Below are 139,765 nucleotides of genomic sequence, written 5' to 3' on the forward strand. Positions count from 1 at the left end.
CTACCACAGAACCCCCAGAAATGCCTCCCAGGTTTGTCGGGTCTCTTCCTTGTGGCTTCTTGCATTCCCCCCCAGATGGATGTGTGTTTACATCCAGGGAAGCATGTGTGGGTGTAAACCTACAGACCACGAGTGCAGGTCCCCATGCCAACTCTCACAGCCCGACCCTTGAACCCTGCTGGGCCTGCCCAGGGTTCACAGGTAGCCCTGTTCCACAGGGAGAGACACGCAGTGATGTACACACTCAGAGATGGGCACACAGATGGGCTTGCCACGCTGCCATGACACGTTTCCAAAGAGACGCTCGGATTCCGAGGCTGCCCAGGCATTGAGAAGCAGCCGTAGTGCACTGGTTTTCTGTGTGACTTTGGGGGCAGAGCACTGGGATTCAAATCCCAGCTCTGCTCCCCTCTCTATGCAACCTTGGAGGGGTTACTTATATTCTCCATGCCTCAGTTTCCCTCTCTGTAAGTGCAGATAATAATACTTTAAAAAATCATACTCTGGCTGGGTGCAGTGGCTCATGCCTGTAATCCCAGCACTTTGGGAGGCCGAGGCTGGCAGATCACCTGAGGTCGGGAGTTTGAGACCAGCCTGACCAACATGGAGAAACCCCGTCTCTACTAAAAATACAAAAATTAGCCAGGCGTGGTGGCACATGCCTGTAATCTCAGCTACTTGGGAGGCTGAAGCAGGAGAATCACTTGAACCCAGGAGGCAGAGGCTGCAGTGAGCCAAGATCATGCCATTGCACTCCAGCCTGGGCAACAAGAGTGAAACTCTGTCTCAAAAAAAAGAAAGAAAGAAAAAATCATATTGTATCTCATTGGGTTATTTTGAGGGTTAAATTAAATTCATGGAAGGTGCTTAGAAAAAATGGCTAGTGTTTAGTGTTGTCATAAATAAAAATTAAATGCATTTGCTCATTTAAACTTTAGCTGGACTTGACAAGTGAGGAAATGGAGGCTCAGCAAGGGAAGTTCTCTGCCCAAGATCACACATCTGGAAAGTGTGAGTGGAGATTAAAACATGTATAGGTCTGGACCAGGTGCAGTGGCTCACGCCTGTAATCCCAGCACTTTGGGAGGCCAAAGGCGAGAGGATCCTTTGAGCTCAGGAGCTGAGACTTGCCTGGACAACATAGTGAGACCTCATCTCTACAAAAAGTACAAAATTTAGCCGGGCATGGTGGCACACACCTGTAGTCCCACCTGCTTGGGGGGAGGCTGAGGTGGGAGGATTGCTTGAGCCCCAGAAGTCGAGGCTGTGGGGAAATGGAGGCTGCCCAGAGTCCCGTCGTTGTGCCTTCTTGCATCCCCCCAGATGGATGTGCGTTTACATCCAGGCTGGAGTGCAGTGAGCCATGATCGTGCCACTGCACTCCAGCCTGGATGTCAGAGTGAGACCTTGTCTCAAAACACAAAAAGAAAAAACAAAAAACGGAGTGGATCTGAATCCAGAGCCCTTGCCTTTAGCCACCATGCTGTTTGCATCTAGGACCCATTTGAGGACTTGCATGCTACTGCTGCTAGGAGTATAGAACAATATAAAGAACACCGGACAGGGAGCCAGGAGACAGAGATAGAATCTTCCATATTCATTCAACTCGATTCATGCAGTCGTTTGAGAAATACTTTCTGAGCACCTAATGTGTGCCAGGCATTTTTTTTTAGACGGCAGGGATTCATCTGGGAACAAAATAGACTAAAATTCCAGGGTCGGAAGAGCTCATGGTCCAGTGGAAGAGACAGAAAATAATCAAATAACTACACATACTAGGATCCTCATACTAGGATCAATGCTAGGAAGGAACATCCATTGTGCTGTGTGTTTGAGAGAGGTCAGGGAAGTTCCTGAGCAAGTGACTTTTCAGCTGAGCTCAGAAGGATGAGTAGGCATAAGCCAGGTGGTGAAGATGAGGGAGGGGAGGGGAAATGCTCCAGGGAGAAGGAACAGCTCATGTAAGACCTGGGGGCAGGAGGGAGTTTGGCACCTTGAGGGCTGTCAAGCACACAAGCTCCGTAGGAGTAGCACTTTGTTTTGTTCGTAGCTGTGTCCCAGCTGCCTGGCACAGTACCTGGCGCATGGTGGGCACTCAATACTTATTGGTTGGTTGAATGAATGAATGAACATGTGAATGGATAAGTGGAGGAATGTATGAATCTATGATGTATCGATGGATGGGTGCATGACTGGATAGATGCTGGAAGGATAGATGAAGGGATGGATGGATAGGTGGATGAGTGAATGGCTGGATGGATAAGATGGATGTTGGAGGAATAGACGAAGGAATGGATAGATGAAAGAGTGGATGGTTGGGTGCATACATGGATGATTGGAGGGATATATGAAGAGTTAGAGTGGGGATGGATAGATGGATACTGCAGAAATAGATGAAGGGATGGATGAGTGAATGGCTGGATGGATAGAGGATAGATTGGTGGATAGATGGATGGATGTTGGAGGAATAGATGAAGGGATGGATGAGTGGATGAGTGGATGAGTGGATAGTTGGATGGGATGGATGGAAGCTGCAGAAATAGATGAAGGGATGAATGAGTAAGTGGTTGAATGGATAGAAGGTGGATGGATTTGTGGATGGATGGATGGATGTTGGAGAAATAGATGAAGGAATGGATGGATGAGTGGATGATAGGATGGATGGATGGATGCTGCAGAAATAAATAAAGGGATGGAGGAGTGGAGGGTTGGGTGGATGGATGGATGATTGGATGGGTAGATGGAGAATTAGATAAAGGACGGATGGATTTTGGAGAAATAGATGAAGGCAGGGATAAGTGGATGGCTAGGTGCAGGGATGGACGATTGGATGATTGGATAGATAGATGAAGAGTTAGATAGAGGATGGATGGGTGGATGTTGGAGAAATAGATGAAGGGATGGATGGATGGGTGACTGATTGAATGAGTTTTCACAAATACCTACAGATTCACACACAAATGTGCCTGGAGGTAGATGCAGATACACTCAGAGGCATGCACACATGTGTGTAAACACAGATTCACTTGTTCTCCTGGTGCTCCTCCTGGAGAGAGCAAACACTGAGAATGGGGAGGTGGGGAGACACACCCTTTGGCCAGGGCTATGGCCATCCCTGCCACCACTGCGGCGCTGACAGTATTTCTGGAATTGGAGGAAAACGCTGATTCAGGGATGTGTGTTTTAGACTGGGCACCAGGCCAGGAAGTGGGACAGGGATGGCCCAGAGAGATGGATTGAGTGGCAGAGGGAAGTCGGTCGGAGTAAGCAGAGAGACAGGCAAGGCGATAGAGAGGTGGAGACACAGAGAAGCAGAGAGATGGGGAAATAGGCAAAGTCATGGAGGCAGAGACAGAGACATAGAGAGAAAGGGAAAGAAAGAGAGATGGAGACACAGGAACAGAGATGGGGAAATAGAGCGATGGAGACAGAGACAGATGTACAGAGAGAAAGACAGGGAGAGAAAGATGGAGATACAGAGACATACAGAAATCTACAGAGACGCAGACAGTGAGAGACAGAGATACAGGAATACAGAAACCTGTGATACAGGAATTCAAATTCAGACACACACTGTAGTCCCAGCACTTTGGGAGGCTGAGGCAGGCAGATAGCTTGAGCTCAAGAGTTCAGGACCAACCTGGACAACATGGTGAAATTTCAGCTTTACCAAAAAAATACAAAAATTAGCCAGGCGTGGTGTGTGCGCCTGTAGTCCCGCCTACTTGGAAGGCTGAGGCAGGAAGATCGCTTGAGCCTAGAAGGTTGACGCTGCAGTGAGCTATGATTGTACCGCTGCATTCCAGCCTGGGCCCTTGTCTCAAAGAAACCCCCCCCACGAAACCCAAACCCCCACAAAAATCAAATGCAGACACACAGAGAGAGATGAGGTAGGGTTCCAGAGACAGGTAGAGAGAAGGGAAGAAAGATAAAGACACAGAGAGCAATGGAGGCACAGACAGATGGAGACATAGAGTCCCAAATCCCAGAGGGAAGAAGAGAGACACAGAGGAGCAGAGAGAGATGCAGAGGAGGAGAGACAATGACATCCAGCCAAAGCTAGATGCAGAGTCAGAGGACTGGAAAGGAAATTACCTCTTTTTGGGTGCCTCCTTGGTGCCTGGCTCCGATTTGGGGGTGCTGCTGTACCTTGCTTCATTTAAGCACCAACAGCCCTTGAAGGTAGCATTGAGGAAGGCAAGAGATAAGGAAGACGAGGCTCAGAGAGGGGAAGACATTTGCCTGACATTGCACAGCCTGGGAGCAGCATTTGACGCTGGTCTGTTTGATGCCAGAGCCCATGTTCTCTTCTTCAACTTATGTTGGCTCGTGAAGACCAGGAGGGACAGGGCAGATGGGGTTAGGGGGCTACTGAGTGTGGGTCACAGAAATAGAGGGAAATAATCATGTATTCATTCAACTCATGTGTCCTGAACTTCCCAGAAGCCTGGCCCTTGTGGCGTGATGCCGGAGAGCCAGAGATGAGTCAGGAAACAAATTTCTGAGCAAGACAGATGGGGCGGGGGGCAGTGTTCAGAGGTCTGGAGAAGGAGCAGATAAAAAAACAGGCGGAGGGAGGAGACAGAAAACACAACTGGTAGGAGGATGAGTCAGAGAGGGCTTCCTGGAGGAGAGGGCACTTGAGCTTCTTATTAAAAGATGAGGGCATTTGGGGACATGGGGAAAGGTTGGAAGAGCATTCCAGGCAGAAGACACAGCGTATGGAAAGAGTGGAGACAGAAATAAGGTGGGATGTGTGGGAGGGATTATTTATTTATTTATTTATTTATTATTTTGTTTGAGACAGAGTCTTGCTCTGTCGCCCAGGCTGGAGTGCAGTGGTGCGATCTCGGCTCACTGCAAGCTCCGCCTCCCAGGTTCACGCCATTCTCCTGCCTCAGCCTCCCAAGTAGCTGGGACTACAGGCGCCTGCCACCACACCCGGCTAATTTTTTGTATTTTCAGTAGAGACGGGGTTTCACCGTGTTAGCCAGGATGGTCTCGATCTCCTGACCTCGTGATCCGCCCGTCTCGGCCTCCCAAACTGCTGGGATTACAGGTGTGAGCCACTGCGCCTGGCTGCGGGAGGGATTATTTATATAAAATAATTAATAAGGGGTAGGTGGAGAATGTTTGGAGGGGTGAAGTTGGGAGAGGGAGGTGAGGTTAGATCATGCAGCTCTTTCAGTCCAGGTGAGGGGCTGAAAGTTTGTCTAAGGCACTGGGGAGCCCTGGGAGGGCCGTGAGCAGGGCGGGGGCAGGTCAGTTCCGGGCACAGAAAGACCCTTCTGGAGCCTCACTTGTGGGGAGAGGAATGAGGGCTAGAGAATGGAGGATGGGGCGGCCAGGAGGCTGGGCCAGGTGTGGTGGCTCACACCTGTAATCCCAGCACTTTGGGAGGCTGAGGTGGGAGGATTGCTTGAGCCCCAGAGTTTGAGACCAGCTTGGGCAACACGGTGAGACTTCATCTTAAAAAAAAGAAATAGCTAGGCATAGTGGTGTGGGCCTGTGGTCCCCATTACTCGGGAGACTGAGGTGGGAGGATTGCTTGAGCCTGGGAGGTCAAGGCTGTTATCATACCGCTGCACTCCAGCCTGGGGGACACAGTGAGACCCTGTCTCAAAAACAAACAAACAAAAAAGGAGGCTGGGGCAAGGGTCCCAGCAGGAGAGGACGAGGTCTGAGTGGCTGCTAGAGCTATGGGAGTAGAGAAGAGAGGAAGGAGCAGAGAGAGGTGAGAGGCAAAAGGAATAGAACTTGGAGACAGATAGGCTGTGAGGGTCAGGTGTGCCTGTGGTCAAGGCAATCAAAAATGTCCTCCATCCCGCTGAGATAAAATTGCCAGCTGGAAATGGAAGACAGCTTGATGGGAGAGAAACAGATGTGAAGATGCCAGGAGGGGGTCAGGGCCCCCAGAACTGAGTAAGGCTATTTCGATCTGGACTGTTTTAATTGCTAATAACGGAAACGCAAATCAAATTGACCTAAGCATAAAAGGAACTTTATTGGGTGGATGAGGGCTTCAGGCATTGCTGGATCCAGGTGTTCCAATCATCTCCAGGAATCCAACTGTCTGTATCTTTGGGCTATGCTTCCCTTGTGTTGTCTTTGCTCTCAGGCAAGTTATCTCCCTGCATGGTGATGTGGTAGCCCCAAGAGCTCCAACCCTGGCTCTGACCAGCCCCAAAACCACAGGGGAAAAACCCTGTTTTCTAACAGGTCCAGCAAAAGTCCAAAGGTTGACTTTGTAGCCTAGATTGATTCTTAAGCTCGCCACTGAACAAATCACTGAGGAAATCAAGGTGCCACCACCTAGAACGAATACTTAGTAAGCAGGAACAACAGACAGTCCAGAGACCATCTGGATGTGGAGAGAGAGGAAGAGAAAGAGATACAAGTAACAGAGACAAAGACTGCAAGGACAGACAAAACAAATAAGCGAAGGTCCAGCTTCCTCTCCCACAATTCCTGCAGAGAGCTCTGCAGACCCAGAGAAAGGGATGCTGAACAGGCACCTACACGGCTAGACCCCTTCTCTCTAGCATGAGAGGCCCCATGAGACCCCAGACCCAGAAGTCCAGGCCCCCATCCTCTCCTCCCTCAGACCCAGAAGTCCAGACCCCAGGCCCTCCTCCATCAGACCCAGGAGTCCAGACCCCAGGCACTCCTCCCTCAGACCCAGGAATCCAGGCCCCCGCCCCTCCCCCTCCCTCTGGAGGCACCATGGCAACCAGGCCACCTGCCCACCATCCCCTCCCCACTAGAGAACCCAGTTTCGTTGGAATCTCGCCTGTTTCTAACCAGTTCCTGGCTGGGGCAGGGATGAGCAGAGGGCAAGTGGGAACAGAAAGGGGATGACAGAGGGGAGGGGGCCTCAAGGGGGCAGTGGAGGCAGCTAGGAGAGGGTAGAGATGGGGCAAGGAGACTGGTGAGAGGTGGGAAGACAGAGAGAGGGTGACGGGGTTAGGGAGAGGCAGAAAACGATGAAGACAAGGAGGGACGGGGGCCTGGGGAGATGCCGGGGAAACTGATGGAGACTGAAGAGATGGAGCCCAGGAGAGAAGGAGGGAGGAGGAGGGCAGAGAAATCAAGCAAAAGAGTGGTGGAGACGTGGGGACAGAGGGGAGGAGGCAGGGGGGCAGAGAGATGGGGAGAGAATGAGGAAGGGAGGTGGAGAGAGAGGGGTGGGGAAAGGGACTCTAGGAGACAGAGAGAGATAGGACGGAAAACAGGGAAATGGGAAAGAAGGGATTGGGGCACACAGGGAGTCCCTGAGGTCAGGGGAACCCAGATCTCCACATGGTCTCAGCCTTCCAGTTCCTCTGTAATTCTACCCCGGGGCTTCAAAGAGGAGGTAGAGGAGGCAGCGGTGGGGAGAAGGAGCTGGGGTAGGTGGTCCAGTCAGAGCCTCTCTTGCCACCTTCCTGAGACATCCCTCACCCACCTTCCCAGGATGCAGCCAGAGGTGGAGCCCGTGTGCTCCCCTGCCATGGGCAGCCCCACCATGCACAGGAAGGCAGGTACTGAGCTGTGTCTTTGGGGAAGGGGTGGACTTCCTTCATCCAGGCAGTGCGTAGTAGCCCGGGCTCACAGTGTGGCCTTAAGCGAGTCACTGGCACTCCAAAGTGAAAGCCATCCCTAACATTCCTGGATTCACCAGATTCCTGGAGAGCGGCCCCCTTGGACCTCAAACTACATTTCCCATGAGCCTCTGCAGTTCCTTGGCCAATGTCCTGGACTCAGAACTACATTTCCCATGAGCCTCTGGGGCCTAAGCAACACCTCTGAGGCCATTCTTCTCCTAGGTAACCTCACTGTCTTGTCTCCCACCCTGAGCTCAGCATCTTCCCCCAAAGCTGCTCTCCTCCTTCCTGGTTTCCATTTTCAAATGGCCCCACCGCCAACCCAGTCACTGGTGCCACCCTTCCACCTCCCACAATTCCCTCCCACAGCCCATCAGGCCCCATCTTCCTGCCCTCTGACTCTCCCTTCCCCATTCCTTCCTCTCTGTCCCCGCAGCCCTGTCCCAGGTCTCATCCTCTTCCATGTGGACCCTCTCCTCACCTCCTCCCTGGTCCCCAGTTTCTCTCCTCCTACCTATCCCTCCATGGCTCCAGAGAGGTCTCTCTGACTTCCCGCAGTGACCCTGGCTGTCCCTTGCTCATAACACTTCATAGCTTCCCGTCACCTCTAGGACAGAGACCCAAAGCTCCAGCCTGGCTTTTGAGGCCCTGTGTGGTCTGACCCCTGCTGACAACTTCAGGCTCCTAGCCCAGCACTTCCTGCTAGCACTCTGTGCTGTAGCACAGCTCATGCAGATACACTCATTCAACATTTATGGAGTAGTATCTCAGTGAGGATGCATGTAACTGCAGGTAATAGAAAACCAAACTCAGCACTGGGTGTGGTGGCTCACGCCTATAATCCCAGCACTTTGGAGGCCGAGGTGAGTGGATCACCTGAGGTCAGGAGTTCGAGGCCAGCCTGGCCAACATGGTGAAACCCCATCTCTAAAAATACAAAAATTAGCCAGGTGTGGTGCCGGGTGCCTGAAATCCCAGCTACTAGGGAGGCTGAGGCAGGAGAATCGCTTGAACCCAGGAGGCAGAGGCTGCAGCGAGCCAAGATTGTGCCACTGCACTCCAGCCTGGGTGATGGAGGGAGACTCTGTCTCAAAAAACAAAACAAACAAACAAACAAAAACACCCAAAAACAAAACTCACTGCAGCCTTGAGCTCCTGGCTCAAGTGATCCTCCCACCTCAGCCTTCGAGGCCGAACAAACGCCCTGATGGCAAAACAGACGTTGTTTCTCTGCCTTTAGGTCTCTTTTAGTGCTTTTGAAGGCATCTTTCTTTTGGAGACCCCACGATGCACCATCTCTAGCCTAGACTGAGGCACCCACGTGACATGTAATTTATATGTAGCTCCAGAAAAGTCAAGTGGAGTTGAGTCGACCAGTTGGCTAGTTTTGTTGATCAACATTTGTTCATTTCGATTTTGCTGTTTTCTTTGCAGCGTTGTGGAACCAATCACATTTTTTAGTTGATCAGGTTGCAAACTTCAGCATAGGCCATTAGAAAGCCCCTGGGTCCCAAACATTTTACCTGTAGTGCCTAATGGATGAAACGGCCTGGCTTGTTCTCATGCTGGGAGAGGAGACGTGAAACATGCCATCTCATAGATCATTCATAGCCTCCAATGGCAATAAGCGCTCTTTAGTCTTGGGGCTCAAGGGAATTCTGGGAAGTTCTTGCAGGTGACTCTCTTCTCTTTTGCTCAAAAACCTTGGCCCATGCTAGGCCCTTCATGTGAAACATCCTTCTCTCTGTCACCTCTTTATTTGGTAAATACCTTCTTATTCTTTAGGTCTCACTGTGGACAACACCTCCTCTAGAGAGCCTTCCCTGATTGCCCCTAGACTGGGAGACTGGGCTTTCCCTCCACCTTGTAACACTTTCATTGAAACACACATTGCCCTTTATCTGAGAGTTCTGAAAGGGCAGAGGTGTGTATCATTCATCTCTTGGTCCCCAGCATCCTCCAAGGCACACAGGGGCCCTCTGAGATGCCTGTTAAAAAAATTTAACCAGCTACTTGGGAGGCTGAGACAGGAAGATCCCTTAAGCCCAGGAGTTCCTGGCTGCAGTGAGCTATGATTGCACCATGACCCTCCAGCCTGGGCAACACAGTGAGACTCTGTCACCAAAGGAAAAAAAAAAAAAAAAAAGCTTGAAATGGTTGCATTTCCTCAATTTTTCAATAAGTACTTATTTTTAAGTTTATGCTTATGTTAATTTAATTACACATATACATTTAAATGTATTAAATACATTTACATATATTAAAATCACTGTTGTAACTAGAAATAGTTCTTATTTCTAATGTCATATTTCATGAGCAACTATTGTATTCACATTTTTTCACATGCATCTTTGATACTGCTAGAGTTACTTTTTGATTCATTTAACGCTTTTACAAGGCTATTTTTTAAAATTAATTTATTGTGTTGAGACAGGGACTCACTTTGTAACCTACGCTGGCGTGAATTGACACCATTGTAGCTCACTGCAGCCTCGAAATCCTGGGCTCAAGCGATCCTCCTGCCTCAGCCTCCCAAAGTGCCGGGATGATAGGTGTGAACCACCATGCCCGGCCTATAATTATTTTTGAATATCATCTCATACCTAGTACATATTTAAATTTCCCTAATTATCTCAAAATTGTATTTTTTTATAGTTGGCTTGTTTAAATTAGGGCCCAAACAAAGTGCACACATTTCAGGCTTTATTCAATAAATACTAAGGACAACTATAAGCCTGGCACTTTGCTAGATGCTGGGGACGAAAACACAAGTCCCTGCCCTTACGTTGCTCAGAAGACGTAGGGAAGACAGAGTGTAATTAGGGAATCATAGAAATAAAGGTAAAATTGCAATACTATGAGTACAAACATACTGTGCTGTGAGGAATGGCATCAGTGGACCCTCAGGGAGACTTGATTAGTCAAATGAGGGGGAAGAGAGATCCACGCAGAGTTACAGCATTGGCCAAGATCCTGCAGCAGGAGGGGTCAGAGAGAGTCCAAGTCGCAGAAAAACAGCGTTTTTGGACTGCAGCAGGTGAAAAGGATGATTGTGCTTGATCAGGTTTGACACTAGCACGGTCTGATCACGTGTGGTCTTATGGTCACTGGAAGGACTTTGGACTTTATTCATCGCACAGACAATGAAAAGTCCTGGGAGGGTTTTGAGGAAGGGGCCATAGGGTCAGGTCTACATGTCAAAATCCTGCCTTGCTGGGGTAACTGGAGAGCGAGAGGAGTTAGGAGACCAGGTGAGAGTGAGGTGAGAGGAAGGCACCTGGGGAGATTGAGGCACACTGGATCCAGATGCTTACATTTTTATCCTTATTCTATCATTTTGTGCTGTGTGACTTTGGGCAAGTCACTTAACCTCTCTGTGCTTCTGTTTCATCATGTGTTAAACAACACTACCTCAGAAGGTTGTTGTGAGGATGCAATGGAAAGTATTTTATTCTATTCTATTCTATTTTATTTTGGCACTAGAGTCTTGCTTTGTCGCCCAGGATGCAGTGCAGTGGCATGATCCCGGCTCACTGCAATCTCTGCCTCCAGGGTTCAAGCAATTCTCCTGCCTCAGCCTCCGGAGTAGCTGAGACTACAGGTGCGCGCTACCATGCCCGCCTAATTTTTTGTATTTTTAGTAGACGGGAATCTCACCATTTTGGCCAGGCTGGTCTCGAACTCCTGAGCTCAGTCAATCTGCCCACTTTGGCATCCCAAAGTGCTGGGATTACAGGTGTGAGCTACTGTGCCCGGCCACAGTGGAAAGTATTTTTTAAAGTGTTTGGCATATAAAAGGGACAGTAAGCACATAGTTATATTGTTAAGTGGACAGACTTGAGGGGATGGCTGTATTTGAGGGATGGAGGGAGGCCGGTATGACTGGAAGAAAATAATGAGGGTAGGTATTTCTGGAAGGGGATCCCGTGAAAATGTAGATTTGAATCCAGTAGGTCTGGGGGTGGGCCCTGGAGTAAGTGTGTACCGCACGTGTGTGTGTGAGAGTGTGCAGGAGAGCCCGTTGTGAAACATATACCAGCACACCACTGACTATAGTTAAACCAAGTTGAATGTGTTGACTTATTGTAATGAGAGACAGCACACACACACACACACACACACACACACACACACACACACACACACACACACACGTTGTCTCAGTAGAAGGGTGTTAGCAAGGACTTATTGTTAGAGCCGGGCTGTGTCAGGTGACTTTGGGGAGGGTTCACGGGGGTGGGGCTTTGCTCTGGATGGGAGACTGATGGAAAGCACAGGCAAGCCGGTGACTGGGAATCTTCATCTCACTGGGAACCAGGAGGGGTAGATGGAGCTAATGCTGGGGTTAATGAAAAAGCAGCCGTCAGCTCTGAGCTGGGAGGGGGGGATTTTGGTCATTTTTGTGGTTTGGACAATGTTCATGTTTGTTGTGTTGAGACATGATTCAGGGGTGGTCTTGTTTTTGTCTCAGTCCATCACGGTCACAGTGTCCTTGCTTGATGTTGGTGTTACGGGAAATGTTTTATGTTCGGCAGGAGAGCACCAGGGCCTGGCTGTCAGGGTCTGCTTCCCTCCCTTTCAGCAGCTATAACAAAGACACCCCAAAACACAACATCATAAAGAAGACAGAAGTGTATTTCTTTTCTTTTCTCCCTTGCTCCTTTCCTCTCTTTCTCCTTCTTCCCTCCCTCCATCTCTCTCTTTTCTTTCTCTCCCTCTCTTCTTGTTTTTGAGATGGAGTCTCACTCTGTCGCCCAGGCTGGAGTGCAGTGGCGCAATCTTGGCTCACTGCAACCTCCGCCTCCTGGGTTCAAGTGATTCTTCTGCCTCAGCCTCCCGAGTAGCTGGGACTACAGGCACACACCAACACACCCGGCTTTTTTGTATTTTTAGTAGAGATGGGATTTCACCATATTGGCCAGGTTGGTCTTGAACTCCTGACCTCATGATCTGCCCGCTTCAGCCTCCCAAAGTGCTGGGATTACAGGAGTGAGCTACTGCACCAGGCTCCGTCCCTCCCTCCCTCCCTCCCTTCCTTCCTTCCTTCCTTCTCTCTTTCTGTCTCTCTTTCTCCCTTTCTCTGTCACCCAGGCTGAAGTGCATTGGTACAATTGTGGCTCACTGCAACCTCTAACTCCTGGCCTCAAGCAATCCTCCCACCCTAGCCTCCTCAGTAGCTGGGACTACAGGCACACAACATCATGCCCAGATAATTAAAAATTTTTTTTTGTAGAGATAGGGTGTTGCTATGTTACCTGCCTCAGCTGGTCGAGAACCAGAATTGTATTTCTCTCTTGTGTAATGAAAGGCAGGGTTGGTGGGACATCTTGGCTTGGTGAGAAGATTTAGAGATAAGAGTTCCTCCCATATTGTTGCTTGCCATATCTGAACATGGTGGAAGCTGGGTTATTGCTAATCCACATTCCAGTCCAAGAGAAAGGGCAGAGTCCAAGAAAAGCGGTCATCTTTTAAGCAAATGACTCCAAAGTTACACCTCTCACTCCAGCTAACACTTCATTGGTGAGAGCATGGTCACATGGCCACACTTAGCTGCAAGGGAGTCTGGGAACTGTTGTCTCTAGCTGGGAAGCCATGTGCTGGGTAAAACTCTAGGATTGTAGGGGAAGGGGAAAATGGAGTGCATGGAACAACTAGCACTTGGCCATAAGAGAGAGACCAGTTAGCTGATGGTGGGGTGGTCAAAAAGGGTCCATATCTGAGAACTGTTATCTGTGAAGTTCCAATCAGGAGACTGATTCTGAGAGTGTTGGAAAAACTGAAAACTGGGCTGGGCACAGTGGCTTATGCCTGTAATCCCAGCATTTTGGGAGGACGAGGCAGGAGGATCACAAGGTCATGAGATTGAGATCATCCTGGCTAACACAGTGAGACCCCGTCTGTACTAAAAATACAAAAATTAGCTGGGCGTGGTGGCGGGTGCCTGTAGTCCCAGCTACTCGGGAGGCTGAGGCAGGAGAATGGCGTGAACCCGGGAGGCAGAGCTTGCAGTGAGCCAAGATTGCGCCACTGTACTCCAACCTGGGCTACAGAACAAGACTCTGTCTCAAAAAAAAAAAAAAAAAAAAACCTGAAAACTGGATTCAAGTGTTGTTACTGAAGTGATGCTGCCACAGTGAAGAAGTAAGCCTGGGGTGACTAGAAGAGGAAGCAAAAAGGAGCAAGTTCCTCCTGCTTCCTCCTGCCTTGCAGGCTCCCACTGGCGCCCCTGTTAGGCAGAGCCTAATAGGAACCCAGCTGTTGAAGGAGAAATGTGGTTAGTAGAGTCTCAACCCAGGCATCACAGAGCCGGTGTCGTGGGGTGGAGTTTGGAGCTAAGAGACAGTAACTCAATATCTGGCATAGAAGCTATTCTGGGTGTGGCATGGGCAAGCAATTGGTGATGGCCATTTAAGCAGAATCATGGCTGAGGAGGGCTCAGGGCAGCTGACACTGGGTTCTCTGTCCTCAGGAGCCCTCCTTATGGACCTGGAGACCCCAGAGGAGATGCAGGCTCGGAGCCTGGGCAGGCCCATCAAATCCTCGTGAGTTGTCCCTGGCCCCCATGACCTCTATCTTCCACCTCCCCAAATGTGATGGCAGCGAACCCTGACCTCAGAGGTCCCTGCCTGTTCGCTCTCTCCCTAGAAAGCAGTACCTGCAGCAGGTCATTGCAGAGTACGAGGCACTGGACCGAGAACTCCCGTGCATCCGGAAGTTCCCCACACCACCAGCTGCCCAGCCCCTCTGCCTCTGCATGGAGACCTTGGTGAGTGGACCTGTGCCCTTATTTTCTGCACAGTTTTGGTGGGGTGATGGGAAGGGCACAGGCTGAGAAGCAGTGTGGCCAGAGTTTAAATTCAGGCTTTTGGCTTATAAGCTGTGGGCTTGCCACCAGGACAGTTTGCTGAAAACTGATTGTGAATTTGTCAAAGGGTCAGTCATGAAATCTACTGCCCGTGTCAGAGGGGAGACCAACGGGCAAAGAAAGGGGAGGCTGAGGGGGGCAGGGAGGGAGGACAAAAGGAGTCCTACTAATCCACTTCCGTAAAGTTTACAAATATAACAAAAAATCAAGAAAAAGCCCATGTGTGTCGGGTGCGGTGGCTCACGCCTGTAATCCCAGCACTTTGGGAGGCCGAGGTGGGTGGATCACTTGAGGTCAGGAGTTTGAGACTAGCCTGGCTAACATGGTGAAACCCCGTCTCTATTAAAAATACAAACATTAGGCAGGCGTGGTGGCAGGTGGCTGGAATCCCAGCTACTGGGGAGGCTGAGGCAGGAGAATCGCTTGAACCTGGGAGGTGGAGGTTGCAGTGAGCTGAGATCGTGCCACTGCACTCCAGCCTGGGTGACAGAGTGAGACTCTGTCAACAAAAAAGGAAGGAAGGAAGAAAGAAAGAAAGAAGGAAGGAAGGAAGGAAGGAAGGAAGGAAGGAAGGGAGGGAGGGAAAGAAAGAGGTCATGTTTTTGACAGATTCAGTAAACTGGTCCTCCCTGCCTTCAATCAGAAGAGGTATATATCAGAGTCCCAGGCACTCAATAATTGACTGAGAAGAGCTGATGTCAATAGGTGCTTACTGTTGTGCCAGGCACAGGCCTCCAAGGTACCCTCTCAGCTAATCCGTGTAACTCTCCACCCTGCATACAGGGATTGCTGTCCTCGTTTTAGGGATCAGTCTCCACCCCATCACTCCACTTCTTTGTGGCTTTGAGCAAGGGACTCTCCAGCCTCCCCTCTCACCCCAGTCAAGGAATGACTTTCTGGAAGTGACATCATTTTTCAGTGAAATCGTGAAAATTTTCATTTCATTTTAGTTCCTCAGCAATTTTATGTGCTATGACAACTGTTATCACCCTTGACATGCTAATCACGTGATGCAAATGTGTTTAGTGATCAGTCCATGTTTCTGAATGTTAAATAGATTGACAAGACATCAAAACCCCTATGACCCTTATCTTTTGACTACTGAACATTCTTAAAATGCTAATACGAATATAAAAGGAAAGGTGTGTAACTTAAATCCTGGCAGAAATTTTCAAGAACTTTCAGTCGCATCCACTGCAAATTGCTGGGAAAGTTTTTGGTAGATTCGTAAAGTTGGCTAAGTTGGTGAATCATTCAGCCAACTGTTCATTGACTTTGGGGCAAATTGGCTTGGTGAGAATTGATTTTTTTGGAGAATGACCTAGAGTGATAGTAGATGCTTTCCCATCTGAGAGATAATCTGTCGTCTCCTTTGACAATAGCGACAGTACCCTGGGATTAAGAGCGATCCTTGCCCCTCAAATGCCACCTGGAACTCTGTGGCAGGTTCTGCAGGTGGGGTCTAGGGTGGTGACTTCTGAACCCAAAATGAACCAGGAGGTCACGGGCTGAGGTTCTCTCTCCGACACCCGCAGCCCGAGGAGGATTTTACCCACCTGGAGGTGCTGCAAGCCCTGGAGGCCCAGTTACCGGGGGCCATGGAGAGCGGGCGCGTGAGCAGCATCCGCTTTGAGAACATGAACGTCATCTGTGGGACTGCTGGCCGCCGGAACCGGTGAGTAAGCGGCGGGGGCGGGGCCTGGAGCGAGCGGGAGGGGCGGGGCCCGGGGCGACCGGGTAAGAGCGTGGTTGGTTTTAGAGCGCTGAGGGACGTAGCCAAGAGTGAAAGCATGAATGGGCGGGGCCCGGAGCGACTAGATAAGAGCGTGGTTGGTGTAAGGGTGCTGAGGGGCGGGCCCCGGAGCCACCAGATAAGAGCGTGGTTGGTGTAAGGGCGTTGTGAGGCGGGGCGACAGTGGAGTGACAGCGTGGGGGGGCGGGGCCAGGAGGGACTAGATAAGAGCGAGATTGGTGCAGAGCCACTGAGGGGCGGGGCCAAGAGTGAGCGCGGTTGGAGGTAAGGTCCGGTGAGATCAGAGAGAAGGAGGGATCTCGAGTGAGTAGGGGCCCGAGTTTGAGTGACCCAGTAGTGACCGGGATAGGGGTCTGAGCCTGGAAAGGCAGCTGTGAGGGGGTGGAAGAGACTGAGCACATAGTAGGTGTGGGGCCAGGGGTGATAGGGTGGGGACAGGCCTGGAGTGCCTAGGGTAGGGCGGAGCCTGCAGTCGCCAGTGGAGGGTCGGGCCTTTGGGCGGTTTGAGATGGAGCCTCGACAGACAGTGGTTAGGACGCAGAACCAGGCTAAAGAGCCTAGAGCGACCCAGGCGAGAGGGCAGGGCTGGAGGGGAGTTTAGGGACGGAGCGACGGTCCGCTGGACCAGGGCCTGTAAATGACTCCTGGGACCAGGCAGGGACTCTTCGACGATCAAAGCCAGGGCTGAAACGACCTGCGAGTTCCTTTTCCGTCCCCACCCCCCCTTACAGGTGGCTCATCGCGGTCGCGGACTTCCAGACGCGCTCGCGCTTGCTGCGCTCCGGGCTCAGTCCCCGCGGGCTTGCGCACCAGATCGTGCGCCACGACGACTTCCTGCTGGGCGACTACCGCCTGCACCTGCGCCGCTCCCTGGTCCGGCGGCGCATGCTCGAGGCCCTGGGGGCGGAGCCGAACGAGGAGGCCTGACGCCCGGGCCGGCCCCGGCAGCGCTTGCGCACCGCCCCGCGGGCAGGGGCCACCCACCCGGAGCCCCGGAGGACAGGGGGCGTTGCCTTCCCAGGAAGGAGGCGGGGCCGGCTCGAGGGGGTGGATACTGTGAGTTTAATTATAAAGAATGACCTGGTACAAAAGCCATTTCTCTCTGCAAAATCTTGGTGGGGAGTCAGGGGAAGGGAGGTGATGGGGGGTAGGAATGAACCCCCATGTTATAATCCCGCGTCCCTAATCTTCCTCCAGTCCCTGTACGTGGACGCCTGGGTCCCAATCCCTTGAGGGATGAACTGAGGCCCGCGAAAGGGAAGACCTGGGCACCGGGGCTTTCAACGCGTGCCGAGCCCTGTCTCAGCGAGAATCAGACGTCCTCATCCGCCCCCCTCCTCTTCCCCTCCCACCCCCCTTGGAAGACAATTCTCGGGCTTTTATTTCAGATTTTTTTTCTGGATTTTTTTGTGTGTTCTAGGGGTTTTGTGTTTTTTTTTTTCTGTTTTTTATATTTTCTTCTTTTGTTATTGTTCCTCTTTTTGCTTTTTCTCTCCTCTCCACCCCGCGCTGTCCCAGCATTCGGTCCCTCCCCACTCCCCACCCCGACCTCTCCTCCTCCCCCCACCCCCTACACCCTCCCCAACCCCGCGGCACCCATCCAGAATGAACAAGCCCTTGATAGACGGGTGCCGCGCAGGCCCCCTGCGGACTGGGGGCATCCGACAAGGGGGAGGGGGCGGGTAGGGGTCCAGCGCGGCCTCTGCCCCTCTCCTCACCACCCCTCCCCCCTCCCACGACCCTCCCACGAGGTTCCCCGCAGATCCCTGACATGGTGAGGGGAGGGGGCTTGCAGCCCCCTCCCCTCATGGACGGAGCGCCCCCCCGTCTCGGGGGTAGGGGGCAGCAGAGGGGAAATGGGCTTGGGGAAGGAGGGGGAGCTCCCTTCTTTGGCAGCTGAACATGGGGGGGGAACTGAGGGCAACGCCCTCCCCCCTTTACCCACAGCAGGAGAGGGGGCTTTCCAGGGGAAGGGGTGGCTTAACATTCCCAAGCCCCGGGAATAAGCGGAGAGAGGAAGCGTGCGGGAAGGAACAGCCATGCTGGAGGGAGAGGGAGCTTCTTGGAGTGGACAGGTTAGGAGAGGGCAATCTTCGTGCAAAAGGGATGGACAGATGGCCCAGGAAAGACAGAAGAGGGAGGATGTGAGGAAGGGTGAGGGCTGGAGGCAGGGAGAGGCTCGAGTGTGGAAGCATGGTGAGCAGGAAGCCAGTGTGCATAGGGTCTTCTCTCACCAGGAAGAGAAAGAGCTTAAGGAGGTAAGAGAATCCGAATGAGAATGGCCGCAAGAGCTGCTTGTCAACAGGAATAAAAAATAAGCGTGTCAGGAAAAGAAATGACAGTTACAGCCCAAGAGTGCATGGAATGAGATGAGTGTGCAAAAGGAAAGAAGTGGTAGAGCTCTCATCCAGGTAGAAAAGACAAGATGCGGTGTGCAGCCATGTCATGGTGTGCAAGAACATTATTAAAGGGGAGAAACAAGGCTTCCGGAGAGCACTGAAAATGCTGGGGGGGTGGCGCGTGTGCAAAAGCAAGTGTGCAAGAGGGTTCACAAAAGAATCAAAAATGCAGAAGGGCAAAGATTTCAAACAGAAAGGGGCAAGGGAGTGGGAGCCTGGCAAAGAAGAAGAGAATGAGCATTTGTGAGAGAAACAGTTTCTGGGAGGCAAGTGTGCAAAAGGTGTGACCAAAAGTGACGGTGCAAAAGGGGCAAGAGGGAAGGTGGGGGGGGGGCTAGGAGTGTCATGGTGAGAGAGGAGAGTTGGGGAGTGGAAGAATCTGGGGTTTTTAAGAATAAGAAGGGAAAGTGCTTCAACGTAAGAAAATGGAGGTAAGAGTGTGTCAGGAGGGGTGCATAAGATAGCAAGTGTGCAAGGGCTGAGCAAAGAGCAGGGCACTCCAGAGAATGAATGATGTGCATGGAGTCTGTGAGGGGGAGGGAAAATGTGTCCCAAGTGTGTCTGCAACAAGGGTCCAGAGCGAGCGGGGAGGAGGAGATGTGAAATGGAGTGTGTAAAGGAGGGCCCTGGTAGGGGAAAAGTGTGTAAGCAGCAAGAAGCAGAGAAGGAGGCATGGAGCGTGAGAAAGGAAATGCAGCGTGTGCGAGGAGAGCAGAGTGTATTTGAGCAGGCCTCGCCAGCCAGAAGCAAAGGCAGAATGTGCAAGACAGCGAGAGGGCAAATTTGTGCAAAATTGCAGCCCGGGGACGGGAGGGGAGAGAGGTGAGCAGGCGTGCAACGGAGCGTGCAAGAGGCTGAGGGGGGCAGCTGTGTGTGCTGGGGAGAGGGGAAGGGGGAAGAGCTGAGGGGCCTGGAGAGAGTGGGAAGGGTTGTTAGAGGGGTGGCAGGTGGTGGAATCCGAGGGCACCCCCTTCCCCTGCGGCCTGGGGGACAGTCCCCATCCAATCGGGCTCAGGGCTGACCCTCTATGGCTCTGTCTATCCCCTCCCCCCAGAATAGGCCCTTCCCTCCTTCTCAATTCCCCTCTGTAATTTCTCCTATGCCCCCTCCGCTCCCCACTTCACACACACACACTCTTGTGTCAGCTGCCCCCCTTCAGTGAGGTGCAAATGTCCGGCCTGGATTGGGCCACCTGGTGACCTCTGGCCTTGGGAGACGAGGGCAGGGCGCAGTTTGAACAGAGTCCCTGGCCCGGGGAGAGAATGACAGTCAGGGGTCAGAGGTCAAGAGGCCAGCAGGCTCAAGAGTTCTGTGGACGGGGCTGGTCCGTCCAGGCCAGCCATCACCTCTCCAGGAAGAATTTGAGAGCCCGGTCGATGTTCATGCGGTGGCCCACCCTGGTCACACCTAGATCGACGTAGTCCTCCTTGGTCAAGGCGGGCAGGTGGGAGCCATCGATCTCGTGGTCCAGGAACTGGGCTCGGTGCTCCGCCAAACCCAGCCACTCCAGCCAATCAGCCACGTCGAACTTGGTCCAGAACCCCAGAGGTTTAGCGCCAAACGGCTTGTCCGGGGGCAGCGAGAGCAGGCGGGTCGGTGAGAGGGAGCGTGAGGCCCCTGACAAGGCTCCCCCGAGCCCCCCGGATATCCCCGGGTGTGGCGGCACAAAGACTGGGGCGAAGGGGTCAGCCGAGCCTCCTGCCCCTCCAGTTGGGGAGCCACGGATGTCAAAGAGGCCTGGATAGAGGGGTCCGGAAGGCAGGATGGGCAGGGACGAGGGCCTGGGCGCAGGGCTGACCTTGTGCTCCGAGGCAGGCAGCAGCGAGGGGCTGGGGGCCCGGCGGAGCAGAGGGGGCCGCATCTCGAACTCCACACCCTGGAGGTGGCGGGTGGACGTGGAGGAGGAGGAGGCTGAGGGTGAGGTGGCCCCTGGGGCCACAGCGGCTGTAGGGGAGACCCCTGTTCCAGTGGGGAGCGGTGGCAGAGGTGGTTTGGGCCAGTTCTGAAACAGGCTGCTGACAGGCTTGGAGAGGAGTGAGGACTGGGAGTCGTCAGAGAGTCTGGAATGTGACAAGGGGGCAGTGGGGGAGGACAGGGATTTAGGGGGCAAGGGCAGGGGTGAGAAGGAGGCAGAGGTCAAGATATAGGGAGAGAGGAGGAGAGACATAAGGGTAGGAGGAGAGACGGAGGAGAGAGACGGGAAGAAATGGAGGGAGCAAGGGGTAAGACGGCCGGCCGTCGAGGAAAGAAATGAAGGGAGAGAAAGATGAGAGGACAGGGAGAGGGCGACAGTTAAGAGAGATGAAAGAAAAAGAGACATTAAGTGATAATAATAATCATCGTCACCGCTTACTGATGCTCACGTGTGCCAGGCATTGTTCTAAGTGCTTTACATGATTGCATCTCAGTTTAATCCCCACGACAGCCCTGATGCAGGTTACTATTATTATCAGCACAGAGAGGTTAAATAACTTGCCTAAGGACACACAGGAAGTGGCAGAGCCCGGTTATATGGCACCAAAGTCTGAGCTCTTCACCACTATTCTATACTGCCTTTCAGGTTATGGCCAGTCATAGCAGAGTGAAAGATGGGGAGACAGTGAGAGAGAGACAAAAAGAGGGTGAGCATCCAGGGGAGAGAGATGGAAGGGACAGGGGACACAGAGAGAGAGAGATGAAGAGAGGGAGATGAAAGAGAGAAGAAACAAGGGGAGAAAAAGGTTCCCCTCATCCCTTTCGTTCCCTCCCCTCCAGCACTGTCCCACCTCAGGGCCTTTGAACTGGCTGCTCCCCCTGCCTGGCTCACTCTTGCCCTGGGCAGCTGCTCCCTCTCCACTTTCATTACTCTGCCCATCTTGCCTGTTACGTGAGAGACCTTCTCCACCCATCCCATCGTGGTAGCTTTTTTTGTAGGATGGTTGCAATTATTTTGTTTACTGCACCACCCCCACTCCTATGTCCCTAGACTATGAGCTCTATGGCGTTGCAGTCTTTGCCTGTCCTGTCCAGCAGGGGATCCCATCACCCAGAAGGGCACTCTGCACACATAGGTCATGAATCAATAATTAATGCAATTGTTGACTGAATTAAGCATCCTTCCTGTCGCTGCTACAAGCAGTGGAAAAAAAAAAAAAAAGAAAAGAAAAAAAATCCTCTTCTCTAACCAGAATACTTAAGAATAGTCAAGGAATTGCATTTAGTTCTTAAAGGCCTAGTAAACCCACATTTGTGTGTTTGTTTGTTTGTTTGTTTTTACAGCCTAGGAGCATTGATTCAAGTTGCTCTAATAATATACACTTCCTTTTTCTTTTCTTTTCTTTCTCTCTCTCTCTCTTTTTTTTTTTTTTTTTTAAGACAGGGTCTCACTTTGTTCCCCAGGCTGCAGTGCCTTGGTGTCATATCAGCTCACTGCAGCCTTAACCTTCCAGGCTCAAGTGATCCACCCACCTCAGCCTCCTGAGTAGCTGGGACTACAGATGCAGGCCACTGTGCCCAGCCTCCTTTTTCTTTTCTTTCTTTCTTTCTTTTTTTTCAACCTGGGAGCATAGATTTAAGTTGCCCCAAATATACACTCCCTGAACCCACATTTGAAGGTCAGACACATTTGAATAGCAGACCTTCAAACATAATTCAAGTGAACTCTGTAGATGGACAAGGATATTTTAAAACCTGCTCCCAACCCTCTGTGTATCTGAAGCAGAAATGTAACTCTACTTTCTCTAGGACTAGAAGGTCTTGAATGGGCTCGAATTCTGCGGCGATGCAGCTGACTGGCTGCTCTGGGAAGCATCTGCATCATCCCGTATTTCCCCATGTAGAAGTTGCTGGGCTCTTGTTCGAGGCCCCCTCTTCCCCCATCCCATGTTACAACAACGGCACACATTAAATCCTCTCAAAAACTCTTTGGGCTGGCACTAGGCCATTCCCTTTCTACAGGGAGGTGGATTCATTTGCCTAAGATCACCCAGGTAGAAAGTGCAGGGTTGGGACTGGAAGCCGAGAAGGTGGGCTCTAGAACCACACGTATAACTGCATCCTGTCTTGAACCACACTGGCTTCAAGGGACTCACAGATTTCAGGGACTGTCAGAAAGAAGTGGCAGCTCACCAAGGAAACAAACATAAGCAGGTCTCACTCCAGTCTCCTTTGTTAATAACTTTTTTTTTTTTGAGACGGAGTCTCACTCTGTCACCCAGGCTGGAACACAGTGGTGCAATCTTGGCTCACTGCAACCTCTGCCTCCCAGGTTCAAATTATTCTCCTGCCTCAGCCTACCGAGGAGCTAGGACTACAGGTGCCCATCACCATGACCGGCTAATTTTTTGTATTTTTTTTAGTAGAGATGGGGTTTCACCGTGTTAGCCAGGATGGTCTCGATCTTCTGACCTCATGATCCACCTGCCTCAGCCTCCCAAAGTGCTGGGATTACAGGCGTGAGCCACCACGCCCGGCCTGTTAATAACTTTTTGTTCATCATGGGATGTAGGTTGTGATGGTGATGGGCAGAGACAACAGAAGCTACTGAAATAAATGGAAATTTAAAGGCTGGACTCAGTGGCTTACACCTGTAATCACACTTTGGGAGGTCAAGGCAGGAGGATCACTTAAGCCCAGGAGTTTGAAACTAGCCTGGTCAACGTAGCTTGTCTCTACAAAAAGTTAAAGAAAAAATGGCCAGGGCCAGGCATGCTGGCTCATGCGTGGAATCTCAGCACTTTGGGAGACCGAGGTGGGATGAATCACCTTAGGTCAGGAGTTCAAGACCAGCCTGGCCCACGTGGCAAAACCCCTCATCTCTACTAAAAATACAAAAATTTGCCGGGCATGGTGGCGGGCACCTGTAATCCCAGCTACTCAGGAGGCTGAGGCTGGAGAATCGTTTGAACCTGGGAGGTGGAAGTTGCAGTGAGCTGAGATTGCACCACTGCACTCCAGCCTGGGCAATAGAGTGAGACTCTGTCTCAAAAAAAAAAAAAAAAAGAAGAAGAAAAGAAAAATTGGCCAGGCATAGTGGCGTGCACCTATAGTCCCAGATGATTGCTTGAGCCCAGGAGTTTGAGGCTGCAAGTGAGCTATGATTACACCACTGCACTCTAGCCGGGTGACAGAGTGAGACCCTGTTTCTAAAAAAAAAAAAAAAAAAAAAAAGCCAGGCATGTTGGCTCATGCCTGTAATCCCAGCACTTTGGGAGGCCAAGGCGGATGGATCACCTGAGGTTGGGAGTTCGAGACCAGCCTGACCAACATGGAGAAACCCCGTCTCTACTAAAAATACAAAATTAGCTGGGTGTGGTGGCATGGGAGGCTGAGGCAGGAGAATTGCTTGAACCCGGGAGGCAGAGGTTGTGGTGAGCCGAGATCACGCCATTGCACTCCAGCCTGGGCAACAAGAGTGAAACTCCCTCTCAAGAAAAGAAAAAAAAGAAAAAGAAAAAGAAAATATCTGTGAAAGCATGCTTCTGTGAGAGCAAACTCCTGCCAACCTGGTTTCTGTTTCCTTTCTGCCACCCTGAGACCCTAAAGGGACACAGCCATGCCATCAACACCTCTGGCCTCCCTTGTTGGCCACCAGCCCCCGCTTACCTCTGCCGCTGCAGGGAGGAGGTCCTCTCGGGGACATAGCTGGCTCCCCCGTGGTGGCTGTCTCCGCTTCCCCCACTGCCTCCTCGGGCCCAAGGCAGAGCGCCGCCAGCTGCCGAGGAGCCCCCAAACTGCTGAAGCTTGGAGCTGAGTTCACTGATGATGCTGGCTTTTACTGTGGCCAAGGCTGAGGCCTGAGGCTGGGCCAAGGGCCCGGGCAGAGGTGGTGGCGGTGGGCCCGGGCCCTCCTCCCAGGGCAGCAGCTTCCGAGGCAGAGAGGAGGCCGTCGGCAAGGGCACCGGTGGGACTTCTGGCTCTACAGCCACCGGACCCCCAGCCACGCCTGCCGTGGGGGGTCCTGAACAAGCACGCAGGGCCAGCAGCCCATCGGTTCCAGCCCCTGTCACCGAGACGGTGGGGCTGGTGGGGGTAACAGGGTCTCGGAGTCCCCCGCTGGGGCCAGGCCGCAGGCCTCCGCTGGCTCCTAGCGCCCGGCCCCGGAGCTTAGAGGGAGTCATGAGCTGAGGAGGGTATGGCGGGCCGGGAGTACCGCTGCCCCCAAAGGCCTGGCCGTCCAGGTAGGCCACATAGGTGTCCAGAAGCTCCGGCCCACTGGCCACACCGGCCCCAGCCCCGCCCCCACCCCCTGCGCTGCCACCACCTTCGGCAGATAGGCTGCTCAGCGTGGAGGCGCTGCTGATGGTCTCCAGTGGGTGGTCACTGCTGCTCCGACTGTCCACCTCCTCGATGCCAGAATCCGTGCCAGGCGGAGGGTCCGGGCCAGGCTGTGGGGCAGCGGGAGCCGGTGCTGCTGGGGCAGGCGGGCCTGGTGGAGGGGGGTCCCCAGGAGCGGCGGAGGCCCCCTGGGTCAGGGTGGCCACCTCGCTGTCATAGGATGTCAGGCTGGATGCGGTGGAGTCCAGGGTGGGAGGGGCTGCGGCCACAGCCGGGGGTGGCACAGGGGGTAACGGGGTGGCCGGGGCAGGTGTGTCGGGCAGCGGGTGGGGAGGCCCAGGCGTCAGGGGCGACTCTGGCTTTTCGAAGCTGTTGGAGAATTCCAGAGGCGGAGGCAGCGGTTCCACGAAAAGGAATTCGCCATCTTCCACATCCACCGAGGGGGCGGGAGGCGGCAGGACCAGCAGGGGCAGCCCGTTCTCTTCGCTGGCCCTCGGGGAGGTCGGGGAGGGGGGCACGGACCGGCGTGGGCTGGGCGGCGGGACCCCCGGCCCGTCCTCCGAGGGGGGACCCCTTCCGCTCGTCGCAGGGGCCCGGGGCTGGCAGTTTTCAAGGAACCGCACGTGCAGCGGCAGCCGCTCGGGTTCTTCGGGGGCTGCGGACCTCCAGGGCTTGCTCACTCCGGGGTGCGGGGCCGGGGGCTCCGTCCCCAGCTGCAGCAGGAGGGGCCCCACCCCGGGAGCGGTGGGCGGCAGGCGGTGTAGCAGGGAACGCCGGGCGGCGGGCGGGCTGGCGGGAAGGGACTTCTCCTGGCTGCCCAGCCCGGCCCTGTACCCCAGCTCCCGGCGCGTAGGGTCCGGCGGGGAGGCCCCCCAGAGACGCAGCACTGGCTCGTGGTGGGCGTGGGGCGAGTGGTGGTGCGGGGTGGGCGGCGGGGCCTCGTAGCGGGGCGATGGGGGCCTGGGAGGGGGCTGGGGGGCCCCGCCGCCCTCCGAGGACTCCTTCAGCGCTCGCTCGCGGGCGGCCAGGGCCAGCCCCAGCGGGGAGGCGGGATCCAGGGCCTTGCCGGTCAGCGGGTGCACCAGGGGTCGCGGGGGCAGGAAGCTGGTGAAGGCGCTGCTGCCCCCGCCACCCCCGTAGGCTCGGCTACCGGCCCCGTAGCCGCCGTAGCCCGCGCCGCTGCCCCCAGACTCCAGTCGGAGGTAGGGCTCGGCGGAGAACATGCCCTCGTCGATGGATTTGGAGTGGCGCAGCCGCGGGCCCGGGGCCGCCCCTGTGCCCAGCCCGCCGTCCCCGCCGTCCTCGTCCCCCGCGTCGGTGGACAGGAACAGCGTGGAGCGCCGGCGCGCCTCATTCTGCCAGCCCCCCTCCCTCCGGGCCGCCCCCACCAGGGCGGCCCCGAACTGGCTCGTGAAGTCCAGCGTGGCCGGGCCGCTGGGCGAGGCGGGGGTGGGCACGGGCGAGGGGGACGGGGGCACGGGTGACATGGCCGGGGCAGGGCTGGGCGAGGAGCCGCCGCCGCTGCCGCCTCCCGCGGGCTCGGGCTGGGTGGGGGGCTCCGCCTCGGTGCTGCTGCCCTGGCTGCTGCGGCCGCTGCTACTGGTGGACGGGGCCTTGATGATGATGGTGGGGATGGGGATGGAGTTCTTCTCCGAGGGCGCGGCCACGGCGGGCGGCGGCTGCGGGGAGGCCGGGGACGTGGGCGACGGCGCGGGCGGGAGGCCGCCGCCCTTCTGGGGCTCGCCTTCCACCTTGGTCTGCTTGACCAGCGGGCCCTTGCGGCCGCGGCCCGAGCGGGCGGGCACGTACATGGCTGCGCTGGCCGCCCGCGGGGGCAGCTGGAAATAGCGTAGAGCCGGGCCCTGGGAGGAGCCGCCGCCCCCGCCCGCGCTGCCGTGGTGCGATGGGGACGGGGCCCCCGGGGTCGGGCTGGGCCCGCCGCCCCTCCAGCCTCGCAGGCTGGGCTGGGGCCCCAGAGCCAGGCGGGGTGGAGGGTCGTCGGGAGAGCCGCCTGTCTCCATCTCAGGAGGATGAGGGGGGTGGGCGTGGTGGTGGTGGGGCTGAGGGGGCGGGGCGTGGTGGTGGTGGTGGTGGGGCGGGTGGTGGTGGGCCGGGGGCAGGGGCCCACTGTGGTACAGGCTCTTCTCGCGGCTCCCCACGCGAGTGTCGGGAGGGGAGGGCCCGTCAAAGGATGCAGGGGAGGAGGCGGGGAGGGGGCCACCAGAGCCAGGGTTGAAGGGCCCTCCCCGAGGGGAGGGGGTGAGGCGCCCTGAGGAGGAGGGGACTGGAGGTGTGCTGTAGGGAGGCTCCGGTGGGGACGTGGTGGGTGGCGGGGGAATGTCCTCCGAACCAGGCACAGACAGGCTGCGGCTGAATTTCATGGCTGGGGGTGCTAGGTAAGGTCTGTCATCTTCTGCCGCACCTGGGGAGATACAGAGGATCAAGGAGGGGGACCCTGGCGGGGAGGGTCTCCCTGCTCCACTATCCCATAGGACCGCAACAATACTAATAACAAGAATGGCACCCCGTATATGCCAGGAACTTCACGTGGTCTCGCCCAGCTCTTCCCTGTTTGAGGTAAACCCAAATCTGCTTCATACAGAGGTACAGGTTGTGCACTGCACAACTGCAAACCGCAAGGTGAGGAAACTGAAATTCAGCGGAACTTCCTCCCCACGCCAGGAGAGGGCGCCATTTTCTAATTCCGTTCAAAGGCTCAGTGAACGGTTTGGGGCCAGCAAAAGTGGCTGGAGCTGGGAAGGGATAGTCCCTCGTGTTTATGCATAGATGCGTGTTTCTTTTCACGTATATGCAGGAAAGAAATGCAACCAGCACATCAAAGCTGTGATTCTACAGAGAAAACCACTTATGATGAGGCTAAAGTTTAAAAGGGATTGGATCTATAAAAAAAAAAAAAATCAGGTAAACGATGAGAGCCAGGTGGACCCCACACTCAGTGGGAGTGTAAGACTCACACTGGTGGACTTTGAACGCCAGGAGATGGGGAAAGCTGAATCCAATCAGGGAAAAACAACTCCAGGAGGCGTGCAGGAGTTAAGTCTTTGCTTACTTCACTGCCAAGGCTTGGTCTTTGACCCTCTTCTCACCTCTGACTACTCCCTCTCAACTAGTGACCAGCTTCATTCACTGCCTTTCTGCTGTCGATGCCCACGTTTATGCCTGGGGCCCCATCCTCTGCCCTGAGCTCTGGGCTCCTATATTCAAATACCCACACCCAGCTGGCTGTCTCACGGGCATCTCACACTCCAAACGCTCCAACCCAAGCTCCTGATCTCCTCACCAACAGACTCCTCCCAGCCCACGGTCCCTCCCCACCACCGAAGCAAACAGCAGCTCTGTCCTTTCAGGTGCTAAGACTGAAAACCTTGCAGCCACCCTTAGCTTTCTTCCTCACATCACCCACATCCAATCCACCAGCAAATCCTGTTGTTTCAAAACATATCCGGAATCCAATCCCTTCTCACCCCTCCAGAGTCAACACCCTGGGCCAGCCACTATCATTTCCTATCTGGATAGCAATAGCTGTCACCTCCTCTTTGGTCCCCCGGCTTCCCAGCTCATCCCCTTCAATCTAGTCCCTTCACAGCAGCCAGAGGGTTTCTGTTAAAACCGAAGTCAGCTCATGTCCTTCCTCTGCTTAGAGCCCTGCCATGCACTCACCTCACTCAGGGCAAAGGTTCAAGTCCTCACCATGACTCCCCAGACCCTGCAGGATCGGGACCCTGTCCCCCCACTGCCCTCATGTCCAGTGCTCACTTGGCCCCTGCTACACGGGCCTCCTCCCTGTTCTGTAAACGCACCAGACTCAGCCCGACCTCAGGACCTTTGCAAAGGTAGTTCGCTCTGCCTGGAATGCCTCAACCCCAGGGAGCCTCACGATTCCCCACTTCATCTCTAGGTGTTTTTTTTTTTTTCCTTTTTTTTTGAGACAGAGTCTCGCTCTGTCACCCAGGCTGGAGTGCAATGGTGCGATCTTTGCTCACTGCAACCTCTGCCTTTCGGGTTCAAGCTGTTCTCCTGCCTCAGCCTCCTGAGTAGCTGGGATTACAGGCACATGCCACCACGCTTGGCTAATTTTTGTATTTTTAGTACAAATGGGGTTTCATCATGTTGGTCAGGCTGGTCTTGAACTCCTGACCTTGTGATCCGCCTGCCTCGGCCTCCCAAAGTGCTGGGATTACACGTGTGAGCCACTGTGCCTGGCCCATCTACAGGTTTTAGCTCAAACCTGTGCCCTGCCCCCTACCCAGCACTCCCTATCTCTCTTACCTTACTCCACTATTTTTTTTCACTCTTTTTTTTTTTTTTTTTGAGACAGAGGGTTGCTCTGTCGCCCAGGCTGGAGTGCGGTGGCACGATCTCGGCTCACTGCAAGCTCCGCCTTCCGGGTTCACACCATTCTCCTGCCTCAGCCTCATGAGTAGCTGGGACTACAGGTGCCCGCCACCACACCCGGCTAATTTTTTGTATTTTTAGTAGAGATGGGATTTTACCATGTTAACCAGGATGGTCTCAATCTCCTGACCTTGTGATCTGCCTGCCTCGGCCTCCCAAAGTGTTGGGATTACAGGCGTGAGCCACCGCGCCCGGCCCACTCTTTTTTTTTGTTTTCCATAGCACGTACAACTGCTAACATACTAGATAATTTTCTTGCTTATCTTCCTTATAATCCATTATCTGTCTTCCCCTGCTATAAGGCAAGCCCATGAGGGCAGGAACCTTTAGTCTGTTTTATTCGCTGACGTATCCCCATCCTAGAACAATTCCTGGCATGTGGGGAGCGCTTGGTAAACACTTGTAAAATGAATGAATGGATGGAATCGGGTATAAGAGAAACAACCAGAAAGCTGTAGCGGGGGCTTTAGCTCACTGCATCCCCATTCTCCGGATGTAGAGCCAGAGGCCCAGAGAAGTCAAGCCACCTGCCCCAGTTCACACAGCTGGGAAGGAGGGGAGCCAGGATTCATGGCCAAGTTCACCCATTTCCAAAGCCTGAACTCTTAACCCAATTTGATGAAACTATGGTCTCTCTGGAAGCACAGAACATTTCCAAGTCTGCTTGCTTTTCCTGAACTGTCACGTTCCTGGCCTCCCCCAGCCCCCACATCTCTTCTTCTGGGTGGCATACCGATAGATTTTTGCCGGAGCATCAACCCAGGTCCTGGAGGCAGGAAAGAAGGACGCTCGTAACTTGGCTGGGCACGGTGGTGGGGATCGAAGCTCGACTTTGGAGCGGCAGTCAGAGGGAGAGAGAGAGAAAAGATAGAGAGAGATCAGTCAGCGCAGAAAGGCTTGTGGCTTCACTATACGGCTGCCCCTATTCCTTCCCTAAGCCCCTGCTGTAAGGGAGAGCAGTGTGAAGACGGTGGAAGGAGGCCGGGCGATGTGGCTCACGCCTGTAATCCCAGCACTTTGGGAGGCTGAGGCAGGAGGATCACCTGAGGTCAGGAGTTCAAGACCAGCCTGGCCAACATGGCAAAACCTCGTCTCTCTACTAAAAATACAAAAATTAGCCAGGCATGGTAGCAGGCGCCTGTAATCCCAGCTACTCGGGAGGCTGAGGCTTGACAATCGCTTGAACCCATGAGGTGGAGAGGTGGAGGCTACAGTGAGCCAAGATCACACCACTGCCCTCCAGTCTGGGCGACAGAGCCAGACTCTGTCTCAAAAAAGAAAAAAAAGAAAAGAAAAGAAAAGAAAAGAAAAGAAGGCGAAAGGGAATTCTGCGGGAATGAAAAGCCTCAAGTCTGGGCAGGAGGGAGAAAGAAAGGAGAAGAAAGCAGATTTTCCATTTACTCTTGATCTGCTTCCTTCCTCCAGCCACTGCCCACGTCCAGGTCCCCACCAGTGTTCTCCGGGATGGAGCAGCCTCTTCCCTCATCTCTCTGCTGCCATCCTTGATCCCCCACCCTGTTCCAGTCTGTTTTCCACACAAGAGTCAGAGGCATCTTTCAAAAAGCATGCTATTGCCCCTGCTTGAAATCCCATGTCAGTTAGGAGGAGATCAGAGGAGACCAAACTCCCAACTCTGGTCTACAAGACCCTCTATGGCAGGCACTGCTGGTGCCCCTGCAGCTGCCCTCCCCCTGGATGCAGCATCCCATCCCTCACCCACTGCTGGGAGTGTCACCTGCCTGCGGCCCTTAAGAATCACCCTCCTTCAGAGTCCTGGACTCGCCCAGTCCGTTATGTGTCCCTGCTTCCTGGAGCAGCCCACAGCCCATGATGGACTGATACGGAGGTCCGAGGCAGCACTAAAGCCGGGGTGCCCAGCCTGACCCCATGGGTTCCCACTCCAGCGAGAACCGTGTCTGCTTGACTTCCTTCCACAGCCCCAGCCAGTCTCCCACACTCCCTGAAGGTTCCCCCGTAGCAAACCCTTGGTACAGGAATCCCCACCTCCGGCTCCTGTTCTAGGGAAGCCCACACAAAGACACCCTGCAGGACCCAGCCCCTGCCCCCATTTCCCACTTGCTCCCTCGGTCCACCTCCACCCCCACCTCTTCCTTCTCCTCTGTCAGCCCCAGGTCTACCCTCATTTGAGAACACCTGCGAGCCCTGGTTCTCTCGGCAACAGCTTTCCCTCTTATTGTCACAGTTCCTTTTCAGCGCTAAGTTCTCCTTGGCGAGACCTTCCCCGGCCCCCTACCCAGACTGCACTTCCCTCTGTCCCATTTTCTTCACAGCATCTCTCTTCCCCAGAAACCATCTTGTTTACTTGCTGTCTGTTTCCTCCTCTAGCCTAGAAACTCCCTGAAGGCGGGGCTGATGTATCCCAGGCATCGCACCTACAGTGTCTAGGGCCCATGATGCTTTTAGGGGAAGTGTTTTCATTTCTTTTCAAAGTAGAAGTGAAAGAAAAAAAGAAAAGAGAAAATTGTACCCTGGATAATATCGGTCTTTGCAGCAACAAAGTCATAAAATTTAAACTTTTTTTTTTTTTTTTAGACAGGGCTGGAGTGCAGTGGCGTTAACACGGCTCACTGCAGCCTTGGCCTCCCGGGCCCAAGCGATCCCAACCTCAACCTTCTGAGTAGCTGGGACTATAGGCAGGCACCATCACATCCAGTTAATTTTTAAATTTTTTTTGCAGAGGCGAGGTCTTGCTATGTTGCCCAGGCTCATCTCAAATTCCTGGGCTCAAGCAATCCTCCCACTTTGGCCTCCCCAAAAGTTCCCAGATTACAGGCATGAGCCACCGTGCTGGCCTATTTTTTTTTTTTTTAATGCAGAAGGGCAAAAGTGCCTAAGGTTCATGGAAGTCATTATGAAACCTGCCTGAGGGTAGGGTAGTGACTTTATCAGTCTCCTTTCCTACTGAGTCCCCGGTCCCCACATAGGGCCTGCTGTTCTAGAAGCAAGTGTTAGATGAGTAACAGGGAGAATCAGCCAAGGTCAGGCACTTCGGGGCCCTGACTCCCCAGCTTCTGCCAGGTCACCCCATGTGTCTCCCTTCTCCATTTTTGAGCCCAGAAGTGCAGAGAAAGGGAGCCCTCTCGGAATGAAGTTCCCACCTTTGGGATGAACCCTTACTTCCTGCACTTCCCACTATGCCCCCTCCTGCCTTTTTCCTCCAGCCATTCACAACCATTCCCAGTTCCCTCGCTTCTCACCTCTGAGACTCTGCATGGAGCATCCTTTCCCTGGGCTCTGTGCTCTGCTTGGGAAAGCTCTGTTATCTTAGCCCTCCACCCTGGCCCGGCTACCCGCTTCCTTTAGGCCTGCAGTGCCCCCTTAGAGCAGCCACTAGCCATTCAACTGTACATTTCAGGACAACGTGGTGGCTCATGCCTGAAATCTCAACATTAGGGAGGATTGCTTGACCCCAGGAATTTGAGACCAGCCTGGGCAGCATAGGGAGACTCTGTCTCTACAAAAATAAAAATTACAAAAATTGCTGGGCACGGTGGCTCATGCCTGTAATCCCAGCACTTTGGGAGGCCAAGGTGGGCAGATCACCTGAGGTCAGGAGTTCGAAACCAGCCTGGCCAACATGGTGAAATTCCATCTCTCCTAAAAATACAAAAATTAGCTGGGAGTGGTGGCATGTACCTGTCATCCCAGCTATACAGGAGGCTGAGGCAGGAGAATCACTTGAACCCGGGAGGTGGAGGTTGCAGTGAGCTGAGATTGTGCCACTGCACTCCAGCCTGGGTGATAGAGCAACACTCAGTCTCAAAAAAAAAAAAAAAAAATTAGCCAGGCGTAGTAGCACAAGCCTGTCATCTTAGTTACTTGGGAGGCTGAGGTGGGAGGATCACCTGAGTGCAAGAGTTCAAGGCTTCATTGAACTATGATTGTGCCACTGCACTTCAGCCTGGATGGCAGAGTGAGACTGCGTCATTAAAGAAACAGACCAACCAAAAAGACAAGTGTAAATTTCAATTAATTAAAATTAATTTGTAAAATTCAATTTCTCTGTTGCACTGGCCACATTTGAAGTATTCAACAGTTACCTGTGGCTGGTGGCTACCAAATTGGACAGTATAGATATGGAAGATTTCATCATCACAGAGAGCTCTATTGGTTCTAGTCCAGACTTTCCTGGGGTCTGTATTACATGCCTCTCACTACACTTCCCTTCCTGAATTGGGACTGTCTGTTTCTATGTTTGTCTCATTGATTCATTCATTCCAGAAATATTTATTGAGGACTTCCTTTATGCCAGGGACTGTGACAGATACTGCAGATACAACAAATTAGACAAATGTCCCAGCCCACAGGAAGGGCAAGCAGGCCATAAACAACATAAATTCGTAAAATATAACATTGGTCAGATGGAGGTAAGAGGGAGGAGAGAGGGAGAATGTAATTTAAAATACGGGCTGGTGCCGGGCGCGGTGGCTCACACCTTTAATCCCAACATTTTGGGAGTTCAAGGTGGGTGGATCATTTGAGGTCAGGAGTTTGAGACCAGCCTGACCAACATGGTGAAACCCCATCTCTACTAAAAATACAAAAAAATTAGCTAGGCGTGGTGGTGCATGCCTACGGTCCCAGGGAGGCTGAGGCAGGAGAATCACTTGAACCTGAAGGCAGAGGTTGCAGTTAGTCAAGATCGTGCCACTGCACTCCAGCCTGGGTGACAGAGCAAGACTTCGTCTAAAATAAAATAGAATAAAATAAGGGCTGGCCAGGCACAGTGGCTCCTGTCTGTAATCTCAGCACTCTGGGAGGTGGGAGGATTGCTTGATGCCAGGAGTTCGAGACTAGCCTGGGCAACATAGCAAGACCCTGTCTCACCCCCAATTTTTTTTTTTTAATTAGTGGTGCATGGTGGCATGTGCCTGTTATCCCAGCTACTTGGGAGGCTGAGGTGGGAGGATCCCTTGAGCCCATGAGTTTGAGGCTGCAGTGAGCTATGATCGTGCCACTGCACTCCTGCTTGGGTAACAGAACAAGACCTTGTCTCAAAATAGATAAAATAAGGTGGTCAAGGAAGGCCTCACTGAGAAGGTATTATTTGAGCAAACTCCTGGAGGAGGTGAAGGAGGGGGCATAACGATGTGTAGAGGAAGAGTGTTCCAGGCAGGTGGAACAGCAGGTGCAAAGGCCCTGAGGTGAGGGTGAGCCAGGCAGGCTCAGGAGGAATAGGAAGGAGGCCAGGAGCTGAAGGGTGGGAGTTGAGGTTAGACAGGTGATAGAAGGGTGGGAGTGGGTAGGACCTGCAAGTTTCAGGTTTCTTTCAGATTTCGGCTCCAAGGTCTCCTCTCTGGAGAGGCTTCCTCCTGTTACTCTGTCATAACTCCCTTAACTGATGACAGTTTGGAGTCATCATCATTATTTGCTTGCTTGTTTACTGTCTGTCTCCCTAGGCATGCAGCCCACCCCAATACTCTTTCTACTCTATTTCCTTGGTAAGAAAATGCCAATCTTATTTGGCACCTTTTGAGAGACTACACTTCCCAGCCTCCTTTGCAGCTAGGTGTGGCCATATGACTAAGGAAGGCCAACCGGGATGCCCAAGTGGGAGTGTTGTGTGTTACATCTGGGATGTCTTGGAGGTAACTCAAGAGGCAGCAAGGTGCCCTCTTTTGCCCTTCTGCCTTTCTGCCCTTCCTTGTTCCTGCTACCTGGAATGCTGGTGCAATAGCTAGAGCTCCAGCAGCAATTTTGGACTATGAGGCCAGTCTGCAGTTGGAAACATGGCTAAGATGGTGGAGCAGAAATTGAGAAGGATTCTGGGTCTTTAAGACCATGGAGGCTGCTAACCTGCCTGAGACTTCCTATCTCATACTTTTTTTTTTTTGAGATGGGAGTCTCACTGTGTCACCCAGGCTGAAGTGCAATGGCACTATCTTGGCTCACTGCAACCTCCACCTCCTGGGTTCAAGTGATTCTCTTGCCTCAGCCTCCTGAGTAGCTGAGACTATAGGTGCCCACCACCACACCCAGCTAATTTTTGTATTTTTAGTAGAGACAGGGGTTCACCATGTTGCCCAGGCTTGTCTTGAACTCCTGACCTCAGGTGACCCACCCACCTTGGCCTCCCAAAGTGCTGGGATTACAGGTGTGAGCCACTCATGCCTGGCCCCCATACTTCTTTAACAAGAGAGAGATAAAAGCATTTTTCTTGGTCAAGCCACCATTATTTGCTTTTTCTCCCTCAGGTGCAGCAGAACCCAATTCTGCTAGTCTCCTCTTTCAAATGTAAATTCTCTAAAGGAAGTTACTTTGTTTGACTGATTCACTCTTATACCTTGAGAGCCCAGCAGCAGGTCCAGGATATAGTAGGTGCTCAATAAATATTTGTAGAAGGAAGAACTCATTGGAAGCAATACAAGACATGCTGACAAGATGTGGCGAGCAACTCCAGGGCAAAACCCCAGCCTGTTCCTCTGAACATCCCCATCAAACAGCACAGGGCCAGCTCCAAGCAGGCTTCAGGAGGTGTCGCCTGAAGGCATCCCTGCTTTGACGGATTTCCTGCCATGCTGCTCTTTTCTAAGCGCTTCTCAGCCTGCTCAATCCTTCTCCACTTTGCTGAATGTTTTTCTGATCCCCTGCCCCATCTCCTTCAGCCACAGACCAATACTCTGCTTGGCTTTCTGTCCCATCCTGCAGCTGTGTGGTATCAGAGAGCAGAACCTTGCAAAAGATAAAGGCAGTAGAGAAGTGGCAAGTGGAAGGAGACACTCTTGTGTGAGCCATTTTACCTGCTGTTTTTCGTATGTGTCCTCACTGGATCCTCACACCTGTGAGTTAGGGTGGATTATACCCATTTGGATGATAATGAAAGAGGCCGTGGATCAGAGAGAAAAGGGCCTTATCCTAGACCAGCCAGCGAGTAAGGAGGAGATTCAAGATGCATCGGAGAAAAGAGGTCAGAGTGGCTCAAAAACCCTGAGATAAAATGGGAGGGGTATGAAGAGCCAGGAGAAGGGGGTGTGACCAGTCAGGAAGCACACGGGGACTGCTGAGGGGCAGGGCTGGAGAGGACAGCAAGAACAGAGTCCAGGCAGGAGAGGACAGCTGGGAGGAGGGGAGGAAGGCAAGGGAAACACCTGCATGGGGCATGGGGGCAGGTGGTGGGGGCCAGAGGGAGAGGTGAGGGTCAGGTGACAGGTGAGGGTGAAGGTGATGAGGCAGGGATCAGAGTGACAGTGGAGGGGTTGATGTGACAGTGGAAGGGTCAGAGTGACAGGGAAGGGACCAGGGTGATGGGGGAGAGGTCAGGATGACAGGGAAGGGTCAGGGGGACAGTGGAGAGGTCAATGTGACAGAGAAGGGGTCAGGTGACAGAGGAGGAGTCAGAGTGATGGGGAAGGGTGAGGGTGACAGGGTGGGGGTCAGGGTGAGAGAAGAGGTAAAAGAGAGACAGTGGAGGAGTCAAAGGGAAAACGGAGGGGTCAGGGTGATGGGGAAAGGTCAGGGTGGTGGGGAGGGGTCAGGGTGATGGGGAGGGGTCAGGATGATGGGGAGGGGTCAGGGTGATGGGGAGGGGTCAGGGTGTGGGGAGGGGTCAAGATGATGGGGAGGGGTCAGGGTGATGGGGAGGGGTCAGGGTGATGGGGAGGGGTCAGGGTGATGGGGAGGGGTCAGGGTTACAAGCATTACAGGTAAGGGGTGAGGGTGATGGGGGGTGTCAGGGTGATGGGGGGTGTCAGTGTGATGGAGAGGGGTCAGGGTGATGGGGAGGGGTCAGGGTGATGGGGAGGGGTCAGGGTGATGGGGAAAGGTCAGGGTGATGGGGAGGGGTCAGGCTGATGGGGAGGGGTCAGGGTTACAAGCATTACAGGTAAGGGGTGAGGGTGATGGGGGGGTGTCAGTGTGACGGGGAGGGGTCAGGGTTACAGGCAAGGGGTCAGGGTGACGGGAGAGGGCTTAGAGTGTCAGGGAACTGGTTAGAGTGAGGGGGGAGGGGTGTCCCCGACAGAGGAGGGTGCAGAGTGACAGACGCCTCGTCAGATTTGCAAGCTGACAAAAGACACTTCAGCGCCATGTGGAAGAAGAAGGGACAAAAATGGGTTAGCTTGACATAAGAAGGGTCAGGGTGACACGGGAGATGTCAGACTGACGGAGGAACCATAACAATCTGATGGGGCATCGCACTGACTCCCCAGGGAGCACCTGAACTCCACCAACCAACGGGAGCATTCGCTCCCGCGCAGAAGGGACAGCCAATCAGAGTGCGCAGCCTTGCATGACGTCACTGGCTGCCGGGCAGACTCCCCTTCAGTCCGCCGCCCAAAGGCCCAGTTCTCCGTCACCTCGTGGTCTGGCGCCTCAATGGCAGCGCATGTCCTGCCGCTGACCAGTGGCTGGGGAACTCCTGCTAAGGAGGCAGCCCTGAGAGGGGATAGGGGAGAGAATGGACGGGGAGACAACTGAAGAGTCAGAGATGGGGGGACAGAGATAGACAGAGACAGAGAGAGGGAGACAAGGAGACACAGAGACAGAGGTAGAGAGACAGAAAAAGAGAGACAGAGATAGAGAGACAGAGACAGAGAGACAAAGGCAAAGATGGGGAGAGAGACAGAGACAGAGACAAAGGCAGAGATAGGGAGACAGAGATAGAGAAACAGAGAGACAAAGGCAGAGATGGGGAGATAGAGATGGAGAGACAGAGAGACAATGGCAGAGATGAGGAGACAGAGATAGAGAGACAAAGAGAGAGCTAGGGAGACAAGGAGATACAGAGACAGAGATGGAGAGACAGAGACAAAGAGACAAAGACAGATGGGGGAGAGAGGGAGGTGGGGAAACAGGGAGGGATGGGAAGAGAAAGATGGGGAGAGTGAGAGAGGGGAAGAGCGACAGACAGAGATGGGGCCTAGAAGGGGGAGAGACAAGGACTGAGAGATGAGAGGGGAAATGAGAGGGCGATGGGAAGCATGGGAAGCAGGAAGAGCCCAGAGAGGCAGGAGGGAGGGCAGCTCTGACTCAGAGAGGGCCTGCGCAGCCCCAGGAGGGAACCCCAGAAGTGGGGAGTGCAACTGAGAGGGAGCGATGACGTCTCAGACTGAGAGATGAGGGGGCACGAGGGAGCCCTCGGGCATCAGTGGCGGGTGACAAAGACAGTAGCAGAGAAAGCCAAAGCCATACCGAGGGGCGGATGGACAGCAGACCCCTAGGAGGAGACAGCCCAAGAGGTGCCCTGACCTCGGGTGGATCTGCCGGGCTCCGCGCCCCTGCTGTCCCCACCTCCTCTAGGTTATATGCAAAAGTGCATCTTTGGAGAGGGTTGAAATCTCTCAGTTTCCAAGTCCTTAGATAGTGGCATCTGTTTTTTTTTTTTTTTTTTTCCGAGACAGAATCTCACCCTGTCACCCAGGCTGGAGTGCAGTGGTGCAATCTTGGCTCACTGCAACCTCTGCCTCCCAGGTTCAAGCGATTCTCCTGTCTCATGCTCCCGAGTAGCTGGAATAACAGGCGTGCGCCACCACACCCAGCAAATTTTTGTAGTTTTAGTAGCGACGGGGTTTCACCTTGTTGGCCAGGTTGGTCTCAAACTCCTGACCTCAGGTGACCCACCCGCCTTGGCCTCCCAAAGTGCTGGGATTACAGGCGTGAGCCATCATGCCTGGCTGATAGTGGCGTCTTATACAATGCTTTGCTCTTGTTCACTTTTGTGCAGACCTGACCCAAGAAGCCTCGGGGGGTACTGCACCCCCCACCCCACTGCATCTAGACCAGAGGGAAGATGCAGAGTGAAGAGGGGAGAGGAGCCAAAATGAATGGGAAATCGAGACACCGAGAACAAGACCAGACGTCGAGAGAGGCCACCAAGATGCAGAAACTTCATGAAGGGGCAGCTGCATTGACTCAGAGAGCGGGAAAGATAAAAATGGCAGGTGGGAAGGAGCAGAGAAGGCGGCAGAGAGAGCCTCCGACATGAGAGGGGGGCCTGGAGAAGGCCCAGGGACAGATCCAAGAGGTGAGAGAAGAAAAGGCGAGGGGGATGTACAGGGCAAATGACTATGGGTCCTCTGGACACAGAGGGAAAGGAGGTCTCCCAGAACTCAGGTGAGTGCTTGTGTTTCATTTCTAGGAGGCAGGGGCAGGTGGGCAGCTGGTTTTATTACTGGCTGGTGTCTGGGCTCCTCTGGGGGTGGAGGTCTTTGGAGCTCAGAGGGTGAGTTCCCTGAGGGTTAGGCTCTTGACTGTGCTGTAACTGGCTTCATGCAGGGTAGACCTAGAACTGTGGCTGCCTGGCACTTTACAGGAGCTCTGCGCATTTGTTGAATTAATGAAAACAGGACTTTCTCTAATTAGTTTATCAGAGATTTACACTCAGCCTGATATGCTATTGTGGGGTCTCTGGTGTTGCGGGGTCTCTGGAGGCATACACAGAGATCACTGGTGAGCCATGGTGGACTTTCTAGTTTATTTTATTTCAGTGAATTAATTTATGTATTTATCGAGACAGGTCTCAGTCTGTTGCCCAGGCTGGAGTGCAGTGGCGCAAGCATGGCTCACTGCAGCTTTAACCTCCCTTGCTCGAGTGATCCTCCCACCTCGGCACACACCATGACTGGCTAATTTTTAAATATTTTATAGAGACAGGGTCTCACTATGTTGCCCAGGCTGGTCTCAAACTCCAGGCCTCAAGTGATCCTCCTGCCTTGGCCTCCCAAAGTGTTGGGATTACAGGTGTGAACCACTGTACCTGGCCTATTTTCTTTTCCTTTTTTCTATTTTTTTTTAGACAGAGTCTCGCCCTATTGCCAGGCTGGAGTGCAGTGGCATGATCTCGGCTCACTGTAACCTCTATCTCCTGGGTTCAAGTGATTCTCCTGCCTCAGCCTCCCAAGTAGCTGGGACCACAGGTGCACACCACCACGCCCTGCTAATTTTTGTATTTTTAGTAGAGACGGGGTTTCACCATGTTTGCCAGGATGGTCTTGATCTCTTGCCCTTGTGATCTGCCTGCCTTGGCCTCCCAAAGTGCTGGGATTATAGGTGTGTGCCACTACACCCGGCCCAGCCTGGCCTGTTTTCTATCCTGAGGGGTTTACCTTCTGTTGGGACTTTGCTGTGTTACAGTTAACCTCATGCAACCCTCATAAGAACTGGGCAAGTTTCACTTTAGCTTCATTTTAAAGAACAGAAAATTGAGATGCAGAGAAATTAAGTAACATGGTCCAAGGTGGCAAATTAAATTAGAGGAAGTCAGGATTTGCATCCCCATTTGTCTGTTAATATAGAGTTTCTGGGGGATCAGGAACAAACAGACACACCTGGGGTATGGTTAGAGACCCAGAGAGGGAAATTCAGAGGGAAGAGAGTGTAAAATACAGACTGCGGGGAGGCATGAAGAAATGGGATTAGTGGGAGTACATTCCAGACTTCCAATAAATACTGAATAATTTAATGAGTGAATATGGATGGTAGCATCCTGAATCTAAGTCCACTTAGGATAATCCTGGGGCTGAAAATCTTTTTAATCTTTTTTGTTTGTTTGTTTTTTAGAGACAGGGTGGTCTCTGTTGCCCAGGCGGGAGTGCAGTGGCACAATCATGGCTTACTGCAGCCTCAACCTCGGAGGCTCAGGTGATCCTCCCTCTTCAGTCCCCAGAGTAGCTAGGACTACAGGTGCGTGCCACCACATCTGCCCAACTAATTTTTTGTATTTTTAGTAGAGATGGGATTTTTGCCATGTTGCCCATGCTGGTCTCGAACTACTAAGCTCCAGGGATCAGCCAGCCTCGGCCTTCCAAAGTGCTGGGATAATAGGTGTGAGCCGCTGCGCCCGGCCCTGAAAATCTTTTAACCTTAAAATGATATAGGGCAGTGGTTCTCAATTAGAGGTAGTTTTGCCCCCCAGAGGACGTTGGGCAGTATTTGCTGCTGGCATCCGGATGGTAGAGGCCAGGGATGCTGCTAAAATCCTACAATGCACAGGACAGGCTTCCACAACAAAGAATTACGCAGCTCCAAATACAGGCAATTGTGGCTATATGCGGTAGTTGTGTTATATGGGGTTGCCACACATTTCCCTCAACCAATCAATACATAACCTTGTTTCATGCATGTTTCTGTTGAAGGATGCCTTATTTAATATACATTGTTGATTCATTCACATCCAACTCCTGGCCACCAGTGCTCTAACTCATGCCTAAATGAAGCTTCTCTAACATACGTATTTTCTCCATAAGGCACATCACGGCCTTCTCGCACTTAGGAACGCGAGCCAGCTCTTCAGCACCATGCTTGGGGGACCTTTTAAACGCTGATATCACCACTAAAAGGCCCAAAGATGCAAAGCACGTGGCACTAAACAGACCGAGAAAAGACACTCGTTCACAGTATAAGAGCCGAAATGAGAAGGCACCCTCGTTCAGCCTCGTCTGGGAACCCACACATAGGGCTACTCAAGATTTTCTCTGCTTTGCGCCTGTCCAAGAATAACCACAAAAGCCCTTCGCGTATTGATTCTGGGCTTCTAATAAATTTCAGCGAGTAGGCAAATTCGCAAACACAGAATCTGGGAATCATGAGGGCCAACTGTGTCAACAGCGCAGATGTTAGAAACCATGATGGACAGGAAGAGGTCTTGGACTTTGGTTCTGTCTTGATTAGAGACACACTTGACGAAAGGTCTCAGGCAAGTGAATGCAAATCTCTAAGACTGTTTCATCTTCTGTAAAATGGGAATGTGCATGCTCTGTCTTTCTTTCTGTTTCTGTACCGCCCTTTCCTTCTTAAAGCTGGTTGTGAAGAAGTTTGTTGAGGAATTATGAGAAGTTTGCTGCAGGGCAAGTGAAGATAGAAGAAGATCACAGGAGGAGGAAACAGGGTCAAAAAAGGTAAGAGCCCAGGGGAGGTAGACTTGGACTCCATATAAGGAAGAAGGTTTTTTTTTTTGAGACAGAGTTTCGCTTTTGTCGCCCAGGCTGGAGTGCAATGGTGCGATCTCGGCTTACTGCAACCCCCGCCTCGCGGGTTCAAGCGATTCTCTCGCCTCAGCCTCCTGAGTAGCTGGGATTACAGGCACATGCCACCACATCCGGCCAATTTTTGTATTTTTAGTAGAGATGGGGTTTCTCCACGTTGGTCAGGCTGGTCTCGAACTCCTGACCTCAGGTGATCAGCCCACTTCAGCCTCCCAAAGTGCTAGGATTACAGGCGTGAGCCACCAAGCCCAGCCTCCTACTCTTGATTTTCATAAAAGTACGAGCCCCTCCAGAGCATGAGGGATTGTGGATAGACTTCAGGGGCCTGTGCACTTGTACAGGAAAAAAAATCCTATGTCTTCATTTTCATCATCCTCCAACAAAAACTCAACCTTTCCTCAATTAAATATGTAAGCAGCAAACCATGCTAGTTTCAGCAAGACCCATGCCTGTATCCCCAGTAGGAATCACAGATATTTCCATATCCCATCACAGTGGTGCAGATTTCCCAAAATAGTGTTTATGCTCCTCGTGATTTTGAAATTAGAGTTGTTAAAATCCACCGCCAATGTCTAACATGTTGACAAAAAAAGATGATATTATGATATCACAAATTTTGCTTTTGAAAAATATTTTGAGAAAGTACATTTTAGTGTAACTGGCCTCTTTTGTTATTTCATGTTATGCATTTATAAGCATTATTCTGAGAAGGACCATGGCAGCCTGCCAAAGAGATCCATGACCCCCTAAAAGCCAAAGGACCCAGTTTTAGAGTAAATGGACCCCTGACCACTACGTGGTGGATGCGGCCAGAGCATGGGGACTGGGCAGAGAAGAAGGAAGCGGGAAGGGAGGAGCAAGGCAGAGCGTGGCCTCTGGAGGAGACAGTTGGAGGGTAAGGGGTGGCACTGGCAGGCCTAGTGGGGGATGTGTTGGAGGGAAGGCACACAGCCCAGTGGAGTAGGGGCAACATCCAGGAAGGGAGCAGCAGGACCCTACCAGGATAGCCAGGGCTGTGGCAGGACTATGGGTTCAGAGAGCTGCCTGCCTGGGTTAAAATCCCCCCTCCTTCCTTGAGCCTCAGTTTCCTCCTCTGTAAATGGGCTAACAACCTCGTGTACCTCCCAGGATGAATCTAAGGAATGAATGAGATAATCCATATAAAATTTGGTGTCTGGCTGGTGGCTCACACCTGTAATCCCGGCACTTTGGAGGGCTGAGGCGGGCAGATCACTCGAGGCCAGGAGTTTGAGACCAGCCTGGCCATGATGGCAAAACCCTGTCTCTATTAAAAATACAAAAATTAGCCAGGCATGGTGGCACACACCTGTAATCCCAGCTATTCAGGAGGCTGAGGCAGGAGAATCGCTTGAACCCGGGGGGCAGAGGTTGCAGTGAGCCAAGCTTGCCCCACTGCACTCCAGCCTGGGCGACAGAGTGAGACTCAGTCTCAAAATAAATAAATAAATAAAAATTAAAAAATAAAATAAAATGCAGTGTCCCCCAAATTATCAACACCCCCTACAGGTTGGCCTCTGGTTGTGCGGAGAGGCAGACAGAGTGGCAACAGACATGACCATTCATATTTTAATAAGTACTACGTGTTGGGTATCTATTATTATGCCGGGGAATCTCCATCCATGACATCATTTTGCCTTCCCTGAGAATTAAGATGGGATGCAGAGGGACAGAAAGAGGCGGGGCAAGAGCGCAAGTATAATAGCAGGGGTGGAAAATGGAGAGAGAAAAGGACAGAGATGGGATTTGAGGGAAAGGGGATAAGGAGGAAACGAGGTCTCCAAAGTTGGGAGAAAGGAGGAAACCCTAGGATGCATGTCGCCCCTCCAGGACCAGCCTAAAGCACAGAGGCACCAGGAGGGTTTTGGAAAGAGAAAGGCTCCAGGTTGGTGTGTGAACCGCCTCCCCCCTGGCAGTTCCTCCCCACACCAGGCCGCCTACCTCAGTGGCAAAGAAACCTTTGGGTCGGTGTTTGCCCAGGGACGCGAGGCCACCGGGACCAGGGCTCTCGCTTGCACTGATGGTCTGTTGAGCTGCGGCCAGGATTTCGTCCAGTTTGTCTAGGGGGAGATGAACGAACAGAGGTGGGAAGACAATGAAATGAAGTTTGCTTTGACCCGGGCCGCAAAGACCAGAGCTGCCGCCCGCAGTTCATCCAGCACCTGGATCAACCAGGAAAGGGCAGCCCTGCCTGGGTCCAGGTGGACGGGCAGTCCCTCTTGGAGACACAATCTCCCAGCCCAGTGGGCAGCACGCAGGGTGGGAAGGGGTGCGGGCAGGGAACGGGGCAGCCGTCGGGAGAGGGCGGGCGGAGGGAGGGGAGGTGGGATCGCAGCCTCTCTGGGGCAGGAAGGTGAGGGGCGCCGTGGGGTTCATGTTGGGACAGGGATGCAGCGGATGCCGGGGCTGGGGCCCGGCATCCCGAGGAGCAGGGCTGGGCCGTCTTACTGAGAGCCATCTGATACACGGTCCGCTTTTTCTCCATGCTGGGCACCGGCGCCGGCTGCTGCTCGTACTCTGTGGGCAAAGAACACGGATGAAGCCCAGGGAGCCCCCGGGGGCGGGGCGGAGCGGGCTCGGCCTGTGGGCGTGGCCAGCAGGTGCGGGCCAGTGGGCGTGGCGGGCGCGAGAGGGGCAGTGAGGGGCCGGGGTCAGGGAGGGGCGAGTCCGCCGGCGGGGTCGGGAGACGGGGGCCCTCCCGCCAGTCCTGTGCCCACTCACCACTCTTCTTCTTCCAGGGGGAGACTAGCCCGGGGGAGAGGCAGTAGAGGAGCCAAGAGTTAGGACGTCAGGGGAAGGTGAGGGGCCCCCTCTCTGGAAGCCCACCTCCCTCGGGGCCCCGGGGTGGGGGCGGTCAGCTGCCCGACCAGCCCCCTGTCAGGGGAAATGGGACCCCCAGGTCCACTCGGCCTTGTCTGGAGGGAGGGGCTCGCTTTCCTCTGTTATTGTGGGTTGGGGGGAGCTGGTGGAGGGAGAGATGTGGAATGGGGCTTGGGGGTGAGGTGGGACAGAAGGAAGGAGACAGAGAGACCCGCAAAGAGGGTACATACAGACCCTGAGAGAGACCCCAGCAGAGAAACAGATACAAGAGCACAGAGGAAAGTCGTCTCTCAGACACCCCTTCCCAGAGACACACACACACAGGCCAGAGTCCGACCCACGGACTGGGGACAGGATGAGGACAAGGACCCCTGGTCACTAACAACACTAACGAACTCAAGGGATGGTCCAGCCCTCCTTCCCCTCTCCCCGCCGACCCCCTGGCCTCAGCAGCCCCGCAGGCTCACCCATCTCCTCCAGCTCTGAGGTCATAGATTTGGAACGCAGGGAGATGGTTGGGGGTGGCAGCCGCTTGGCCTGCTGGGGTGCTGAAAAGGTGATGAGGGCAGGCATCAGTATCATGGGGGAGATGCCTCCACCACCCTCTACCACCACAGGGCTCCCAGGGCTCAGAGAATAGCCATTGCCAGCGTGCTGAGCCCTCCCTGCCTCAGTTTCTCCCCACAAGGGTCATGGAGAAGCAGTGCTAGGGAAGGGAAGGCCTTGGGCAGCAGCAATCAGCCCTGGGGCTCCCGCAGGGCTGAGCCTGGTGGCAGTGGGGTGGCTGCGAGAGTGGCCGCAGGAGCACCTTTCTTGTGCACTGCCTCATCCATGTCCGGGTGCCTGGTGACCATCACCACCTTCACCATGAGCGTGTTGCCCCCTTGGCGGATCATGTTCACCACCTGTCGGTGGCCGACCTTCACCACATTCTGCCCGTTCACCTGTGGCACAGACACCCCCAGATCACACAGAGTAGACGAGGGGAGCGGTGCTTGCAGCTTCAGAGACCCCAAGGAGGATGCCTCCTGCGCTGCCCTGTCCATGGCCCTCTGGGCTATGTTCCCCTCCCTCCGACCCTTCATACCACCGCCTCCCTGGGCAAGCCCCCTTTCCCACCCTCCCTGGCCCCAGGGTTGGGGAAGAGGCTCAGCCTACCCTATTCACTTCCCCCTCCCTCCTTGTCCCCAGTATTTATTTATTATTTATTTATTTATTTACTTTTATTTTTAAAAGACAGGGTCCCTCTCTGTCACCCAGGTTGGGGTGCAGTGGCACAATCATGGCTCACTGCACCCTCGACTTCCTGGGCTCAAGCAATTCTCCCACCTCAGCCTCCTCAATAGCTGGGACCTCAGGCACACAGCACCGGCTAATTTTTTTTTTTAAGAGACAGGATCTTGCTATGTTGCCCAGGCTGGTCTCAAACTCTTGAGTTCAAGCAATCCACCTGCTTCAGCCTCCCAAAGCACTGGGATCACAGGCGTGAGCCGCTGTGCCTGGCCATCCCCCTGTATTGTGTATGTGTTGGGGACAGCTCTGTGTCACTCTTTTGAGATGCCTCAGAGGCCTTTAGATGGAATTGCTGGGGAAAGCAGAGGCTGGCTGGGGGGTGGGCAGGGGGCTGGGAATCCTGGTGTCAAAGGAGAATAAAACTGGGCAGTCAGATCCTGGTGTGAATCATGAGGGGGTGTGGGAACTTGTCACAGGGTCCCAGGGAAGAGAGGGGGCCTGGACTGACCTCGATGAGGAAGTCTCCCATTCGCAGTCCAGCTCGCCATGCCACGCCACCCTCGTCCACCGACTCCAGGTACTGCAGCGCCGGGAAGGCCGGGGTGGGGGTGAACTCCTCGATGGGGGTCTGCGCTGCAGACAGGGAGGAGCCGGCGGGGTCGGAGGGGAGGGGGTGGAGAGGCCGAGCAGGGGATGGGGCTCAGACCCAAGTCACGGAGGCCTCACCGCAGCTGAGGGACCAGCACCCCGGGGTGGGGTGGTGGGTGGGCTGGGGTCCCTTCCCCTTTCCAGCCCCCCTTTCCAGCCCTGCTTCTGGGGTCACAGAGCCCTTCTCCCATCCCCTCCCCGGCTGGCACTCACCCTTGGCCCCCCGGAGCACGAACCCAAACCCCTCACTGTCCTTCTTCTGCAGCAAGACTGTCTTCTCCTTAATGATGTAATCGCTGGCAGGGAGGCAGGAGAAATGGGGGGGTGGTGGGGGGAGTGGAGAAGACATCATGAGACACAGAGGCTGTCCCCCACCCGGCAACCCAGAGACCCAAACCTCTGCTCCAGGGCCATTAATTGCATCTCCTAGGATCTCTGTCACCCACTCTGTGTGTATATGCTAGCAGCAGCCCTGATGGGCTTCCCCCTCAGAGCCGGCATGTTCTCTCTCTCACTCCCTCTCTCCCCATTCATCCATCCATGCATCCATCCACCCATCCATTCAGCACCAGGCACGGTGGGGAGGATGGGGAGAAGAGCTTCCAGATTACCAGACAGCCAGACTTGGGTCCCTGCTAGTCACTTCCTGCCTATGACCTTGAGCCCACAACTTTAACCTTTTGTGCCTCAGTTCCCTCATCTATAATGGGTGGCTATCACAGATCCTACCTGATGGGGTTGCAGTGGGAATCCAGTGGGGGTAATACACATTTAGTATTTCGCACAGTGCCTGGCACATAGTAGGTGCTCAATACGATCTGCTCGATGTCCTTAGGTCAGAGTATTAAGTCAAGAGGACTCATGTACTTTGATGATACCCCTCAAAATTCCTTTATGCATATGTCACCTCCCAAGAACCCCACACAGGGTAAAATTGCTAATTCTGCACTGCCCAATATGGTGGCCACTAGGTGCATGTGGCAAATGGAAAAATTCAATTCCTCAGTCACAGTGGCCATATTTCCAAGTGTGCAGAAGCTGCACGTGGCTGGTGGCCACCACATTGGACAGTACAGATATAGAACATTTCCACTGCTGCAAAGCTCCCCGTGGACAGCACTGTCTTCTGTATTCCCTGGTGCATCTCAAATGGAGCTACTGCATGCAGTCAGCATATTCTATTATAGTAAAATGCAAAACACCCATGAATATGGGTGGTAGTTTCCAGTAAAGCCATCAAATGCCACCAGCACATTTGGGTAAGGCTCACGTACCCAGGAAATGTCAATGAAACTCAGATACAGTTCATGGATCTCAACGCTCACTCAAACAGCCCCAAACTCCTGACATGACCACTGTACACCTCAGGAATATACATCCATTCCATTCCCAGAGGATCCGACACCCCAGTCTACAGCAGGAATACTCAGACACCCTGGCTGCAACCCCACTGCCTTCAGAATACCCAAGAACACCCAGGAGTCACTGGAACGCGTGCTCTGCTGTGCTGCGCTTCCTTCAGCACTGTCTAAAGCCTGTCCCAGGGCACACTTGTAGCACCTCCCACCCTCACAATCCCAGTGTATTCCAATAATACCCAGATCCCAGTAACATCCATGTGGCCCTAATACACTCCAATCATAGCCAAGCATGCTCCCCAATTACCTGCCCCCACAAATTCAGCAAAACAGCCCTCCTCGAATACTCCAGTATGTTTCGGCAACCCCCACACATCCCAGTATGTTCCAATAATAACTCCCCCTCACTCGGATCTCAGTGTATTCCCATAACACGCCCTCTGAACACATACATCCCAGCAAATGCCAATAATACTTACTGTGCTCCACTGTATTTAGGTACCACCCCCACAAGCACCCCTGTATGCTCCCAGGACCCCCATGGCTCCCCTTGTAAAAATCCATACATTTGCACCATGGCGACAGGGTTCTGGATGTGCACGTGTCCTCCCTTCCTGCCGCCACCCTCCTTGTGGCACCTCAGTGCACCTAACACCACGCATGTTCACATGTACATACTCCAGCAACAGTCCTCGCTCAAAGTTCATCACAGTCCAGTAAACTCATCCACACCATACCTGCCATGTCTTCCTCCCCTGGATAGAGAGGTGTTGGCAGAGAAGGAGGGAAGGGGCTGAAAGGGGTGAATGAGGGTAGGAAAAGGGAGAGGGGAAGGGAGGAAAGGGGCCGAGAAGGCCGGAACAGCGAGTGGACGGGGAAACTGGACACAGAAATTGGCTCAGAGGTCAGAGCTGCCTGTTTCTAACCATGCATTCTGTAATGTCCCCATTCTCACCTTCTTCCTCCTCCTGTATCTCTTCCAGGTCTCCAAGGCCCCCCAGCAGCCAACAGCACCCTTCCTCACTGGAGGCAACCTCACTTTCTTTCACTCATGCCACAAACCCCTCCCTTCCTCCATCTTTCTCCCTCCCCTGTGGAATCTCTCTCTTGCCCCCTCATCAGCCTCATACCCCATACATAAGCCTTCCCCAAATGTCAGCCAATATAGTCAATAAAACTCCCATATCAACATGCCAAGAAGGAGCACTTGCCATTGGCTGGGCAGTATCTGAAGCCCTTCACAGATAGATCATTAAATTGTCTTCTCATAACCAGCCTCTGGGGCAGGGATAAGTGCCAGTTCTACTTTATCATGTATTTATTCATATTTTTTGAGACAGAATCGCACTCTCTTGCCCAGGCTGGAGTGCAGTGGCACAATTATAGCTCACTGCAGCCTCAAACTCCTGAGCTTAAAGGATCTTCCAACTTCAGCTTCCCAAGTACGTAGGACTACAGGTGCTTGCCACCATGGCCAGCTAATTAAAAAAAAAAATTTTTTTTTGGTAGAGATGGGGGTCTCACTATCTTTCCCACGCTGGTCTCGAACTCCTAGACTTAAGCAGTCCTCCCACCTCAGCCTCCCAAAGTGTTGGGATTACAGGCATGAGTTGCCACACCCAGCCCTAGTTTCACTTTATAGGTGAGGAAACAGAGGCACAGAAAGGTTAAGTAACTTGTCCAAAGTCACACAGTGAGTATCACTCTTCAACAATACCTAAGAGAATACTCGGGTAACTGCAGTGGTAATACCCTCCACTCCACAGCACCGAAATACCTTGAACACGTATATCCGTCTGCTCGGAATCCACCCTGAGCTCGGCCCTGCAGCACCTGGAGTTTATCCCAGGGTGTGGCAGTAACACCATGACAATGAGGAACACTTATCGAATTATTACTGAATGCCAGCCATGATTCCAAGCACTTTGCATTTATATATTTCCATTTATGCATTCAGTTAGTCCTCACAACAACCCAGGGAAGGGTTGACTGTTATTCTTCCCATTTTATAAATGGGGAAACTGAGGCACAGAGAAATAACTTGCTCAAGATGACACCAGCTAGAAAAATGTCAAAGCCAAGATTTGAATTCACCAGAGGTAAACCTATATATATATATATATATATATACACCAGTGGTGATCTGAGGCAGGGAGGGGGGTCCAACCACATCCAGACCCACCCTGTTCCTGCTTCTCAACCACCCCCTATCCTACACATGCTCCATTCCCCTCTCTGCTCCATGACTCCCTCACCCAATCCCCAGCTAGGACAGACGTGGTGTTGCCCTCGTCCCACCACAGTCTCCTTGAACTTCCCAACTGCCCTCTTGCTCCCACAGCTCCATGCACCTCTAAACTCCCTCTCCCCAACTCCTGTGTACCCCTCCTCTCTGCACCTCACTCCCTACTCCTCCATGCCATGTTGAGGTTCCAAATCGCCCTAACCCACCCCCCTCATCCTTGACTCCCACAAGCCCTCCTCACACCCCATGGAGCCATCCCCCAATTTCCCGTGTTCCCTGACACACCCTACCCCCTTTCCCCCAAAACATCCTCCTCAGACCTCTGTGACCTCCTCACCCTTGTCCCGCGACCTCTCCCTCGTCCTTTGGCCTCACCCTTCCCACACCCTCTTGCACCTCCGTAAGTAATCTCACTGGCTCCCCTAAAGCACCTCTGGTCCCTTTCATACTTCCTGGGTACCCGCTTTTGCATCCGTGGAAACCTCCACCTATTTCTGCCCCCTCGACTCACTTCACCACATGCCCTCCCGCCTGCCTGCGTTTACTGGCAGCTGCGTTTCATTTACATTCCCTGCGTCCTCTTGGTATTCTCCCCCTACTGCCCAAATCCTCACCCCCAAATCCCCCCCACATTCCCTGAATTCCCTCCCCACCCCATTTCTCTGCTCTGAACCCTCGGTGCTCCAGCCTCCACCCCTCCCCCACTTCAGTATCCCCACTCTCCCCTGTTCCATTCTCAACCCTGCACCTCCTACCCAGACCCCTCTAGTCCCTCCCCCTTGCCCCCCATCTTGGCTGCCCCTGCAGCACCCCATTCAGGCTCCCTCTGGCTGACTACCTGCCCTGCAGGAGCTCACACAATGCTTTTCCCCAGGCCATCCCTAAACGACCCTGAGCGGCCTCCGGAGCTCAGCAGCCAGCTCTTGTTCACTGGATCCCACACACAGGGGCACTGCAGCGGCCTGCACTCCCCTCCCCACCCCAACGTCCCTCTCACACACCCAGGGTCCGCCAGCCCAGAGCCTGCTGCTGTGCACGGCGCACCCCCAACCCCACACTCAGCCCCTTCCCACGTACCCGTGTCCATGGCCTGCCCAGAGGCCCCCACACAGGGAAGCCAGCCCCCCTCCCCGTGCTGAGAAGTGGCACACACAAGCGGATGCGGCTCCCCATGCAGCTCAGCCGGGGCTCAGCACACGTGCCCCATATGGGCAGAGGGCAGAGCCAGTGACTCAAGTGCTCCTGACATGCACAGACCCCCGGGGGCAAGGGGGCAGGGGGGAGGAGCACATGGGGACAGAGACACAGGATGGACCCTTGAAGTAGGGACCTGTGGGGGAGGGGTAGGCCAGGCCCAGGAGGGTGGGTGTTGGGAAGCACAGCCGCAGTCCCTGGGACAGACCCACTCCAGCACACACCACACACACACACACACACACACACACACACACACACACACACACACACAGTCCCAGACAGCCTCGCTGTCTCTCCAAGTCATACAGAGACAGACGCTGTCACACAGGGACACACAGATGGACACAGTTGGGGGGTGGGCTGGGAGCCCACCATCTCTCCATTTCTCTCTCTCACTCACACACACACGCACACACCCGCACGCGGCTGCAGGCAGTCACACACACGCACATCGACACAGCCACACTGACACACGCACCGTCGCACAGTGACACGCAGCGGAAAAAGAGGAGGGGAGGGGAAGCCGGGGGCGGGATGCGTGTGTGATGGAGGGGGGATGACTGTGAATGGGAGAGAGGGGTATGAATGGGGGGACTTGCCAACACCGTGAAGAGGTGTGGGGATGTGGGGATCAGAGGGACAGGGGCCTGGGATGTAGGCGGATGCGGGTAAGCCACGGTGGCTCCCCACAGGGAGGGCTCCGGGGAATGGGGGCGCTAAGGGCGGCAGAAAGGCGAGTGGGCTCCAAATCCTGGAGGGGGGTCGGTTTAGGGGGCCTGCTGGGAGGAAGGTCTTGGGGGAAGAGCAGAGGGGGGCCTGGAAGGGCCTGTGAGGGGGTGGAGGAAAAGATTCCCAGGGCTGACGAGTGCGTATTAGGGGGGAGGGTCGGGGAGAGGATTCCAGGGAGGAAGATGGAGAGGAGAATGGTTGAGACCAGGGGCCCGAAAGGGATTTCGGGCTGAGAGAAGGTTAGGGAAGAGGAGCGGAGGGGAAGGGGCGGGTTGGGGGAAGGGGAAAGGCCCTGGGGCTGGGGTTTAGCGGCGGGGGAGGGTCGACACCGCGGGCCGGGGCCTGCCGGCCGGCCCGCAAAGCAGAAGGCGGCGCGCTCCGTTACCTGTAGATGTACCAGACGCTGCGCCGCCGGGGCCCCAGGGCTGGCCAGCTGGAGGACAGCGCGGGGGGCGGCTGCGGCAGGGAGCTCCCACCGGGGCCGCCCCCGAGACCCCCGCCGCCGACCGCAGACAAAGCCATCGCCGCCGCGGCCCCAGCCCCGGCCCGGGTCCCGGTGCCGGCCGCCCCCGCCGCCGCCGCCGCCGCCGCGTCCCCGTACCCGCTCGGCCGAACCCCCGTGTCCGGGCCCCCAGGCCCCGCCTCATGCTGACCCGCGCCGGGAGGGGGGAGGGGGAGGGGGCGCGCACCCCCTCCCGCGGGAGGGAGGGCAGGGCCGGGGGCTCACATGCCGGGGGGCGCGGGGGCGCGGGGCGCGGGGTCGGGCCGCGGCGGTAGCGCGAGGACCGCGGACGGCGCCGGCTTCAGCACCGCGGACAGCTCCGGAGGCGGGCGGCGGGCGCGAGGCTTAACCCCTTGGCGTCCTGCGCCGGGCGGCGGAGGGGGCCGGGCAGGGGGGAGGGGGCCGGGAGGGGAACGCGGGGGCCCCCTTGGCGGGAGAAGGGGGAGGGGCGAGGCTTGGAGGGGGGAGGAGAAGGGGAGGCACTTCCGGTCTGAGCCCCCCCTTAATCCCCCTCCCCCCTCCAGAGCCCTCCCGCGCAGGTGCAGAGCGAGAGAGCGCGGGGAGAGGGAGGCACAACATCACACAAGATGCCTCGCAGCCGCGTGCACGGACGCGCGGACGGAGCCCCGCTTCCCCGGCAGGGACACCGCGGGTGAGAGAGGCCCCAGGCGGGGACACGCAGCCCACCACCACAGACCAACACGCAACGCACCTCGACACGGTCGGCAAGAAAGGCCAGGACATTCAGACTGGGCCCCAAGGCCATGAGCAACACCCCTCCCCCACCAGAGAAGCCCAGGCGGAGGGGCGAACACACCACCACAGCTCCCCGAGAGAGCGTGGACCCCGAGCCAGCGCGAGGAGGGGGCGGCACACGCCAGGAGGGGAGACACACGGAAGGACCGCCCAGCTCCGGCAGGGAGGCTGGGGTTGGGCCCTGGCTGCAGGGCGCACCGCACAGCACAGGCCAGGCCAGCGCAGACAGGGTCCGGGAACAGCGGGGAGGCAGGAGGAGGGGAAGCTCAGACGCACCACACACACAGCAGCACGTGGGAGCCAGCGAGAGGCACGGAGGAGTAGGGGAGGAAGCCCATTGACAAGACAGAGTAGAAGGAGGAAGCTGAGGGTGACGGGGACCACCCGCATTCAGCTGGTAGGGCAAGTGACCCCCACAGACGGAGGCCAAGGAGAGACCCAGAGAGACACTGGTAGACAAGAAGCAGAGGCTGACATAGAAGCTCGGGGTGTGGGGGGGTGTACCCCAATACTCACCCGGTGCCCAGAGCCGGAGACGTGCCAGGCAAACACGCACAACGGTCAAGCGCCTCAGACACTCGGGGCGCAGGGTGGCACCCCAGCCCCACCCTCTCTCCCCATGTTGCCATTTCTCTGTCCCCCCCATCCCTGACCCATCCCCACTGGCCAGAACACAGACACTTAGGTTTGGACACATTTAATGGAAGGATGCTACGCACAAGGGGACCCTTCCCTGGATTGGGGGGAGCAGTGGAGGAGAGTGTCATATTTTAGACACCAAATTATGACCCTCCCTCCCCCACAGCCCTGTCCTTCTGGAGGCCCAAGCCCTGGAATCCTCCCCTCCTCTGCCCTTCCCTCCCCCAACATCCCACGTCCTGAATCTCAGATCAATCAGAGAGACGCACATGCATGCACACACGTTAATGTGCGAGAACACACACACAGTGACATGCACAGAGAGGGATGGATGTGTGCAGAGACCCACCTGTCCATGTGTGTGAGCAGACTCACTGACATGCCCTGTGGTGCTTGCCCACAGATTCAGAGAAGCACAGATGTGCAGAGCCAGCCCCACAGTAATCATAGCCACAAAGGCACCAGTGTATACAGAGCAGGGCAGACCCTCCAGCCCTGGGCATAGGTACAGGTACATCCAGGCCACACATGCACACAGATGCGTGTCATGCACACCTACAGAGACACACGTTCACACATCAAGAAACCTCAGCTCTGGTCGTGCACACACACGTTCACACGCCCCCCCAGGCACCCCGTCCTTCCCCTCCTGACCCCATCCCCTCCCTGCCCCTCGCCTCTCACCTCCCTGGGCCAATCCCATCCATTAAGCTTCCGAAGCAAGTCAGCCAGCAGCCAGGGAGGGGAAAGGTGTCAGTGCACCCCTCTCCTCACCCCAATCCCACCCAGCCCTGACTGCACCCTCCCCACACTGGTGCATGGGACACACACATTCCCACTGCACATGACTGCACAGAGATGGGGCACATGAAGGAGACAAGGGCCTCCAGCCAGCCAGACATAAGAGCGCCCCGGCCCCCCCAGGCATCCCCACCCTGCCCTGACCACCCCGTTGTCTCTGGCTACCCCAGAGCTGGGCAGTCTTAGTGGCTGCCGAAGATGGTTTGGGGTTGGGCTGTACTGTCTGAAGCTAATTCTGGCTTATCCCACCCCTGGATCAAACTTGAGAAGGAACAGATTAGAAAGGGGGCTTAGAGGTGATGGAAATATTTAAAGGTGTACATTGTGAAGGGAACTTGGGGTGAGGGGGGTTGCCCGAGGGTGTAAGGACATTTACCTTGGGGCATCAAAGCTGTCGTAGGAGCCCACGGTATAATGCCGGAAGAGTCTCTTTGCCTTGTCACTGCGGCTTTCTGCAGGGCGACAACAGACAACCTTGGACTCTTGTTTTGGAAACCACAAGCCCAGCCCTAGAGCTCCTGGCCCAAGTCTTCCCATCTACCTCCCAGTACCCCACCCCCATTAGGAAGGGAAAGGAGTGGACGTGGGAATCCTAGGGTCCACTGAACACTGCTGGGGGTTCTGCATTACCTTGCTTGCTCTCCTGAGAGCGATTCGCCACTTCTTCCAGGCAGTCAGAGGGGAACCAGCCAACACGACCTTTGACCTGGCCTTCCCAGAAGCCTCCTTCCCCGATGCTAAGTACTGGATGGGGAATGGGGACATAGACATTTCTGTGTTTCTGTGCTGCCCCTCAACTGCCAACACACTCAACTTAGAGCATTCCCACAGTTACCAGCTCCTGGCCCAAGGCCATCCTTAATAAACGTCTGAGGAAGGGGCGAGGAGCTTGGGGGAGACCCAAATCATATCACTCTTGCATTCTAGTTTCTGGATCCAATAAGGATGACAGGCATTGGGGAAGACGACTGTGTTCCATAACATGGTCTTCCTAGGTTAGGGGCAGGTCCACAATTGGTCCTTGTCTCCCCTGGTAACTGGTCACAGCTCAGTTGTGTAATTCCCCTTTACCCTCCTAGGCTCTGTGGACTTAGATCACGGATGGGGCGACAAGCTCTACCTCACCCTCCCATCACTGTCCCTGCCACCTCCCAAAGTCTCCTTGCCACTTAATCTTTAGTCCTTTGTCCCCAGACCCCTGTCTCTGTCTCTCTTGGCCTCTCCTGGCTCTAGAAGGGAAAAGAGATTAGCATCACCTCTTTCCTTCTCTCCCTCTCCCCTAATGGAAGCTGCTTCCCCCTGCCCACCCTCCCAGGCCCCACCGCTTCCCCATTTAGCAAACATCACAGACTGCCTGTTACATGCCTGCTGCTGAAAAACAGAGATATATGACAAGAACAGCTAATGTGTATCCAACTCTCACCTGGGCCAGAACCCTAAGAGGGGCCACTTTCATTATCTCCCTTTTACTGATAGGAACACTGAGGCTTGGAGAGCCAAGATCATTTGCTGAAGGTTACAAGGCTAGTAACTGACAGATCTGGATTTGAACACAGCTCAGTCTGCTTCCAGAGGGCATACTTTCAGTCACTCATGTGCTGCTACCTCTCCATGCAACGGCTTCAGTGCATGACAAGGGCACCAGTGGCAAACACATGGTCTTCCATTTCTCCGGCATTTTTCATGACTCTGCCCCCATTCAGCCCTTCACATAGTTTCCTTCCTCGTTCAACCCTTGTGCCTACCCAGGTAGGTAACAACTGTTTTTCCATTTTATAGACAAAGAAGCTGAAGCGAATGTGGAGAAAACCCTTGCCTGGAGATGGCTCCAGCTATGCTAGGGGTTGAATTGGGGCCATCAGATGTATTCCCTCCACAAACTGCCTCCCTTGAGAGCATCTGGGGAGACCAAATGAGGGGAAGCTGAAAGTCGTGGAAGAGAGCAGGAGATGGGTTGTCAAGGGGACTGGGTTCTTGGCTGGTACTGCCATGTCTGGCTTGGTGGTCTTGTAATCAATCATTTGTTCACTGTAAAAATATTTAGTTAGTGCCATTCATGAGTCAGGTACCAGGGTAGACACTGTTGAATATAATCAATGTTGTTCCTTCCTTTGAGGAGCTTCCAGAGCAGTGGCCAATAGAGGCATAACTATACAAGTGACTGTATGATTGGAAGTTGGGGTCAGAGCTCAAGGGAAAATAAGAGGGTGTTTGGAGAGAAGCCAGATGGGAGTATATAACTTATAATGGCAAAGGGGTCCAGGGAGGTGTCCCTGAGGTGTGACATATAGGTTGAGACCTGAAGGATCCTAGGAGCTGGGGAGGCAAAGAGAGCATGGAAGAGTTCCAGGCAGAAGGACCAGCATGTTTGAAGAGTTTGGTATACAAGAAAGCTTGGGACATTGGAGGAATGGAGGGGTTGGTATATCGGAGGACTGGAGAATTGGAGGGCTCAGGGCACTGGGGGATTGGAAGGCTTGGGGCATTGGAGGAATGGAGGGGTTGGGGCACTGGGGAATTGGAAGGCTTGGGCACTGGAGGATTGGATGGCTTGGGCCATTGGAATGGAGGGCTTGGGGCTTTGGGAGATTGGAGGGATTGGGGCATTAGAGGATTAGAGGGTTTGGGGCATTGGAGGATTGGAGGGCTCGGGGCATTGGAGGATTGGAGGACTCGGGGCATAGGAGGATTGGAGGGCTCGGGGCATTGGAGGATTGGAGGGATTGGGGCATTGGAGGATTGGAGGGCTCGGGGCATTGGAGGATTGGAGGGATCGGGGCATTGGAGGGTTGGAGGGCTCGGGGCATTGGAGGATTGGAGGGATCGGGGCATTGGAGGGTTGGAAGGCTCGGGGCATTGGAGGATTGGAGGGATCGGGGCATTGGAGGGTTGGAAGGCTCGGGGCATTGGAGGATTGGAGGGCTCGGGGCATTGGAGGATTGGAAGGCTCGGGGCATTGGAGGATTGGAGGGCTCGGGGCATTGGAGGATTGGAGGGCTCGGGGCATTGGAGGATTGGAGGACTCGGGGCATTGGAGGATTGGAGGACTCGGGGCATTGGGAGATTGGAGGACTCGGGGCATTGGAGGATTAGAGGGTTTGGGGCATTGGAGGATTGGAGGGCTCGGGGCATTGGAGGATTGGAGGACTCGGGGCATTGGAGGATTGGAGGGCTCGGGGCATTGGAGGATTGGAGGACTTGGGGCATTGGAGAATTGGAGGGCTCGGGGCATTGGAGGACTGGAGAGTAGGATGAGGTCCCTGGAACCTTGTGGGTGAAAGGAAGAGTCGCATGAGATGAGGTTGACAAGGTGGGCAGAGAGGCAGCTTGGAGGCCAGGTTAAGACTCTGGGCTTTGATTCTGAGAGTAGCAGGAGTCAGCTCCCTCATCGGGCTGTGTGAGCTCAGTGACATCGTGGATGTGGGCGTGCTTTGAGGCAATTAAGTCCCTCTTAATGGAAGACGAGGATAGAAAAACAGAAGGCAGTGTGTTCTCTCCCTGCATAGAAGCACTGAGCTTGTAGCTCAGCAAGATACTGCCCATGGTCCTCTGCCTGCCCGGAAGGTCCTTTACCTCTGGCCTCAGCTCACCTTTCTTTTCTCCCATCTCCCCCAACCCCACGTGCCTACATCCCAGGCAGCTGGACCTGAAGGAGCTGCACCTGGCCCCCACAGTAGCTCCTGAATTTGATCATTCATTCACTCAACATATGTGCATTAAAGCCTCCTGTGTGCTGGGTCATTAAACTGAGCCCTAGAGACCCAGAGACCAGTGACTTATGACCTCACCTACAGGAACTCAGGCTATGGGAAGAGAGACTAGGAAACACATGCAGTTACACAGCCCACCTGATGTTCTGACCCCCGAATACCCTTCAAGGACTCACTCAAGTTGACCTTCTATGGTAGGATCCTCCCTGCTTATTCAGGGGCCCAGGTCTCTCTCCCCTAAGTGCCTGAAGTAGGGGCCACTTAGGAAAATGATGGCTTTTTTTTTTTTTTTTTTTTGAGATGGAGTTTCACTCTTGTCAGCCAGGTGTGATCTTGGCTCACTGCAACCTCCGCCTCCCGGGTTCAAGCAATTCTCCTGCCTCGGCCTCTCAAGTAGCCGGGATTACAAGTGCGTGCCACCACACCTGGCTATTTTTTATTTTTTATTTTTTGTATTTTTAGTAGAGATGGGGATTCACCATGTTGGCCAGGCTGGTCTCAAACTCCTGATCTCAGGTGATCCACCCGCCTCGGCCTCCGAAAGTGCTGAGATTACAGGTGTGAGCCACCTTGCCCGGCCAAATGATGGCTCTTAGATGGCACTTGTTATGTAGGAAACATTGGTCTAAGTACTTTACATGATCTGACTCCCCCAATCCTCATGAAAGTCCCATTTTACAGATGAAGAAACTGAGGCCCAGAGAAATCACTTGGCTGAGGTCACCCTGCTAGGAAGTGATGGGGTCTGGATTTGAACCCAGGCTGCCAGGCTCTCAACCTCTATACCGCTCAGCTCCTGGGCAGCCTAGAGTCTGGCAAAGAATTGTTCCAATGCCTCGTATTAACGGCCACACCTGCGGCACGTGGTGGTCTCTAAAGCATCCTTCTATCCAAGAACACGTCAGCAGCCCTGCAAAGCCTATAAGCAGGGGAGACTGGCTCCACTTTCCAGATGAAGGTGGAAAAACCAAAGGGAGGTGAACCCTGATAACAGCACCACCATTTTGGGAACCCTCGCCACGGCCAAACATCTTATATCTGCCAGCTCATCGGGGCCCTAGAAGTAGGTCCCTGCCTGTCTCTCAGTTGAGGACCCCTGGGCAGATGCAGGAGGCAAAGTTAAGGCTGCTCAGCCTCACGCTCTGCACCAGGTGGCAGGAAGGACTGTGGGCTTGGACTGAGGACCTTGGGCAAGTGGCTTCACCTGTGTGAGGCTCTGTTCCTTCAACCATGCAATGGGGCCCATGACCTCCCTCCCCAGAAAGGGCCATCAGGAGTCTAATGAGACGATTTGGTGAGAAGTTCCAGCCACGCCCTGCACACGGCATCAGTGTCCCGCAGTGGGACACAGCTCACTTCACTGCCTCCTGACAGGGTCATCTGAGCTACACTTTATGGTCCTCCAAGCCTCAAGGGGTGTCCTGGGGCTATCTGAGGTCTCCAGAGTGCATGAGATACTCCAGGTGCCCGAGAATGGTCTGCTCTCTGCTCCACATTTTCCCTGATCGCCCCCACAGCCCAGCCCAGCCCAGGCCCTGCTTCCACCCTGGGTACCTTTGATCTTCTCGCCCTTGCTCAGGGAGATCTCCCCCTCGGCTTGGGCCTGGTAGGACTTCACAGCCATGAAGGAGCGTCCGGGTACCGCTGAGTAGAGCTTCCTCCGCCTCCCGCGGCTGCCCAGGGAGCCCCCGGGGCCCCCTGAGCCCCCCGTGCCCCCGGCTGGCCCTTCCCGGGGTGTCCCGCTGGAGCTGCGTACACAGAGGGCATGAGAGGAGGGGAGGGTGGAGGGAGGGGACACCTCTGGGAGGACAGGGGTCCTTGGGTGGGGGAAGAGGACGGTGCATCGGGGGGAGGGGGGGGTTCCCAGCACTGGCATCCTCCAGGGAAGAGGGCATTTGGGGGCTCCCTCTGCCTGCCCGCAGCTGCCCCAACCAGCCCCCTCTCCTGCCTCCTGGCTTCCGGCTCTGCCCCCTCCCACGGTCCTGTGCGCACCGCCTGATTCAGCTTCCTGAGACTGAGCTGGGACTGTGTCATCCCTCCGCTCACGAGCCTTCCGCGACTCCCAGCTTCCTCCTGGGTCAGGTCCAACTCCTCTGCCCGCCGTTGCCAGCCTCTCCCTCACTTCCTCGGGACACGCCTGGCTGGCCTTCGCCTCCTTCTCACCCTCCTCTAGCCAGGTGGGCTTCCTGACCCCGGAATGTCCCCCGCCCCCTCCTCATCCTCCCTCCAGAGTGACCTCTCTGTCCCCCTCAAGTCCCTGCCACCCCCCCATCCTCTTCCTGTTCAGCTTCCCTCCACCTCACCCTGTCATTCTGTCTGTCCCCAGGGGCTGGGGCCCATGTTTCTTTGGGGTACTCTCTGCCTGGGGCCCCTGTCCTGGAGCAGACATCCAGCTAACATGTGGTGCACTGGGGGTGGAGTCGGGACAGTAGCTCCCAAGGCCTTACTTTACCCCAAGGTGACACTAGGGACTTGGATGAGGACCTACAGAAGGCAGCTGGGCTGGCCTCGGGGGAAGCCGCCGATCTGGAGAGGGGATTTGACGGGGCTGGGGACCGTGGAGCCGGGGCTGCCTCCCCTACCTGGGCCGGCCGCGGGGCTGCCTCTTGGCGTCCTCAGGGTGCCTCCCTCGGGATGGAGAGCGGGCCCTGGCACCCCGGGGGCTGCTGGCACTTCGGAGGGTCCCGCTGCTGAGCTTGGTGGTGGGGGCCGAGGGCTGCGACTGGCCCTGGGACCCTGAGGTAGGGCCAGGGGCCCCAGAGGACGCGGCCCCCGGGGCGGAGAACACCATCCAGTCGGGCAGCGCCATGCTGGTGTCACTGTTGGCCCGCAGCAGCGCCGGGGGCACCGTCAGCCCTGTGCCTGGGGGCCCCCGTCGCCGGGCCGCATACTTGGGGGACTCCTGGAAGGGCACTGAGAGGGCACAGTGGCGGCGGGGGGCAGATGTTAGGGGAGAAAAGGCAAGCAGGGGGCCATGCGGGGGCAAGAGATGGTGGGAGAGAGGCATGAGGGAGAAAGACAGAGATGAGAAAGGGAGGGGGGCCTGGAATTGCTCCCCCACCACCATCCAGACATTTTTGGTCCTCTAGGGTTTTCTCCATCCTATCCTGGCCCCCAAGTCAGGTCCCCCAACTCCCCCATCCCACCATGAAACCCCAACCGCCCCAGGTTCTCTGTGCAGTCCGAGCTCCCTGTCACTCACCCACATCCTGTTCTCGGTGGTTTCGGATCAGCTCCCCCAGCTCAAAATTCCCAGCAATCACTGCCACCTGGAGGGAGGGGGTAGAGGCAGGTCGGCCGGGGGCCCAGGCAGCAGAGAGAGGGCAGGGAACATGACGAGGTCCCCGGTCCGACCCAAACCTTCCACTCCGACAATGCCGCCCTCTGTCTTCTTCCAGCTCCCCCTCCACGGCCTGTCTACTTGCTTTCCTCATTGTCCCCTTCCTCATCCACTGGGTGTCACTGTCACCCTTTCCTTAGCCCTGGAAACTCCAGCACATCCCCTGCAGTTCCAGACCTGGAAGGGGGTCTGTCCGTTGTTATTCTTCACATCCTTGTCGGCACCTCGATACAGGAGGATCCTGGCACAGGTCTCCTGCGGGTAATGGCCAGTGGCACAGGACAAAGAGAGATAAAAAAAATTAAGATCACCCTGAGTGGATACAGGTTCTGTGCTAAGAGCCTCAGGAATAAATACTCCACCCTAAACCCGCACCACTCAGGACAGCAGCCACCTGCCAGGTACAGACCAGGAGCACTTTAGTTTAAACATGGCCGGCCCAAACGGAGATGCGCCATGCATGCGAAATACACCCTGGATTTCAAGGATATGCCATATGAAAACAAGAAAGAATTTAAATGTCTATAGCCAGGCATGGTGGCTCAAGCCTGTAATCCTAAGACTGTGGAAGGCCAAGGCAGGAGTTCCAGACCAGCCTGGGTGACATAGTGAGACGCCCCCCATCTCTACAAAAAAATAAACAGAAATTAGCCAGGCATGGTCGTGGGTGCCCGGAGTCCCGAATACTTGGGAGGCTGAGGTGGGAGGATTGCTTGAGCTCAGGAGTTCGAGGCTGCAGTGAGCTGAGGTCAAGCCTGAGTGACAGAGCAGGGACCTGTCTCCCCCCCAGAAAAAAAAAATGTCAGGTGTGGTGACACACACCTGTAATCCCAGCACTTTGGAAGGCTGAGGTGAGTGGATCACTTGAGGCCAGGTATTTGAGCACAGCCTGGCCAACATGGTGAAACCCCGTCTCTATCAGAAAATACAAAAATTAGCCAGGCGTGGTGGCGGGCGCGTGTAATCCCAGCTACTCAGGAGGCTGAGGTGGGAGAATCACTTGAAGCCAGGAGGTGGAGGTTGCAGTGAGCCGAGATCCTGCCACTGCACTCCAGCCTGGGTGACAGAGTGAGACTCTGTCTCAAAAAAAAAGTAATTTCTGTATTGATTCTATGTTGAAATGATGTTTTAGATACACTGTTATAAGTAAAATATGTTGTTAAAATAAATGTCACCTAATTATTTTCCCTTTCTCTTTAATATGGCCACTAGGATATTTGAGGGCATTTAGGGTATGTGCTCATGCTATGTTCCACTGGATGTTGGGGCTGGATAATCCTTTGGTGATTCATTGGTTTGTGGAGGGTGTTCTGAGCCCTGTGGGATGTTGAGTAGCATCCCCGGTCTCTACCACTAGATGCCAGTGGCACTCCCCTCCCCAGTCATGACAACCAAAAATGTCTCTAGACATTGCGAAGTGTGCCCTGGGAGACAGAAGCTCCCCGGTTGAGAACCACAGGTCTAGACCTTACGGAGGCTTACCATGTTACGTGCCAGGCACTTGGCACTTTAGAGGCAGAAGCTCATTGAATTGCCCAACAATTCCAGGACATGGAAATTGTCTCTATTTTACAGAGGAGGAAACTAAGGCTTTCAAAAGAGCCCAAGGTGGGCCAGGGGTGGTGGCTCACTCCTGTAATCCCAGCACTTTGGGAAGCCAAGGAGGGAGGATCGCTTGAGCCCAGGAGTTTGAGACCAGCCTGGGCAACATGGCGAAACCCCGTCTGTACAGAAAATTTTAAAAAATTAGCCTGGCTTGGTGGCACACGCCTGTAGTCCCAACTACTTGTGGGGCTGAGGTGAGAGGATCACTTGAGCCCAAGAGGTCGAGGCTGCAAAGATCCTTGTTCGTGCCACTGCACTCCAGTCTGGGTGACAAAGTGAGACCCTGTCTCAAAAAAAAAAAAAGGGGGGGGGTTGGGGGGGCTCAAGGTCACACAGCTGGTGATTATCAGCCTTGGATTCGAACCCAGATCTCTCTGACTCCAAAGTCTTCTATCTTAATCACACTTTCTGCCAGGCCCAGAAGGAAGGGGACACGCATTGTGGAGGAAAGGGTGGGGGCAGGACTGGGCCAGTGGGGACAGGGATGCCTTCTACATTCAGATCAATTTCTCACCAATGTCAATCACATGGCACCCATCGTCACTTTTTGGGCTAAGCACAAAGTCCATGCCACGGCCTAGGAGGGTTAGGGTTAGCTGAGCTAACCTGAGCTGCCTGCCCTGCCACTCCCCACTCTGACCCTCACCAACTTCATCTTCTACCACCTGCCCTTGCTCCCAGGCTGCAGCCACACTGGCCACCTCCTTCCTCTGACAGCACACTCATGCCCCAGGACCTTTGCATGGCTGCTCCCTCTGCTTGGAATCCTTTCCTGCTAGATCTCAGCATAGCTTGCTTCCTCACTTCGTTCAGGCTTTTGCACAAATGCCACCTCTTCAGAGAGGTCTTCTCTGGCCATCCTGTCTAAAAAAAAACCCTTGTCCTCTTCCTTGCTTTATTTATTTTTATTTATTTATTTATTTTTAAAATTTTTTTGAGATGGAGTTTCGCTCTTGTCACCCAGGCTGGAGTGCAGTGACACGATCTTGGCTCACTGCAACCTCTGCCTCCCAGGTTCAAGTGATTCTCCTGCCTCAGCCTCCCGTGTAGCTGAGATTACAGGCACCCACCACCACGTCTGGCTAATTTTTGTATTTTTAGTAGAGACAGGGTTTCCCCATGTTGTCCAGGCTAGTCTCGAACTCCCAACCTCAGGTGATCCGCCTGCCTTGGCTTCCCAAAGTGCTGGGATAACAGGCATGAGCCACCGTGCCCAACCCTTTGCTTTATTTTTTAGGACCACACTGATGTATGTGCCAGGCACTCTAAGCCAATGTTAACTCATTTTCTTCGTAACCCCATCTCCCTGAAATTCCATTTCCTGTTATTTGTCTCAGTAGTGTCTCTTCTCCTCTACATCATAAGTTGTACAGGGGCATGATTTTGCCTGTGGCACCCACCACCTGGATTAATGCTGGACCCACAGGGACTGTTCGGTAGAAGGAGTGTCCTCTCCCTTTTATCTTGGCCTAGCCAAACCCAACTTGGCCTCCAGCTCAACTCTACCCCAGTGCCCTCTGATGCTAATTTAACCACCATTTCCCAAGCACCTCCTTGATCTCACCCCTTCCACATGACAAATCCACCAAGGGGTTTGTATGGGCCTATGTTACAGGACAGGTTCAGAGAGGGCAGATGCTATGCCCAGGGTCACACAACCAGTTAGTGGAGCAGTTAGGATTCCAACAACCTGGCCTTCTTCTTCCCTTTTTTTTGTTTTTTTTTTTGAGACAGAGTCTCGCTCTGTTGCCAGGCTGGAGTGCAGTGGCGTGATCTCGGCTCACTGCAGCCTCCACCTTTTGGGCTCAAGCGATCCTCCTGTGCACCTGGCCTTCTGATCCTATGGTTCACCTATGTCCTATGAATGGACGACTCTGACTGCCAAAGTCACACATCGGGCAGCAGAGTTAGCCCAGTGTGTGTTCTGGGTGTGTTTGGGAGTGTGTGTGTGCATGTGAGTCTGTGCATGCCCGTGCTGCGGGCCAACTAGACTGTTAACTCCTGCCATGTGTACTTTTGCGTGTTTTTCTTTTCTTTTCTTTTCTTTTTTTTTTGAGATGGAGTCTCGCTCTGTTACCCAGGCTGGAGTGCAATGGCACGATCTCAGCTCACTACAACCTGCGCTTCCTGAGTTCAGGCAATTCTCTGCCTCAGCCTCCCAAGTAGCTGGGATTACAGGCGCCCGCCACCATGCCCGGCTAATTTTTGTCTTTTTAGTAGAGACAGGGTTTCACCATCTTGGCCAGACTTGTCTTGAACTCCTGACCTCGTGATCCGCCTGCTTCAGCCTCCCAAAGTGCTGGGATTACAGGTGTGAGGCACCGCGCCTGGCTTTTTGCATGCTTTCACAGCCCCAACCCCCACACTGGGGGCACAGGGCCAGAGCACAGCCCCTAAGCTCACCTGCTCCTCATCCTACTCTTACAAAGCTGAGAAGGTGTGCAAGTCAGAGTTGATGGCTCCCTCCCCTGGGCACCAAGAGAAACTCGCATTTAACGGCATCCTAGCACTTATCTCATGCCGTAGCCATGATTTGCTTACACGTCTGCCTCCTCACCAGACTGTGAACTCCCACCCCCCCCAACCCCGCCCTCGCCCTCCCCAGGCCAGATGCTGTGTCTGATTCATCTCACATCCCCAAGGCCTGGTGCTGTGCACATAGTAGGTGCTCAAGGAACGTGCATGGAAAGGATGAGGATGGAGGATGTGGGGTTGAGTCAGTCAAAATTCATTTGTTCGAGTCATTCATTCATTGGTTGAGTCATTCAGTCTGTTGAAACAAGCAAACACCTGTTGAATGCTCTGAGCCAGGCACTGTGCACAGTCTTGGTGGAAATCCAAGAGGGCTGACCCCATCATTCATTCACTCATTTTCATTCATTCATTCACTCACTCAACAAAGATGGAACTAGGCCTGCTGTTTGCTGGGGTCCTGAAACAGAGCAAGTAATCAGACTCAACCCCCACCCTTGAGGTGCTCACAGCCTAGACACGGATCTGACATTCACCACCAAATGCTGGACGGGCATATCAGGAGGCCAAGGTGGCAGAGGCTGAGGAAAAACTGTCAGACTCAGCCCTGGCTCTTGGAAAGCTTAAAGCCTGGGAGGAAGACAAGGGGGGAAATGGAGGAATCAAGTTCGTATGTGTTATGCATCGGTTTGTTAAGCCCATGGCAAAGGCAAGCAAACCTATTAACCCACTTGATCCTTTTGCATGGTAGATATTTATTTATCTATTTTTTTGAGACGGAGTCTCGCTCTATTGCCCAGGCTGGAGTGCAGTGGCATGATCTTGGCTCACTGCAAACTCCGCCTTCCGGGTTCACGCCATTGTCCTGCCTCAGCCTCCCAAGTAGCTGGGACTACAGGCGCCCGCCACCACTCCTGGCTAACTTTTTTCTTGTATTTTTAGTAGAGACGGGATTTCAGCGTGTTAGCCAGGATGGTCTCAATCTCCTGACCTAGTGATCCGCCCGCCTCGGCCTCCCAAAGTGCTGGGATTACAGGCGTGAGCCACCGCGCCCGGCCTGCATGGCGGATATTAATTATTGACCCATTTCACAGCTGAGAAAGGAGATCAAGGAGGGGAAAATGACTTGTGCAACTGTCCCACTAAGAAAACTCTGCCTGCTGTCTAATTCTAATTTTTTTTTTTTAAGGCAGGGTCTCACTCTGTCACCCAGGCTGGAGTGCAGTGGCATGATCATAGCTCACTGCAGCCTCCACCTCCCAGGCTCAAGCAATCCTTCTGCCTCAGCCGCCCGAGTAGCTGGGACTTCAGGTGCACGCCACTGTGCCCAGCTAATTTTTGTATTTTTTCATAGAGACCAGGTTTTCCCACGTTGCCCAGGCTGGTCTCGAACTCCTGGGCTCAAGCCATCCTCCTGCCTTGGCCTCCCAAAGTGTTGGGATTACAGGCATGAGCCACCGTGCCTGGTCTAATTCTCTATACCAAAATTTCTCTGTTTATGTGAACGGTACAGTTTCTGTCTCTCGACTGGACCCTGACTGACACTGGTGATGGTAACAATGACAATTATTATTCTGATGGCTGCCTTCCAGGGATGAGCACTTAGTATACACGAGGGCTCACCCTCGTCAATAGGAGCTGGCGTTATTCCCATTTCAGGAAGAAGGATGGAGCCTCAAAGAGGGGGAGGGACTTGTTTGCTCCCCACCCCCATCTGCCTGTGGGGCCGGGGCTTCTTCCCCCTCAGCTGCACGAGGGCCTGGGAGTCAGAGGATTGGTTGTGAGGCCTGTGTCGCAGAGCAGGAGACAGGAGCACGCGGGGAGAGAAGTGCCGGCACCATGTTGGTTCGGTTTGACAAGCACTGAGTCTTCCCTGGGCTCCAGGCATACTGCTGGCTGCCACAAGGCGGCACGTGGCCACCCGCCAAATCCCCAGCACTGCAAGTTCTGCCGAGGCAGAGGGGGCTGAGGGCTGTTTTGGAAGACTTCCTGGAGGAAGGGGGCTGACAGACCAGCTCTGTCATGCTAGCACCTGTCTCTCTAAGTACCCCCACCAGCTGCCCTTCAAGGGCAGGAAGCATCAAGAAACAGGTGGGGAGATTGAGGCTTTCCATGGGGCTGACCTGCCCAGGATGATCTGCAGCTCAGGTGGCTAAAGTACCAGAGGTCATGACACTGAAAGACCCGGCTCTTGCCAACCAGCTGCCACGAGCCCCCCTGCCTGCTCCGTACCTCTCCTCTCCTAGGAACTGCAGAAGTGGGGGTGTTCTTCCCATCTCCCTTCAGCACTCCCTTCCTGCTCAGGGACCCAGGTTGTCAGGACCCCCAAGGTCCTGAATTGCTAAAACTCCCATCCCACTGTCATTGCCTTCAGGGGCCACGGGGGCTGCACGTTGGCCTTTCCCCTGTGCCCTGCCGTGCCGCCACGTGGCACCTGCACACACCACTGGCTGAATGCAGACACAGGGGAACTGAGGACCCACAGCCCCCTTTCCTCTGGCTTTCTGCACAGGCTGTGCCCCCACCCTGGAGCACCCCTTTCTCCTCTTTTCTACTCCTGCTCATCTTAACACTGGGGGCACCTCCTCCAGGAAGCCACCTTCACCCCCAGCCACTCCATCCCAAGCCCAGTCCCAGATGTGGGCTCCCGCAGGGATCTGGATTCCCTGTGACTTTGCTCTGAGCACTCTGGATTGTAGCAGCAAACTATGTTGTCTGCCCTCTCCTAGGCCATGAGCTCAACACTTTGTCCCCAGCACCCAGCTCCAGGCCTGATACAGAGAAGGAGCTCAGTAAATATCTGTTGGATGGATGGATGGATGGATGGAGGAATGAATGGAGGAATGACTGGATGAAAGGGTGGAAATAGTGAAGAAGTGAAGGGTGCAGAGATGCAGTCAAGAGGAGTGTCTGAGCCTGGCCCTGGGGGAGGCGGCTATCGGGGATGTGAGGGGCCTGGGGTGGCCGCTGCTAGGCAGACCTTGTTGTAGAGGGCGCAGATGTGCAGAGCCGTGTTCCCCGAGGCGTTCTGGGCTCCAGGCTCAGCCCCGTAGAAAAGCAGATGCTCCAGGTGCTGAGAGTGACCCCGCTGGCAGGCCTGGGCAGGACAGGGAGCGAGGGGCATGGATCAGACCCAGGCTGTTCTCCCTCTGGGCCAAGAGTCTGTCTATGATCTGTGCACTGGCCTTCTCATCCTATCGTTCACCACATCCACCTCCCCATCACCTTTTAGCCCCGCTTCCTGCTCTGGGACCCAGGCTGTCAGCCTCAAAATCCAAATGTTCAGTCATTCCAAGGCCCAGGCGTCTGGTCTGCCTCCTTAAGGGGGTCAAGAGGACAGCCCATCCCTCTCAGGGGTCAAGGCATCAGGTTCCCCAGCCTATGCCCCCTTAGGGTCTTCCTGTCTTCACCCCCACCATTTCCTCTTTGGGGACCACGTTATTCTCACCCCCATGCTCTGTGAGGACCCTGGCATCTGGTTCCCAGCCCCAGCCCGTTGGATGCCTCGGGGACTGGGTCCCCCACCCCAGCTCTTCATGGCCTGAATCAGGAGCACCTGGTGGATTTCCTGCCAGCCGTTCTCATCAGCTATGCCCAGCTGGGCCCTGTTGAACAGGAGCAGCTCGCAGCATCGGGGGTCACCACCCACCATGGCCGTGTGGAACAGAGGGGTCAGCCCCCGACGGTCCTTGTAGTTGGGGGAACCCCCAAGGTCCAGGAGCGCCTAGGAACGGAGAGACAACCCAGTAGAAAAACACAGATGACAGTCACACATTAACCAGCTCATTCTGAAGCGCCAGGGGGACTGGACCGTCCTGGGTGACCTACAGTGGCCAATGACAGTCTCAGTTCTGCCATGATGCCCTTGTGCGACCTTGAGCCTGGCCCTTTCCCTCCCTGGGCCACTCTGATTCCGTGTGAACAATGTGGGACTTGGGTAGATGCCTCCAGAGGACACTTGCACTCTGACATCCCACCCAGCCTTTCCCCTGGGGGCGATCTTGGATGAGCCATTGAAAGACATTAGGGGCCACAGTACCCACCCATTCCACTTCCTACAGGTGGGTTGTTGGGGACAAATGAGAGGACAGAGTCTGGATGCTGGAGGGTCTCTGACCAAGTGGGAGGTGTTATTAGGTCCAGGATCTCAAAGAAGGGGCACAGCAGGAAGCCAGGGGACAGGTAAGCTTGGGTATGGGCAAGGATCGGGCCGGCCTCACTGGGGCTGGAGGCCACTTCCTGCCCCCACTTGAAGGACAGCTCTGGGTGTGGAAGGCTGGCAATAATGAACATTAATAGGAGAAAGTGTTGGCAGCAACCTTGTGTGAGGACAGCCTGTAGCAGTGCCATCCAACAGAACGTTTCCCCCATCGTGGGGATGGTCTGCAACTGCACCACCCTATATGGCAGGCACGTGTGGGCCCCTGAGCACTTGAACGTGGCTAGTGAGCCTGAGGAACTGAAATTTTAATTTTACTTCATTCTAATTAATTTAAATTTAAACAGCCCCAGGTGGCCAGTGGCTACTGGCTTGGATAGCGCAGGTCTGGAGGCTGGGAGGGGCGTGTGTGAGCAGGATGTGGGTTTGGGGGTGAGTGTGCACGGGATATACATGAAGAGGTTCTGTCAACTCCAGGGGTATACTGCAGATCTTTATGGCTGGCATCTGACTGCATTAGGGGCTCTTCAGGAAAGCATCTGAGGGAGAGAAGGGAGGGGCCGTTTAGCTGGAGCAGCTGTGCGTTGGGGTGCTTCTCAATGGCTGTCTTTGGGGGCAGCCCATCCTGACCCTCGTAGGAAGAGGAATCAAGTGTCCTGGCGGGGGCAGGGGGAGAAGAGTATTTTAAAATTAGACTGTGCAGCTGCCGCTGTGTATGTATTTTGTGGGTGTATGGGTTTGTCTATTTGGGAAAGTGCATTTGAGGCTGTGTACGTGGGGAAGGGGCTGTATTTGCATGTGAGAGAGGAGGGAGGGGAGCTGGTGCAGTGCTGGTTTGGAAGGGTAGCTGGGGGGCTGTTTTCAGGGTGTGTGTGGAGGGGCTCTATCTGGGGGCATAGCAGGGAGCTCACTTTGTATTTTAAGGAATGAGAAGGGTTTACACCTTGGGGAGACAGAGGCAGATTTGGTATTAAGCTGGGCCACAGGGGATGGAGACGTTCTGGGTGTTTAGGGGAGGAGGCTGTGCCCGGGTCTGTGTGATGGCAGCTATAGCCCAGGTGGGTGCATCTGGGGGGCCTGACAAGGGTGACAATAGGGGCTGTGTCTCAGTCTATGGAAAGGGGCTTTGAACTGGGGACATGAGAGGGCCTATTTTTAACTGAAACCAAAGAACTGAGGTTTGAGAAAGAACAAAGGGAAAAGGAGAGAGGGCCCCATGGCGGGGATGGGGGGTCCCCGAAGCCTCACCGTGAGTGCCAGGCAGTGTCGGGCGCATGCGGCCTTATGCAGTGCGGTCATGCCATCCCGGGCCCGGAAGTCAATGTGGGCCCCGCCCAGGCACAGGGTTCGAATCACCTCTACAGAGCCTTCGGTCTGGGCCGCCAGTGTCAAGGGGGTCTCTGAAGGGCGGGAAAAGCTGGTCACATGAAGCCCCTTCTCCTCCCCTCCATCCCTTCCCATTTTCCAGGCTCTATAGCTCTCCACCCCACAGCCTCTGGCCCCGTGGCCTCCCCCTTGGACAGCGATGTGTTTGGGAGACACCAGTCAGGAATGGATGTGAATGCAGATGGCACCCCTGCTCCCCAGCTCTGTCCTCGCCCTGAGGTCCTCCTGACGCGCACCCCTCCCTACCTCCCGAATCCGAGTCATGGTAATTGGGGTCCAGCCCCTTGTCCAGCAGCCGCGCCACCTTGTCAGATGTCCCGAGCTGCACATACTCCAGGAACTTCTTCAACCCCGTCTGAGCCATGGGCAAAGACAGAGAAGACAGGACAGTCAGGAGCAAGGCAGAGAAGCAGGGTCCTCAAGCAGCGACGTCCAGTGAAAATATACGTGGAGTCACATATGCCATTGAAAAGCTTCTAGCAGCCTCCTTTACAGAGAAAGTACCCAGCCCTTTGGGAGGCCGAGGCGGGAGGATCACTTGGGCCCAGGGGTTCGAGACCAGCCTGAGCAACAAAGTGAGACCCTTATCTCTACAAAAAATGCAAAAAACTAGCCAGGTGTGGTGGCACACGCCTGTAGTCCCAGCTACTCGGGAGGCTGAGCTGGAAGGATCCTTTGAACCCTGAAAGGTTGAGGCTGCAGTGAGCCATGATTGCACCACTGCAGCCCGGGTGACAGAGCAAGACCCTGTCTCAAAAAAAAAAAAAAAAAAAAAAAAAGCAGGGTGGTTGGGGGTGAAGTGTTAGTTGTGTTGAAATTCATGTTAATGATATATGTTATTTAACTGATACAGCTACAATGTTACTGTTTCAACAGGTAATTGAGATGAAAATTATTAATGAGGTTATTTAACTTTTTTTTGGTACTAAGTCTTTGAAACTGAGTGTATATTTCACACTCACAGCGAGTCTTAGTTGGGACCAAACACACTGCAAGCACTCAGGAGCCACACTTGGCCAGTGGTTCCCAAAGTGGACCGTGAAAGTCTGGAGGGATGGAACATTTAGGGGAGGAAAGAGTTCAACGCATGCTGTGGTGGGGAGAGGGTAGACAAGGAGGGATTGGGAGTTTTTCCTTCTCAAGGATCAAGAGTTCTTCATTTCTGACCAAAGCAGTTCCCAATTTCCTCCCAGCTCTCACCATCGAGACACAGGAGAGACAGGGGCTGAGGATCGGTGGGCAAGGTACCAGGAGGACAGATATGGCTGGAAAGGGGGGTGTAATAGTTGGATTTTGCAGAGAGTCAGGCTATGAGGTTGGGAGAAATGCAGCCTGTCTTTGAAATAGACTCTAGACAGAAGGACCTTCAATGTCAGGGTTCTAGGCCAAGGTGGGGAAGTAAAGAGGCCTTGGATGGATATGGGGGGAGGCAGGGGAAGAGAAGGGAGACTCAAAGGAGGCCAGGTGGGAATGATGTGGGCCCAGGCAGAGGGATGAAGGGCAAAAGAGGAAAGTAAGAAGGGGTTGTGATGGGGATAATGGGGGGTATTTGTGGTTGTCTCAAATGTGGTAAGGCATCCCAAGTTAAGCGGGGGCAGTGGCCAGAGGGATTGCTGGCTTGGGGAATGTGGAGGTCTGTTGGGAAGAGGTGGGGAGAGAAAGTGGTTGGGCAGGGGGCTCCGGTGGTAGGGGGCTATAGGGGATAGGTGCCAGCAGGGTTTTCTCACCTTCGTGTGCAACTTGGCCAGCTGCTTCTCATCCAGGTTGGTCTGTTTGTAAACTCGGGTCTTGTATCGGAACTGAGGTCAAGGGTAGGGTAGTGAGAGAGACACAGAGACTTGGAATCAGGGGCCTGGGGAGAAGGCTTGGGGTAGGGGAAGGTCTGATCCCCTTCTAATTCCCCGGGGTAGCTCAGGGTGGGAGTGAAAACAGCCCTGGAACCTTGGTCTAGGCGGTAGATGGGTGGCAGTGGCTTTTCCGACAGTGCTGGATATTATGGTATATGTGCACTGCAACCCCTGCCTTGAAGGAGGAGGAGTCTGGACCCCACAGGGAATGTTCTAGAGTGCCTACTGTAATTGGGAATCCTCCCCCAATTTGATGGGCGAGGAGAAGCTTGGGGCAGGAAAGTGACTTGGCCAAGGCCACTTAGCTGGTCAGAAGCAGAACAGATGGTAATTTGAACTCAGGACTCTCTGACTTCCCTGTGATGCTTAGAAGGTCTGGACTCGCACACTGGGTGCCCCCTCGTTAAGGTTTCGAGTGTGTTAAAAAGTGGGTGGGGGTCAGATGTGTTTTAGGGCATGCCTTCTCTTATCAGTGAAGGAGTTGGGGAAGCTTCACCTCCAGGTAGGGGACCCCCTTCTCAAAGGACTGGGGGTACTCCCGCAGCAGCCTCTCCTCCTCCAGGAAGTTGGCATCACGGCCTGAGGTGGCCGGTTGGAACAGGCCATAGTTGAGCACATCCTGCAGGCTCTCGCTCAGGGCACAGAGCACCTGCTGCTTGGCCGTCCAGATGGTGGCATCGGGGTTGAAGCGCAGGCATTTCTGGTTGGGGAAGAGATAGGGCCTAGGGTGGGCCAGGGGCCAGGGAAGAGCCTGAGGTGGGTTGGGAAGTGAGCCAGGAGCTGAGTGTGGGGGTGATTCCTGGGAGGACACCCAGCACCAGTGGACTCCCCATGTCGGTTGGAGCCCTGTCCCTCTCCTGCCGCTGGCCAGTGGGCAGGTACTCACTGTCTGGTGCAGGTCCGGGATGCCAATCCTGAAGACCATCATGCTGAAGTGGGCGTCGTCTGGGACGGACATTGAGCGGCCCTGGAGGCCTCTAACAGAGGCCAGGCTACCAGGTGCCCCACTGCCCTGACCCCGGGTCCCCCGGGGGCCTCGACCTGGCCCGTCTGGGGAGCTGTCGGACTCTGAGCCCCCCTCGGGACACTCGCTGGCACTGTGGCGTTCCTCGTCCTCGCTTGTCGCGGGGCTGTGGGTCATCGTGGGGCCACGGGGCGACGGGGGACGGCAGCATCACAGGCGGCTGCAGGGGCCAAGGGCGGCCATCAGACTAGGAGCCCGGGACCCCTCAGAGGCCGCAGGCGCTATTCGGTGGTCAAGCGGTCAAGGGCAGCCTACCCCCACTGCCCAAGATAGGCAGGAAGGAGGCCGGGCACACCCTCGGCCTGCACGGCCTCCCCTGCCGCCTCCTCCCACGCTGGCACGCACACACCCCTGTCCCTGACATGCTTCTGGCATGTGTCTCCTTCCCTGCCCTTGGCCCCGCTTGCAGCCCGCCCCCTGCGCCCCACTTTGCTGGTGACCCAGCGTGGCCGTGTCCCAGAAACCGCAGAATCACCGCGGGAGCTACTGGCCCACTTTGCCAGGCCACAGAAAATGCAGCTAAAATTAGCTAAGGACAGACAGGTGGACAAACTGACAGGCATCCTGCCCTCCTGGCCCCAGCCTGGCCCCTCATCCCAGGGCCGGGGGGTGGGGTTGGGGAGAAGCTGAGGCTGACACTGAGATGTAGTAAGGGGGAGAGGGAGGTGTGGTGAGCCTGGAGCGGGTGGAGCTGGTGACTTCACTCAAGTGTGGCTGACAACGCGTGGCATGCCGAGTAGTGCTGGGGAATCTGCCGTCCCAGGGGAGCAAGGGGCACTGAGATGGGGGTGTCATGGGCAGAGCATTTGGCCTAGGGTGTCCCCAAGGGAACCACAAGAGGTGGCTTTTGGAGACTGGGACATCTTGAGAGGGTGTGCGGGTGGGTGGGGAGGTCGGCCTGGGGAGTGCTGTCCAGGTGACAGTGGTGTGGTGGCCCGGGTAGATGTGGGTGGCTGCAGATGACCTGTAGCTCTTTTCTAGGACTGCAGGGTGGGTGGGCTGGCTTGCTGGGTACTAGGGGCTCCACTCTGAGGACTGGGGGTGTTAGGAGGGAGGCTAAGAAGTGAGAGGAGGGTCTGGGGAACTGAGGTGGGGGATCATCTCTAGATCCTTGCTGTTCTCCCTTGAGGTGGCCTTATGAGGGTGGAGCCCCTTCCAAATGGGGTCCGCCTCCCTTCTGTTCTCCCCCAACTCCCACCCCAGCACCGGAAACCAGAATGTCTGGTCTGGTCCCTCCCCCCCACACCAGGCCCGGTTCCTGCACCGTTGCCATGGAGATGGGAAGCAGTGGAGGGTACTGCTGACTTTGGGGGAGTGGGGATGGGCTGGGGGGTTGGGAAAAGGAAGACTAAATGTGTGTGGTGGGAGGAGAGTTCCAGGAGGTGTGGGCGAGCGAGCCACTAACCCAGGGCCGGGGGACCCCTCCCCCACGCGCGGCAGCGCTGCGAAGCCCCCTCCCCCTCCAGGTACCCAGCCACGCCGCCCCACCTCGTCCCTGCGGAGACCCCGGCCGCCTCCTCCCTGCCCCGCCGCACAGCCCACCTCGCGATCTGGGGCCCGCAGACACTCCCCCTCGGCTGACCCTGGCTGACCCCCAGCCTCAACCCCGCTCGGGGGGGGTGGCCGGTGGGATGAAAGAAAAGCTGGCTAGGGCCCCCCGCGCGTACGGCTGCCCCAGCCCCCCGGGCCGGCTCCGGCCCCTCCCCCTCAGGGCTCGCGGGAGGGAGCGGGCACGCTCCGCCGGGGCGGCATGAATCAAACGCTCCGCGGCTAAGAATAGCTGGCACGCAGCTGGTACCGAGACGGGCTGAGGAATCGGCGAGGGGGGTGGTGGAGGACGCGAGAGAGGGGGTGCCCTGGGAGGCTGTGGGGGGACAGGGGGCGGCTGGCGTGGCCGAGAGCGGGGCCAGGGAGAATGAATGGAGGCGGAGGGAGGCGGGGAGGGGCGGGGAGAGAGAGCCGGAGCCGAGGCTGGGAAACTGGTGGGGGAGAACCCGGCCGGGGAGAGGGGCGGGGGGCTCCGGGGAGCAGGAGTCGGGGGCGGGAGCCGAGGGGGCGCGCCGGCCGGCGGTGTAGGGACTGGAGACCTGGTGGGGACGCAGGGAGCTTGGGCAGGGGTGGAAAGGGACGGGAGGAGCCTGGAAGGAGAAGCGGGAGCTGGAGGGGTCGAAGGGGGCGGAGGAGGCCCGGGCCTAGACCCTCGCTGGAGGGGAGTGGAGACCAGGGTGACCTGGCGGAGGGGCCCAGGTACGCCAGGGAGGGCGAGGCGGGGGAGTGGCCGGGCTGGGCGGGGAGGCAGGTACCAGGACCGAGCCCTTGGCCCCGGAGAGCCGGGAGGCGGGTTCGGGATAGGGGCTCTGCTGGCGGGGGGTGGGGGGCGCGCCCTCCCATCAAGGATGCGATCTGGGACGGGGCACCGGGGACCCGGGCGTAACCCAATTTGGTGTCGCCCAGGGCAACGCTCCCCACCTCACCCGTACCCCCAGCCGCACACCCAGGCCAGGAGCCCGGCCCCGGGCCAAGGACATCCCGGGCGCCCTCGCCCCCTCCCGCGGCCCCGGCCCCGCAGCTGCCCCAAACCCCCAGGTTCTCGACCCCCTTACCTGCCTGGCGGGGCTGCTGAGTCCCGGTCGGCGGCGCCCGCGGCCCCTCCCCCCTCCCCCCACCCCCCACCCCCCCGGAGACGGGGGACCCTCAGGCCATGCCCCACCGCCCCGGAGGGCGAGCGGGCCCGGGGAGGGGGCGGGCGGGGACCGGGGGGGAGGGCGGGAGGGCCGAGGACCTCACCCCCCCCGCGGGCCGGGCCTGGCCATCCGCAGAGCGCCCCCCCTTCCGCCGCGGCCGCCGCGCCCCTCCTCGCCCGCCCCCGGCTCGGTCCGGCCGGCTCCGGGCGCCGCGTCTCCGCCTGCTCTTCCTCCTCCTCTTCCTCGGGCCGCCGCCGCCGCCGCCCGCTCCGCGCCTCCTCTGCCACCCTTCTCGCTCTCTCGCTCTCGCTGTCTCTCCCTCACCCTGTCTCTCTCCCTCCCTCTCTCCCTCCCTCCCCTCCCTCCGCCCTCTCCCCTCCCTCCGGGAGCCGGCGGAGGAGACATCGCCCCTCCCCGCGCCCCCAAACCTCGCCCATCCCCCACCACCGCCGGCTCCGCCCCCTACCCTTGCCCTCCCCCACCACTCCTCGCCACCTCCGAGTCCCCAAATCCTGACTCCGCCCCTGCTTGCTCCCATACCCCGACGAAGGGGTCCTGCCCCCATAAGGGTGCCCCCGACACACACCTCAGGACCACCCCCTCCCAGAGAGCTCCCCGCCGCCCTACACAGAGTGGGGCACAATAAATATTTGTTGCCAGACTCTACACCCCCAAATTTAAGTCTGAAGGCTATAGATTCCCACCCTGTCCCCCCAAACACACACACACCCTTTCCATTTAAGCACTGGGTCAGGGCACACGTGGACATACCTGGGCCAGGCCACATTTCCCCAAGGCACAGGTGCATAGTCACCAGCTGTAACGTAACCTGCAGAGTCCCCACATACACACACTCTCCAGCGCATGCATGCCCAGACACAATGCACCTGGGGTACACAGCTACAAACACACCCAGCTACATGCAGTTGTCACACCCCTGTGCCCGGGCACACACTCAGCACATGCACACATTTGCCCACCACACACGCACGTGTGCGCGCACACACGCACACAGGCGTTCACCCCGGTATGCATGCCCAGATCTCTCAACACCAAAACGGAGTTACAGCACTGTAGAGACGTGTGCACGCCTTCCCATCACACCCACCCACCGTGCTGTCCATTGCACTGGCTCGCACTCACCCGTTTACATGCCCAACACCGTGCCATCCTTCCCCTCCAGGATAGTTACTGCTGACATTCCTGGAGCACTTTCTGTGTGCCAGGCTCAGGGACTTTCGCCATCCCCATTTTCCAGAGGGGGAAACCAAGGAACAGAGAGGCTAAGTATCTTGCCCAAGGTCATCCAGCTGTAAGGAGGTGGTAACAAGGATCAGGAACAGGTACGCTGGCTCCAAAGTCCTCACTTGACCACTGTTGTGCACTACTGGGCATATCCCCTCATAGTTGCATATCCTTATTCATCACACACAGACACACCCAACCGTCTCCTCAGAGTTTGCACATGTCTGTGTAGGCACGCATATGCAGCCAGCTGCAGGCAGACAGCTCATTCATGCCTGGGACGCACCCACAGGGACAGAGCAGATCCCACAGGGCAGCAGTGAGTGGTGAGTGTCCCCTTAGCCCAGGCTTCCTCATTCTCCCAGCTCCAACAGCACCTCCAGGGCCTGCAGGGGGCAGTTCTAGGCAGCTTCTGGGTTCCCCTCCAGCTGCAGGCTCTCCGGGGTACCCGAGTATGAGCTGGAGGAAGTGCCTGCTCAGCCTAGGGAGGCCTCTATCTTGATGCGTACCCACTAGCCCAGGTGGTGAGCAGCTGGGCCCGGGGAAAGCACAGCTGCCCATGTTGGCTCCAGCAGCCAGAGAGGCTGTGCACCCCTGCACACTTTACAAGGCCTTTCCCCACATATGCATTATTTCTTGAGGTCTGTAGCTCCTGGTGAGGGGCCCCAGGTTCCCAATGGGCACCTGAGAGGCCCAGGCTCTGAGGCAGGGAGCAGTCTGCCCAAGGTCACAGTGCCCTCGATGTACCAGGATTTCTTGGAAAACGGAAGGCTGGAGGCACTGATTTCCAAGGCCCCTCCTGGGGCTCCCGGCAGCCGAGGGCAGATGCCCTGCTCTTGGAGCCAGAAACCTTGGCTAGCTGCCGCCACACTGGTGACCTCCAGCAGGCTATGCTGTTTCAGAGCCTCGGTCTCCTCCTTTGAAGAGCAGGCCCAGTGATCCTTGGCTGGTGTGCCCCATGCTTGTTGGCACCACCAGCCAGGCCTGGGCTGGAAAAGCCCTGCGTGACTCATGGGCCTGACATAGAGGGGCATGGCATGGCATTGTTCTTCCTTGCCTCCAAGCCTCTCTCCCACTGCCCTCACCACCTCTACCTACCCTGCCACCACCACCCTGGGAACTTGGGTGCCAGCAAACCAAAAAGGTGAAGCTTCCAGGCCTTTGACCCCACCAGGAACGGCTACCCTCTCGCCCACTCAACAGGTTGATTGAACATCTACTATGTGCTAGGTAGGCCTTGTGCTAGGAGATGCATCAGTGCATAAAAATCCCTGCTTTCATTGGCAGGGAACAGACAAACAAACAAACAAGATCGTGCCAGTCTTGATTATACCAAAAAGATGAAATGGGGCATTTTAATAAAGTAACTTGTGGAATAGATAAGGTGGTTGGGGAAGGCCTCTTGGAGCTGAGACCTCGATGATGAGAAGGAGCTGGGGAAAGAAGCTTCTAGAAGGAGGAAAGGGCTAGTGCAAATGCTCTGAGGTTGTAATCAGCTTAGTATTTGGGGATGAGCCAAGAAGCCAGGGAAGGTGGAGGCTGGGGGTGGGTGAAGGGAGTGGGGGTGATGAGGCTGCAGAGGTGCAAAGGGTTCTTCCTTCCCAGCCCCCAGCGTGGTAGGCTGCGCTGAGGACTGAGGCCCGGGCTTGGCTTCCCTCCTGCTTATGATGGGAAGGTGGGGGAGCAGGGGAGTGGGGAGTGATGTGATCTGATTTATGGTTTGGAAGGATTGCTTTGGCTGCGGCAAGCAGCCGGGATTGGAGGGGCTCAGGAGGAAGGAGGGGGAGGGCGAGACTGCAGTGGTCCAGGCTGAAATGAGGTGGCTTGCTGAATGCTCAGAGCTCCTTGAGCACACAACCTAGCGTCTGTCGATTTCACCTCCCGGAGAAACCTTCCCTGACTGCTCCGCCAGACTCCTCACCCTTTCCCATCTCCAGCCCCCTCATCCCCGGAGCTATCTGGCTGCTGGTCTGCAAGCAGCTGGAGTCCCCAGCATCACCCAGCCCAGAGCCTGGCCTGCAGGAGGCTTCTAGTAAAGTGGCCAGTTAATCCCCGAGCCCCGTCTTCCAGGGTCATGCACACAGTCACACTCGTGCTCTTCACATGTGTCACCCCGCCCCCACACACACTCACTTGGATCTCCAGACAAGGGCTTGGAGGGTGGGATGGGCAATCTAGGGGGCAGGAGGGGCCCCGGAGTCTCCTCCATTGAGTGTGCAGGCGATGGTGGCCACAGGGTAATAACAACCTCAGCGAGACCCTGAGGTCTGCCCCTCCATAGGAATGGCCAGGCAGGGAAGAAGGGAGCAGTGCTCGGTCCCAGCATCCCACCACTGCCCAGATGGTTCTGAGCGGGTTCCTGGGCTGAGGCCGGGGCCTATGTTTTCCAAGATTCCTTGGAGAGCCAGCTCCATCCTCTTCCTGATTATCTGATCTTTGGGCTACAGCAGAAGGAAAGAGCAGGGCGGAAGCGAGCTCTGGAAAGTGGAAAGAGGAGGGTGTGCGAGGAGACCCAAGGCGGGATCTCGGCTTTGGAACGTTGGAGGTTTCCGGCCACAGAGGCAGGGCCTCCGGGGAGCCAAGAGGGGCGGGGAGAGACACACACAGAGAAGCAGAGGAGACCAACGGACCGGACAGAGACGAGGAGAGGAACAGGAAGAGAGAAGCTGGGAGAGTCGGGAACCTGGGGGCTAGTGACCTGCACACAGGGCAGGGGCACTCGGCAGTTCCCAGAGGCCACCCCTCCCACCCCAGACATCCAGACATCTGGAACTTTGGGTGCCAAGAGTCCAGCTTAATGCAGGCAGCCTGGCTTTTGGGGGCTTTGGTGGTCCCCCAGCTCTTGGGCTTTGGCCATGGGGCTCGGGGAGCAGAGAGGGAGTGGGAGGGAGGCTGGGGAGGTGCCCAGGAGGAGGAGCGGGAGAGGGAGGCCCTGATGCTGAAGGTGAGCTCTGGAGTGTCAGGGAGCTATGGGTGGTGAACTGTGGGCCTGGGAGGGGGTATTTCAAGGTTAGGGAAATGGACAATGAGGAGCGATTGGGATAGTCTCAGAGGAGTGGGAGGGTGATGGGCTCAGAGACAGGACTCAGGCGGCAGAGAATGAGTTATGAGTTGGAAAGGGGCGAATGGGGCATCTTGGTGGCACGCTGGGGCTCACCACCCCTCCCCTGCCCCAGCATCTGCAGGAAGCCCTAGGACTGCCTGCTGGGAGGGGGGATGAGAATCCTGCCGGAACTGTTGAGGGCAAAGAGGACTGGGAGATGGAGGAGGACCAGGGGGAGGAAGAGGAGGAGGAAGCAACGCCAACCCCATCCTCCGGCCCCAGCCCCTCTCCCACCCCTGAGGACATCGTCACTTACATCCGTGAGTAACCAGAAGCCCTCACCCCCAAACTCCTAGGCCGCCGCGGTCACTTTCGCAAAAATGAAGGGTAGATTCACTGCCAGGTGGCCTTTCAGTTGTCCATTGCCCAGCCCAGAGCCCCCACACCCCTAGGAGCCCCAGGTCCACGGCCACGCCTCCTAAGAGCCTGGGCCACTCGACCCTACCTTCCAGGAGTCCGGGGTGTCCCCCCCACCGCCACCCCGCCCTCAGGAGCCCTAGATCCCAGTTCTCCAGGTCCTCAGGCCCCCCGCTGCATCTCCAGGCTCCCCCTCCAGCATGATCCCTGTCTGTCCGCAGTGGGCCGCCTGGCCGGCCTGGACGCAGGCCTGCACCAGCTGCACGTCCGTCTGCACGCGTTGGACACCCGCGTGGTCGAGCTGACCCAGGGGCTGCGGCAGCTGCGGAACGCGGCGGGCGACACCCGCGATGCCGTGCAAGCCCTGCAGGAGGCGCAGGGTCGCGCCGAGCGCGAGCACGGCCGCTTAGAGGGTGAGTCCGCGGCGCGCGGGGTGGAAAAAAATGAGACTATCTGGGCCAGGTGTGGGACTGGTTGAGAAGGTGACCCTAGGTGTCCGGGGCGGGAGAGTTCGGGAGAGCTGCTGTGTGCTAGCGGACGGGGTTAGAGAGCTGGGAGGCTGAATGCAGGGAACGGGTGGGCACTCCAGACCCGCGCGGACCCGACTGGGGCAGCACCACGCCCCCTACAGTCCAGCTCCCACCGCCTGGCCCCGCCCCTGGAGGACCAGACTCTCCACCTCCTGGCTCCCGCGGTTCTGACCACGCCTCCTCCCAGCCCTCCCCATGAGTTCCTGGCCCCGCCTCCCTCCACCCCCGGATGTTTTGTCCTCGCCCCCTTCCAGACTCTGAATGCATGACCCCGCCTCCTTCTCTACCCGGCCCCGCCCACAGGCTGCCTGAAGGGGCTGCGCCTGGGCCACAAGTGCTTCCTGCTCTCGCGCGACTTCGAAGCTCAGGCGGCGGCGCAGGCGCGGTGCACGGCGCGGGGCGGGAGCCTGGCGCAGCCGGCAGACCGCCAGCAGATGGAGGCGCTCACTCGGTACCTGCGCGCGGCGCTCGCTCCCTACAACTGGCCCGTGTGGCTGGGCGTGCACGATCGGCGCGCCGAGGGCCTCTACCTCTTCGAAAACGGCCAGCGCGTGTCCTTCTTCGCCTGGCATCGCTCACCCCGCCCCGAGCTCGGCGCCCAGCCCAGCGCCTCGCCGCACCCGCTCAGCCCGGACCAGCCCAACGGTGGCACGCTCGAGAACTGCGTGGCGCAGGCCTCTGACGACGGCTCCTGGTGGGACCACGACTGCCAGCGGCGTCTCTACTACGTCTGCGAGTTCCCCTTCTAGCGGGGCCGGTACCCCGCCTCCCTGCCCATCCCACCACCCGGCCTTTCCCTGCGCCGTGCCCACCCTCCTCCGGGATCGCCCTTCCCTTCCTGGCCACGAGTGGCAGCGTCCTCCCCGACCCCCAGGCTGGGCGCTTCTGGGAGGGCTCTTGCGGTGCCGGCACTCCTCCTTGTTAGTGTCTTTCCTTGAAGGGGCGGGCACCAGGCTAGGTCCGGTGCCAATAAATCCTTGTGGAATCTGACTTGAGGGGCAGTGAAGGCAGTCTTGGACTTTATCTCCTGCAGGGGAAGCCGGGAAGGGCCAGACCCTGGTCTTTGGGCGCGTGTCCTGGCCTTTGGATGCCTGTTCTCCTTTTTACAGATGTCATTTGAGCCCCAGATGGAGTGATGGAGAAACACAGGTGCATATGTACACACGGTCATCTGTTCTGTGCACAGATGGCCGAAGTACACGCGTACAAACGCTGTAGACACCTTCACCTCCATCGTGCCCTCTCTCTCGGCCTTTGGGACCCAGGGCCTGCCAGTTGTCCCAGGCCTTGGCCTTGGTCCTGGTCAAAGAGATTTGGGAAACGTGAAGGGGCTAAAGGCTCTGACAAGTCCGGCAGGAAAGAGCCCGTTTAATTTGTTTAAGTGGCGTGTCCAATTTGTATCCCCAGATGATATGGTTTCATGGACTTGTTGGGATGATATATTGAGACATGGACTTAAGGACTCACCCAACCCTGAAGCTTAGACTTCCTCCCAATTTTCCCTCCTCTGCTTCCTGCCAGTGAGGCCAGGAGCCAGTCTCTTCCCCTCTGTGAGCCTCGGGTTTTTCATCTGAACGTGGGCACAATCCCTCCTACTTTGTGCGGCTCTTGGGATGTTCAGGTGAGACCAGGACAGTGTGCATTTGGTGGTGGCTGAACTTGAGCCACACACTACCTTCCGTCCTCACCTTTTTTGTTCCTTTTTTGAGACAGGGTCTTGCTCTTTCGCCCAGGCTGGAGTGCAGTGGTACAATCATGGCTTACTGCAGCCTCAATCTTCTGGGCTCAAGCAGTCCTCCCACCTTAGCCCCCCAAGTAGCTGGGACTACAGGTGCGCCCCACCACAACTGGCTAATTTTTGTATTTTTTTATAGAGGTTGGTTTTCGCCACGTTGCCCAGGCTGGTCTTGAACTCCTGAGCTCAAGCAATCTGCCCTCCAGGGCCTCCCAAAGTGCTGGGAATACAGGCATGAGCCACAGTGCCCAGCTCTCCCTCACCATTTTTCATACCTTTACTCCCTGGGGGCAGTGAAGACACCCAGGAGTCAGCCAGCCGGGGCCTCAGCATAGTGGCCAGCTCTGTCTAGAGGAGAGGCTCTTTGGAAATCACCCTAGTACCTCCCCCAAGGTTGGCATCATGGGCGTGACCCTGACATCAGGGAGCCCAGGAATGGGGATGTGACCCTGTCTGTCCTTACCACTCTGCCCCTTCCCTTCCTTCAGCCATTGCACCACTGCCTAAAGGGTCATCATTGGATCCACACATGGGAGGAGCAAGCCATCACTGTCAGCTTGGATAGAAGGGAGATCACCCACCCTTCTCCCTTCAGGAGACATTTCTCAGCCCCACATCCCCAGAGGAATACAGAATAGGAGAGTGGGGATGTGGCCTGGAGTCAGCCTTCCATCAGAAATTCTTCTCATGCTGAGCTTCAGTTTCCCCGGGGAGGGATAGGCAGCCCTAGATCTTATAGCCAACCAGAGGTCAGATTAGGCAGACAGTGATGAGTATCTATTATTTCCCAGAGGGGTCTCTGCCCTGGCAGAGCTTCCATTCTGGAAAGTATTTGGGCATGGTACACCATGGCTACCCGCCCAGATTCTAGAGCCAGATGGCCCAGGTTCCAATCCTACCTCAGCCACTTATCTCCTGGGAGAACCTGAGTGAGACATAACCTTGCTGCTTCTCAGTGTCTCCATCTGTACTGTGGGGATAATAACAGTATTGATCTAGAATAGTACCAGACACAGGGGAGTCTTTGCAGTTCCCAGATCTGAGCTTCACCAGGGCAATTCAACCTCACCTTCATCTCTCTGTACTCTCTCCTGACACTGTGCTTTTGTATATGCAAAGATCTCCATCCTCCCTCCTCTCTAGGGTAAACACCCACTTCCAAGAATTGGATAACACATCACCCCAACAACCAGCCTTTCCCCCAGCCCCGTGCGGGGTTAGGGATCCCCTTTGGTATCCACAAACCCCTTGTTCCTCTCTTGACCCAGCCCTGATCAGACAGGCTGAGGGACACTCCAGGTGCGTGGGGGAGGGCAGGACAAGGTATGACTATCTCTGTCCCCAGCATCACCTGGCACATGGGAGCCCTTTGAATGAAGATGCTTGTGTGGCATCATGCAGGGGACCCTGAGATGAGTCGGATCTCGGCTGCTTTTCCTCCCTGGCCTCCCCAAGGCTGGGTGAGGCACTTCCTCTAGTTTCCCATAGGGTCCAGGGCTTTACACATCACTTTAGGTGCCACTGTCTGGTCTGACAGACAATGTCTGTCTCCCTGGCAGGGCCTGGAGCTACCATACCAAGCACAGGGCCAGCTGTGGGCATGCAGAGAGAGAGGTCTGAAGTGGGGAGTGGCGTGCCTGCAAGGACGGTTTATGCATCAGAACAGCACGCCTATATGTGGCATTCGGTGCTGATTCCTGACTCTGGTCTGCGTGGGAAACCTACTCTCTCCTCCAGGAAGCCCCTCCAGACTTCCTGCGGGCCAGAGTTTGCCAATGTCCTCTCCCTGGCTCTCTGCGGAGCGCTGGTAGTGTGCAAGGCCAGAGCTATGGACCAGGGGAGGCCTCGGCAGCTGATTGGAATAGATGCATTAAGGCATCCCAGGGAAGTAGTAGAACAAGGGCAGGAGGCCTGGGATGATTCGACGGAGGAGGAAGAACCAGCGGCCGCACGGGCTTGCAGGGCGATAAAGCCCAGGAGGCCGAGCAGCAGGCCCATCACCGCCTTACCGGCACCACGTTTTTCCGCAGCAACCGGATGACTCCTACGGGTCACTTCGCAAGCCCCGCCCCCTCCTCCCATGTGAGGTTCGCCTGCCTTTCCCAGCAAGCCTGAGGGCCACGCCTTGGCGGTGAGGTCGGAGCTCCGCAGTCTCCAATCAGAGCTCAGACCCCTCCTCTCCACCCAGGCCTCGCCCCGAGGTACTCTGGAAAATGTAGTCCTGTCACGCGCCCACGGGTAGGAAAACCCCAAGTCGCAAAGCCTTAACATTCAACTCGCGTTTGGATCTCTCAGACAAGAGTTTTTCAAAACAGGTGCATTTCCTTGGGTAGATCATAACCATTTTTTAAAAAGTGAAATAAGTTCGTATGAAATATTAGTATCATAGAAAATGGTAAGACGCTTTTCAAAATTTAAACGTCGATATGCTGAATTAACAATATTAAATTCAATATAAAATTTCTTTCTTTGTGGCTAAACACTGGTCCAAACCAGCTTAGTTTCTTTCTTTTCTATTTATTTTCAGGTTCTGTTTTTTTTGTTTTTTGAGACAGAGTCTCACTCTGTCGCCCAGGCTGGAGTGCAGTAGTGGCACAATCATAGCTCACTGCAGCCTCGACCTCCTGAGCTAAAGCAATCCTCCCGCCTCAGTTTCCTGAGTAGCTGGGACTACAGGCGTGCACCTTAAAAATAAACAAAAACAAAAAACAAAAAAACCAGACAATTTTAATTTGGAAATAATTTTAAACTTATAGATAACCTACACAAATATAAACACTGTAGTACAAACAAATACTCTACTCTGATTTGTTTGTTAACAGTTTACCTCATTGCTTTGGCTTCATCATTCCATCTATCCATCCATCCACCCACCCACCCACCCATCCTAGCCCAATCATCAGGGACAAGCAAGACAAAGTCAGGTTTGTTGACCCACTGGAATGAGAGCGATCACCCCCCAGAGGAGAAGCTGCAATCAAGTTATAGGATTTGGAGGAAGAGAGAAATTTGGATGAAATTTAAGTGAAACAATGTTTAGATAGGTTTAGAACAAGGTAGGAATGTGTATAAGGGAGTCAGCATCAGGCCTGGGCCGCATACAGTAGCTCATGTCTGTATCCCAGTGCTTTGGGAGGCCAAGACAAGAGGATCGCTTGAACCCAGGAGTTCAAGACCCGCTTGGGTGACATCTCTACGGAAGGAAGGGAGGGAGGGGAGGGAGGGGAGAAAAGGGGAGGGGAGTGGGGAGGAGGGGGGGAGGGAAGGGGAGGAGAAAATTATCTGGGTGTGGTGGCACACGCCTGTAGTCCCAGCCACTTGGGAGGCTGAGGTGGGAGGATTGCTTGGGCCCAGGAGTTTGAGGTTGCAGTGAGCTATGATTGTATCATTGTATTCCAGTCTGAGTGACAGAACGAGATCCTGTCTCAAAAAAAAAAAAAAAAAAAAGGAAAAATCAGATTTGGACTGCAAAGTGGACCTAAGGTCTTGTTTCCCTGGAAACTACAATGTTAATATAAATGTGGCATGCTGTGCCCAGAAACTTTTTATTTAAAACTCTGCACCAGGGCTGGAAATGGAGGCTTCTTATCTTTGTCAAAGTGACCGATCTTCCAGGAAAGAAAGATGAGTCTGTTTCATTCTTACGGATAGACTTTCATACAGCAGAGTTTCCAACAGTCTATGATTTTAGAGAACAAAGTTTCTCAGTGAGTAAGATAGCAGTAGTCGCTCGTAAAGGGGGCCGTTAGAACACTTTTACTGCTGCAGCTCACCCCTGGGTGAAATGTGTCCTGTTAACCTTGCGGTTGGCTTTATCTCAGTCTATAGATGAAGGGCAGGCCAGATTTTTATAGTATTAGCTAGCTTTAGCTCATATATATATATATATATAATTTTTCTTTTGCTGCCTTTCTTTTTCTTTCTCTCTCCCATCTTTCTTTCCTTTTTCTTTTGTCTTTTTCTTTTTTTTTGAGATGGAGTTTTGCTCTGTCATTCAGGCTGAAGAAGCATGGTGCAATCTCGGCTCACTGCCATCTCCACTTCCTGAGTTCAAACAATTCTCCTGCCGCAGCCTCCTGAGTAGCTGGGACTACAGGTGCCTGCCACCACACCTGGCTAATTTTTGTATTTTTAGTAGAGACAAGGTTTCGCCATGTTGGCCAGGCTGGTCTTGAACTCTTGACCTCAGGTGATCCACCCGCCTCGGCCCCCCAAAGTGCTGGGATTACAGTTGTGAGCCACCGCGCCCAGCCAGTTGTCATGTCTCTTTAGCCTCCTTGAATCTGGAACATTTCCATATTTATAATATTGACATTTTGGTGGCCGGGCACGGTGGCTCACGCCTGTAATTGCAGCACTTTGGGAGGCCGAGGCGGGTGGATCACGAGGTCAGGAGATCGAGACCGTCCTGGCTAACATGGTGAAACCCCGTCTCTACTAAAAATACAAAAAATTAGCCGGGTGTGGTTGCAGGCGCCTGTAGTCCCAGCTACTCGGGAGCCTGAGACAGGAAAATGGCGTGAACCCAGGAGGCGGAGCTTGCAGTGAGCCGAGATCACGCCACTGCACTCCAGCCTGGGCAACAGAGCAAGACTCCGTCTAAAAAAAAATTTTATATATATATATGCACACACATTTTGGAAGAACAGCTCCTTGCCCTTTTAAAAATAGAAGTTCCACATTTTTAGTTGGTCTGATGTTTCCCCATGATGATTAGATTCAAGTTATACATTCTCCACCAGAATAATGAGGTGAGGTGTGTACTTCTTTGAAGGTATCCCATCTGGACATAGTCAGTGTCCTACTGTGCCTCATTAGTGAAGTGAGTTTTGATCACCCAGCGAGCTGATGTCCCATTCCCCAGCTGTATAATACTCCTTTGCAGCTAATAAGCAGTCCAGGGGCAGATACTTTAAGACAGGCAGTATCTGCCGTTCATCAAAATTTCCCCCTTGACTTCGCACCCATTGATGATTCAGCAGATGTGGGCTTACTATGAATAACAAAAGATGCTCCTGGCCTGGTAGGGTGGCTCGAGCCTGTAATCCCAGTACTTTGGGAAGCTGAGGCGGGAAGATCACTTGAATTCAGGAGTTTGAGACCAGCCTGGGCAACATAGTGGGCATCTTGTCTCTAAAGAAAATATAAAAATTAGCCTGGCATGGTGGCAAGAGCCTGAAGTCCCAGCTACTTGGGAGGATGAGATGGGAGGATTGCTTGAGCCCAGGAGGTCGAGGCTGCAGTGAGCTGTGATCATGCCACTGCACTCCAACCTGGACAACAGAGGGAGACCCTGTCTGAAAAAAAAAAAGACAAGAAAAAGAATAGGACGTTACTGTTAAACGCCTTCTCCCATCCCCCTCACCAGTACCTACCATCCTGAATTGTGTTTCGCCGTTGCTTGATTTTCATTATTATTTTAGCATGTGTGTATGTTTCCCGAAAAACATCTTATTTAGTTTTGCTTGTTTTTTGGGCTTTGGAATAATAATACATGTATTCGTTGGCTCGAACTGCCCTTATAAAGTACCACAGGCTAGGGGACTGAAACAGCAGAATTGATTATCTCCCAGTTCTGGAGGCTGGAAGTCTGAGATCAAGATGTTGGCACGGTTGGTTTCTTCTGAGGCCTCCTTCCTTGGCTTACAGATGGCCGCCTTCTTGCTGTGCCCTCATGTGGTCCTCTCTGTGTGCACATCCCTGGTGACTCTCTGTATGGCCATATATCCTCTTCCCATAAGGATGAAGTCCAATTGGATTAGGGTCCACCCTAATGGCCCCATTTAACCTTCACCACCTCTTTAGAGATCCTATCTCCAAATACAGTCATGTTCTGATGTACTGGGGGTTAGGGCTCCAAAATATGAATTTTGGGGGCTGCATTTCAGCTCACAACCATATCTTACTGTATGCAACTTGCTATTTTTTTTTTTTTGAAACAGAGTCTCGCTCTGTTGCCCTGGCTGGAGTGAACTGGTACGATCTCAGCTCACTGAAACCTCCGCCTCCTGGGTTCAAGCCATTCGCCTTGCTTCAACTTCCCAAGTAGTTGGGACTACAGGCACACACCACCACACCTGGCTAATTTTTGTATTTGTACAGATGAGGTTTCACCATGTTGACCAGGCTGGTCTCGAACTTCTGACCTCAAGTGATCCACCCGCCTCGGCCTTCCAATGTGTTGGGATTACAAGTGTGATCCATCGCACCCTCAATGCAACTTGCTTTTTAAAGACAAACTCCTATTACTAAGATGCGTTCATGATGGTGCCTGTAGCTTTTGTTTGCATATTTTTCAGGGGTATGGTATGAAAATGCTTAAAAATAATATGGGGAGAAATCGATGAAATGGATGGGGGAAGAAAAGAAGATTAACAAAACTAAAAGCTATTTTAATTTTTGAAAAAGCAACTAAGACAGACTTACTTTTGGCAAACCGATTAAGAACAAAGAGACAGGCTGCAAATAAAATACAATTGTAAAGTGGTGAATAATTATAGCCAGGACAGAGATATAAAAAGTAATTAAACTATATTATGGCTATGTGCTAACATTAAAAACCTTAATGAACTGGTTAAATTACTAGCAAAATATACAATGCGAAAATGACACAAAATTAGAGACTGAATAAGCCAGTGACTATTGAAGAATTTGAAATTATATTCAGAGATCTCCCCTCTCCCCAAAAAACCCCCAGGCACAGATGGTTTTCTAAGCAAGTGATACCAAACATTCAAAGAATGTTTAATTCCTATCTTGTATGAATTATTCCAGAAAATCGCTGGAAAATTATGTAATAACTGCCTGATTCATTTTTAGAGACTAATGCAATGTTGAATCCAAAATCGGATAAGGACCAGATGCAAGAAAATTATAGATTCATTTTGCTTGTGAATGAAGATGTAAAAATCCTAAATCAAATAATTGCCACTTAAATCCAGCATATCATAATTCTTCATGATCAAATAAGATTTCTCCTCCTAATGCGAAGATGGTTCAAAAATTAAAAAAAAATTCTTTCAATATAATTCACCATATCAGTAGACCAAGGAAGAAAATATAATGATTTCAACTGATGTGGGAAAATAATTTCATAAGGCTGTACATCTATTTATGATTAAAAGTTAAAACACTCCACTTTGGGAGGCTAAGGCAGGAGGATCGCTTGAGCCCAGGAGTTTGAGACCAGCTTGGGCAGCACAGTGAGACCATGACATGGTGGTGTGTGCTGGTGGGCCCAGCTACTTGGGAGGCAGAGGTGGGAGGATCACTTGAGCCTGGGAGGCTGCGTGGTTTTGAATTGCATTTCTGTGGTGATTAATGGTGTTAATATTGTCCTGGACATTTAGCCCATTTATATATCTTCTCTGGGAAATGTCTGTTCAGATCATTTGCCCCTTTTTTGTTTGGTTGTTTTATTTTATTTTTTGAGACGGAGTCTCACTCTGTTGCCCAGGCTGGAGTGCAGTGGTGGAATCCCGGCTCAGTGCAGCCTCCACCTCCCGGGTTCCAGTGATTCTCCTGCCTCAGCCTCTCAAGTAGCTGAGATTACAGGCACCCACCATCATGCCCAGATAATTTTTGTATTTTTTAGTAGATATGGGGTTTCACTATGTTGGCCAGACTGCTCTCAAACTGCTGACCTTAAGTGATCATCCCGCCTTGGCCTCCTAAAGTGTTGGGACTACAGCTGTGAGCCACCACGCCTGGCCTCGCCCATTTTAAAATTGGGTTACTTGAGTTCTTTGCACATTTTATTTTTTGTTTTTGCTTTTTGGAGGGTTACCGTATACATCTTAATTTATCAGAACCAGTTTCAGATTTATACTAGCTTTATTACAGTGAGATATACAATGGTTATTCCTAGATAGTTCTATTCCATTTCCCCTTGTTGTGGTATCATTATAAACTTTTTTTTTTTTTTGAGACGGAGTCTCACTCTGTTACCCAGGCTGGAGCGCAGTGGTGCATTCTCAGCTTACTGCAACCTCTGCCTCCTGGGTTCAAGCTATTCTCCTGCCTCAGCCTCCTGAGTAGCTGGGATTACAGGCACCTGCCACCACGCCCAGGTAATTTTTGTATTTTTAGTACAGATGGGGTTTCGCCATGTTGGCCAGGCTGGTCTCCAACTCCTGACCTCAGGTGATCTGCCTGCCTTGGCCTCCCAAAGTGCTGGGATTACGGGCATGAGCCACTGCACCAGACAGTAATGCATTAAGCTTTGAATACCTAAGCTCAAGAGTTGACATCAACCTTTCCCCACAGATAATTCTGGTGCTTGTGAACTAGTGGTCCCCATAGACATTTGCTACCAAGAAGGTCCTGGGGACTCGCAAAAACAGTCTGTGGGAGATGGATATGTGAGTCTGCTTCTAAGAGACTCTTTGGCCGCCTCTGGCACACGGGGCCATCTCTCTCCTGCTTGCCCTCTGCCCTCTTCTCTCCCTCCATTTTCCATAATTTCAACAAAATCAGTTAATATTTACAAAGCACTGAGAACAGCACTTGGGACTCAGTAGGTGCTAAAAAAAATCATCAGCTGCTTTTTTTTTTTTTAAGACAGAGTCTTACCCTGTTGCCCAGGCTGGAGTGCAGCGGTATGATCTCAGCTCACTGCAACCTCTGCCTCCTGGGTTCCAGCAATTTTCCTGCCTTGGCCTCCCAAGTAGCTGGGATTACAGAGGCCTGCCACCACACGAGCTAATTTTTGTATTTGTAGTAGAAACAGCATTTCACCATGTTGGCCAGGCTGGTCTCGATCTCCTGACCTCAGGTAATCCACATGCCTCGGCCTCCCAAAGTGCTGGAATTACAGGCGTGAGCCACCATGTCTGGCCCATCAGTTGCTATTATTAGCATTATTCCTTCTGGGGAATGTTTTAGATACTGCATTTCATGGACTCTAAGAAACTCCACTTTTATGGTTGTTACAAAGAAAGAAAAGTGTATACTGTCTATAAGATGCAACAATGCTTCCTTACCACTTGGAATTTTTATTTCTTATTTACTGAAAGAGCTTTTATGGGTGTATTTATTGCAAACAATAAAGGAACATACAAGTAAAATAAAGGATTCCTAAAATTGTTCCACAATTGAGATCCTTTTTTTTTTGTTTATTATGGAAAAGTTATACAAAAATTAGCTGGACATGGTGGTGTGTACCTGTGGTCCCAGCTACTCGGGAGGCTGAGGTGAGAGAATTACTTGAGCCCGGGAGGTCGAAGCTGCAGTGAGTCGTGATGGCGCCATTGCACTCCAGCCTGGATGACAGAGTGGCGGGAGGGAGACCCTGTCTCGAAAAAAAAAAAAAAAAAGGTTGCGTGTAAGAACTAAAAATCATTACTGCTGGGCTCTTGATCCAGCTTTGCAATTAGAGAAGACAGTTTATTGCTGACTTCTGTTTTCAGAGCAAACACCAAACACAACCTATTCCCCACCAATTCCCCCTGACCCACCCAGGCCCACCAAGTTGGTTCCCGGGGGCTAAGAGTGCCCCACTCTTGTCTGCTGGATTTTCTTCTGGGCTGTGGGCACCCCTTCTGCAGGTTTTCATGCCTTTCAAACAGCAGTCGTATGGTGCCAGACGTTGAAAGATGCCTTCCGGTTTCAGAGGCGTCAAGATGTGGGAAAAGTGGCTTCTTAGAATTGATCAATTACAATGTGTTTTTCAAAGGTGGCGTCTCCTTTACTGCAGCCAGTTCCTTCTCTAAGGGAGAGCTGGTGGGATGATGGTTGTTCTCCCCAGGCTCTACTCTGCCTGGCTTTGGGCACTGCTTCTTGCCAAGCTGATATCCTAACTAATATTTTCAAGTGGGCAGCCTGGTTTCGGATACTTAATTTCTAGCAGCATTTCCCCTGCTGCCACGCCATCTTCAGTCTTTTAAAATCGTAGTACCCTGGGAAGAGTTTATGGCGTTCTTACCCAATTCCTTCCTGGCGCAAATTTAAGGTTTTTTTGTTTGTTCGTTTGTTTGTTTCCTTCCCTAAGTGTTTTGCTATTGCAATGTCAAACTAAATAAGAAACACAGAGAGGCTTCCAAAAGAAAATATGTTATCTGGGAATAGATCACTGCAGTGGGAAATGCATGTCATAGTAAACTATGTGCGTATGCAGGGAGGTAAAGGAAGAAGAAGGTTTTTAAAGGGAAAGAAGAGGAGGATTACATATTGTTTTGAAATAATTATCCTTGGCTGCAAAGATCGATAATAAAGGTGACACCAGTCTGAGGGTGAACAGGCAATTGTGGGGGAGATGTCCTTGAGTATTTTTGGTGGCAGGTTGTGATAGCTTTTGTGCCAGGTTGTGGTTTTTATAGAGTCTTGTAATAGGTGTTGTTGGTTTTTGTTTTTGTTTTTGTTTTATTTTGTTTTTGAGATGGGGTCTCACTCTGTCACCCAGACTGGAGTGCAGTGGTGTGATCTCGGCTCACTGCAGTGCAGCCTCCAACTCCTGGGCTCAAGCGATCCTCCCACCTCAGCCTCCGGAGTAGCTGGGACTACAGGCACATACCACTATGACCAGCTAATATTTGGTATTTTTTGTTGAGACGGAGATTCGCCATGTTGCCCAGGCTGGTCTCCAACTCCTGGGTTCAAATTGAGCCTCTCTCCTCGGCTTCCCAAAGTGCTGGGATTACAGGCATGAGCCCTCATACCACGCATGTGATAGTTTTTGTTATCAAGCACACAAGCATGATAACCCTCTCTTCGTGGCTCTAGTTGTCAATGTTTAAAAATATTAGTACCTAGGGATGGGCGCGGTGGCTCACGCCTGTAATCCCAGCACTTTGGAAGGCCGAGATGGGCGGATCACGAGGTTAGGAGATTGAGACCATCCTGGCTAACACGGTGAAACTCCGTCTCTACTAAAAATACAAAAAACTAGCCAGGTATAGTGGCGGGCGCCTGTAGCCCCAGCTACTTGGGAGGCTGAGGCAGGAGAATGTCGTGAACCCAGGAGGCGGAGCTTGCAGTGAGCCGAGATAGCGCCACTGCACTCCAGCCTGGGCGACAGAGCGAGACTCCATCTCAAAAAAGAAAATAAATAAATAAATACTAGTACCTAGGGATGGGCGCGGTGTCTCACGCCTGTAATCCCAGCACTTTGGGAGGCCAAGGCAGGCGGATCACGAGGTCATAAGTTTGAGACCAGCCTGGACAACATGGCAAAACCCCGTCTGTTTATACTGAAAACACAAAAATTAGCTGAACGTGGTGTTGCGCGCCTGTAATTCCAGCTACTTGGGAGGCTGAGGCAGGAGAATTGCTTGAACCCGGGAGTGGAGGTTGCAGTGAGCTGAGATCACGCCACTGCATTCCAGCCTGTGCCACAAGAGTGAGACTCCGTCTCAAAATAAATTAAATACATAAATAAAATAAAGACAAAAATATTAGTACCTCTATTTTGATTTCGGTGATTTTTACAATAAATAATGCTGCAAATGACACCTTTGGGGATGAAGCTTTTGTCCGTGTTTAGGATTTTTTCTTTGGTCTCGATTCCCACAAGTGGACCCCAAGAAAGAAAAGATCTTGTTTCTGTCACTCAGAAGGTCCTGACAACCCTACAACCGAGCAGGAGAGAGGCTGCCCCGGCCTGCCGCCCCGCCCCGGGGATTCCTGTGAGATTGTTCCCTGGTTGTTGATGGACGGGGTTGGATTTTGATTTCTTGTGTGCGGGAGCGTCTTCCTGCCATGATGGTTGGCCACTCCCTCTCTTTCCGATTTGCAAATGTGTCTCCTTGTCTTTTGCCCACTTGCCTACTGGAATCCAACTTTGTTCCTTTTCTGTGTGGTTTACATGATAAGATTATTGACGCTATTTCTGTCACAGGGGATATAAGTTTTTTTCCAAGTCTATTTCTTGACTTATAATTTTAGTGTGAGTTTTGTTTTATACACAGAGATTTTAATTTAAAGGCTGTCAAATCTGTCTCCTTAATATGAGAAAAAAGGAAAAAAATTAGCATTTTTTAAATAAAGGCATAATTTGCATACAGCACAATTCACCCTTTTTAGGTGGAGTTCTGAGGTTTTGGCAAATGCACGCATCACGTGACCACCCCGTAACCAAAACACAGAACAGTTCCATCACCGCAAATTCCCTCACACCCCGTTACGGCTCAAGTGTTTAAAACATAAGAAAGCTAAAAGAATAGACGTGAATAGGCAATTCTTTTCTCCGGGTTGCTCTATGTTGTAAAAGATGGACCCCCAATTTTTTTGTCTTTTTTTCTTGAATAAAACCGAAAATGCCAAATTTCAGGGGGAGGAATTGCAGATCAAACTAAAATTGGTAGTTAAAGAGTCCCCTGCCATCCTTGTTCTTCCCTCAGATAATGAGAATTGTTAACAAGTTCCTTCCTTCCCTTCCTTCCTTCCTTCCTTCCTCCCTTCTCTCCTTCCTTTCTTTAAATAGAGATGGGTTCTCACCATGTTGCCCAGGCTGGTCTCAAACCCATCCTGGGCTCAAGTGATCCTCCTGACTTGGCCTCCCAAAGTGCTGGGATTACAGGCATGAGCCACCGTGCCCAGCTAGGTCTTTCTTTTGAGGGCTTTCTCTCTGCCTTTTATTTCTCTTCACGTATTCATTCACGCACCAGGCACAGGTGGGGCCCCTCCATGCACACCCGTATCTGTGCGTGTTCCACAGTGTGCACCATTCCTGGGCTCCCTCATGCATTTCACCTAACAGCATCATTGTCACATTCTCCTCCACCATAGCACAGAGCGTCTAAGAGTGCCACCCTCTCCCATAACTAGAGACACATGAATGACAGCAGCAATGAGCTGTCCCATCTGCTAGTTGTCGACACAGAAGAGCCAGACTGAGAGAGCTGGGTGCCTATCACACCACGCAGGGACAGGCTGTCTGCCCAGAGGAGGCCGGTGGTGTCCACACCTGCCTCGCTGGGGTTGTTTCAACACAAATCTTCCAGCAGTTCTTAACTGAACGTCTGACCTACCGACTCCACTTTCGGGAGTTTATCCTTTGGTGATATTTTCTCAAAGGGCCAATAATCACAATGGCTCACAGAAAAGAGTTCTCCGTGTTTGCCGGATATCCTGCTGAGAATTTGACACTTTGATCTCATTTAAACCCTGCAACAACCTTGAGGTGGGTGCTGTTGTTACTTCCATGTTACAGCGGAAGAAAAGGAACTCAGAGAGATGACTTTACTTATCCAAGACCACCCAGCCAGGCGGCAGGGCTGGGAACCCAAGCATGAAGTGAAATAGCCCCGCCCTGGACTGGCTGGATGGTAGCCACAGTCCACATGTGAGTAAGACACTGAATTTAAGAAAAGAAATCACTTTATTAAGATATAATTTACATACCATGCAATTCACCCACGTAAAGAGTAAAATTCAACGGTTGTTGGTATATTGCGTTATTCATTTTTAACATTATGTTAATGTGTGACATAAAATTTCCATTGAACTGTTTTTAAATGTATAATTCAGCGGCATTAATTACATTCATAACGTTGTGTAACCATCACCACAACCTATTTAAAAACTTTTTCATCCCCCCCAAAGGGTAACTCTGTAACCGTTAAGCAGTAAATCCCCTTTCTCTCTCCCCCAATGCCTGATGAAGTAGGAGGTGGGACTAGACTCTGGAGGTGGGACTTGCACTCAGGATCAAATTGAAGACCAGCTGAAACAGGGAAGAGGGGAAAGCGCTTCTCCATAAGACACGCCCACCAGTGCCATGTCAGTTTCCCGTTGCCATGACAACACCCGGACGTTAACACCCCTCTCCATGGCAGTGACTTGATGACCTGGAAGTTACCACCCTTTTTCTAGTCACTAGTGGATAATCTGTACCTTAATTTGCATATAATTAAAAGTGGGTATAAGTATGGCTGCTGGGCACACTGCCTGTGGGGTAGCCTTTCAGGCAAGGAGCAGTACCCGTGTCGCTGCTGTACACTGCGGCTTCGATAAAAGTTGCTGTTGGTTAGGCATGGTGGCTTACGCCTATAATCCCAACTAGGAGGCTGAGGCAGGAGGATCACTTGACATCAGGAGTTCGAGACCAGCCTGGCCAACATGGTGAAACTCTGTCTCTACTAAAAATACAAAAATTAGCCAGGCATGGTGGTGGGCACCTGTAATCCCAGCTACTCAGGAGGCTGAGGCAGAATTGTTTGAACCTGGGAGGTGGAGGTTGCAGTGAGCCAAGATTGCAGCACTGCACTCCAGCCTGGGCAGCAGAGCAAGACTCTGCCTCAAAAAAAAAAAAAAAAAGTTGCTGTCTATACTTTCTGATGACAGGTAAAAAGAAGTTGCTGTCTAACACCACCAGCTCACCCTTGAATTATTTCCTGGCCAAAGCCACGAGCCCTCCCAGGCCAAGTCCCAATTTGGGGTCTCACCTGTCTAGCATCAGTGGGACAACAGTAGGAGCCGCTTGAGCTTGTGGCTTCTCCTCAGCAAATATGGGAAACAGAGAAAGATCTGGAATCAGACAGAGGTTGGTGTCATTTCTGCCTGTTGTAACCTGTCATCTAGGGCAGGTCCCTCTCTTCCTGGGGCTCTCAGTCAGGTTCTCTACAAGGTTCTCACCCTCCCCACGGAAGGAGGCTGCCAGGAGGAGCCAGCAAAGCTATTCAACTTGCAGGGGCTCCAGAATAGCCTCTCCTGTGGCCTCTGTCCACTCCCTACCCCTGCACCTTCAGCAATTCCCACCCAGTGGCAACTGTAAGATGCCCAGACACAGAGCATTATTTCTGCTCTTTCACTGCATACCCAATGTTAGTCCAAACTGCACCATTTTGGAAGCCTTCTGCCATTTTGCAGGTCAAAGTGAAATATTCCATGGGGGTTCAGGCGGGGAGAAACATCCTTATCATACCCTGCCGTGCAAAGGCCCGACTGAAGGAAAAATCCCTGTCATATCCTCCTGGGCAAAGGTCCAAGGAATATCTTATCACATCCCACTGGAAAAAGGGCCAAACCGCCTGATCGCACATCTTATCAATATCCTGCCAGGCAGCAAGCCACAGTGCTCAGACCCCTCCCGCCCATACCTTTAAGTACCCCAGTCTATAAGCAGCCGTGGGCTCTGGCCCTAAGCTGGTCCCCCATCTCCGCAGGTTTTTGCAATATACCTGTGTTGCTGTTGAGCCCCCGTCTCTCTCTCTCTCTCTTTCCCTCTCTCTGTTTGTGTTTGTTTGTTTTTTTGAGATGGAGTTTTGCTCTTTCACCCAGGCTGGAGTGCAATGGCACGATCTCGGCTCACTGCAACCTCTGCGTCCCGGGTTCAAGCAATTCCCCTGCCTCAGCCTCCCGAGTAACTGGGATTACAGGTGCCTGCCACCACGCCTGGCTGATTTTTGTATTTTTAGTAGAGTTGGGGTTTCACCATGTTGTCCAGGATGGTGTCAAACTCCTGACCTCAGGTGATCCACCCATCTAGGCCTCCCAAAGTGCTGGGATTATAGGTATAAGCCACCGTGCCTGGCCTGTGGTGTCGTTCTTTAACCCTCGCCTTCCCTTCAAAACCTAACACCCTAAGGACTGGAATGCCTGCGCCACATACTCAGCCATGTGGGTGGGTCTGAGCTCTGGCCTGGGCTCCCTGTGGGGAGGCTGGTTGGGAGAGGAGACGTGATGGGATTCCAGCCCTGGGACTCACTGCCTTGTTACTGGAGCAGGTTTCCTCAGCTCTCTAGGTCTCACTTTATTCATTCTGCAGTGAACATTCCCTGAGTCCCTGCTGTGAGGCTCACACAGCTGTATCCAACCAGGAGCTCCATCCTAAAGGGATCCCAAGAGGTTCTTCCCCCAATTCCCCAGTTCTTCAACATCAACCAGGTGCCCAACCATTCAATTCAGTTCCAACATTGACTGCCCAGAGTTAGTGTCAGATGCTGCAGGTTATGGACTCGGGCCACAAAACTGCCCCCACCTCAGGCCGGGCGTGGTGGCTCACACCTCTAATCCCAGCACTTTGGGAGGCCGAGGCGGGCGGATCATGAGGTCAGGAGTTCGAGATCAGCCTGGCCAATACGGTGAAACCCAGTCTCTGCTAAAAATACAAAAATTAGCTGGGCGTGATGGCACATGCCTGTAGTCCCAGCTACTTGGAAGGCTGAGGCAGAAGAATTGCTTGAACCTGGGAAGCGGAGGTTGCAGTGAGCCGAGATCGCACCACTGCACTCCAGCCTGGGCAACAGAGTGAGACTCCATCTCAAAACAAAACAAAACAAAAAAACAAGCCAAAAAACCTGCCCCCACCTCAGATGCCAGCTACAGTAGGGTGTCCACACTACCTTAATTTCCGCCCAGCCAATCACCAGTTCAGGGGTTCCCAAAACTCTCACTGATATGGTTTGGATGTTTGTCTCCTCGACAAATCTCACGCTGAAATGCGACCTCCAGCCGGGCGCGGTGGCTCACGCCTGTAATCCTAGCACTTTGAGAGGCCGAGGCGGGTGGATCACGAGGTCAGCAGATCGAGACCACCCTGGCCAACACGGTGAAACTCCATCTCTACTAAAAATACAAAAAATTAGCCGGGCGTGGTGGTGGGCGCCTGTAGTGCCAGCTACTCGGGAGGCTGAGGCAGGAGAATGGCGTGAACCCGCGAGGCGGAGCTTGCAGTGAGCCGAGATCGCGCCACTGCACTCCAGCCTGGGTGACAGTGAGACTCCGTCTCAAAAAAAAAAAAAAAAAAAAAAAGAAATGCGACCTCCAGTGTTGGAGGTGGGGCCTGATGGGAGGGGTCTGGGTCATGGGGCGGATCCCTCATGAATGGTTTGGTGCTGTCCTTGCAGTAATGAGGGTTCCCAGTCTGTGAGCTCATAGGAGATCTGACTGTTTAAAAGAGTCTGGGTTGGCGCAGTGGCTCACGCCTGTTAATCCCAGCACTTTGGGAGGCCGAGGCAGGTAGATCACCTGAGATCGGGAGCTCGAGACCAGCCAGGCTAAGATGGTGAAACCCCATCTCTACTAAAATGCAAAAATTAGTCAGATGTGGTGGCACATGCCTGTAATCCCAGTTACTCGGGAGGCTGAGGCAGAAGAATTGCTTGACCCCGGTAGGTGGAGGTTGCAGTGAGCTGAGATCGCACCAATGATCTGCACTCCAGCTGGGGCGACAGAGTGAGAATCTGTCTCCTGCCCCACATCAACCAAAAAAAAAAAAAAAAAAAAGAGAGAGTCTGATACCTCTTCCTTCTCTCTCTTTTTCTATCTCTCATTGTGTCATGTGCTGGCTCCCCCTTTGGCTTCCACCATGATTGGAAGCTCCCTGAAGCCCTCACTGGAAGCTGAACAGATACAGGTGCCATGCTTGTACAGCCTGCAGAACAGTGAGCCGAATACATCTCTTTTCTTTATGAATGACGCAGCCTCAGATATTCCTTTATAGTAATGCAAATGGAATAAAACACCTACTCAAATACACTAATTCACTACAGGTTGGGCACAGTGGCTCACGCTTGTAATCTCAGCACTTTGAGAGGTCAAGGAGGGAGGATTGCTTGAGCCCAAGAGTTGGAGACCAGCTTGGGCAACATAGCATGACCCCATCTCTACCAAAAATAAAAATAAATTAGCCAAGTGTGGGGACATGCACCTGTAGTCCCAGCTACTCAGGAGGCTGAGGCAGGAGGCTCACTTGAGTCCAAGAGATTGAGAGCGCAGTGAGCTATATGATCAGGCAACTATGCTCCAGCCTGGGTGACAGAGCGAGACCTTGTCTCAGAAAAAAAAAAAAAAAAAAAAGAAAAGAAAAAAAAAATCACTAGAACAACTCACAGAATTCAGGCAAGCATTTTACTTATTATTACTGGTTTATTATAAAGGATAGAACTCAGGAATGAAAGAGATACATAGAGTGAGTTATGGGGAAGGGCATGGAGCTGCCAGGTCCTCTCCAGGCACCACCCTCCCAGCACCTCAATGTGCTCACCAGGCTTCATGGTCCAGAGGCTGTGTGTGTGTGTGTGTGTGTGTGTGTGTGTGTGTGTGTGTTTGAGATGGAGCCTCCCTCTGTCACCCAAGCTGGAGAGCAGTGGTGCGATCTTGGCTCCCTGCAACCTCCACCTCTTGGGTTCAAGTGATTCTCCTGCCTCAGCCTTCCAAGTAGCTGGGATTACAGGTACGTGCCACCATGCCTGGCTAATTTTTATGCATTTTGGGTAGAGACGGGGTTTTGCCATGTTGGCCAGGCTGGTCTCGAACTCCTGACCTCAGGTGGTCTGCCCACCTTGGCCTCCCAAAGTGCTGGGATTACAGGTGTGAGCCACTGTGCCCAGCCTCTTTGTATTGCTCTTGTAACTTTTCTGTAACTGTGAAGTGATCTCCAGGTTAAAAAAAAATGTACCCTGCATAATCTCACTTATATGTGGAATCTAAAAGAGTGGAACTCGGCTGTTGTTGGTTGCGGGGTGGTCACGTGATGCGTGCATTTGCCAAAACCTCAGAACTGCACCTAAAAAGGGTGAATTGTGCTGTATGCAAATTATGCCTTTATTTAAAAATGCTAACTAATTTTTTCTCTTTTTTCTCATATTAAGGAGACCAATTTGACAGCCTTTAAATCAAAATCTTTGTGTACAAAACAAAACTCACACTAAAATTATAAGTCAAGAAATAGACTTGGAAAAAAACTTATATTCCCTGTGACAGAAATAGCATCAATAATCTTATCATGTAAACCACACAAAAAAGGAACAAAGTTGGATTCCAGTAGGCAAGTGGGCAAAAGACACGGAGAGACGTTTGCAAATCGTAAAGAGAGGGAGTGGCCAACCATCATGGCAGGAAGACGTTCCTGCACACAAGAAATCAAAATCCAACCCCGTCCATCAACAAGCAGGAAACAATCTCACAGGAATCCCCGGGGCGGGGCGGCAGGCTGGGGCAGCCTCTCTCCTGCTGGGTTGTAGGGTTGTCAGGACCTTCTGGGTGACAGAGACAAGATCTTTTCTTTCTTGGGGTCCACTTGTGGGAATCGAGACCAAAGAAATAATCCTAGGCCAGGCGCGGTGGCTCACGCCTGTGATCCTAGCACTTTGGGAGGCCGAGGCGGGCAGATCACGAGGTCGGGAGATCGAGACCATCCTGGCTAACACGGTGAAACCCTGTCTCTACTAAAAATACAAAAAATTAGCCGGGTGTGGCGGCGGGCGCCTGTAGTCCCAGCTACTCGGGAGGATGAGGCAGGAGAATGGTGTGAACCCTGGTGGCGGAGCTTGCAGTGAGCCGAGATCACGCCACTGCACTCCAGCCTGGGCGACAGAGCGAGATTCCGTGTAAAAAAAAAAGAAAAAAGAAAGAAAGAATCCTAAACACGGACAAAATTTTCATCCCCAAATGTGTTATTTACAGCACTATTTTTAATGCAAAACAGTTAGGGAGGAAAAAACAACACTTAAATTTGCCAAGAACTGATTGGGTAATAATGCCATAAACCACCGTGAGGTACTATAATTTAAGAAAAGGTTCAGAGCCGGCAGAGCAGCGGTGGTGAGTGGCTGGTAGGAGATGAAGATAAAGCTGGGGGCCGGGCACGGTGGCTCAGGCCTGTAATCCCAGCACTTTGCGAGGCTGAGGTGGGTGGATCACCTGAGGTCAGGAGTTCGAGACCAGCTTGGCCAACATGGCAAAACCCCATCTCTACCATAAATACAAAATTATTTGGGTGTGGTTGTGCATGCCTGTAATCCCAGCTACTTTCGAGGCTGAGGCAGGAGACTCGCTTGAACTTGGGAGGCGGAGGTTGCGGTGAGCCGAGATCGTGCCATTGCACTCCAGCCTGGACGACAAAAGAGAAACTCCGTCTCAAAAAAAAAAAGGATGAAATCTTGTGCTTTGTGGTAACATGCATGCGGCTGGAGGCCATTATCCTCATGGAATTCACGCAGGAACAGAAAACCAAATACCACATGTTCTCACTTATAAGTGAGAGCTTAACGTTGGGTACTCATGATGTAAAGATGGAAAAATGGGCACTGGCGACTGCTAGAGACGGGAAAGGGGGAGGCGGCGAGGGTTGAATAACCAACTATAGGGGACTACGCTCAGTACCTGGGTGGTGGGGTCATTCGTAACCCAAACCTCAGCAGCACGTAATATACCCAAGTCGGCCAGGCGTGGTGGCTGACGTCTGTAATCCAAGCACTTTGGGAGGCCGAGGTGGGCGGATCACCTGAGGTAAGAAGTTTGAGACCAGCCTGGACTACATGGTGAAACCCCGTCTCTACTAAAAATACAAATATCAGCCGGGCGAGGTGTTGTATGCCTGTGGTCCCAGCTACTCGGGAGGCTGAGGCAGGAAAATTACTTGAACCCCGGAGGCGGAGGTTGCAGTGAGCTGAAATTGCACCATTGCATTCCAGCCTGGGTGACGGAGCAAGACTCTGTCCACTGCCCCCGCCCCACAAACATACATATATAAATATATAAATATTATATATAAATATATTATATATATCTATTAAATATATAACTATTATATATAATATTTATCTATAAATATATATAAATATTATATATAAATATATAATATATATCTATTAAATATATAATATATAATATTTATATCTATAAGTATATAACTATTATATATAAATATATAATATATATCTATTATATATAATATTTATGTCTATAAATATATATAAACATTATATATAAATATATAATATATATCTATTAAATATATAACTATTATATATAATATTATATATCTATAAATATATATAACTATTTTATATATATATATATCTCTCTCTCTCTCTCTTTCTCTCTCTCCAGGTCCATGTACCCCCTGCATCTAAAATAAAAGGAGAAAAAAATACCAGAATGGCCACCAAAACAAAGCAAAAAAGGCTGAATGTTGTGGTGCAGCAGGAGAAATACACTTAGAATTTCACCATGGGAGGAGGTAATCCCCAAATCCAGGCAGAGCACAGCCTGGGGAGAACAACCGTTATCTCACCAGCTCTCCCCGGTGTTGCCCTTAGAAAAGGAACTGGTTTCATTTTTTAAATTATTATTTGTTTTTGAGATGGAGTCTCACTGTGTCACCCAGGCTGGAGTGCAGTGGTGCAATCTCGGCTCACTGCAACCTCCGCCTCCTGGGTTCAAGTGATTCTCCTGCCTCAGCCTGTCGGGTAGCTGGGACGACAGGTACCTGCCACCACACCTGGCTAATTTTTTGTATTTTTAGTAGAGATGGGGTTCACCATGTTGGCCAGGGTAGTCTCTAACTCCTGACCTCAAGTGATCCGCTGGCCTCAGCCTCCCAAAGTGCTGGGATTATAAGCGTGAGTCACTGCGCCCAGCCTTCACATGCACTCTTTAAAGCAAACCAGGTTGACGTCTACTTGGGTTTCACAAACTATGACCCACCGCCCAGGCCAAATCTGGCGCACTGCCTGTTTTGGGGCAGTCGGTGAGCTAATGGTTAAGCAAAATCAAAAGAAGGATAATAATGTTCACGACACACGAAAATGATGTGAAATTCAAAATTCAGTGTCCATAAATAAAGTTTTATTGGCACACAGCCCTGCCCACTCCTTTACCTATTTTTCGTGAATCTTCCATCATCCCACAACAGCAGAGCCCTCCTACCTCAGCCTCCCAAGTAGCTGGGATTACGGGCATCCGCCACCACATCTGGCTTATTTTTTTTTTGTATTTATAGTAGAGACGGGGTTTCACCATGTTGTCCACGCTGGTTTTGAACTCCTGACCTCGAATGATCTGCCTGCCTTGGCCTCCCAAGGTGCTAAAATTACAGGAATGAGCCACCATGCCTGGTAACTGTATTTCTTTTAAAGGAGTCCTTTCTTTTGGAAATTGATGCTGAAATATTTATTTATTTATTTATTTATTTATTTATTTATTTATTTATTTATTGAGACAGAGTTACACTCTGTTGCCCAGGTTGGAGTGCAGTGGTGTAATCTCAAGTCACTGCAAACCTCTGCCTCCCGGGTTCAAGCGATTCTCCTGCCTCAGCCTCCCGAGTAGCTGGGGCTACAGGTGTGTACCACCATGCCCGGCTAATTTTTGTATTTTTAGTAAAGATGGGGTTTCACCATGTTGGCAAGGCTGGTCTCGAACTCCTGACCTCAAGTGATCCGCCTGCCTCGGCCTCAGGTGGATCACCTGAGGTCAGGAGTTTGAGACAAGCCTGGCCAATATGGTGAAACCTCGTCTCTACTAAAAATACAAAAATTAGCTGGGCGAGATGACATCCACCTGTAATCCTAGGTACTCGGGAGGCTGAGGCAGGAGAATCGCTTAAATCTGGGAGGTGGAGGTTGCAGTGAGCCAAGATCGCACCATTGTGCTCCAGCCTGGGCGAGAGAGCGAGACTCCAACTCAAAAAATAAAATAAAATAAAATAAAATAAAATAAAATAAGCATTGGATTGCATTTTTTAGGCAGTGTCTTTGTGATACCTTACCCTGTTTTAACCAGAGTGACTGTCTCCTAGCAGAGAGAGCCGGACAGACTCCATTTTGGTTTCTTCACTTGCAGCCCCCCATATCCCCCTTAAGGGAATAACTAGTGCAAGCTGACACCAAGCCCATCCAGGAATGCACCTGCTGAGAAGATATTGAGGCAGCCTGTACCAGCAGCTCCTGCTCGGTGGCAGGTACCTAAAGCCCCTGCATTTATCTCTTAGTGATAGTTTAAGCCCCTGCACCTGGGACTGTTTAGTTTTTGTAACTGCTTCTATAACCAATTAATTTTTTAACTTTTTGCTGTTCTGCTTCTGTAAAACTGCTTCAGTTAAACTCCCCCTCCTCTATTTAGACCATACTATAAAAGAGAATCTAGCCCCTTCTTTGAGATGGAGAGAATTCTAAGCGCTAGCTGTCTCTCGGTCGCCGGCTAATAAAGGACTCCATAATTTGTCTCAAAGTGTGGCATTTCTCTCTAACTCGCTTGGTTACAACATCTTGTCTTTCTGGTGACACCTGTAGACATGATGTGCCTTAGAGTCAGTGAAATGTTACTGCTGAGGCCGCAGCATTCTCCTGAGGGAATAAAGCCATGCACAGCATAACGAGGTTTCTGTCAATGACAGACTGCGCGTCCGACGGCGGCCCCACCGATTATAATGGAGCTAAGACTGCAATTGCCCGGTGATGTTGTTGCTGTCCTAATGGAGTAGCTCAAGGCGTTACTCTAATGTTTGTGCCGATGCTGGTGTACACAGACCTACTTGACTGCCATCATAGAAAAGCATAGCACATACAATTGTGTACTGTACATCATACCTGTCAATGGCAACAGGCAGGACATGGTGGCTCGCACCTGTAATCCCAGCACTTTGGGAGGCTGAAGTAGGGCAATCGCTCGAGGCCAGAAGTTCGAGACCAGCCCATGCAACATAGTGAGACCCTGTCTCTACAAAAAAGAAAAAAAAGTCAATAAACAACTTATGTTACTGGTGTATATATTTACTATATATAGGTTTCTTTGTTTGTTTTTTGAGATGGAGTCTCGTTCTGTCACCCAGGCTGGCTCACTGCAACCTCCGCCTCCCCAGTTCAAGTGATTCTCCTGCCTCAGCCTCCTGAGTAGCTGGGATTATAGGCATGCACCACCATGCCCGAATACTTCTTGTATTTTTAGTAGAGATGGGGTTTCACCATGTTGACCAGGCTGGTCTCGAACTCCTGACTTCAAGTGATCCACCCACTTTGGCCTCCCAAAGTGCTGGGAAACAGGTGTGAGCCACCGCGGCTGGCCTTTATTCACTGTACTGTAGTTTTTATTGTTATGTTAGAGTGTACTCCTTTTACTTATAAAGAGAAGTTAACTGCTTGAGTCTAAGAGTTCGAGACCAGCCTGGGCAATATAGTGAGACTTAGTCTCTGCAAAAAAGAAAAAAATTTAAAAATTATCCCAATGTGGTGGTGTGTGCCTTAGTTCCCGCTACTCAGGAGGCTGAGGTGGGAGGATCGTTTGAGCCTGAGAGGCATAAGCCACAGTGAGCTGAGACTGTGCCACTGCAGTCCGGCCTGGGTAACAGAGTGGGACCTTGCCTCAAAAGGAAAAAAAAAAAAAAAAAAAACGGAAAGGGAAAAATTAACTGTCAAACAGCCTCAGGCAGCTCCTTCAGAAGGTGTCCAGAAAAAAGCAGTTATCCTACTGGATGACAGCTCCAAGGGTGTTATTGCCCCTGAAGATCTTCCAGTGGGATAAGATGTGGAGATGGAAGACAGTGATGTTGATGATCCTGACCCTGCATAGGCCTAGGCTGATGTGTGTGTTTGTGTCTTATGTTTTTTCTTTTTCTGAGATGTAGTCTTGCTCTGTCACCCAGGCAGGAGTGTAATGGTGTGATCTCGCCTCACTGCAATCTCTGCCTCCTGGGTTGAAGTGATTCTTTTTCCTTAGCCTTTCCAGTAGCTGGAATTACAGCACTTTGGGAGGCCAAGGTGGACGGATCACTGGAGGTCAGGCGTTTGAGACCAGCCTGGCCAACATGGTGAAAACCCATCTCTACTAAAAATACAAAAATTATCCAGGTGTGGTGGTGCATGCCTGTAATCCCAGCTACTTGGGAGGCTGTGGCAGAAGAATCGCTTGAACCTGGGAGGCGGAGGTTGCAGTGAGTTGAGATTGTGCCATTGCAAATCAGTGTGGGTGACAGAGTGGGACTCCATCTCAAAAAATAAATAGATGGTCGCATTTGGGCTATGGCCTAGACCCCTGTGCTAGATCATCTGGCACAGGTGTGTAGCAGACTCTCCCACCTAGGTTTGTGTAAGCACACTCTATGATATCTGTACAATGATGAAATCACCTAAGGATACATCTCTCAGAATTTATTCCTGATGTTAATCAAAGCAGGACTATAGCAGTATTAATAATGAGAGCTAACAATGCTTGAGCACCTACTATGTGCCAAGAAGTTTTTTTTGTTTTGTTCTGTTTTTGTTTTTGATGAATCTCACTCTGTCGCCCAGGCTGGAGTGCAGTAGCTCAATCTCGACCGGCTGCAACCTCCACCTCTGAGGTTCAAGCAATTCTCCTGCCTCAGCCTCTGAAGTAGCTGGGATTACAGGCACCCACCCTGATGTCTGGCTAATTTTTGTATTTTTAGTAGAGACAGGGTTTCGCCATGTTGGCCAGGCTGGTCTTGAACTCCTTGTCTCAGGTAATCCACCCGCCTTGGCCTCCCAAAGTGCTGGGATCACAGGCATGAGCCACCGAGCCCGGCTGCAAGAAGTTTTAAGTGTTTTGTATCTCTTAACAAATTTCATTAGCAAAAGGAGGGCAGAGGAGAATTGGAATGGCCTTGCGGAAAGACCTCCCTGGCACCCACCTCCTCCTTATCCCCCAAGCCTGCAGCCCCTGGGGCCTATTATTAGGGCCCACATCTGGTGACATTTCCCGGACTGATAGTGATCTCTGAGGTTCTTGCTCAAGATTCTTTCCTGGACATTTATCTGCTCCAAAACTCACAGCTAGCTTCCTGCCATCAGCCCGCTATCCTTAACGTGGGCTTGAGGCAGGCGGCCACCTGGGACTGACGACAGAGACAGAAAGAGCCCCCTCACCTTGCCTCACCCTCAGACACAGCACAAGGTGACGGGACTGGGATTCGTTGGGGGGTGTGTCTCAGGGAGCCAGGAGGTAGGAGCTTGGGGACTAGGAGAGTTGAAGGGCACTCTCCAGGGTATACAAAAAGGAGGTAGTGGGCTGGGCACGGTGGCTCACCCCTGTAATCCTAGCACTTAGGGAGGCCGAGGCAGGTGGATCACCTGAGGTCAAGAGTTGGAGACCAGCCTGGCCTACATGGTGAATCCCCATCTCTACTAAAAATACAAAAACCAGCCAGGTGTGGTGGCAGCTGCCTGTAATCCCAGCTACTTAGGAGGCTGAGGCCGGCGAATTGCTTGAACCCAGGAGACAGAGGTTGCAGTGAGCTGAGATCATGCCACTGCACTCCGGCCTAGGCAATAGAGTGAGACTCCATCTCAAAAGAAAAACAAAACAAAAAGAGGTGGCAAAAAGGGGCTGAAAGTTCTGGGCCACCTCCTCTGGGTGAGGAATGTTCTCATGCCATATGCGTGAACCGTGCCTGGTCAGAGGTATTTGACTGTCTTCATGACTGCGGTATCCCCAGCGCTTAGGATAGTGTCTGGCATACAATCTGGGCTCAATGCATAATTTTACACTAAATGAATGAATCCATCCTCAGATGACAAAGGAGAGATTGTCCTCCTTAATGATCACTCATTGATTATTTATCAAGTGCCTGCTGTGTTCCAGGGGCCAGGAGCAAGCCACACACCAACCTCGCCTGTAGGGAACTCAGAGATGAATAATGCAGATGGGTGATCACCAAATGGTCCGACAAACGGGGTCTAATTGCTGCTGCCTGTAATCAGCTCTTTTTTTTGTGGGGGCTCGGGGGGAACGGGGGGAGAACAGAGTCTTGCTCTATCACCCAGGCTGGAGTGCAGTCGCATGATCATAGTTCTCTCCAAACTCCGCCTCCCGGGTTCAAGCGATTCTCCTGCCTCAGCCTCCCAAGTAGCTGAGATTACAGGCGTGCACCACCACACCCAGCTAATTTTTGTATTTTTAGTAGAGATGGGGTCTCACCATGTTGGCTAGGCTGGTCTCAAACTCCCGACCTCATGCGATCCTCCCACCTTAGCCTCCCAAAGTACTGGTATTACAGGTGTGAGCCACCGTTCCCAGCCTGTAATCATCTCTTCATGGGAGAGAAGCTCCTATAGGAGGGTCTGATTGAAAAGGGCCAGGAAAAGCTTTGGGGAGAAAGTGAAATTTGTACTGAGATCGCAGGAAGGAGTTTCAAAAAAAAAAAAAAGAGGAAAGAAAAGGTGTTCCAGGCAGAGGGGCAGCACATGCAAAGGCCCTGGGGTGGGAGGGAGATGAGAATCTTGGCAATGGAGACAAAGGTAGGGAAGCCAGGATTTGGTGCACAAAGAGGGGGAAGGTGCAAGAGAAGTCTGGAGAGGCTGGCAGGTGCCTCAGCTCTCACCAGCGGTGTTGGGGAGACTCATATTTATCCCACAAGCAATGAAGAGCCACAATGTAGTTGTCTGGTCTGAACTGTATTTTTCTGAGACAGGGTCTCACTCTGTTGCCCAGGATGGAGTGCAGTGGCACAATCATGGTTCACTGCAGCCTCGACCTCCTGAGCTCAAGTGATCCTCATGCCTCAGCCTCCTGGGTAGCTGGAACTACAATGCAAGCCACCCTGTTTAGCTAATTTATTTTTATTTTGTAGAGACAGGGTTTCGCCTTGCCGCCTAGACTGGTCTTGAAGCCCTGGCCTCAAGTAATTCTCCTGCCTGGGTCTCCCACAGTGCTGGGGTTACATGGTTTGGGCTTTCAAAGGATCACTCTGGCTGTAGGGTGGTGAGTGGCTGGTAGGAGATGAATATAAAGCTAAGGGCCAGGCACAGTGGCGCACACCTGTACTCCCAGCACTTTGGGAGGCCTAGGTGCATGAATCACCTGAGGTCAGGAGTTCAAGACCAGCCTGGCCAGTATGGTGAAACCCCGTCTCTACTAAAAATTAGCTGGGCATGTCCCCAGGGTGTGTGCCTATAGTCCCAACTACTCTACTCAGGAGGCTGAAGCAGGAGAATTGCTTGAACCCGAGAGGCAGAGGTTGCAGTGAGCCAAGATTGTACCACTGCACTCCAGCTTAGGCAACACAGTGAGATCCTGTCTCAAAAAAAAAAAAAAAAAAAAAAAAAAAAAAAAAGCTGGGGCACTGTGTGCTTGGATGATAGGGCTGTGGAGACAGGACATAGTGGACAGAGGCAAGAGGCTTTTTGGAGGCAAAATCGACAGGGCTTTGTGATGAATTGGGTGTGCGTGTTGGGGGAGTAGGAGACAGAGGTATTCAAGGATTCTACACCTCTATCTCAGATGAGCATACTGAGGCTCAGGGTGGGGATGGTGGGCAGAAAGCCCTGAACCCAGGATCACACAGTCATAATCCAGCATCTCACCTAGAGCTTCGACCTATGCCTGTCTGCTGTGTAAGCTCAAGCTTTCCTCAACCCCAGACCTCTCTTCTCTGTTTGCACCTCACCCTCGGAGGTCATTTTCAGGTTCAAAGACATAAATAGCACCTAAATTATTTTTGTATTTTTTTGTAGAGACAAGGTCTTGTCATGTTGTCCAGGCTGACCTGGAACTCCTGGACCCACACAATCTTCCCGCCTCTGTCTCCCAAAGTGCTGGGACTAGAAAAGTGAGCCACTGTGCCCTGCTGGCATCTAACTTCTAATGACTCCCACATGCCCGTATCCAGCCAGGAACCCCTCTGTAATTTTTTTTTTTTAATTTTGAGACAGCGCCTCACTCTGTCACTCAGACTGGAGTGCTGTGGTGTGATCTTGCCTCACTGTAACCCCCATCTCCTGGGTTCAAGCGATTCTCCTGCCTCAGCCTCCCGAGTAGCTAGGATTACAGGCACCTGCAATCACACCCAGCTAATTTTTGTATTTTTAGTAGAGATGGGGTTTTGCCATGTTGGCCAGGCTGGTCTCAAACTCCTGACCTCAGGTGATCCGCCCACCTCGGCCTTCCAAAGTGCTGGGATTACAGGCGTGAGCCAACGTGCTGGGCCCCCTCCTGTAATCTTGCTGCCGGTATCCAGCTGCCTAAGTGAAGTTTCCCCAGGATGTCTTACGGGCATTTCAAAGGCGAAGTGACCAACCCCGAGCTCCTGGTCTTACCCCAAACCTGAGCTCCTGGTCTTACCCCAAACCTGCTCTCCTGCCATCTCCCCCATCCCAGTGCACAGCAACTCCAGCTTCCATCGGTTCAAAAGTCCTGCAGTCACCCCGACACTGCTCTCCCTCTCACCTCACACATCCAGCCCAGCAGCAAATCTAGCCAGCTCCACCTTGACCCTGGAATCTGCTTCCCACCCCCTCCTCTGACATCACCCTGGTCCCCATCCCCATCACTGCCCACCTGGGTTACTGCAGCAGCTTCCTCCTGGCCTCCTGCTTCCATCCTACCCCCTCAGTCTAGTCTCAACCTTAAAGTCACAGTGATTGTTAAGACCTAAGTCAGATATTGTTCCTTCTCTGCTCAACAGTCTCTTGTAACTCCCATCTCACTCACAGGAAAGGCCAGGAGAGTCTGCACTATGACTCACAGGGTCCTGCTCCATCTGCCCGCTTCCCTCTCTGCCTTCACCTCTTACCTCTCTTCCCATTGCCCACGTGGCTCCAGCCACACCAGCCTCCCTGCTGTTCCTTGAGCATTCCAGGCACCGTCCTGCCTCAGGACCTTTGCACAAGCTGCTGGTTCTGCCTGAAGGGCTCTTCCTCCACATACGTATGTGCCTCACTTTGTCATTTCCTCCAAATCTTTGCTCAAATGTTATATTCTTCTTTTTTTTTTTTTTGGTAATAGTCTCACCCTGTTGCCCATGCTGTAGTGCAATGGCGTGATCTCGGCTCACTGCAACCTCTGCCTCCCGGGTTAAAGTGATTCTCCTGCCCTAGCCTCCCGAGTAGCTGGGATTACATGTGTGTGCTACCACGCCCAGCTAATTTTTTTGTGTTTTTAGTAGAGACGGGGTTTCACCATGTTGGCCAGGATGGTCTTGAACTCTTAATCTCAGGTGATCCTCCCGCCTTGGCATCCCAAAGTGTTGAGATTACAGGCATGAGCCACCGAGCCTGGCCAAATGTTATATTCTTATTGAGGTCTTCCCTGACAACCCTGTTTAATGTACCAGTGGCCCCTTTCTGCTTTCCGTCTTGTCCCTCACATTCTCAATTCTCCTTAACTTGATTTTTTTTTTTTTTTTTTTTTAGAGATGGAGTCTCACTCTGTCGCCGAGGCTGGAGTGCAGTGGCCTGATCTCAGCTCCCTGCAACCTCCAACGTCCCAGGTTCAAGTGATTCTCAGCCTCCCGAATACCTGGGATTACAGGTGTGCACCACCATGCCCGGCTAATTTTTGTATTTTTAGTAGAGACAGGGTTTCGCCCTGTTGAGCAGGCTGGTCTCGAACTCCTGACCTCAGGTGATCTGTCTGCCTTGACCTCCCAAAGTGTTGGGATTACAGGCGTGAGCCACTGCACCCAGCCAAAAAATTTTTAACTATTTATTTTTTGTAGAGACTGGGTCTCACTATGTTGGTCACCTTGGACTGGAACTCCTGACTTCATCCAGTCCTTCTGCTTCAGCCTCACAAAGTGCTGTGATTACAGGCATGATCCTCCACACCTGGCCCCCTCCACTTTATTTATTATTTTTCCATAACACTTGCAATCTTCTAAAGCAGTATATCATGAATTAATTTATTATATGTATTATACCTGACATCTCCCACTGGGATGTAAGTTCCACGAGGGCTTGTTTTGTTACACGAGTTATCTCTGGTACTTAGAGCAATATTATTGTGTCCAGTGAGCCGAGATCGTGCCATTGCACTGCAGCCTGGGTGACACAGCAAGACTGTGTCTCAAAAAAAAAAAAAAAAAAGAAAGAAAGAAAGAAAGAAAGAAAGAAAAAAGAACAGTATTATTGGGTCATAAAAAGCATTCAGGCTGTGCTCAATGACTCACACTTGTAATCCCAGCACTCTGGGAGGCCAAGGTGGGAGGATCACTTGAAGCCAGAAGTTGAAGAGCAGCCTGGGCAATACAGCAAGACCCCATCTCTACAGAAAAGAAAATTAAGGCTAGGCACAGTGGCTCACACCTGCAATCCTAGCATTTTGGAGGCTGAGGTGGGTGGATCATGAGGTCAGGAGTTGGAGACCAGCCTGGCCAAAATCATAAAACCCCGTCTCTACTAAAAACACAAAAATTAGCCAGGCGTGGTGGCGTGTGCGTGTAGTTCCAGCTACTTGGGAGGCTGAGGCAGGAGAATTGCTTGAACCTGGTAGGTGGAGGTTGCAGTGAGCCGAGATCAGGCCACTGCACTCCAGCCTGGGAGACAGAGCAAGACTGCATCTCAAAAAAAATAAATAAATAAATAAAAAAAATTAAAAAAATTAGCCGGGCATGGTGGTAAGTGCCTGTAGTCCCAGCTACTCCAGGAAGCTGAGGTGGGAGGATCTCTTGAGCCTAGGAGGTGGAGGCTGCAGTGAGCTGCGATTGTACCATTGCACTCCAGCCTGGGTGACAGAACGTGACCCTGTCTCAAAAAGAATAATAATAATAATAATCATTCCATAAAAAGTATCAAATGGAGAAATAAATCATCAGTGGGGTCTCGGAGGGGACCAGGGGTTGCAGTGACAGGCAACCTGGGGCCCTAACACATGGTCATTCCTGTTCCAGGAAGATGAATGCTTCCAGATGCCTGTCTGAGGAAGTGGGGTCCCTCCGCCCTCTAACCATGGCTGTCCTGTCTGCCTCCTTTGTCGTCGGAGTGCTGGGCAATGGGCTGGTGCTGTGGATGACGGTCTTCCGTATGGCCCACACAGTCTCCACCATCTGCTTCTCCCACCTGGCCCTTGCCAATTTCATGCTCTCACTGTCTCTGCCCATCCTCGTGTACTATATTGTCTCCAGGCAGTGTCTCCTCGGAGAGTGGGCCTGCAAACTCTACACCGGTTTTGTGTTCCTCACCTTCTCCGCCAGTAACTGCCTCCTGGTCCTCATCTCTGTGGACCGTTGCATCTCTGTCCTCTACCCCGTCTGGGCCCTGAACCAGCACACTGAGCAGCGGGCGAGCTGGCTGGCCTTCGGGGTGTGGCTCCTGGCCGCCGCCTTGTGCTCTACGCACCTGAAATTCCGGACAACCAGAAAATGGAATGGCTGTATGCAGTGCTACTTACAGTTCAACTTGGAGAATGAGACTGCCCCGATGTGGACTCAGGAGGTCTTTGGGAGACAAATGGCGGTGATCATGGCCCACTTCCTGCTGGGCTTCCTGGGGCCCTTAGCAATCATAGGCACCTGCGCCCACCTCATCCGGGCCAAGCTCTTGCGAGAGGGCTGGGTCCATGCCAACCGGCCCAAGAGGCTGCTGCTGGTGCTGGTGAGCGCTTTCTTTATCTGCTGGTCCCCGTTTAACGTGATGCTGTTGGTCCATCTGTGGCGACGGGTGATGCTCAAGGAATTCTACCACCCCCAGATGCTGCTCATCCCCCAGGCTAGCTTTGCTTTGGGCTGTGTCAACAACTGCCTCAACCCGTTCCTCTACGTCTTTGTTGGTAGAGATTTCCAAGAAAAGTTTTTCCAGTCTTTGCCTTCTGCCCTGGCCAGGGCGTTTGGAGAGGAGGAGTTTCTCAGTCATCCCGTCCCCGGGGCGACACCCCCAGGGAATGATGGAAGCCTTCAGCTGGAAGCTGGAAGCCATCCTTCTTAGTTTGCTTGTGGCCTCTTACCTTGACTGGCTTCTAAAACCCTGCCAAATCCTGCCTCTTCTTTCAGGAAGTCTTCCAGCAACCCCTCATCTAAAATTCTGTGGTAGAGACAGCTACTTATTCCCCAGTGTCCATTCTTCCCTTTCTTTTTATCTTTTTCCCTTTTTATTTTTTGGAGACAGAGTCTTATTTTGTCACCCAGGCTGGAGAGCAGTGGCACAATCTCGGCTCACTGCAGCCTTGACCTCCAGGGCTCAAGCCATCCTCCTGCCTCAGCACCCCCGCCCCCCGCCCCCCGCCCCCAAATAGCTGGGACTACAGGCATGTGCCACCAAGCCTGGCTAATTTGTAGAGATGGGGTTTCATCATTTTGCCCAGGATGGTCTCAAGCTCCTGAGTTCAAATGATCCTCCAGCCTCGGCCCCCCAAAATGCTGGGATTACAGGTGTGAGCCACAGCGCCTGGCCTCCCCTTTGCTTGTAGTAAGACTCCTGTTTGTTTCAAACGAGGCACATGCTTAACTAGAGAAGAAAAAAAAGACTACATTTCCCAGAATCCTTTGCATGTAATACAGCCATGTGACTGCTTTCTGGCCAATAAAATGTAAGTGGCAGCAATCAATGTAACTTCCTTGAAGAGCCATTAAATGGAAGAGGCCTGTCCTCCATTTCCCCATTTCCCCCTTTCTACTGTCCAGAATGCAGACATACCAGTTAGCTCTTGTTGTGCAACAAACACCATCAAAGTTTAGAGGCTTAAAAACATAACCATTTTTTTTATAGGGTCTTGTTCTGTTGCCCAGGTTGGAGTGCAGTGGTGTGATCATAGCTCACCGCCACCTCAATCTCCCAGGCTCAAGTAGTCCTCTCACTTCAGCCTCCTGAGTAGCTGGGATTACAGGCATACTCCACTGTGCCCAGCTAATTTTTTTTTTTTTTCTTGAGACAGAATCTCACTTTGTTGCCCAGGCTGGAGTGCAGTGGCGCCATCTCAGCTCACTGCAAGCTCCGCCTCCGGGTTCACGCCATTCTCCTGCCTCAGCCTCCCGAGTAGCTGGGACTACAGGCGCCCGCCACCATGCCCGGCTAATTTTTTGCATTTTTTTTAAGTAGAGACGGGGTTTCACCATGTTAGCCAGGATGGTCTGTATCTCCTGACCTCGTGATCTGCCCGCCTCAGCCTCCCAAAATGCTGGATTACAGGTGTGAGCCACTGTGCCCAGCCCACCTGGCTAATTTTTTAAAAAAAGTTTTTGTAGAGATGGAGTCTTGCTACGTTGCCTAGGCTGGTCTCAAACTCCTGGCCTCAAGCAATCCTCCTGCCTCAGCCTCCCAAAGTGTTGGGATTATAGACATGAGCCACCACACCTGGCTTCATAACCTTTTATGATTTCTGTGGATCAGCAATTTGGGCTGGGCTCAGCTCAGTAGTTTTCTCATCTTGCGTCTGCGTTTCTTTATGCATCTGTGGGTCACCTGAGTGATTCTGCTTCTGGGAGAGTGGCTGGCTTGGGGTGATGGGATTGGCTAATCCACATAGCTCTTATCATCCTGCAGGCTGGCTTTTTTGTGTGATGGTTGGGGAGGGTTCCAAGAGTAAGGAAAGTATGAGGCGGAGGCTCAGAACTTTGCACAAGGTGACTAGCACTCAAGCTACTGGTCAAAAAGCAAGTCACGAGCCTGGCTTAGATTCGAGGTGTGAGGAAAGGACTCCACCCCTTGATGGGAAAATCTGAAGAGTGACATTGCTAAGGAGCACGTATGCAGGAAGGTGTGCAGAACGGGGGCTATTTGTGTAATCTGCCACAGCAGCCCTGATGCAAAGCTACCGTGTCCCCCGGGAGTCCCTAGGCCAGCCCTGAGATGCTTACACCCAGGTTGTGAAAGGGGAGGTTTCAAATCCCAGCTCATTGAAGCCACTGTTATTTTGTGTCTCTCCTGCAACAGCTGAATCTACCCCTTAACTATTAATTATGCTGCCAACCTCTGGAACTTGTGTGAAGTGACTTAATAAATTTCCTTATTGTTGAAGCCAGTTGGAGTCAGGTTTTCTGTTACTTAAAACCCCCCCCAAAAAAAACAAACTGGTGCATGTGAAGAATAGTCCTTTCTGGGGATTGAAGTCCCAGTGGTCCCTGGTCACAACAGGCCATTCCCTTGGCTCTAGGTCGAGGCAAAAGAAAAATGTCATGCAATCCAGAAGCGGTCACACCACTTGCTCATGATTCAAAGAAGTAGTTCTGCCCAGGTGCGGTGGCTCATGCCTGTAATTCCATCACTTTGGGAGGCTGAAGTAGGCGGATCACTTGAGGTCAGGAGTTCGAGACCAGTCTGGCCAACATGGTGAAACCCCGTCTCTACGAAACATACAAAAATTAGCCAGACATGGTGGCAGGCACCTGTAGTCTCGGCTACTCCAGAGACTGAGGAAGGAGAATCGCTTGAACCTGGGAGACAGACGTTGCAGTGAGCCAAGAGCTTGTCACTGTACTGCAGGTTGGGTGACAGAGACTCTTTCTCAAAAAAAAAAAAAAAAAAAAGCAGCTATGACTTGCCATGAGAACTCCACCTCTCAGAGACTCATTTGCCCCCAAATCTATAAAATAGGAACAAATGTTTCCTTCTTCTGGATGAGGAGAGGATTAAATGGCACAGTGACTGAGTGCCAGGAAGCACAGAGTCACCTTAAAAAAAATTAACTCCTGGGCCGGGCAGGGTGACTCAAGCCTGTAATCCCAGCACTTTGGGAGGCCAAGGTGGGTGGATCACCTGAGGTCGGGCATTCGAGACCAGCCTGACCAGTATGGAGAAACCCCATCTCTACTAAAAATACAAAATTAGCCAGGCGTGGTGGCACATGCCTGTAATCCCAGCTACTCGGGAGGCTGAGGCAGGAGAATCGCTTGAACCCAGGAGGCGGAGGTTGCAGTGAGGCGAGGTCGCACCATTGCACTCCAGCCTGGGTGACAGAGCAAGACTCCGACTCAAAAAAGAAAAATAAAAAGAAAATTAAAAAAGCATTGGATTGTATTTTTTAGGCAGTGTCTTGCCTTTCTGGTGACACCTGTTGACATGATGTGTCTTAGAGTCAGTGAAATGTTACCGGTGAGGCCACAGCATTGTCCTGAGGAAATAAAGCCATGCACAGCATAACGAGGTTTCTGTCAATGACAGACTGCACAACATCCGACAGCGGCCCCACCGATTATAATGGAGCTGAAAGACTGCAGTTGCCCAGTGATGTTGTAGCTGTCCTAATGGAGTAGCTCAAGGCGTTACTCTAATGTTTGTGCTGATGCTGGTGTACACAGACCTACTTGACCGCCAGTCGTATAAAAGCATAGCACGTGCAACTGTGTACAGTACGTCATACTTGTCCATGGCAATAGGCAGGACATGGTGGCTCACAGCTATAATCCCAGCACTTTGGGAGGCCGAGGAGGGTGGATCATGAGGTCAGGAGATCGACACCATCCTGGCTAACACGGTGAAACCCCATCTCTACTAAAAATTACAAAAAATTAGCCGGGCATGGTGGCGGGCGCCTGTAGTCTCAGCTACTCCGGAGGCTGAGGCAGGAGAACAGCATGAATCCGGGAGGCGGAGCTTGCAGTGAGCCAAGATCGCACCACTGCACTCCAGCCTGGGTGACAGAGCGAGATTCCATCTCAAAAAAAAAAGTAATAATAATAATAATGAGAGCAGTATTAACAATAGAGAGCTAACAATGCTTGAGCGCCTACTATGTGCCAAGAAGTTTTTTTGTTTCGTTCTGTGTTTGCTTTGTTTTTGTTTTTGTTTTTGATTATTCTCACTGTCGCCCAGGCTGGAGTGCGGTAGCTCAATCTTGACTCGCTGCAACCTCCGCTTCTCAGATTTAAGCGATTCTCCTGCCTCAGCCTCCCAAGTAACTGGGATTATAGGCACCCGCCCTGACGTCTGGCTAATTTTTGTATTTTTAGTAGAGACAGGGTTTCGCCATGTTGGCCAGGCTGGTCTTGAACTCCTTGTCTCAGGCAATCCACCCGCCTTGGCCTCCCAAAGTGCTGGGATCACAGGCATGAGCCACTGAGCCTGGCTGCAAGAAGTTTTAAGTGTTTTGTATCTCTTAACAAATTTCATTAGCACAAGGAGGGCAGAGGAGAATTGGAATGGCCTTGCGGAAAGACCTCCCTGGCACCCGCCTCCTCCTTATCCCCCAGGCCTGCAGCCCCTGGGGCCTATTATTAGGGCCCACATCTGGTGACATTTCCCGGACTGATAGCGATCTCTGAAGCTCTTGCTCAAGGTTCTTTCCTGGACATTTATCTGCTCCAAAACTCACAGCTAGCTTCCTGCCATTAGCCCCCTACCTTTAACGTGGGCTCAAGGCTGGTGGCTGCCTGGGACTGACGACGGAGCCGAGAAAGCCCCCTCATCTTGCTGTCACCCTCGGACACAGCACAAGGTGACAGGGGACTGGGATTTGTTGGGAGGGTCTCAGGGAGCCAGGAGGTAGGAGCTTGGGGACTAGGAGAGTTGAAGGGCACTTTCCAGGGTATACAAAAAGGAGTTGGCGGGCTGGGCGCGGTCACTCATCCCTGAAATTGCCCAGCAGTTTGGGAGGCCGAGGCAGGTGGATCACCTGAGGTCAAGAGTTGGAGACCAGCCTGGCCAACATGGTGAAACCCCGTCTTTACTAAAAATACAAAAATTAGCTGGGTATGGTGGCAGGTGCCTGTACTCTCAATTACTCAGGAGGCTGAGGCAGGAGAATCACTTGAACCTGGGAGGCGGAGGTTGCAGTGAGCTGAGATTGTGCCACTGCACTCCAGCCTAGGCAATAGAGTGAGACTCTGTCTCAAAACAAAACAAAACAAAACAAAAAGAGGTGGCAAAAAGGGGCTGAAAGTTCTGGGCCACCTCCTCTGGGTGAGGAATGTTCTCATGCCATATGCGTGAACCGTGCCTGGTCAGAGATATTTGACTGTCTTCATGACTGCGGTATCCCCAGCGCTTAGGATAGTGTCTGGCGTACGATTTGGGCTCAATGCATAATTTTACACTAAATGAATGAATCCATCCTCAGATGACAAAGGAGAGATTGTCCTCCTTAATGATCACTCATCAATTATTTATCAAGTGCCTGCTGTGTTCCAGGGGCCAGGAGCAAGCCACACACCAGCCTCGCCTCTAGGGAACCCAGAGATGAATAATGCAGTTGGGTGATCACCAAATGATCCAACAAACGCGGTCTAATTGCTGCTGCCTGTAACTAGCCTCTTTTTTTTTTTTTTTTTTTTTTTTGGTTGAGGGGAGATCAGAGTCTTGCTCTGTCACCCAGGCTGGAGTGCAGTGGCGCGATCATGGCTCACTCCAACCTCTGCCTCCCGGGTTCAAGCAATATCTCCTGCCTCAGCCTCCCAAGTAGCTGGGATTACAGGCGTGTGCCACCATACCCGGCTAATTTTTGTATTTTTAGTAGAGACAGGATTTCACCATGTTGGCCAGGCTGGTCCTGAACTCCTGACCTCAGGCGGTCCTCCCACCTCGGCCTCCCAAAGTCCTGGGATTATAGGCGTGACCCACAATGCCCAGCCTGTAACCATGTCTTCATAGGACAGAAGGTCCTATAGGAGGGCCTGATTCATCAAGGTGGCTGGGAAAAGCTTTGGGGAGAAAGTGAAATTTGCATTGAGATCTCAGGAAGGAGTTTAAAAAAAAAAAAAAAGCAGAGGAAAGAAAGGGTGCTCCAGGCAGAGGGGCAGCACATGCAAAGGCCCTGGGGTGGGAGGGAGACGAGAATCTTGGCAATGGACACAAAGGTAGGGAAGCCGGGATATGGTGCACAAAGAGGGGGAAGGTGCAAGAGAAGTCTGGAGAGGCTGGCAGGTGCCCCAGCCCTCACCAGCGGTGTTGGGGAGACTCATATTTATCCCACAAGCAATGAAGAGCCACAGTGTAATTTTCCAGTTTGAACTGTATTTTTTTTTTTTTCTGAGACAGGGTCTCACTCTGTTGCCCAGGCTGGAGTGCAGTGGCACAGTCATGGCTCACTGCAGCCTCGACCTCCTGAGCTCAAGTGATCCTCATGCCTCAGCCTCCTGGGTAGCTGGAACTACAATGCAAGCCACCCTGTTTAGCTAATTTATTTTTATTTTGTAGAGACAGGGTTTCGCCTTGCCGCCTAGACTGGTCTTGAAGCCCTGGCCTCAAGTAATTCTCCTGCCTGGGTCTCCCACAGTGCTGGGGTTACATGGTTTGGGCTTTCAAAGGATCACTCTGGCTGTAGGGTGGTGAGTGGCTGGTAGGAGATGAATATAAAGCTGGGGGCCAGGCATGGTGGCTCACGCCTGTACTCCCCGCACTTTGGGAGGCCGAGGTGCGTGAATCACCTGAGGTCAGGAGTTCAAGACCAGCCTGGCCAACCTGGTGAAACCCCGTCTCTACTAAAAATACAAAAATTAGCCAGGCGTGTCCCTGGGGTACGTCTCAACTATACTACTTAGGAGGCTGAGGCAGGAGAATTGCTTGAATCCGAGAGGCAGAGGTTGTAGTGACCCAAGATTGTACCACTGCACTCTAGCTCGGGCAACAGAGCGAGATCCTGTCTCAAAAAAAAAAAAAAAAAGCTGGGGCGCTGTGTGCTTGGATGATAGGGCTGTGGAGACAGGACATAGTGGACAGAGGCAAGAGGCTTTTTGGAGGCAAAATTGACAGGGCTTTGTGATGAATTGGGTGTGCGTGTTGAGGGAGTAGGAGAGAGAGGTATTCAAGGATTCTACACCCCTATCTCAGATGAGCATAGTGAGGCTCGGGGTGCGGGGGAAGCCCTGAGCCCGAGATCACACAGTCATAATCCAGTGTCTCAACTAGAGCTTCGACCTATGCCTGTCTGCTGTGTAAGCTCAAGCTTTCCTCAACCCCGGACCTCTCTTCTCTGTCTGCACCTCACCCTCGGAGGTCATTCTCAGGCTCAAAGACGTAAATAGCATCTACATTTTTTTTTTTTTTTCGTAGAGGCAAGGTCATGTCGTGTTGCCCAGGCTCACGCAATCTTCCTGCCTCTGCCTCCCAAAGTGCTGTGACGACAGAGGTGAGCCACTGCGCCCGGCTGGCATCTAAATTCTAATGACTTCGACATGCCCGTATCCAGCCAGAAACCGCTCTGCAATTTTTTTTTTTTTGAGTCTTACTCCATGACCTAGGCTGGAGTGCAGTGGCGCCATCTTGCCTCACTGCAACCCCCATCTCCTGGGTTCAACGAATTCTCCTGCCTCAGCCTCCCGAGTAGCTGGGATTACAGCCACGTGCCACCACACCCAGCTAATTTTTGTATTTTTAGTAGAGACGGGGTTTTGCCATGTTGGCCAGGCTGGTCTCAAACTCCTGACCTCAGGTGATCTACCCGCCTTGGCCTTCCAAAGTGCTGGGATTTATAGGCGTGAGCCACCGTGCCCGGCCCCCTCCTGTAATCTTGCTGCTGGTATCCAGCTGCCTTAGTGAAGTTTCCCCAGGATGCCTTACAGGCATTTCAAAGGCAAAGTGACCAACCCCGAGCTCCTGGTCTTACTCCAAACCTGCTCTCCTGCAGTCTCCCTTATCCCAGTGCACAGCAACTCCAGCTTCCATTGGTTCAAAAGTCCTGCAGTCACCCCGACACTGCTCTCCCTCTCACCTCACACATCCAGCCCAGCAGCAAATCTAGCCAGCTCCACCTTGACCCTGGAATCTGCTTCCCACCCCCTCCTCTGACATCACCCTGGTCCCCATCCCCATCACTGCCCACCTGGGTTACTGCAGCAGCTTCCTCCTGGCCTCCTGCTTCCATCCCACCCCCTCAGTCTAGTCTCAACCTTAAAGTCACAGTGATTGTTAAGACCTAAGTCAGATATTGTTCCTTCTCTGCTCAACAGTCTCTTGTAACTCCCATCTCACTCACAGGAAAGGCCAGGAGAGTCTGCACTATGACTCACAGGGTCCTGCTCCATCTGCCCGCTTCCCTCTCTGCCTTCACCTCTTACCTCTCTTCCCATTGCCCACGTGGCTCCAGCCACACCAGCCTCCCTGCTGTTCCTTGAGCATTCCAGGCACCGTCCTGCCTCAGGACTTTGCACAAGCTGCTGGTTCTGCCTGAAGGGCTCTTCCTCCAGATACGTATGTGCCTCACTACTTTGTTATCTCCTCCAAATCTTTGCTCAAATGCTATATTCTTTTTTTTTTTTTTTTTTTTTTTTTTTTTGACGTGGAGTCTCACCCTGTTGCCTAGGCTCGAGTGCAATGGTGTGATCTCGGCTCACTGCAACCTCTGCCTCCCGGGTTCAAGTGATTCTCCTGCCCCAGCCCTCTGAGTAGCTGGGATTACAGGTGGGCGCCTCCATGCCCAGCTAATTCTTTGTATCTTTAGTAGAGATGGGGTTTCACCACGTTGGCCAGGCTGGTCTCGAACTCCTGACCTCGTGATCCGTACCCCTCAGCCTCCCAAAGTGCTGGGATTACAGGCGTGCGCCACCGAGCATGGACAAATGTTACATTCTTATTGGGGTCTTCCCTGACCACCCTGTTTAGTGTACCAGTGGCCCCTTTCTGTCTCATCCCTCACATTCCCTGTTGTCCTTATCTTGATTTTTTTTTTTTTTTTTTTTTGGTGACAGAGACTCACTCTGTCACCCAGGCTGGAGTGCAGTGGCCTGATCTCGGCTCACCACAACCTCCAACTTCCCAGATTCAAGCGATTCTCCTGCCTCAGCCTCCCAAATGCCTGCGATCACAGGTGTGTGCCACCGCACCTGGCTAATTTTTTTATTTTTATTAGTGACGGGGTTTTGCCATGTTGGCCAGGCTGGTCTCGAACTCCTGACTTCAAGTGATCTGCTCACCTCGGCCTCCCAGTGTGCTGGGATTACAGATGTGAACCACTGCGCTTGGCCTTACCTTGATCTTTTTCTAAAGAAAACATTTCATGATCTTCATTTCTTCCTGTCACTATGTGTCACCATTTGATATTAACTCCTTTCAGCCTAGAGGACTTACTTCCTTAAGCAATTCCTGTGGTCTGTAGGCCATATATTATTTCAGATCTGGCTTATCTGAAAATGCCCTTATTTCACTTTCATTTTTGAAAGATATTTTCACAGAATATAAAATTCTGGATTGACAGACTTTTCTGCTGCCAATTTTTTCAAATAGTGGAGTAATTTTTAATATTTTGTCCAGATTTTAATTTTTTTTTTTGTCTGTGGGACCATTTGTCTGACAAAGTTACTCTGACATTACCCAAAGTTAAAAGAACCTCCATCTCATTATTTTTACTTTATTTTTATTGAGACAGGGTCTCGCTTTGTCACCCAGGCTGAAGTGAAATGGCGTGACCATGGCTCATTGCAGCCTCGAATTCCAGGGCTCAAGTGACCCTCGTGTCTCAGTCTCCTGATTTGCTGGGACTACAGGCATGCGCCACCATACCTGACTAATTTTTTTTTTTTTTGAGAAAGTCTTGCTCTGTTGCCCGGGCTGGAGTGCAGTGGCATGATCTTGGCTCACTGCAGCCCCTGCCTCCCGGGTTCAAGGGACTCTCCTGCCTCAGCCTTCAGAGTAGCTGGGATTACAGGCACACACCATCAAGCCTGGCTAATTTTTGTATTTTTAGTAGAGACAGGCTTTTGCCATGTTGGCCAGGCTGGTCTCGAACTCCTGAACTTAAGTGATCCACCAGCCTCAGCCTCCCAAAGTGCTGGGATTACAGGAATGAGCCACTATGCCCATCTCACGGCTAATTTTTAAATTTTATTTTATTTTTATTTTTTTGAGACGGAGTTTTGCTCTCGTTACCCAGGCTGGAGTGCAGTGGCACGATCTTGGCTCACTGCAACCTCCGCCTCCCAAGTTTAAGTGATTCTTCAGCCTCATGAGTAGCTGGGATTACAGGTGGCGGCCACCACACCCAGCTAATGTTTTTTGTATTTTTAGTAGAGACGGGGTTTCGCCATGCTGGGCAGGCTGATCTCGAACTCCTGACCTCAGGTGATCCGCCTACCTCAGCCTCCCAAAGTGCTGGGATTACAGGCGTGAGCCACTGTGCCCGGCCACAAAAACTTGTAATTATTTATTTTTTGTAGAGACGCTCTCACTATGTTGCCCACCTTGGTTTGGAACTCCTGGCTTCAAGCAATCCTTCTGCCTCAGCCTCCCAAAGTGTTGTGATTACAAGCATGAGCCACCACACCTGGCCCCTCCATTTCATTTATTATTTTTCCATAACACTTGTAGTCTTCTAAAGCAGGATATCATGAACTAAATTTATTATATGTATTACACCTGACATCTCTCACTGGGATGTAAGTTCCATGAGGGCTTGTTTTGTTACACGAGTTATGTCCAGTACTTAGAACAATATTATAGTGTCCAGTGAGCCGAGATCATGCCATTGCACTCCAGCCTGGGTGACATAAGGAGACTCTGTCTCAAAAAAAAAAAAAAAAAGAACAATATTATTGTGTCATAAAAAGCATTCAGGCTGGGCTCAATGGCTCACACTTGTAATCCCAGCACTTTGGGAGGCTGAGGTGGGAGGATCACTTGAATCCAGGAGTTCAAGACCAGCCTGGGCAACACAGCAAAACCCCATCTCTACAAAAAAGAATTTAAGGCCTGGCAGGGTGGCTCATACCTATAATCCCAGCACTTTGGGAGGCTGGTGGACGGGTCACGAGGTCAGGAGTTCAAGACCAGCCTGGCCAACATGGTAAAACCCCGTCTCTACTAAAAACACAAAAATTAGCCAGGTGTGGTGGCATGTGCCTGTAGTTCCAGCTACTTGGGAGGCTGAGGCAGGAAAATTGCTTGAACCTTGGAGGTGGAGGTTGCAGTGAGCTGAGATCACACCATTGCACTACAGCCTGGGTGACAGAGAGAGCAAGATTCTGTGTCAAAAAAAAAAAAAAAAAAAAGGTAAAAAAGTTAGCCAGGCATGGTGGTAAGTGCCTGTAGTCCCAGCTACTCCAGGAGGCTGAGGGGGGAGGATCTCTTGAGCCTAGGAGGTGGAGGCTGCAGTGATCTGTGATTGTACCTTTGCACTCCAGCCTGGGTGACAGAGCATGACGCTGTCTCTAAAAGAATAATAATAATAAGCATTCCATAAAAATTATGGAATGGAGAAATCATGAATGGGGTCTCGGAGGGGACCAGGGGCTGCAGTGACAGGCAACCTGGGGTCCTGACACGTGATCGCTCTTGTTCCAGGAAGATGAACTCTTCCGGATGCCTGTCTGAGGAGGTGGGGTCCCTCCGCCCACTGACTGTGGCTATCCTGTCTGCGTCCTTTGTCGTCGGAGTGCTGGGCAATGGGCTGGTGCTGTGGATGACGGTCTTCCGTATGGCACGCACGGTCTCCACCGTCTGCTTCTTCCACCTGGCCCTTGCCGATTTCATGCTCTCACTGTCTCTGCCCATTGCCATGTACTATATTGTCTCCAGGCAGTGGCTCCTCGGAGAGTGGGCCTGCAAACTCTACACCACCTTTGTGTTCCTCAGCTACTTTGCCAGTAACTGCCTCCTTGTCTTCATCTCTGTGGACCGTTGCATCTCTGTCCTCTACCCCGTCTGGGCCCTGAACCACCGCACTGTGCAGCGGGCGAGCTGGCTGGCCTTTGGGGTGTGGCTCCTGGCCGCCGCCTTGTGCTCTGCGCACCTGAAATTCCGGACAACCAGAAAATGGAATGGCTGTACGCACTGCTACTTGGCGTTCAACTCTGACAATGAGACTGCCCAGATTTGGATTGAAGGGGTCGTGGAGGGACACATTATAGGGACCATTGGCCACTTCCTGCTGGGCTTCCTGGGGCCCTTAGCAATCATAGGCACCTGCGCCCACCTCATCCGGGCCAAGCTCTTGCGGGAGGGCTGGGTCCACGCCAACCGGCCCAAGAGGCTGCTGCTGGTGCTGGTGAGCGCTTTCTTTATCTTCTGGTCCCCGTTTAACGTGGTGCTGTTGGTCCATCTGTGGCGACGGGTGATGCTCAAGGAAATCTACCACCCCCGGATGCTGCTCATCCTCCAGGCTAGCTTTGCTTTGGGCTGTGTCAACAGCAGCTTCAACCCCTTCCTCTACGTCTTCGTTGGCAGAGATTTCCAACAAAAGTTTTTCCAGTCTTTGACTTCTGCCCTGGCCAGGGCGTTTGGAGAGGAGGAGTTTCTGTCATCCTGTCCCCGTGGCAACGCCCCCCGGGAATGATGGAAGACTTCAGCTGGAAGCTGGAAGCCGTCCTTCTTAGTTTGCTTGTGGCCCCTTACCTTGACTGGCTTCTAAAACCCTGCCAAATCCTGCCTCTTCTTTCAGGAATTCTTCCAGCAACCCGTCATCTAAAGCTCTGTGGTAGAGACAGCTACTTATTCCCCAGTGTCCATTCTTCCCTTTTTTTTTGAGATAGAGTCTTGCTCTGTCACCAGGCTGGAGTGCAGTGGCGCGATCTCGGCTCACTGCAACCTCTGACTTTCTGGTTCAAGCAATTCTGCCTCAGCCTCCCAAGTAGCTGGGATTACAGGCACGTGCCACCACGCCCAGATAATTTTTGTATATTTTTTAGTAGAGACGGGGTTTAACCACGTTGGCCAGGATGGTCTCAATCTCCTGACCTTGTGATCCGCCTGCCTCGGCCTCCCAAAGGGCTAGGATTACAGGCGTGAGCCACTGCACCTGGCCCATTCTTTCCCTTTCTTTTTCTTTTTTTTAAAAATTTTTTAAAGACAGGGTCTGATTTTGTCACCCAGGCTGGAGCGCAGTGGCAAAATCTCGGCTCACTGCAGCCTTGACCTTCAGGGCTCAAGCCATTCTCCTGCCTCAGCACTCCCCACGCCCCACCCCCCACCTCCCCTCACCCCGCCTAGTACCTGGGACTATAGGCATGTGCTACCTGGGTAATTTGTAGACACGGGGTTTCATCATGTTGCCCAGAGTGGTCTCAAACTCCTGAGTTCAAGTGATCCTCCAGCCTCGGCTCCCCAAACTACTGGGATTACAGGTGTGAGCCACAGCACCTGGCCTCCCCTTTTTTGGTAGTAAAACTCCAGTGTTCTAATGAGGCACGGTGCTTAACTAGAAAAAAGGAAAGACTACATTTCCCAGTATCCTTTGCATGTAGGTACAACCATGTGACTGCTTTCTGACCAATAGGATGTAAGAGGCAGCAATCAATGTAACTTCCTTGAAGTGCCCCTTAAATGGAAGGGGCCTGCCCTCCATTTCCCCATTTCCCCCTTTCTGTTGTCCAGAATGCAGATGTATCAGTTAGCTCTTGCTGTGTAACAAAAACCCTCCATGTTTAGAGGCTTAAAAATATAATTTTTTTTTTTTTTTTTTCCTGATAGGGTCTTGCTCTGTTGCTCAGGCTGGAGTGCAGTGGTGTGATCACAACTCACTGCCACCTCAATCTCCCAGGCTCAAGTGGTCCTCTCACCTCAGCCTCCTGAGTAGCTGGCATGTGCCACCATGCCAGGCTAATTTTGTATTTTCAGTAGAGATGGGGTTTCTCCATGTTGGCCGGGCCAGTCTCAAAATCCTGACCTTGAGTGATCTGCCCGCTTCAGCCTCCCAAAGTGCTGGGATTACAGGCATGAGCCACCGCACCTGGGCAGATTTACTTCTTTGAATCATGAGCAAGTGGTGTGACAGCTTCTGGATTGCATGACTTTTTTCTTTTGCCTCGACCTAGAGCCAAGGGAATGGCCTGTTGTGACCAGGGACCACTGGGACTTCAATCCCCAGAAAGGACTATTCTTTACATGCATCAATTTGGTTTTGGGGTGTTTTAAGTAACAGAAAACCTGACTCCAACTGGCTTCAACAATAAGGAAATTTATCAAGTCACTTCACACAAGTTCCAGAGGTTGGCAGCATAATTAATAGTTAAGGGGTAGATTCAGCTGTTGCAGGAGAGACACAAAATAACAGTGGCTTCAATGAGCTGGGATTTGAAACCTCCCCTTTCACAACCTGGGTGTAAGCATCTCAGGGCTGGCCTAGGGACTCCCTGGGGACATGGTAGCTTTGCATCAGGGCTGCTGTGGCAGATTACACAAATGGCCCCCGTTCTGCACACCTTCCTGCATACGTGCTCCTTAGCAATGTCACTCTTCAGATTTTCCCATCAAGGGGTGGAGTCTCTTCCCTCACACCTTGAATCTAAGCCAGGCTCGTGACTTGCTTTTTGACCAGTAGCTTGAGTGCTAGTCACCTTGTGCAGAGTTCTGAGCCTCCGCCTCATACTTTCCTTACTCTTGGAACCCTCCCCAACCATCACACGAAAAAGCCAGCCTGCAGGATGATAAGAGCTATGTCTCCAGTAAACATACAAAAATTAGCCGGGCGTGGTGGCAGACACCTGTAATCCCAGCTACTCGGGAGACTGAGGCAGGAGAATCGCTTGAACCTGGGAGAGAGAGGTTGCAGTGAGGCAAGATCTCATCACTGCACTCCGGGCTGTGTGACTGAGACTCTGTCTCAAAAAAAAAAAAAAAAAAAAAAAAAAAAGAAAAAGAAAAAGAAAAGAAAAGAAAAGTAAAAAAAAAAAAAAAAAAAAAGCAGCAGCTCTGACTTGCCCTGAGAACTCCACCTCTCAGAGCCTCGGTTGCTCCAAGTCTATAAAATAGAAGCAAGTGTTTCCATCTTCTGGATGAGGAGAAGATTAAATGACACAGTGACTGAGTGCCAGGAAACACAGACGCACCTTAAAAAAATTAACTCCTGTGGGAGGCTGAGCGGGGAGGATTGCTTGAGCCCAGGAATTCGAGACCAGCTTGGGCAACATGATGATACCCCATCTGTACAAGAGATTGGCATGGTGACGGATGCCTGTAGTACTGGCTACGTGGGAGTCTGAGATAGGAGGATCACTTAAGCCTGGGCTGTGGAGGTTGCAATGAGCTGAGATCGTGCGACTGCACTCCAGCCTGGGTGACATAGTGAGTCTCTCTCTCTCTCTAACTCTCTCTCTCTCTCTCTCTCTCACACACACACACACACAGAGAGAGAGAGAGAGAGAGAGACCTACCTATTCTGTTGACTAGTGGATCTGATTAAAAATAAACTGGGAAAAGTATTATTTAAAAAAAAAACAACTTGAAAGTGATGAGAAATAGTTCTCCCTTTCATTCCAAATCCTCCATTGTTACTTTTTCTCACGAGAAAACTGTTACCAGTTTTTTGTGTATCCAACCCATGCATAAGCACTTTCTTTCTTTCTTTCTTTTTTTTTTTTTTGAGACAGAGTCTTTCTCTGTTGCCTAGGCTGGAGTGCAGCAGTGAGATCTCGGCTCACCGCAGCCTCCGCCTCCCAGGGTTCAAGTGATTCTCCTGCCTCAGCCTCCTGAGTAGCTGGGATTACAGACACCCACCATCATGTCTGGCTAATTTTTGTATTTTTGTAGAGACGGGGTTTCACCATGTTGACCAGGCTGGTCTTGAACTCCTGACCTCAGGTGGTCTGCCCGCCTTGGCTTCCCAAAGTGCCTGGGATTATAGGCGTGAGCCACCGCGCCCACTGCATAAGCACTTTCAACAAAAATAGAGCATGCCATAGCTATGATTCTACATCGTGAGTATTTTCCAAAGAGCATACCTTTGGGACGGCAATACATAAGAGATCTAGCACATGACTTTTCAATGGTGGTGGCTAAGTATTCCCTTATATGTATATACTGTGCACGGAAGTAGTGTTCCCTAATCCCCTACTGATGAGTGGCTTTGAATTTGATGCAATGATATTTTTGAAACTTTGAAAATTATTCAATAAAACACACATTCTGAACAATACAAAAAGAAAATAGAACGGGGGGAATTTGTTTGATTTATCACTAAGTGAACAACCAGGCAACCCAGCCATAAAACAACGTGGCCACCCCAGGGCTCCCCTCCCACCTCCTCGCCCTCTCAGTCAGTCCTCCATCTCCTTTAAAGATAACTTTTGTTTTGTTTTGTTTTGTTTTGTTTTCTGAGATGGAGTCTCCCTCTGTCATTCAGGCAGGAGTGTAGTGGTGCGATCTCAGCTCACTGCAACCTCCGCCTCCTGGGTTCAAGTGATTCTCCTGCCTCAGCCTCCCAAGTAGCTGGGGTTACAGGCATGTGCCACCTCATCTGGCTAATTTTTTTTTTTTTTTTTGTATTTTTAGTAGAGATGGGGTTTCTCTATGCTGGCCAGGCTGGTCTCGAACTCTTGGCCTCAGGTGATCCACCCACCTCGGCCTCCCAAAGTGCTGGGATTACAGGCGTGAGTCTCCCCACCCTGGCCAATATATTTCAATTAAATATATCAGTGCTAATATTTGCCCATCCTCACATTTGGTCGGTCTCTCTCTCCATCTGTCCATGCACCGTAGTACATCCAGTATGATGAGCAGACCAAGACGGGGACATGAGGTCTGGGAAACCCAGGGAGGGAGCCCTCAGCATACCCACTGTGCTGCAAGGGGCACAATGCTCAGAGGTACCTCCCAAAAATGTTGAACTGTGTTAAAGTCGGCGCAGGTAGGACGTCATGATATTTTACCTATTAATTCTTTAGCCTGTATCTTCTAAGAACAAGAGCATTTTCCCTGTAAAATTATAATATTATTATCTCCCTCAAGAACTTTACCATTGGTATTATCTAATAAACAGGCCATATTCAAATTTCCTAACTGTTCCAATAATAAACTTTAGAGCAATTTTTTTTTTGAGTCAGGTTCTTGCTTTGTTGATCAGGCGGGAGTAGAGTGGCATGGTCATAGCTCCCTGCAGCCTTGAGCAATCCTCCTGCCTCAGCCTCCCAAGTAGCTGGGATGACAGGCATGTGCCATCATGCCTTCATTAAATTTTTTTTTGTAGAGACAGAATCTTGCTATGTTGCCCAGGCTGGTCTTGAATTCCTGGCCTCAAGCAATCTTTCTGCTTCAGCCTCCCGAAGTGTTGAGATTACATGTGTGAGCCGCTGCCCTTGGCATGGAGCATTTTTTAAAAAGCAGCATCCTGCAATGATATTCTCTGCCTCTCCTTGCAAAAAAAAAAAAAAAAAAAAAAAAAAGACTACGCATTAGGTCACAAATAAAACATAGGTTGATTCCCCAAAGCAGAGGTAATACAGGCCATATTCAAATTTAGAAATTTAATGACAAAAGATGAAAAAAATGCTTCAATTGCCTTGGACATTGCAAAACACCCTTCTAAATAACATCTTGGTTCAACTGTTAATTAAAACTAAAGTTCTACTTCATTTAAAGCACACTACATATAAAAACTTATGGCCAGGCGCGGTGGCTCATACCTGTAATCCCAGCACTTTGGGAGGCCGAGGCAGGCAGATCACCTCTGGTCAGGAGTTCGAGACCAGCCTGGCCAACATGGTGAAACCCCATCTCCAGTAAAAATACAAAAATTAGCCAGGTGTGGTGGTGCATGCCTGTAGTCCCAGCTACTCGGGAGGCTGAGGAAGGACAATCACTTGAACCCTGGAGGCAGAGGTTGCAGTGAGCTGAGATTGTGCCACTGCACTCCAGCCTGGGTGACAGAGCAAGACTCTGTCTCAAAAATAAATAAATAAATAAATATTTTTAAAAAATCTTATGAGATGGGGCCAAAGCTGTGCTCAGAAGAAAATCGATAGCTTATTTATTTGTTTTGTTGTCGTTGTCATTGTTTATTTGAGACAGGGTCTCACTCTGTCACCCAGACTGGAGTATGGTGGCACCATCGCTCACTGTAGCCTCAACCTACCAGGCTCAAGTGATCCTCCCACCTCAGCCTCCCCAGTATCTCCACCATGCCCAGCTATTTGTTTAATTAATTAATTAATTTATTTATTTATTGGTAGAGATGGGGTCTTGCTATGTTACCAAGGCTGATCTCAAATACCTGAGCTCAAGCCATCCTCCTGCCTTGGCCTCCCAAAATGTTGAAATTACAGGCGTGAGCCACTGCACTCAGCCTTTAATTTAATTGTAATTAGAAGAGAGAAACAGAGAGAAAGTCCGAGAGGAAATTAGCAAAGCAAACAATTCAGGAAGAAAAAAAAAAAACTAAAATACTGCACTAAAAGTTGAAAGAAAGCATTCATAGAGATTAGAGGGAATTAATTTTAAGTAAAAAATTATGGACAATAGTAAGAAGCTGGTTCTTTGGAAGGAAAAATACTCTTTTCCATGTTCTGTCTCTCTCTCTCATGTGTGCACACAGGTACACACACACAAAACCAACAATAATATTCTTTTACGTTTGTGTTTGTGTACTTTTGTGAATGCTTCAAGAAGGCAGAAGAGCACAATGGGACACAAGTTGCTTCCACTCTCTGTGCCTCAGTTTCCACCAATGTAAAATGGGGATAATGGCAGTAGCTCCCTGAGAGGGTCCCTGTGAGGATGACTTGCGTTGCCGTGGGTGGGGCGCTTGGCTCCGTGCCTGGCACCGAGGAGGTGCGATGTGTTTGCTGTGATCAGTATCATCCTCTGTTGCATAAATTCCTCCTGGGGAACTGCCGGGTTAGAGGGCGTGTTCGATGTCGCAGACGCCGCCGCGAGCGCTCTGCAAGCCTGTTTCCCACGGCTTCGCCAACGCAGCAACCGCCAAGTCAGCCTCTTTGATCTTTGCCTTCTCAGAGGAGAAAAGTGGGATCCCGGGGAGGTTTTTAATTTGCATTGATTTTCTAATGAATGCGGTTCAGCATTCTTCCAAGGAGGCTCTGCGGTTTTTAGAGCCGGCTGCAGGATCCTCCCTGGGGAGACGTGGTCTTTGCTGGGGCAGAGCCAGGCGCGGTGGTGGAGGTGGGTTTGAGTCTCGGGGAGCGCGCGGGAGCTGGGCACGGCCCCGTGCTTGAGAGGATCTGGCATTTTCCTGGGCAGCCTCGGCGAGAGAGAGTCGTGGAAGGTGAGTTAAGCCTCCGGATTACACTCTGCCAAGCAGGGACTAAAACTCCGTATCCAACAGAATTGCTAAGACGGCTGAAGACTGCGATTCACGCCTTCATCCCTTAAATAATGACAGCTCACAGGTATTGATCGTGACCTAAGTACCAGGCCCTGTCCAGAGCTTTCTAAACGTGTGAACTCCCAAAGTCAGCACCACAACCCTGAGGGCGGTGCTGCGATTATTCCCGTTGTACAGAGGAGGAAACTCGAGGCTCAGAGAGGTAAAGTCATTTACCGAAGGTCACACAGCTGGCTGAGTACGGTGGCTCACGCCTGTAATCCCAGCACTTTGGAAGGCTGAGGCGGGCGGATCACCTGAGGTCAGGAGTTCGAGACCAGCCTGGCCAAAGATGAAACCCCCGTCTCTGCTAAAAAATACAAACATTAGCCGGGTGTAGTGGTGCATGCCTGTAACGCCAGCTACTCTGGAGGCTGAGGCACGAGAATTGCTTGAACCCGGGAGGCTGAGGCTGCAGTGAGTCGAGATCGTGCCACTGCACTCCAGCCTGGGCGACAGAGTGAGACTCCGTCTTAAAAAAAATAAAAAGAAGAAGAAAGTCACAAAGCAAGTAAGTGTAGGATGGGAACTTGACCGGTCTGACTCCATTAACCCATCCAGTTATGTTTACCGATCGCCTGTCTGGTGAAGGTCACTGTTTTTGGTGTGGGAGAAAGGCAAAGAAGACAAAGATACCTACCTTTGAAGGACTAGCATTCTAGGGGGTAGCACTGACATGCCAGGGGGAGTGGCTAACATTTAAGGGCGAGGGGCTAGCATTTAGGGGGAGTGGATAACTTTAGGAGGCGGGGCTAAAATTCCAAAGGGAGAAACTGATCTTCCAGGGAAAGAAATTGACATTCAGAGGGGAGGGACTAACATCCCAGGGGGAGGAGCTAATATTCCAGGGAGGAGGAGCTAACATTTCAGGAGGAGGGGCTAATATTTTTAGTACAATTATACACTGTTAATCACTACCTCTGTTTCTAACATTTTAGGGTAATTGCATGCTCTTAATCACTACCTCTGATTCTCTCAGGCAATAAAGGAGGGGCCAACCTTTATGAGGGAGGGGGTAATATGCCAAGGGGAGGCACTGACAATCCATGGGAAGAAATGGACATTCTAGGGGGAGGAGCTAACAACGAGGAGGGGCTAACATCGCCGGAGAAAAACTGACATTTAAGAGGGGAGAAGCTAACATCGCAGGAGAGAAATGGACATTTCAGAAGGGACGAGCTAACATCACAGGAAAGAAATTGACATTTCATGGGGAGGAGCTAACATTGCAGGGGAGAAATTGACATTCAGGAGGAGGGGCTAACATTCAAATAAGGGTGCTAACATTCAGTGGGAGAGGCTAACATTGCAGGGGAGCAACTGACATTTCAGGGCAGGGCTGACACTCTCCATCCTTCAGATTCTACAGCCTCTGCCTCCTTGCTATATACCCTGTCCCTGCAAGTGTTGGCTGAGCTCATAGTAGGTGCAAATCTCTGCCACCCTGGGGATTTGAACATGCCTGAAAAGAATGGAGTCCGCCCTCATAGAGCTCGCAGCCTGGGGGCAGACAGTTCTGAACGGAATGATTCCACAGAAAGACATTCACCTCCCAGGCAGGAGAGGTAATTACGCGCTCTTAATCACTACCTCCGTTTCTCTCAGGCAATACGGGAGGGGAGGCGGCACCCCCATCGTGGCCTGGTTTGAGATGTTCCCAGCCGTAGGAGACAGACAGACTGTCATCAAGTGTCGGAAAATAGCTGTCATGGGAATCCTCACCTCCTGACACCTTCCCAGCCCCGTGCTCCCGAAACCCTCCCGCGTGGCTGCAGAGTTGTAGGTTCTGCTCCTGGTGACGGGCAACCCCGTAATCTCCAATGCTCACGGCAGCTCTGCTGGGGCACAGCAGCTCCTGGGGGCCAAGGTCCCAGCCAGGACGTGGATGTCAGGGCCGAGATTGGAATGTAGAACCGTGGGAGTCCAGAGCCCAGGTCCTTCCCCACGAACCACCAGATGTGGTGTGGGTTTCCTGGTTTCCGTTCTTGTTCACGTGGAATAAAAGGAAAAGGCGGGGGAGTGACAGCCACAACTAACGTCTCCCCACCATGGTGGGGGATTTTTGTCTGTTCCCTTTGCTGCTGTGTCCCCCGTGCCTGGGATGCGCCCAGTGCTGAACGATGCCCCTTTGCACATATACAGTCTCACGCTGATTGATCTGGGTTTAATAAGTGTCAGTGATTCACTCCCTTGAAAATGGGAGCCCCATTTTCAATGTGTGACTCCCATTGTGGTCGTAGGTTCTGGGGACCCACAGAGGAGTCAGGCCCAGACCCTGATCTCAAAAACGCCTCAGAGGCCGGGTGCGGTGGCTTATGCCTGTAATCCCAGCATTTTGGGAGGCCGAGGTGGGTGGATCACTTGAGGTCAGGAGTTCAAGACCAGCCTGGCCAACATGGTGAAACCCCCATCTCTACTTGTGTGCAAACAGAGCTTGCTGGTCCTCGCACATGGGACAGAATGAGGGACAGGAGCAGGCCACCGGCTTTTCTGGTTTCTGAAGGAGTCTGTTGTGAAATATGCAAGTGCCTTCCGACCATGCGCACCAGGCCCTCTGCCCCGGGGAACAATGTGCTTCATGTTCCTTCATTTTCAAGCTCCTGAATGTTTCCAAACTAAAATGTAAATTTGGCCCCATGTTTTGAGTCTTTGATGTATCCACGGAGCTCCCTCTGAAATGCACTCAGCTCCAAGAGGAGGAAAATCGACCTCTTCGTCTTCTGGGAACGCATTACAGCGAGGGCTCTTGACCCTGGCTGCACAGCAGAATCTCTAGGGAGAGCTTTTAAAATAAAATCGATGCCCGGGCCCCATCCCCAGACCTTGTGGTTTAAGTGGTCCAGGGTGGAGCTCGGCTCTGGGAATTTCAAAACCTCCCCAGGGATTTCTGCGGGCAGCTGGGCTGAGACCCATCTATCTGTGGTTGTGAAAATACAACCTTGGGCCAGGCATGGTTGCTCACGCCTATAATCCCAGCACTTTGGGAGGCTGAGGCAGGCAGATCACTTGAGGTCAGGAGTTCGAGACCAGCCTGGCCAACATGGTGAAACCCCGTCTCTACTAGAAATACAAAAGAAAAAAGAAATGCGCGCATGGTGGCTCAAGCCTGTAATCCCAGCACTGCGGGAGGCCAAAGCAGGTGGATCACCTGAATTAAAGAGATCGAGACCAGCCTGGCCAACATGGCGAAATCCCATCTCTACTAAAAATACGAAAATTAGCCGAGTGTGGTGGTGCACACCTGTAATCCCAGCTACTTGGGAGGCTGAGGCAGGAGAATCGCTTGAACCCAGGAGGTGAAAGAAAGTTGCAGTGATCCAAGATCTTGTGACTGCACTCCAGCCTGGGTGACAAAGCAAGATTCCATTTCCAAAAAAAAAAAAAAAGAAAAGAGAAAAAGAAATACCAAAAAAATTACCCGGGTGTGATGGCACCTGTAATCCCAGCTACTCAGGAGGCTGAGACAGAAGAATCGCTTGAACCCGGAAGGTGGAGGTTGCAGTGAGCTGAGATCGCGCCACTGCACCCCAGCCTGGGCGACAGAGCGAGAAAAGAAAAAGAAAAAGAAAATACAACCTTGATAGCTCCCAGAGGACTGAGAAAGGCAGCACTGAGTGGTTCAAACCCTGAAGTGCGGATGGGAAACTGGGGTGAAAATGCAAAGACCAGCTTTGTTGTCAACATTCGTTAGTGGTGATGGGGGTGCTGTGGCTCATGCCTGTAATCCCAACACTTTGGGAGACCATGGTGGGAGGATTGTTTGAGACCAGGAGTTCAAGACCAGCCTGGGCAACATAAAAAGACCTCATCTCTACTAAAAAAAAAAAAAAAAAAAAAAAAAATAGCCAGGCATAGTGGCGTGCGCCTGTGGTCCCAGCTGCTAGGAAGGCTGAGGTGGGAGGATCCCTTGAACCCAGGAGGTAGAGGCTGCTGTGAGCCATGATCACGCCACTGCACTCCAGTCTGTGTGACAGAGTGAGACCCTGTCTCAAAAAAAAAAAAAAAAAAGAAAGAAAACTGTGAACTGTTGCACAAATGTAAAGTTTGATGTTATCTTCTTCTTCCACGTACTGTCAACTCCTTAAGGGTGGGAATGGTGTCCTTTTTTTTTTTTTTTTTTGCTCCCTCCAT

The 139,765-nt window shown here is 52.7% G+C and overlaps 5 protein-coding genes across 10 annotated transcripts; 4 read left to right on the forward strand and 1 right to left on the reverse strand.

The window, feature by feature from the left end:
- The first annotated feature begins 7,188 nt into the window (after positions 1-7,188).
- C20H19orf81 (chromosome 20 C19orf81 homolog) lies at positions 7,189-17,296 on the forward strand. 2 transcript variants are annotated; one of them, XM_055370207.2, is made up of 5 exons: positions 7,189-7,520; positions 14,053-14,125; positions 14,229-14,349; positions 15,984-16,123; positions 16,933-17,296. In XM_055370207.2, exons 1-5 carry the CDS (start codon positions 7,454-7,456, stop codon positions 17,126-17,128), a joined length of 597 nt encoding a protein of 198 aa, XP_055226182.1. In that variant the 5' UTR covers positions 7,189-7,453; the 3' UTR covers positions 17,129-17,296. The 2 variants fall into 2 exon arrangements, with proteins under 2 accessions (XP_055226182.1, XP_055226183.1); XM_055370208.2 differs by lacking the exon at positions 7,189-7,520 and adding an exon at positions 8,349-8,446.
- SHANK1 (SH3 and multiple ankyrin repeat domains 1) lies at positions 17,243-77,748 on the reverse strand. Of its 4 annotated transcripts, XM_055370203.1 has the most exons (26): positions 77,305-77,748; positions 74,564-74,861; positions 74,174-74,377; positions 73,558-73,629; positions 72,077-72,185; positions 71,693-71,844; positions 69,842-70,009; positions 69,266-69,382; positions 62,386-62,463; positions 62,071-62,137; positions 61,451-61,781; positions 60,423-60,616; positions 55,789-55,902; positions 55,535-55,610; positions 55,042-55,068; positions 47,145-47,227; positions 46,792-46,916; positions 45,859-45,994; positions 45,518-45,598; positions 44,952-44,975; positions 44,679-44,747; positions 44,172-44,290; positions 30,005-30,101; positions 24,184-27,277; positions 21,077-21,153; positions 20,547-20,660 (listed from the first exon to the last, which is right to left on the reverse strand). In XM_055370203.1, exons 2-25 carry the CDS (start codon positions 74,816-74,818, stop codon positions 21,108-21,110), a joined length of 5,838 nt encoding a protein of 1,945 aa, XP_055226178.1. In that variant the 5' UTR covers positions 74,819-74,861; positions 77,305-77,748; the 3' UTR covers positions 20,547-20,660; positions 21,077-21,107. The 4 variants fall into 4 exon arrangements, with proteins under 4 accessions (XP_055226175.1, XP_055226177.1, XP_055226176.1 ...); XM_055370200.2 differs by lacking the exon at positions 21,077-21,153 and having other exon boundaries at positions 17,243-20,660; positions 77,305-77,746; XM_055370202.2 differs by lacking the exons at positions 21,077-21,153; positions 55,042-55,068 and having other exon boundaries at positions 17,243-20,660; positions 77,305-77,746.
- Positions 56,640-83,610, forward strand: CLEC11A (C-type lectin domain containing 11A). Of its 2 annotated transcripts, none has more exons than XM_055370204.2 (4): positions 56,640-56,907; positions 81,807-81,993; positions 82,312-82,503; positions 82,924-83,610. In XM_055370204.2, exons 1-4 carry the CDS (start codon positions 56,752-56,754, stop codon positions 83,367-83,369), a joined length of 981 nt encoding a protein of 326 aa, XP_055226179.1. In that variant the 5' UTR covers positions 56,640-56,751; the 3' UTR covers positions 83,370-83,610. The 2 variants fall into 2 exon arrangements, with proteins under 2 accessions (XP_055226179.1, XP_030860548.2); XM_031004688.3 differs by lacking the exon at positions 56,640-56,907 and adding an exon at positions 81,208-81,574.
- Positions 83,611-86,030: 2,420 nt separating this feature from the next.
- LOC115931556 (putative G-protein coupled receptor GPR32P1) lies at positions 86,031-116,630 on the forward strand. The gene is given in 5 exon segments (XM_031003925.3): positions 86,031-86,162; positions 86,318-86,437; positions 86,544-86,593; positions 115,563-116,592; positions 116,595-116,630. Coding segments are annotated over 5 exon segments (1,368 nt in total).
- Positions 116,631-127,670: 11,040 nt separating this feature from the next.
- On the forward strand, positions 127,671-128,939 carry LOC101141032 (probable G-protein coupled receptor 32). The gene has a single exon (XM_004061249.4). It carries the CDS (start codon positions 127,808-127,810, stop codon positions 128,876-128,878), a length of 1,071 nt encoding a protein of 356 aa, XP_004061297.2. The 5' UTR covers positions 127,671-127,807; the 3' UTR covers positions 128,879-128,939.
- Positions 128,940-139,765: the final 10,826 nt, after the last annotated feature.

Source organism: Gorilla gorilla, chromosome 20 (genome assembly GCF_029281585.2).
Source record: "Gorilla gorilla gorilla isolate KB3781 chromosome 20, NHGRI_mGorGor1-v2.1_pri, whole genome shotgun sequence".
NCBI classification, from domain to species: Eukaryota; Metazoa; Chordata; class Mammalia; order Primates; family Hominidae; genus Gorilla; species Gorilla gorilla.

Coding starts and splice junctions, on each gene's coding strand:
- C20H19orf81 (XM_055370207.2), top strand. CDS start 7,454: ATGCAGCCAGAGGTGGAGCCCGTGTGCTCCCCTGCCATGGGCAGCCCC. Junction 14,126..14,228: donor GGCAGGCCCATCAAATCCTC/GTGAGTTGTCCC, acceptor CTCTCTCCCTAG/AAAGCAGTACCTGCAGCAGG. Junction 14,350..15,983: donor GCCTCTGCATGGAGACCTTG/GTGAGTGGACCT, acceptor CGACACCCGCAG/CCCGAGGAGGATTTTACCCA.
- CLEC11A (XM_055370204.2), top strand. CDS start 56,752: ATGTGCTGCTACCTCTCCATGCAACGGCTTCAGTGCATGACAAGGGCA. Junction 81,994..82,311: donor GGACATCGTCACTTACATCC/GTGAGTAACCAG, acceptor GTCTGTCCGCAG/TGGGCCGCCTGGCCGGCCTG. Junction 82,504..82,923: donor CGAGCACGGCCGCTTAGAGG/GTGAGTCCGCGG, acceptor CCCCGCCCACAG/GCTGCCTGAAGGGGCTGCGC.
- SHANK1 (XM_055370200.2), bottom strand. CDS start 74,818: ATGACCCACAGCCCCGCGACAAGCGAGGACGAGGAACGCCACAGTGCC. Junction 71,845..72,076: donor CCATGACTCGGATTCGGGAG/GTAGGGAGGGGT, acceptor CCCGCCCTTCAG/AGACCCCCTTGACACTGGCG. Junction 44,976..45,517: donor CTCAGAGCTGGAGGAGATGG/GTGAGCCTGCGG, acceptor CCCCCGGGCTAG/TCTCCCCCTGGAAGAAGAAG.
- LOC101141032 (XM_004061249.4), top strand. CDS start 127,808: ATGAATGGGGTCTCGGAGGGGACCAGGGGCTGCAGTGACAGGCAACCT.